Below are 144,179 nucleotides of genomic sequence, written 5' to 3'. Positions count from 1 at the left end.
ATCGGAGGTAGTGGGGTGGGAGCTGAGTCAGATGTCTCCATGCGTTGTGTAATGCATCTTTAGGACTGTACTCTTCCTCTTCATATGTTCAGGTATTAATGCTCACTTACAATTTTCATGCACTGGGCTGTGGATGCACTCCTCAGCTGAATGACTGCATGTAATACAGCTATTAAAACTCCCCGTATCTGGCACCAACACCTTACTCACTGAACAAATGCTCCGTCCACACCGACAGCTCAACACGCACTGATATCTCAGCCTCTTGTGTTGCTAACACCACACTAAGCCGCTAATGCTGTAGGTAGATAATAAATTTAAACAAACTTATACAAATTTAAAGTAATTTTATTTGAACTGAATGACATCATGAGCAATATCTAGTGGGGGAAACACTGTACTAACGCCCCTCAGCTGCAGGAGTAAGCTCTTAGAGCAAAATTCGAAATTACCACCCACTTTCCAAGAAGATTACATGCCATGATGTAAAAAGTCGGAAAGTGGGGGCAGGAGACTGCCAGGTGAGTGCTTAATCATCTAATTCGCTTAATAAAATATGTGAGATCAGTAATCTATCCACTGAAAAACTATAGAATTATTGAGACTGTTGGTATGAAGGCGCAAAATGTCAAGAGGCAGACACAAATGAATGGGAAATTAGGGAATGGAGTAGTGAAATGCCCATTCATAATCACGAATAAATTAATAGTGCAATGCATTTTGAGCTTAGATTTCGTGCATGAAAACGATGCAGTTGTCGTCTTCTCTATGGGGAAATGTTCTTTGAACGTTGATGGCCAACAAACCGTAGCAGATATGGCAAAAACCAAGTTGAAGCTTGGTAAATATTGTCAGGCTTTGAGAGAAAAGTTACTTAGGACAAAAAAATGTACCACAGACACACCTGCACACTGTAGTCTAGTTGAAGATACAGAAAATGTAGTGAAAAGTAAGATTGCTGAGTCCACTATCATTGATATATTACCACAAGACTAACAGAAAGATTTGTTGTTAAACTATGTTTATGTAACAGTAAGTAAACCTGGTGTTATTAAAATGGACCAAAATAACATGGAAGTCTGCCTTCATGAAATTCATTGTTAAAAATAGTGCTGTATCCCTTGAACCAAGAGGGCAGCTACGGCTGCAGAAATTAAGCAATTGCTAGAACGGAGAATCATCGAACCTTCCTAATCACCATACTGTAGTCCCTTATTAGCAGATAGAAAACCTATTGAGATCGATTGCTTGCTTCTGGATGCAAGGGAAAATAATAGAATTGCTGTATCTGTGAGAACATGCCCAGAAAACATGGATGAACAACTCCAGAACTTTATCAGGATAACATACCCTACTGGTAGTGATTTAAGAAGTTCCTACTAGTTGTTGAGTCCTGGAAATGAATCTTTGGTGGAAGGAGTTACAAGTTTTATATCCTACCGGCTCAATGTAAATTTAGGCATATACATAACTGCACTAGACACGGTACTGTGCCTGAACTACGTGATAGGGTTACATTACATGTTGCAAATATACTGACAGCCACCCACACTTGGGAGGAGCACATTTACTAAGAAAGTCACCCCAGAAACTCTCTCAAGCAGGTGTAACCACGAACTTAATGAAGTCAAAGTTTGTGAGAGATAAAATAAAATTTCCTCGCCGCATAGTATCTTCTGGATGAATCATGACCGACCCTGACAAAATTAGTGCCGTAGATCACATTCCATACTCCAGAACTAAAGGAGAGCTTAAGATGTTCTTTGGTTTGTGTGACTCGTACCAAATCAACTTTTAAACGGTACTGCATTTTTGAACGTGTTGAAGAGCTTATCCTTACTGAATTAATGTTTAGTATTTAGTTTAACTATTAGTTATGAGTTGAATCTGAACTGGCAAGTGCTAATGGTAAAAAGGATTGATTTGAGATACGATGTGTATCGACTAAGAATACACTTAAAATATTTTTATTAGAAGTAACTAAACTTACCGGATGGACGTTTAGAGTAGCGAAGGATAAATGAGTACTAGTCCTATTCACAAATCATGTGTTGTGTGCACTAAATTGCTAGGCATTGTTTTGCCTGGAGTATTAAACTTAATAGTAGATGCATATAATTATATAAATAACAGTTGTAAAAGGATATAAACACAAACACTATAGTGTTCAGTATGTTCTTGGTCAGTACACAGTGAGAATGGGCATAAGGAACATAATAATGATTAGTAATTTCTCTAGGTATATCAAGGAACAAAATGAGAAGATTTATTTCTTCACGAGAGATGTAATACTTAAGAAAAATGGAAAGCGATTTTTCTCTAAAATACTTACATTTTGATAGGAAAGTAAACGAACCGTGACACAGATCTGGTTGTTCAAGTAATTCTTACAATGTCAACGCTTTATTACAAGGTCTGCTGTCTTTAGCACTTAAGCTAGATAAATAATCACTGAAAACGTCCTTCCAATACTTACGCCAACCTTGTATCAACTTATATATCTGTGTTACCACAATTAGTTGTAAAAATTATTTAGATATAGTAATGTGCTAATACTTGTAAATATTAGTCTCGAGTAAAGCAAGGAAGTGTGGTTTGATACGATTTCCTAGCTTATCGCGATTCTGAAAATTGCTCAGCTTTGAGCTTTGATTTGCTTTCGTGTTTAGTTTCCCTATCCATATCCCGCGAACTGACTTGAGGTGACACACTGTGCGACGGTTAGACTTGATACTCTACAAACAGACAATGTCGGTCTAATCTGTCCGTACATGATCGTAATATGCAGTACGGATATAAGCTGGTCAGATACGAATCGTAAACAACACGAGAAAATGATTGTTAGCTCATTCTGTTGTAATGAGTGGCAATCATTCTTACACAATTGCCGGCCGATGTGGCCGTGCGGTTCTAGGCACTTCAGTCTGGAACCGCGTGACCGCTACGGTCGCAGGTTCGAATCCTGCCTCGGGCATGGATGTGTGTGATGTCCTTAGGTTAGTTAGGTTTAATTAGTTCTAAGTTCTAGGCGACTGATAGAAGTTAAGTCGCATAGTGCTCAGAGCCATTTCAACCATCTTACACCATTAGATGAGATTATTGTTTTGTAAGCGTGTTAAATAAGGATGTTATGATAAAGGAGCCTGAATTCTGTGGGGAAGAAAATGTTACAGACTGCAAAATGTTAAATCTTTGCGCTATGATATAAGGGATGTTTCTAGGAAACAAGAGTCTTAAAACTGTAAGTGAAGTGAGATAAACAGTGATGACGTGACGACTACTACAAAGGTAATGGCAGCGTGGTCTCAATTATTACTGTGTCACGGCGTGTTGTCGTGAACTCCAACAACGAAATGTGACACTCACCAGTGACGTACTCAGTAATGGTCGTCTGATCTCCGGTGTGAAGTGCGACGTCCGCTCGCAGGGTGTGGAAGGACTCCCACTGAGCGACGCACTGCTACGACGAGTAGGAGCTGCCAACCCGCGCCGTACCTAACCGCCGCTGTGGTCGACTCTCGACCGGACTGTTACTATGAACTTTCTGGGCGCCTGCTTTGCTAAACAGGAATGCATGTTTTGAAAACAAAAAGGACTGCAGCTCTCTAGAAGAGCGTAGCGTTCCAAAGGATTGGAAAAGGCCACAGGTCATCCCCGTTTTCAAGAAAGGACGTCGAACAGATGTGCAGAACTAGAGACCTATATCTCTAACGTCTATCAGTTGTAGAATTTTGGAACACGTATTATGTTCGAGTATAATGACTTTTCTGGAGACTAGAAATCTACTCTGTAGGAATCAGCATGGGTTTCGAAAATGGCGGTCGTGTGAAACCCAGCTCGCGCTATTCGTCCACAGACTCAGAGGGCCATAGACACGGGTTCACAGGTAGATGCCGTGTCTCTTGACTTCCGCAAGGCGTTCGATACAGTTCCCCACAGTCGTTTAATGAACAAAGTAAGAGCATATGGACTATCAGACCAATTGTATGATTGGATTGCAGAGTTCCTAGAGAACAGAACGCAGCATGTCATTCTCAATGGAGAGAAGTCTTCCGAAGTAAGAGTGATTTCAGGTGTGCCGCAGGGGAGTGTCGTAGGACCGTTGCTATTCACAATATACATAAATGACCTTGTGGATGACATCGGAAGTTCACTGAGGCTTTTTGCGGATGATGCTGTGGCATATCGGGAGGTTGTAACAATGGAAAATTGTACTGAAATGCAGGAGGATCTGCAGCGAATTGACGCATGGTGCAGGGAATGGCAATTGAATCTCAACGTAGACAAGTGTAATGTGCTGCGAATATATAGAAAGAAAGATCCCTTATCATTTAGCTACAATATAGCAGGTCAGCAACTTGAAGCAGTTAATTCCATAAATAATCTGAGAGTACGCATTAGGAGTGATTTAAAATGGAATGATCATATAAAGTTGATCGTCGGTAAAGCAGATGCCAGACTGAGATTCATTCGAAGAATCCTAAGGAAATGCAATCCGAAAACAAAGGAACTAGTTTACAGTACGCTTGTTCGCCCACTGCTTGAATACTGCTCAACAGTGTGGGATCCGTACCAGATAGGGTGGATAGAAGACATAGAAGATCATTTAGTAATCGCGAAAGCGTTACGGAGATTATAGATAAAAAAACTCCAGTGGAATACTCTGCAGGAGAGACGCTCAGTAGCTCGGTACGGGCTTTTGTTAAAGTTTCGAGAACATACCTTCACCGAGGAGTCAAGCAGTATATTGCTCCCTCCTACGTATATCTCGCGAAGAGACCATGAGGACAAAACCAGAGAGATTAGAGCCCACACAGAGGCATACCGACAATCCTTCTTTCCACGAACAATACGAGACTGGAACAGAAGGGAGAACCGATAGAGGTACTCAAGGTACCATCCGCAACGCACCGTCAGGTGGCTTGCCGAGTATGGATGTAGATGCAGATGTAGAAGTTCCAGGGCCAGCCAGGTGCCAGGGTTATGCTTACTGGGGTTAGCTGGGTGGGAGCGGCCAGACGAAGTAGATTTGTATTCTCTCGCACACCTGTAGCGCTGAAGGTAGTCTAGTTTGGTAGAGCAACTAGTTAAAGTAGACCTAGTGATAAACAGTAGTTCCTGCCCATAGTCTTAGCTAACACTTTCTTGTAGTAGTAGATCTGCTGCAGTCTTTTGTATAAAAATATGACTCTGGTGTATTAGGTCCTGGATTGAAGTTGTATTCATAATGTTGTTGAAATAAAGATTTATTTCTTTTTAAAACGACGGACTAGTTCACCACCAACTTTAGTAACTGAAAGATGTGTACACAAAAGCGACGTATTAAAGAAAGTGAAGTGTAAAAAATCTTCTTCCATCCACGTAAAACACAAACCCATTCCATATTCCAAAAATTCATATTGTTATTGTGTATCATATAGACAAAAGTCTGTTATTTATAGTCCAATGAAACATTCGTTTAACATAATCCGTGTAAGTTTTCCTCTAAGTAGTAGCAATCCAATTTTACTACTGTCTCACGTGATCCGGTGTGCGATGCTGCATGAGGAAAACATGAGAGACAACAAACTCTAGGTGAACTATCACGCCCATTCCCCTGCCTGAATCTGATCATTCACGTGAATCAAATCTCATTTGAGAACACGACCTCAGCCGAATCCGTGGTCTGTCGTATCTGATCATTCTACCGCAACCTTTAACCTACAATCCTAGCACAACCAACGTGAACTGTTCCCCCTCAATTTTATGAGGCAAGAATAAAATTCATACAAAGAAACCATTTGATCACCGACGTTATAATATTTGTAGAACAGCTAAAATCAATGAACCTTATATAAACCACAATTTTTTTCAAGGACTATAAGTCTCTAACTGCTGCTTATTTAAACTACCTGGAAAATGTTCAGTTGTAGTCGTTAAAGCAAATACTGGACGCGATGTGTTACTGACGAAAACGCTAAACTAGACATAGTAATGACTGTCTTGAAAGCAATTATTCCAACATAAATATTGTATTTTCTGCCCCAGTTGTCTTGGACTTTTCACATTAATGTAAGAAACGTAAGAGGCAATGTAATTTCACACTCAAAGAAATGTCACAGTATAACAACTATTACAATTTATGTGTAAAATATTATGTGAAAGTAAACCGCAAAGAGATTCCTGTCGATTGGCTACTTCCACATTGATGCTAACCGTGCCACCAACATTTAAGGGAATAGTTTAAATAAATATTTCAATGTCAGACTCAGATATCGCTATCACATTCCTCTACCAGTCAGTAATTTGAGGTAAGACTTTCTTTTGTAAGTAAGAGAGGTCGGTCCGTCTCCTGTCTTTGGTCGCTTCTTCCTCTCCGTTAGCCATCTTGCTCGCAGCAGCTTAGCGTATAGGCATCTCTGTACTTGTATTTAAGGAATTGGATAGTAATAATTATAATATATACTTTTGTCTATACTTTTTCACTATAAAAGTGCTATTGCTAACCCTTGTCACTAATGATAATAACATTTATATTTCCAGTGTAATTAAAGTTGGAAGGAGATCAGTTTGATGGCGTGTCGACACCATAAAAAATCGCGTTTTTGCAATCTAAATTTACTACAGAAAGTGCGATGTGTGGTATTCCACGTAATGAAAATCTATTTGTTGCATCACGTTTAATACAAACATGATACGCCGTGACCAAACTTACCTACTCTGACAGTGTGCAAAGATCTAGGTAGATTTCGTTATTTGGTGTCTATCCCTCTGTCGCAGTTTTATTGGTCAGCACCACGAAAATATTTCATTTTATGTATAAACAGTAAAAACTGCGAGGTGCCGGGGCTAGTAGTGTATTTATCACTAAATTCTACTAGAATCCACATGTGTAAATCATGCTCTAAGCCCCCCCTATTCTAACTCCGACTTTTGCTGTTGCACAAGGATAAAACAAATACGCGAACTGACTCTAATCAACCCTGCTAGTGGAGTAGAAGAGAGTTTGGCACCTGCAATAATTTAATTTGATAAATAAGTTAAATAAACAAAGGTTTCATTAGCATAGTGAGGAATGATAGGGTTGCTCTATTGATTAACAGAAAGAAAGTTCTGTCCAAAATAACAATATGATTTATTAAGATTAAACGCAGAATAGTAAAAGAGACACAGGAAATATAAAACATCAAATTGGCTAAAATTGGAGATTCATACAAACACAGTAAAGGTGAAGTTGTCCCTAACTTAGATCGTGAGGTTTAAGACGAAGTGGTATGTGGAGCCAATTCCTTTCCACTCAAATCTCAAGAGAGACACACAGCTAACCCAATAGTAATTGCTGCTACTCGAAACTGAACAAAGTTAGAAAAGGATGAACAGGCGCGCTCTGCTGAGCTCTGATTATCACCTAGGAAAATCCCTATCTGCCGGTGCTGCGGACGTACATTACCAACAGTCTTCTTATCTCCCAGAACACGATCTGGCGTACCGCAGGCGAGGGCTGGTTGCTCCGACGTCCTCGACCGAAAGGCGACTGCCGACTACCCAGAGCACCCGTACAGGCCGAACACCGAACATTCCCGCCCCCACGACAGTGGCCGTGGTTACGTTCCAATCAGCAACTCGAAAACCGGCGGAAATTCCACTCCATTGCCGGAGCACTACCATTCCACCAATGGAGATTCTTGGCGCCAATTTCTGTGCTGATTTTGCAGAAAGTGCGGGAATTTTCCCGCCACAACTGCGTGGGTACACAAGTCATTCCCACGCCTCGCTGGTAGCCCGCCAGAAAGTGTTTTCGCAAAGTTTCTCTGAAGTAACGGAACCTCTAGCCCAGCCGCTACTTCACACCCCAGCGGGCGTGTCTCTTGACAATGTCGGCGTCTGAAAAGCATTCACTCGACTGCCTCACACACGTCGGCTTAACTCTCTCCAGTTCCACAGAGCCCGCCTGTCACCGGCCCACCCGGGTGACGAGAGACGCTGCGTGGGAAGTACGCGTGTTAAGGAAAAGCAACCCTCCACCGCATGCAACTAGAGAGGAGAATCGTAAGATAGAAATATGAGAGGGGGCTCATGCCACCTCTCATTGCCCCTACGCCATTTTAGATTGTAATTGGTGAGCGGTTGGCTCACTTAGGAGCAAGGTAGTGAGTCAATCGCCCAAGAACAATCTTACAAAGTGACTCCACATACCGCACTCTATAAAAAAGATCATTGCAACTGAAAAATGCAACTCATAGAGGGAGGATTATTTATGATGTAGCCAACTTCACCTTCTTAATATGGAACACTAACACTCACATCACACATCCATACCCAGGGAGCCCCTTCCCAAACACCGATTCACGCAGACATTCACTCTCTAAATATGGCCCGGGCATCTGAGCCAAATATGGAGCAGTTTATTCTTTACAATCAGAGTTGGAGTGCTCCGCAATTAAATGCCCAAGATGTTACAACAATTTTAATCATTAAACTAACCTGAACTCACTCACACATGATACTATATAAGTTAACAATCTCTTTGTGAGCTTTCAGAATCTAATTACAACCTCCGATTCATTCTGTCTCCCTGCAGCAAGAATAACCTTTACAAAATGTTCCCTGAACTGATGGTCCATTCACAATGACAGTGGTGGTATCTGCTTCAGTTTATGGGGACTTCAGGCACACTGTTTGCATACACACAACAATAAACACAAAATACAAAAAAAACATGGTGTGGAGAACAATACAGTAATCTGTAATAAGAATTACAGTGTAAAACACAAACGCATACAAGGTATGACATACATTACCAAAACAACATAAGAGAAAGAAATTTAAGAAAAAAAACAAGGTTCATGGGGCATCAAATTGTGCGTGCACATTGCACAAAGTTCACGACTGTGCTGAGAATGAGGCACTAAATCACATTGTTAGAAATATCCGTGGCACTTCACTGATTCCACTGTACTGACATCACATAAGGCTAAACGTCGGTTGTAGTTGCTACGTTGTGGCAACAGCAATAGGGAGTTCTGGAGTGTCTGCAGTACGCTGCTGAGATTGTAGTCAGACCCACGCATATGATCACGGCCGTATGGTAGGAAGACACAGTGATAGGCTCTCCTCACGTCGATTAATTGTCTCTGAGGTCTACTCGTTGGGATACATCACTAGTCTAGGTCTCTTCTCTCGCTGGACGGAACTTTATGTTTCCCAATATTGCAGTTCGACGAGGGATGATGGCACGTGGAGTGACTCCACAAGTGTGTGAGGTCATCCATACAGGATCGAACTAGGAGCGACTATTGTTAAAAACTGCTCTCTAATAGAGAGGAGAAGTAAGACATGAGACCATACATTTGTTAGTGTGGCACGATACTGCTTTGTGTATGCAGATCGGCCAATGCTAGTGAGTTGTAAAAACCCAAACAGGTGAGTATAGAGCGTCCCTTTCTGTCCTGAGGCACATGAGGCGCAGGTTCTGACACGATATGTGATCTTCTTCGTGTACTCACGACAACGTGGTCTGCCGCAGGGAATCCCTCCAAGCGGCTGCCGCGTCCGGAGAGCTAGCAGGCTGTCGCGTGTCAGGGTCAACGGCCAGCCCCACTTTCGCTTGTGGCGGGGCAAGGGTCCCGTGTAATCCCTCAGGTAGGCAGCCGGGTGACTGTCAGCGTGTAGGACGGGACGCTCGCCCTCTAGCAGGTAGCCGAAGACCTCTTGTTTTTGCGCTGGTTGGCCTCTGCATTGCCACGTTCCTCGTCATCTGTACAATTCTTACAAAAGTCTTATGCCTAACTTTTTCCCATGACCTTCTATGTTATAATAAATTTACCTAATGAAACATTGATGGTCTGTCATTTCAGACACTCTTATTTTACTTTTATAGTTATTAATCTATGGCAATCATTATAACATCTAATCTAGACATGGAAATAATTTATTTTGATATACGTGTAGAGACCGATCTCAGTAAGTACATGGTGTGTGATAACTGATGCTTTGTAATGGATGAACAACTAAATGTGCGGGCCCGCACTAATATTACTATTAATTATATAGATCGACAGTAGACATGCTTCAAGAATTAACTACCATATCCCAACGATCTACATTCTACGTCTTTTAATTAAATTATGTTGTTATGCAGGTCTAAGTTTTACTGTGCTATAAAGAACATGCAACTACGCTACTTTCGCTCGCCCGTCGTCCCTCCATCTCGGGTCTGTGGTTTGGTGACCTGAAAAATAGCAACTCAACAGGCGCGCGCCACACTTGTGGTAGAAAACCCCCACAATATTAACCTAGTTATTGTTAAATCCTACAGTTTAACTTATCCTAGTATCGTACTTTCCCTTTTATTTATTTATTTATTTATTTTATTTATTTATTTATTTATTTATTTATTTATTTATTTATTTTATTTACCTTATACAATACCCTTACATAGTTCCTGTTACGCTGAGATGTCTTGCTGCTCGCCGCTATTGACGACAGTGATGTGCGCGCCGTACGACATGACCTCCGAGTTTTCATTACGCCTCACTGAAACTCCAGAGACTGGGTTAGCCATGGCTATACACGACAATAAATTTATAGTTGCAACTTCCTTCTCTATGTGAAGCGGTTTTCGCGATCGAAGTACACCTTACCAGAAGCAATGTAATATGACCAAGCCAGGACTGGTTCCTGTTGAGGATTCAGACACCCAACACACGCCAGCTACACAGTATGTCACGAATATCCAAGTACAATTCCTTGGTGATTCATCTGTGACAAAAACGAGCAGCACGCTAAATCCCCAACCAGCACATTAGCATGGTAGGCTTTTATGCCCTCATTTCTCTCGTCTAGGGCACCATTAGAGTCAAATGCTCACAGGTTCACCCCGACTTGCAAGACAACGATACCGGCGCAGCTCTGCAAAAACTATACTGCCCATATTCACCCTCGAAATCGCGCAATATACCACAATCGTGCAGTGCACTGACGCGTGCCTGCAAGCATTGGTATGAACGTCTCACGAACTGGTTGTGGCCGCTATGGAGCGTATCACGACCTCTCAGAACGCTTCTAAGAGCACGTTCTTGTATGCGCCCGTTTGTGCGACGTCTCGTCACTCATCCTTATCCCTCAACATGGACACCAGATAGGAAAGGACAAAAACATTGCTCATGAAAAGGTAGTGTCTCCTACTCCATCGACATTGGAGATCGCGAACATAAACAAAAAGAGGATAGCAGCAGTAAATTCTTATGCAAGACAACGCAGCGTGTTAATACTTTAGCAATCTTAATCTATTAATGTAACGATTATTGTTCCCCGAAAAAAGGTTCATATCTTTGCCTATTCTACTATGTACATTTCTTACACTACTACTATTCTACGAACTCCTTTATGTGAGAGAAGTGGTGGAGTCCTATGGACTAGCGTCAATCCCTTCTTAGACTCCCCCTCCTCTGACGTGCATTAGGATTTGGAGGTCTAATTTCAATCTCCTGGTTCTCCTGTTGTCCTTGATTTCGCTCCCTCCAATTACGGTCGCTTTGCCGTTCGTCATTCCTCCTGTCCCAGATTGCTTGTCTGGATTGACCCTGTTCCCTGACGTTCTGGTTTCCGTGTCTCTGGTTTCCATAACCTTGAATAGCGTAACCTTGATCTCGGTAACCCTGGTTTCCTAACTGACCAGTGCGATTATGCGATCTGTTGTCGTCTTCCCTTGCTGGCCCGTGGTATTTGTTATTTTGCGCCTTCTTCCTGTCCTTTGCGTCTTGTTTATCGAAGACTACTTCGAGTTCGCGCAGTAGACTCTTGAATGCATCTATGTCAGATCCACACTTCCCGACAAGTGTCTGTTGATACCTAACTGGCAATTTCGAAAAGCAAAATTTAATAATTTCTCCGTTGCTGTATGGACTATCTAAAAACTGATTCTTCTTGAGTAAGTCATCAAAAAATTTGGTTGCGCTCTTATGCCCGGACACTTCCAGTTCAGGACAAAATATTATTTCCTCTTTAATCCTGTCTTGCGTTTCCTTTGACCAGTAGGTCCGCAGGAATGCACCAACAAATTCCTGATAAGTCCGACACGTCGCTGCCACGCCCCGCATCTTTTCCGCGGCTTGGCCTTCGATGTGTCCACACATGAATTCTAATTTGGCCTGGGTTGGCCATGACGACGGTAATGAATTAGTAAATTGCATCACCCAGCTCTTCGGATGCATCGACCCTCCATTATCTTTGAACTTCTGGAATTTGAGTATCGACAGGAAGTGATTGTGATCAAAATTCTGTCCGATCCTCGCACTGGTGTTGTCAGACGTTTCCGATACTTGCACGTCTGCGGAGTGTCCTGATCTATCTTGCTGATAACTGTGATGTGCTACGTCTGTATCACAGTGGAAGTGGCATTCAGCATTCACTCTTCTAAGTGGGCTGCAATTATTGGAGCTATTACTCGCTGTTTCTGCGTGTGCATTGTTTGTTCCGCACGCTGTCACTGGGCTAGAGCACGGCGGGCTTTTCCTCGGAGACACAATCCTGTGTGCTCCATCATTGGTATCCGAACGCGCAGTGCTCGTGTGCCCATTTCGCTCTAGTTTTGCTATCCGACTCTCTACTTCTTTCATTCGTTTCGTGATGTTCGTAACCGCAATATTACCTTGAGTCTTTAAGGCCGCTAGGGATTTCGAGTGGACTTGTGTCGCACGTCGCAAGCGCCCTGCGAGTTTAAGAGTTACTCTTGCGATTTTCATTGCCCCTGTTGCTGCAGTTTTGGCTAGGCCTGCTACTTTTTGTGCTACCATTGACATTTGTTTTGCTTCTCCACATTCTTTCTTTATTGTTAATAATTCCCCACGAATTGCCCCTATATGCGAGATTATTGCCTCAGTGTCCCTCTTACGCTGTTCGTCAGCTTCTTCCTTCTCCTTCTTACGTTGTTTCTCCTCTTCTTCCTTCTCCTTCTTACGTTGTTTCTCCTCTTCTTCCTTCTCCTTCTTACGCTGTTCGTCAGCTTCTTCCTTCTCCTTCTTACGTTGTTTCTCCTCTTCTTCCTTCTCCTTCTTACGTTGTTTCTCCTCTTCTTCCTTCTCCTTCTTACGCTGTTCGTCAGCTTCTTCCTTCTCCTTCTTACGTTGTTTCTCCTCTTCTTCCTTCTCCCTCTTACGCTGTTCGTCAGCTTCTTCCTGCTTCTTACGCTGTTCGTCAGCTTCTTCTTTCATTGATCGTAGGAAGCTCAGTATTGGGTTTACGTCATCTTCTTGATCCTCTTCAAACATGGGCGATGTAACTCTGGACACCTGGGCGCTAGAGCTCTGACGTGACCGAGCTGGCCTCTGTCTGCACTCGTTCGTTTGACTATAAACTTCTGCTACCGTCTCGACCTGTGTGCCTGTCTCTGTTTCATCCTCTACTTCACTATCATAATCACGGCCGCAACGCTGCTCTGAGATCGCGTCCAAATCACCTTCCTCATCAATGCCCCTGGCGTCCTGTCCTGCTAAAAATGTGCCCATCTCATCTCCGAACCTATTCCCGTCAGTAAACTGCCCCTTATCCATTATGCTATCCTCTTTTGTTTTAGCTTCGCCCGATAATAGTCGTGCCTTACTTCTCGTTATCATTCATAAAAACAAATTCATCTAAAATGCACAATAAAATTAATCTACTCCATATATTTTTTACACATAAACATAAAATTTCAACAACGCTGTTCCAACGCTGTAATCACAAACACAATTTGATGTGGTACAGAAACCGCACGCAAATCCGACAAAGTGCGATGCGGTACAGACACCACATCAGCGAAACACAAAAAAAACAATGAACAAAAAAAATATACACTGAAAACAAAAACTGTAGTCATGCGCCGCTACTTAAAACTAAACGCGGAACTACCAAAAAAAACTTGGGTATTAATCATTAAAAAAAATAGAGAGAAAAAAAATTGAATGTTCCTACTAAGAATCCTGTTTGTTTATCAGAGATTCACAGGAAAGATCCGAGGCCAAGGGTCGCCATATTATGCGAGGTGCCGGGGCTAGTAGTGTATTTATCACTAAATTCTACTAGAATCCACATGTGTAAATCATGCTCTAAGCCCCCCCTATTCTAACTCCGACTTTTGCTGTTGCACAAGGATAAAACAAATACGCGAACTGACTCTAATCAACCCTGCTAGTGGAGTAGAAGAGAGTTTGGCACCTGCAATAATTTAATTTGATAAATAAGTTAAATAAACAAAGGTTTCATTAGCATAGTGAGGAATGATAGGGTTGCTCTATTGATTAAACAGAAAGAAAGTTCTGTCCAAAATAACAATATGATTTATTAAGATTAAACGCAGAATAGTAAAAGAGACACAGGAAAGATAAAACATCAAATTGGCTAAAATTGGAGATTCATACAAACACAGTAAAGGTGAAGTTGTCCCTAACTTAGATCGTGAGGTTTAAGACGAAGTGGTATGTGGAGCCAATTCCTTTCCACTCAAATCTCAAGAGAGACACACAGCTAACCCAATAGTAATTGCTGCTACTCGAAACTGAACAAAGTTAGAAAAGGATGAACAGGCGCGCTCTGCTGAGCTCTGATTATCACCTAGGAAAATCCCTATCTGCCGGTGCTGCGGACGTACATTACCAACAGTCTTCTTATCTCCCAGAACACGATCTGGCGTACCGCAGGCGAGGGCTGGTTGCTCCGACGTCCTCGACCGAAAGGCGACTGCCGACTACCCAGAGCACCCGTACAGGCCGAACACCGAACATTCCCGCCCCCACGACAGTGGCCGTGGTTACGTTCCAATCAGCAACTCGAAAACCGGCGGAAATTCCACTCCATTGCCGGAGCACTACCATTCCACCAATGGAGATTCTTGGCGCCAATTTCTGTGCTGATTTTGCAGAAAGTGCGGGAATTTTCCCGCCACAACTGCGTGGGTACACAAGTCATTCCCACGCCTCGCTGGTAGCCCGCCAGAAAGTGTTTTCGCAAAGTTTCTCTGAAGTAACGGAACCTCTAGCCCAGCCGCTACTTCACACCCCAGCGGGCGTGTCTCTTGACAATGTCGGCGTCTGAAAAGCATTCACTCGACTGCCTCACACACGTCGGCTTAACTCTCTCCAGTTCCACAGAGCCCGCCTGTCACCGGCCCACCCGGGTGACGAGAGACGCTGCGTGGGAAGTACGCGTGTTAAGGAAAAGCAACCCTCCACCGCATGCAACTAGAGAGGAGAATCGTAAGATAGAAATATGAGAGGGGGCTCATGCCACCTCTCAAAACTATGTATAGAATATGTGTCCTATTTAGACTCTTTCACACCAGAGTATTCACTCCAGGCAAACTGTACGAACCAACAAACATCTGGAACAAATTCAGGCCCATTCTACATACAATGCCGTAATAGACTATTTGACGCTGTTTAAACTGAAGTCGCAACAACATTTTCCATCGCAAAGAAACGTCTCAGTTACACTGAAGCGCCAGAGAAACTGGTATAGGCATGCGTATTCAAATACAGATATATGTAAACAGAATACGAAGCGGCGGTCGGCAACGCCTACGTAAGACAACAAGTGACTGGCACAGTTGTTAGATCGGTCATTTTTGCTACAATGGTAGATTATCAAGATTTAAATGAGTTTGAACATGGTGATATAGTCGGGGCACAAGAGATGGGACACAGCATCTCCAAGGTAGCGTTGAATTAGGATTATCGCGTACGACCATTTCACGAGTGTACCATGATTATTAGGAATCCGGTAAAACATTAAGCCGACCGGTGTGGCCGTGCGGTTCTAGGCGCTTCAGTCTGTAACCGCGTGACCGCTACGGTCGCAGGTTCGAATCCTGCCTCGGGCATGGATGTGTGTGATGTCCTTAGGTTAGTTAGGTTTAAGTAGTTCTAAGTTCCAGGGGACTGATGACCTCAGAAGTTAAGTCCCATAGTACTCAGAGCCATTTGAACCATTTTTTAAAACATTAAATCTGCGACATCGCTGAGGCCAAAAAATGATCCTGCAAACAGGAGACCAATGGCGACTGAAAGAGAATCGTTCAGCGTGACAGAAGTGCAACCCTTCCCCAAATTGCTGCAGATTTCAATGCTGGGCCATCAACAACTGTCAGCGTGCGAACCATTCAACGAAACATCATCCATATGGGTTTGCAGAGCCGGAAGCCCGCTCGTGTACCCTTGATGACTGCGCTCTACACGAAGCCTTACGCATCGCCTGGGCCGGTCAACACCGACATTGGACTGCTGATGACTGGAAACATGTTGCCTGGTCGGACAAGCCTCGTTTCAAATTGTATCGAGCGGATGTACGTGGTTTGATATGGAGCCAGGCTCATGAATGCATGTATCCTGAATGTCAGCAGAGGACTGTACATGGTGTGGGGTGCGTGTAGGTGCAGTGATATGTGACCCCTGATGGTCTCTGACGTGAACATTCTGTCTGATAACATGCATCCATTCGTGTCCAGACTTGGGTAATTCCACCAGGACAATGTGACACCCTACAAGTCCAGAATTGCTAAAGAGTGGCTCCAGGAACACTCTGCTGAATTTCAACTCTTCCGCTGGCCACCAAACTGCCCATATTTGAACATTATTCAGCATATTTGGGATGCCTTGCTACGTGCTGTTCAGAAGAGATCTCCACTCCCTATTAGTCTTACTGATTTATGGACAGCCCTGCAGGTTTGATGACGTCAGTGTCAGTTCCCTCCAGCACTACTTCAGACATTAGTCCATTCCATGCCACGTCATGTTGCGGCAGTTCTGCGTGTTCGCGGGGGTGCTACACTATATTAGGCAGTTTCCTTGGCTCTTCAGTGTACATTAGGAAAGGATTTCAACATTTCGCATTCTGGAGAATCGTATCTCTCTGTATCTCTCTGTGGGAGTCGACAGAGAGATTAGATAGGCCTCCTCACGTGACGCAATCGGCCTGGGAGCTGAGACGGCAGGCAGTCACGCGCGCAGCAGGGGCAGGGCGTGGCGGCTGGTGTGTGAAGCGGAGCGCAGGCTATTGTTCCCGGCTGCTCTGCTGGTGCAGCTGCTAACAGGAGCCCCACTGCCCGACGGCGCTCTTCCCTGACTGTAGGGTGAGTAGGCGCTCTGCGGGACCTGACTTCCCTGTTTGCTCCCGCAGTTTATTGTTAGGAGGGGTATTCGGAAAGTACGTTCTGATCGTTTGCGAAATGGAAACCACTGTGAAAATCACAAATGTTTTATTTGCAGTAGCAAGCTACAGCTTGCACCTACTTCTCTACACAGTCGCCACTCAGACATTTATCGTAGCGTTGTACCAACTTTCCCTCATGGTAGAAGGCAGGTGTCTGTGCTTTCCGCCAATTTGCAGCTCTCGTCTACAGCTCGCTGTCTGTGCCAAAATGTTGTCTGCATAGCCAGCGGCTCATGTGAGGGGCGATGAAAGACAGGCCGAGCCAATTACGGGCTGTGTTGTGGGTGGTCGATCACTTCCCATCGAAGACGCTGCAGGAGCATCTTCATTGCCCCGGCATATGCGGCAGTAAACCGTCATGAAGAACGACACGCACTGCAGTTACGTTATTTGAGCCGCACGAAAACAGGCGAAATCTCAACAGGCGGGAGACACTATTTTATAGGCATCTTTAAGTGCTCACAATGCGTTCAGAACTTAAAAGAGCAACGTACTGCAATCGATGGCCTTATTAGAAACAGTACCCAACACATCTGTGCAAAAAGTAATCGGATTTTCACAGTGGTTTCCATTTCGCAACCGATCGGAACTTACTTTCCAAATTGTCCTCTATTTTGAGAACGTGTTGTGTTGCTCTCTCGGCCAGCTATTCCTCTTCTGAATTTAGACTAGATTACGTCTGTGAGTGAAAGCTCTGCAGTTATCAAAGGATCACAGTGCAAAACCGTAATACAGTCAATCGTTTCCATTGGAGTACCGCCGACAGTATGGTCACAGACGTGGTGTCCAAGTTTTGCAACCGACCTATGCTTTCCTGTCTTGTACCAATAGTGTTTCTTCTGTTTTCTGTATGGGCACTTATTTTTGCTCCCTAAACTGAAAAATGTACGTCTTAGTTTGGACTGGAATTATATTAAATGAACTGTCGTATTGTGTAGCATAGCCATCAGGCAGCATATATTTATTCAGATACACAGCTCCTTTATTCAGAGGTTACTTTCATCTACATTTACACACATAATCCGCAAGCCACCGTATGGTGCATGGCGGAGAGTATTTTGTACCACTACTAGTCGTTTCCCTTCCCGTTATCCTCGCAAACAGAGCTATGAGTGTGTGTATGTCCCCGTACGAGCACTAATTTTTCTTGTCTTATCTTCGTGGTCCTAAAGCGAAACATACGCTGGCGGCAGAACAATAGTTTTTCAGTCAGTCTGAAAAGCCAGTCCCTAAATTTTCTCCACAAAGACAATGTCCTTTCTCTTGACAAATTTCCATTTGAGTACATGAAGCGTCTCATTAACAATCGCGTGATGATCAAATCTACTGGTATAAAGTCTAGCAGCATGCTTCTGAATTTCTTCAATGCCTTCCTTTAATCCGACCTGCTATGCATCCCAAATATTCCAGCAGTATTCTAGAACGGGTCACACTAGTATTCTATATGCAGTCCCTTTTACAGATGGACCACACTTTTTTTAAACAGTAAACCGAAGTTGTACATTCGCCTTCTCTACTACCATCTTTACTATCTCATTCAATTTCACATTGTTTTGTAATGTTACTCGTATATATTAATCAATGTGACTGTGTCAAGCTGTACACTACCATTTCTGTATATTCATTGACTGAGAACTTTTGTTGTTGTTGTTGTGGTCTTCAGTCCTGAGACTGGTTAGATGCAGCTCTCCATGCTACTCTATCCTGTGCAAGCTTCTTCATCTCCCAGTACCTACTGCAACCTACATCCTTCTGAATCTGCTTAGTGTATTGATCTCTTGGTCTCCCTCTACGATTTTTACCCTCCACGCTGCCCTCCAATGCTAAATTTGTGATCCCTTGATGCCTCAAAACATGTCCTACCAACCGATCCCTTCTTCTAGTCAAGTTGTGCCACAAACTTCTCTTCTCCCCAACCCTATCCAATACCTCCTCATTAGTTACGTGATCTACCCACCTTATCTTCAGCATTCTTCTGTAGCACCACATTTCAAAAGCTTCTATTCTCTTCTTGTCCAAACTATTTATCGTCCATGTTTCACTTCCATACATGGCTACACTCCATACAAATACTTTCAGAAACGACTTCCTGACACTTAAATCTATACTCGATGTTAACAAATTTCTCTTCTTCAGAAACGATTTCCTTGCCATTGCCAGTCTACATTTTATATCCTCTCTACTTCGACCATCATCAGTTATTTTACTCCCCAAATAGCAAAACTCCTTTACTACTTTAAGTGTCTCATTTCCTAATCTAATCCCCTCAGCATCACCCGATTTAATTTGACTACATTCCATTATCCTCGTTTTGCTTTTGTTGATGTTCATCTTATATCCTCCTTTCAAGACACTGTCCATTCCGTTCAACTGCTCTCCCAAGTCCTTTGCTGTCTCTGACAGAATTACAATGTCATCGGCGAACCTCAAAGTTTTTACTTCTTCTCCATGAATTTTAATACCTACTCCGAATTTTTCTTTTGTTTCCTTTACTGCTTGCTCAATATACAGATTGAATAACATCGGGGAGAGGCTACAACCCTGTCTCACTCCTTTCCCCACCACTGCTTCCCTTTCATGCCCCTCGACTCTTATAACTGCCACCTGGTTTCTGTACAAATTGTAAATAGCCTTTCGCTCCCTGTATTTTACCCCAGCCACCTTCAGAATTTGAAAGAGAGTATTCCAGTTAACGTTGTCAAAAGCTTTCTCTAAGTCTACAAATGCTAGAAACGTAGGTTTGCCTTTTCTTAATCTTTCTTCTAAGATAAGTCGTAAGGTTAGTATTGCCTCACGTGTTCCAACATTTCTACGGAATCCAAACTGATCTTCCCCAAGGTCCGCTTCTACCAGTTTTTCCATTCGTCTGTACAGAATTCGCGTTAGTATTTTGCAGCTGTGACTTATTAAACTGATAGTTCGGTAATTTTCACATCTGTCAACACCTGCTTTCTTTGGTATTGGAATTATTATATTCTTCTTGAAGTCTGTGGGTATTTCGCCTGTCTCATACATCTTGCTCACCAGATGGTAGAGTTTTGTCATGACTGGCTCTCCCAAGGCCATCAGTAGTTCTAATGGAATGTTGTCTACTCCCGGGGCCTTGTTTCGACTCAGGTCTTTCAGTGCTCTGTCAAACTCTTCACGCAGTATCTTATCTCCCATTTCATCTTCATCTACATCCTCTTCCATTTCCATAATATTGTCCTCAAGTACATCGTCCTTGTATAAACCCTCTATATACTCCTTCCACCTTTCTGCCTTCCCTTCTTTGCTTAGAACTGGGTTTCCATCTGAGCTCTTGATATTCATACAAGTGGTTCTCTTCTCTCCAAAGGTCTCTTTAATTTTCCTGTAGGCAGTATCTATCTTACCCCTAGTGAGACAAGCCTCTACATCCTTACATTTGTCCTCTAGCCATCCCTGCTTAGCCATTTTGCACTTTCTGTCGATCTCATTTTTGAGACGTTTGTATTCCCTTTTGCCTGCTTCATTCACTGCATTTTTATATTTTCTCCTTTCATCAATTAAATTCAATATTTCTTCTGTTACCCAAGGATTTCTATTAGCCCTCGTCTTTTTACCTACTTGATCCTCTGCTGCCTTCACTACTTCATCCCTCAGAGCTACCCATTCTTCTTGTACTGTATTTCTTTCCCCCATTCCTGTCAATTGTTCCCTTATGCTCTCCCTGAAATTCTCTACAACCTCTGATTCTTTCAGTTTATCCAGGTCCCATCTCCTTAAATTCCCACCTTTTTGCAGTTTCTTCAGTTTCAATCTGCAGTTCATAACCAAGAGATTGTGGTCAGAATCCACATCTGCCCCTGGAAATGTCTTACAATTTAAAACCTGGTTCCTAAATCTCTGTCTTACCATTATATAATCTATCTGATACCTTTTAGTATCTCCAGGATTCTTCCAGGTATACAACCTTCTTTTATGATTCTTGAACCAAGTGTTAGCTATGATTAAGTTATGCTCTGTGCAAAATTCTACAAGGCGGCTTCCTCATTCATTTCTTCCCCCCAATCCATATTCACCTACTATGTTTCCTTCTCTCCCTTTTCCTACTGACGAATTCCAGTCACTTTTAGTTCATTTAATAAACATTTTCATTTGCAGTCTGATAGTCAGGGTCAGTAAGCACAGACCAATCTACCAAAAACCTGCTCTCTGTTACATAGGGACCAGGTACTGAGAGTCGTTTTGTTCACCATTTTATACGCACATTGTTCATACCACCACGAAGGAATTATCCAAACGATACGGAAATAGGCAGATGTCATGTACATGCGCAGAAAAGCAAATGATTACAATTTCAGAAAAAAATTGAATGATTTATAGAGAAAAGCTTCACAAATTGACCAAATCTGGCCCTTATGCGAGCAGTTATTCGGCTTGGCATTGATTGACAGAGCTCTTGGATGTCCTGAGGGATATTGTGACAAATTACGTCCAATTCGCTCATTAGATCGTCAAAATCACGAGCTGGTTGAAGTTTATAACGATAATGCTCCAAATGTACTCAATGATGGGAGATCTGGCAACATTGCTGGCCTAGACAGGGCTTTGCAAGCACGAAGACAAGCAGTAGAAACTCTCGCCGTGTGCGGGCAGACATTGTCTTGCTCAAGTGTAAGCTGAGGATGGCGTGCCGTATAGGACAACAGAGCGGGGAATAAAATGTCGTCGACGTTCCTCTGCGCTGTGGGGCTGTCACGGATGACAATCAAACGGGTCCTGCTGTGAAATGAAATGGCATCCCAGACCGCCACTCCTGGTTGTCAGGCCATATGGCAGACGACAGTCAGGTTGGTATTCCACTGGTGTCTGGAGCGTCACTAGACACGTCTTCGACCTGGAATCTCATTGACTAGAGTAGAATCGTCTTCAGTGATGAGTCCTGCTTCGAATCGAGCCCTCAGTGCCAGCGAAAATGTGTCTCGAGACGACCTGGAGAGCTGTGTGATACCATCCTCACCATACGGCCCGACAGCCAGGAATGACGGTCTGGGGTGTTATTTCTTTTCCCAGCAATAGCCATTTAATCATACAATGAAGAAATAAATGATGACTAACTGACAACCTCAGCTGCTGATAGGTGTTGTTGTTATACCTCGATGTGGACAGCTGAAAATGTGTGCCCCGACCGGGACTCGAACCCGGGATCTCCTGCTTACATGGCAGACGCTCTATCCATCTGAGCCACCGAGGACACAGATTCATCTGTGTCCTCGGTGGCTCAGATGGATAGAGCGTCTGCCATGTAAGCAGGAGATCCCGGGTTCGAGTCCCGGTCGGGGCACACATTTTCAGCTGTCCACATCGAGGTATAACAACAACACCTATCAGCAGCTGAGGTTGTCAGTTAGTCATCATTTATTTCAGGGAAAAGCTGCACGGTCATCAACAATAACTGTTCTTTCGAGAACAAGTTACTGTCTTTGTATATACAATGAAGACTTTCACGACCGGATGGTCCTGTTGTTGATAATTCTTCCGGGTTATAAGGCCGTGGTCCATGGATTTCTTCAATTCCCAACGTTTCGTCCAATACTACGTTGGACATCTTCAGAGGTATGGCTGGTCCTGCTGTCGACAGGACTCAGCAGGACCAGCCATACCTCTGAAGATGTCCAACGTAGTATTGGACGAAACGTTGGGAATTGAAGAATTCCATGGACCACGGCCTTATAACCTGGAAGAATTATCAACAACAATAGCCATTTAGTTGTCATCTGTGGCACCCTCATAGCAAAGCGTTACGCTGATCATGTTCTACACCCCGATTTGTTGCAAGACAATGCCCACCCGCCCGCACACGGCGAGAATTTCTACTGCTTTCCTTTGTGCTTCCCAAATCCTATCTAGGCTAGGTAGTTAGCCGAATCTTTCCCAAACTGAGAACGTATGGAGCATTATGGGCAGGCCCTCCAATTAGCTCGGATTTTGAAGATCTATAGCGCCAACTGAACAAAATTTGGCACGATATCCTTCAAGAGAGAATCCAAGAACTCTACCAATCAGTGCTGAGCCGAATAAATGTTTCGGCAAAGGCCAGTGGTGGACCAATGCGTTATTGAATTGCTCAGTATGTTAAGTTCTTTCTTCTGAGTAAATAATCCAATTTTTCTTAAATTGTAGTCTCTTGTTTGTTTGTACATGTACATCACATCAACCGTTTTGCGTCCCACTCGGATAATTCTGTCGTGATGGGTCTTCTTTTTTTGTTTTACAATGTACAAGCAGCATGTCTTGGTGTAACCATAATTCTCGATGATTAAATGGCTCGCTGTTCTAGACTGAAGCGCCTAGAACCGCTCGGTCACTCCGGCCGGCCCCCGATGATTATAAAGACCGCAGAAGCATAGAAACAAAATAGAAATCTTATCTGTCAGTACTACACCTTTGGCTTCATTAAGTGAACAATACATCACCGACTTGAAAATTGATTAACGACTGCTATTCACGCCTGTCGTGCATAGACGCAAGGAGAATTGTGTCTGCCTCTAAATGACTGGAAGCAGTATGGGCGCGGTCGACAGGTTTCACTTTGCTGCCCTGTGCATGGGGCCCTGAGACGGATGCTTTGACATCTCTGTGTCCTGGAGCGTCGCCTGAGATACCTCATGTGGCAACGACCTACGATTTGCACGTTTCAGCTTTCGGCATATTTCCTTATCCTTGTTCAATAGAAGACAATTTTGGCTAGAAACACTCAAGGACCTGTTACGCTAATTCCATCTCTAAACTTCTTTTCAATTCAAGTTGCGCATCTGCCAATCCTGCACGGGTTAATAATTATCACTCACAGTGACTGAGCGCTACAACTCCGTGTTTTTTTTGGGGCATTTTTATTTCGGGAGACTTCCCAGAAACTTTTTCAACCTAAAGTAGTTATAACAAATGACAACAACGCAGAAAGGAATGCCTTAAGAGCCGTACTTGCAAACAGTAGGTTACTTTTATTTCATGCTAATCAGGCTCGGCAAAGTCTTTAAGCATTTCTTGTATTATTTAGGATAGAAAAAAACTAAATTCAATGATGTATTCGTTACGCGAGACCATCAAGATAACTTGGTACATTACTTACTTTCTAGGTTGGCCAAACAAACTGCAGTTGGTCAGTCAGCCTGCTCCACCTTCCTGGGGCCATGCGTTTTTCTCCACCTACTCCCACCGTACTCGCACACCCTCTCTTCCCAACACTTCCATCCCAGCCGTAGTCTTCCCCTCGGTCTGTTGCCTCTGATGTCTGCATCGTGTCCTGGCGTTACCTACCCAAACCGCTTTAGTCTCCTCGCCCTAATCACGGAAATTCCTGCAATTTGCAGTTTTTCTCATTTTCTCCATTATTCTTCATCCCCTACTAGCATTCTGAAATGTCAGGAGATTACTTTTTTTTTTTTTTCACAGTCTATGTCTCTGCTCCGTACACTACTATAGGCTGAATTTCTGTCCTGTAGATCCTAATTTTCGTGAATCTCGATAGAAGCTGTAACAATATATTTTATATTAAGTAATCGTTTTCTCGGCAGAAGGTACTATTATCAATGTCTGATGCGATTTTGTTTTCATCAATTCAGACTTAGCTCGCAACCCTCACTGAAGCATTCCATCGCTGCGCGGTAGACCCTTTTCTTCGCAGCGAAAGATCGATGTAGATTGTACATCAGTTTTTCGAGATCTTCTCCGGTTCTTTTTTCGGCTAGCCAGTGACTTAATACTTGGCTGAGTCTCTACCTTCGACAAATCGGATCGAAACTTGGTGAGAATTTTTGTGTATTCAGCGACTGAATTCCTTTCCAAGGTATCAGTACCACTGGGCTTTAATATTATAGAAAGCACTGTCAAAGTTTTCATTACTGATAGTTGTTCTGCCTTCCTCTCTATTTACTGGAACATCAAATGTCTCTGGTACTTCATCTGGTACAAAAATTCGTCACCCAGAGCGTATTTTGTAAATTCCTGAAAGTAACAATCATTTAAATATATCGATCTGGTATGTACAATCCCATACAGATATTTTGACAACAGCACAAATTAAAAAACGGGGCCCCAGTTCCATATAGATAATCACATGTTGCCACTCCACAGGCAACAGCGTACAGATCAGTCTTCTCGTTGACGAAATAAGTATTGTCATCCACATAACATTATTACTTCCTTGACAAAATTTTCCATATGCTGACGTAAGATTTCTCGCTCTCCCATTGGCAAAATCAATCAACCTATTCTTTTGTTATGCTTCAAAGGTCTTCGCGATAATACTAAAAATTTTAGGTTGCTGTTATACTACGACTGTAAAAATTTGTGGTGAGGAGTCACAGTAATTATTAGTATTATCGATACAATATGCTAAACAGCACTCCTCACTCCGTCTCCACAAATTTGTTTGGTGATTTTCTAGATTTTAAGCTTTCTTCACTTTCTTTTCGTTACATAAATGAGAAATACTGATTGCTATGTATTGATTTTCATTGCAGTTCGGAAATTCCTCATACCTGGTCGTCGATTGTATTTAATAACGTCATGATCACTTAACAACAACCAATGCCGAGCCTGATTAGCATGAAGTGCGCATAAAAGCAACCGGCTGTTTGGAGCTACGGCGCTTGAGGCACACCTTTCTGCTCTGTTTTCGTCTGCCACCTTTGGTTGAAAATGTAATTTTCTTGAGGCCGACTTGTGTGGACAACAGTAGCAAAAGCACTAACTGTCGTTGCAGCAAATGTAACACAAGCATTTGTTTCATCACAGGATCCAGTTGCATCAATAAAGTATTGGTTCTTCCTTGGCCAAGGAGGAACCAACAAAGACGCACACACACACATAAACACTCTTTGCAGAATAAGCATTTGTTTGATCACAGGATCCAGTTGCATCAATAAAGTGTTGGTTCTTACTTGGTTAAGTGGTAGGTTTTATTACAGAGCACACAGTTGCTTTTTATATATTCTTCTCTCGGTTTTTTAAATGTCGGTAACATGACTGATATGCTGCGTAGATCCGACGTCGCCATTCTTCATACAGATAGGCTGCTTGACGCTCGAGTGGATTTTTTCGCATTAAAGTACTGTAAGTGTTTTTCCCACATTCCTCAGTGACAGCCATTTCGTGATAAGATTTGGTTGCTGCTGCCGTCATGCCACCTTCATCATACGACTGAAGTTTCTTTATCGTGCCTTTAGAACAACGCAATAGCACCAATTCTTCGGCGACACTGACTAGATGGGGATGATCATACTTAATCCCTATTAGGACATTCAATCCCAGTCTCGTCAATGGTGAATCTTTTAACGTACTCAGAGTGACTTTTCAACATTTGATCCTATATTTGCTTTACAATTAAAGTTTCTATTCATACCTGTCCTTTTATCTTTGGTTTGCTTAGTTCCCAAAAGATGACATATAATTTTATAAAAACAAATTGTACCTGCAGCGAATAACGTCTCATTATCACCAATTTGTCTGAGTTCGTTCAGAATCTTTTTCTATTATATAACCACATATTACGACGTAATCACTTTGACAAAAAAAGAGCATCGAATTTCACGTTGGTAGTTACCATTGTCTCCACCATATTAGACAGTTTCAAAATTGTCGGCAACATGACACAAATGTGTGCTTCAATAGTTCCATACTAACAGAAAGCACAGTCAGTAAACTTAACAACGTTCTAATGAAAATAATAAAATAACCACACTTTTCCCTTGCAATTTTATCAGTATCACAAGTTAAAATGTCAATGTTTACAATATGAGGGGTGACAGTATGTTGTAATAGTATCATTGCTCTTAGTACTTACATGAAAAAACACTCTAACCTCAAACGCTGAACAATGAAAAACAAAAATGACTGACGGACGAAACGCGAGTCGCCTGAAAGAGCATGCGAAATTCATGGCTATGTTGCATGCGTGTCCTTATCACGTATTTGGTAGTTTGCATTGCAAATCCGTGGACGATTGGAGAACGTGCGCCTGGGATTGAGCACCAGTTTAGAAAGAGTCTTAGCGTAACAAACCCGTGCTCGTTTCAAGGCATTACTGCCTTCCAATGAACACCGAAAAGGAAATACGCGGCCTGTGGACAGTCATGTGACGGTGGCAGGGCGGCGAGTCGATGTGCGGAACGCGAAAGAGGGCGCCGGCCGCACAGCTCTACAGTTACGCGTTACAGACAGGTGTGAGATGTTGCCGACAGCTGCAAATACGTCTGAGCCTCGAGTAGACGCTTTGTCTGTTGGGACAGCGAACACTGAAAGGCCAGAGCAAGCGCAGGGGATGGAAACTACGAACACAGGCGGCGACGGGGCCTCTTAGAGAAAGAGCGGGCAGCTTGGGAAAGGAGGCCGGTGTCCGCTCTGCTCGCTCTCAGGTGTGTACGGGTCTCTACGGCCGGCGACTGAGCGCGCTGGATGCACCCGGCTGCAAATCGAGGTTCACGTCGGTGCGGATGACGTCTGCCGCCCGGGTTTTCAGAGGCCATCCTCGGTTGCTATGGGCGGCTCGCTGACTTGACGAAGACAGCTAGGCGGGCTCGAGGGGGGCAAGCAGAGCTAGCATTTTGCAGCAATATTCCCAGAAACAGTCTCACTCCTCTTGCTTGGAGCTGTGTGGAAGGCTTAAACTAGAGGCTCAGCGATTCTGCGACCACCTTGGAAACAGTTTAGTCATCGGGTGGAAAATTTTAGGATCCACCATTACTAGGTGAGGAGTGCAGTGTATGCAGCAAATGGCTTCTGCGGCAGTGGGGTACGGGTGCCGAAGACATGTAGATCTTTTAGGCTACAGAAATCTACAGGCAAGATAAGCTCAGATTTCAGACAGGGTCATATGCAAGGTCCAGTCACATTAATGTGATCACCGCCTACGTTCGACGTCAACGTGCAACAGCCTCTCAAAGATGGAAAGTGGCAGCACTAGCAGTGAGGGTATATAAAGTATGTTGGGGGCATGTGGGAAACAGTGCAGTCGTCGTCGTAATGCGCAAACGGAGCAAGTTATCTGAAGTTCAAAAGGGAGTCATCATTGGCTCTCGGGCCAACAGTGCAAGCATTTCCAAAACAGCTTACTTCGTAAACTGTTCAAGTACCGCTCTGGTTGAAGTATACCAAGTATAGGAAAATGATGTTATCCAAAACCGGCGTTGATGTATCTGTGATGAACCACGGGCCATAGATTACAGGGGTCAACAACGGCTGTGGAGGTGTGTAAGGGCGAACAGGTGGGCAGTTGTTGAGCAACTGAACGACCAGATGAAATGAAGAGCTACAACCAGTGTCTCCTCAATGACCTCTCACTGATCCCTGCTCCATATGGGCCTCCACAGCAGGTGCCTGGTCCTTGCGCCCATGCTGACTGCTGTTCATCGGCGACCAATGCTGGAATTCACACGTCATTACCGCAACTGGACGGCCACTGAGTGGCGACAGGTGGACCTTTCAGATGAATCACGTTTTATGCTCCATTGTACTGCCCTGCAACAATAGTCGGGAGGGTCCAGGCCGGATAAGGGAGCTTTGTGGCCTGGGGAATGTTTTTGTGGCTTTCCCTGGGCGATCTCGTCATTCTGGAAGGCACAATTGATCGACACAATTGATCAACCGTTGGGAGCTATTTCTACCCGTACATGCAGTTTGTTTTTCCTCAGCACGACGGCATCTACCAGCAGGACAATGCAACGTCTCGGACACCTTGCAGAGGATGTGCGTGGTTCGCAGAGCATCAGGTTGTTACCGTACTCCCTTCCCCACGAAACTCCCCTCACTTAAGCCCAATGTAGAATCTGTGGGATCAGCTCTGTTGGGCTGTTCGCACCATGAACCCTCATCCGAGAAACGTATCAGGGCAGCTGCAGCTCGCCACGGCACTGGCGCCTTCGTGGATTCACATCGCTGTCGGTACCCTCCATAACCACACCGACTCTCTTCCTGAAAGTGTCACTGCAGCCGGTACGGCAAATTGTAGCTGTTTAGGCTTTCAGCAGGTGGTCACTTTCATGTGACTGGATAGTGTACTATCCCAAATAATTAAAGAGAATCGTATATCTCGTGGTAGTTCAGAGAAATAAAATATTAGTATAGAGACAACTGCACGACCGACTGTGTAAGGGTTCCGGAGCTAGTCTCACTATCGCTAACAATGAGCACATACTATTAGGACCAGAAAAGTAGCTTGCATAACATGTTAATAGCAATTAAATTCTAAATTCAGACTGGAAAAGTGTGCACTCCAGTGCTGGAGGCGTGTCACAGCGGCAAAATGTACGACAATATTTAGTGAGGTTGGTACAGATTCCGAACGCGAAATAATTTGGCTGAAGATAAGTGTTAAACGTAGGCCAAACATGATCACCGTAAGCTTTTACAGACCTTTTGCTTCAGGAGCGGTGGTGCCGGAACATTTGAGACGAAACCTGGGACTGTTGTATGTAAATATCTTTGTCATGTTACATCTACATGTACTTGATTAATCTGCAACTGACAATTAAGTGCCCGGCAGCGGGTTCATCTAACCACCTTCAAGCTACTTCTCTGTCGTTCTCTCGAACGGCGGGCGGCATAAACGAACAATTAAATGTTTCTTTGTGAGCTCTGATTTCTCTTATTTTATTGTAATAAAATATTTTTTATTGTAATAAAGTATGTCTCCCTATGTAGGCGGGCGTCAACAAAATATTTTCGTAATCGAAGGAGAAAGTTGGTCATTCAAATTTCACAAGAAGATTCTGCCGCAATTACAAGTGCCTTTGCTTTAACGATTTCCACCCCAATTCACGTATCATGTCTGTGACACTCTCTTCCCTATTTCGCAATAATACAAATCGAGCTGGCCTTCTTTGAATTTTCTCAATGTCGTTCGTCAGTAACATCTCATGTGGATCCCACACCGCACAGCAGTACTCCAGCAGAGGGCGGACAGGCGTGGTGCAAGCGGTCTCTTTAGTACACCTGTTATACTTACTGAACATGCTACCAATAACTCGCAGTCTTTGCTTAGCTTTCCTCACAGCATTATCTATGTGATCGTTCCAATTTAAGTTATTCGTAATTGTAATCGATTAATATTTAGTTGAATTTACAGCCTTTAGATTTGTGTGATTTATCCTATAACCGAAATTTAGCGGATATCTTTTAGTGCTAATGATGATTTCACAGTTTTCATTATTTAGAGTTAATTACTTTTCGCTCCATACAGATACCTGGTCTAAATTATTTTTCAATTGGTTTCGATCTTATGATAACTTACAACACAGAAAGTGGCTGCCTCAGGACTGCCCAGATTGTCTCCTTAGATCGTTTATGTAGATCAGGAACAGCAGAGGTCCCTCAACAGTTCCTTGGATAACGCCAGATATTACTTCTGTTTACTCGATGACTTTCATCATTTACTACGAACTATGACCTGTCTTGACAGGAAATCACCAATCCAGTCGCGCAACTTAGGTAATACTCTATAGGCAGGCAGATTGATTAGAAATAGCTTGTGATGAGCGGTGTCAAAAGGTTTCTAGAAATCTAAAAATATGAAATCAATTTGACGTCCCCTGTCGATAGCACTCATTACTTCATGAGAATAAAGAGCTAGTCGTGTTGCACATGAACCATATTTTCTGAATCTGTACTGATTATTTATCAATATATGGGTTTCTTCGACGTAATTCATAATATTCGAACACAGTATACGTTCCTAAATCGACGTTAGTGATACGGATCTGTATTTCAGCGGATTGCTCCTATTTCCTTTCGTGGGTATTGGTGTGTCTTTAGGTACGGATCTTCCGACGAGCGAGTGGTTGTATATGATTCAAAGTGTGGAGCAATTGTATCAACATACAGTGAAATGATCCTGACTGGTACACAATGTCGACCAGAAGCCTTGACTTTATAAATGATTTAAGCTGCTTCGTTATACCGAGGATATCTATTTCCAAGTTACTCATGTTGGCAGTTGCTCTAGATTCGAATTGTGGAATGCTTACTTCGTCTTCTTTGGTGAAGAAGTTACGAGAAACCGTGTTTGGTAACTCTGATTTAGTGGCATAGTCATTAGTAACATCAACATTGTTAACGCTCGGCGTAGGTATCGACTGGGTCTTACCGTTGATGTACTGTACATATGACCAGAATCTCTTTGGATTTTCTGCCAGATTTTTAGACGGTTTCGTTGTGGAAGCTATCAGAAGCATCTGATACAGAATTTCGAGCTTCTGTACAATTTGGAAAAACTTGAGGGTTTACGTTGTTTTAAATTTGTCATGCTTTATTCGTTGCTTTTGCAATAGTGTTCTGATCCATTTTGTGTTCCATGGGAGATAAGTACCATCTCTTACTGATTTATTTCGTATATATCTCCCAACTAGAGTCGATAATAACAACGTACTAAGTGGATATTTCAACTTCATCTACATCTACATCTGCATCTACATCTATACTCCGCGAGCCACCTTACGGTGTGTGGCGGAGGGTACTTATTGTACCACTATCTGATCCCCCCTTCTCTGTTCCATTCACGAATTGTGCGTGGGAAGAACGACTGCTTGTAAGTCTCCGTATTTGCTCTAATTTCTCGGATCTTTTCGTTGTGATCATTACGCGAGATATATGTGGGCGGTAGTAATATGTTGCCCATCTCTTCCCGGAATGTGCTCTCTCGTAATTTCGATAATAAACCTCTCCGTATTGCGTAACGCCTTTCTTGAAGTGTCCGCCACTGGAGCTTGTTCAGCATCTCCGTAACGCTCTCGCGCTGACTAAATGTCCCCATGACGAATCGCGCTGCTTTTCGCTGGATCATGTCTATCTCTTCTATTAATCCAACCCGGTAAGGGTCCCATACTGATGAGCAATACTCAAGAATCGGACGAACAAGCGTTTTGTAAGCTACTTCTTTCGTCGATGAGTCACATTTTCTTAGAATTCTTCCTATGAATCTCAACCTGGCGCCTGCTTTTCCCACTATTTGTTTTATGTGATCATTCCACTTCAGATCGCTCCGGATAGTAACTCCTAAGTATTTTACGGTCGTTACCGCTTCCAATGATTTACCACCTATGGCATAATCGTACTGGAATGGATTTCTGCCCCTATGTATGCGCATTATATTACATTTATCTACGTTTAGGGAAAGCTGCCAGCTGTCGCACCATTCATTAATCCTCTGCAGGTCTTCCTGGAGTACGTACGAGTCTTCTGATGTTGCTACTTTCTTGTAGACAACCGTGTCATCTGCAAATAGCCTCACGGAGCTACCGATGTTGTCAACTAAGTCATTTATGTATATTGTAAACAATAAAGGTCCTATCACGCTTCCTTGCGGTACTCCCGAAATTACCTCTACATCTGCAGATTTTGAACCGTTAAGAATGACATGTTGTGTTCTTTCTTCTAGGAAATCCTGAATCCAATCACAAACCTGGTCCGATATTCCGTAAGCTCGTATTTTTTTCACTAAACTTAAGTGCGGAACCGTATCAAATGCCTTCCTGAAGTCCAGGAATACGGCATCAATCTGCTCGCCAGTGTCTACGGCACTGTGAATTTCTTGGACAAATAGGGCGAGCTGAGTTTCACATGATCTCTGTTTGCGGAATCCATGTTGGTTATGATGAAGGAGATTTGTATTATCTAAGAACGTCATAATACGAGAACATAAAACATGTTCCATTATTCTACAACAGATTGACGTAAGCGAAATAGGCCTATAATTATTCGCATCTGATTTATGCCCCTTCTTGAAAATGGGAACGACCTGCGCTTTCTTCCAGTCGCTAGGTACTTTACGTTCTTCCAGAGATCTACGATAAATTGCTGATAGAAAGGGGGCAAGTTCTTTAGCATAATCACTGTAGAATCTTACGGGTATCTCGTCTGGTCCGGGTGCTTTTCCGCTACTAAGTGATAGCAGTTGTTTTTCAATTCCGATATCAGCTATAAACTGTTAGCTTCATGTGATTAAGGCGGGTGGTAAGAACTGCGAATAATTTGAAATTATTCTAAATGCCTTATCCGATAGTTGCTTTGAGCACTTATAATCGGTGAACCGACTCACGAAAACAACATATTAGATCTACTTGTCACAAACGGCCCCACACATTCTGACTCAGTTTCCGTATAACAGGGAATCAAAGGCCCCTACAAGGCTGTAAACAAGAAGGTAAAAAAAAGATAGGTAAATGTTTCTCTTTATCAGAACCGCGAAGAAACAGATCTCAATTTACCTGAAGAATCACCACGAAAATTTTATATCTAGCATTGACAATGTTGTGAGGATAAGTTAACAAAATGTAAGAGTATTGTACAATACACTTTAGACAGGTGTCACTACAAGTGAAGTGGTAAATGATGAAAAAGCACCGCCGTAACTCGACAGCCGCCAAATCAGATATCTGCTTAAATAGCAAAGGGAGCTCCATTACAAACTAAAACGTACCCGATGGCTTACAGACAAACAAAAATGGAACGACGCGAAAGAAGAGCAATACGTCAAGCGTCCAATGAATTCAAATGTTAAGTTGAATCTGCCGACCTGACAGAAAATCTCAATCAGTTTTGGGCTTATTTTAAGTCAACGAACGGATCGACGTCATTCGTCCAGACATTCTTTGACCTTAATGTCATCGGAACAGAGGCTAGCACAGGGAGGCCCGAAATACTAAACGTGTTTTTCCGTAACTGTTTCACTGAGAAATGTCGCATTGCAGTTCCTCTTCAAAATCATCACACGGAAGCCAAAACTGCAGATACAGAAATAAGTAACTACGCGATATAAACCCATCTGAAATCATTCAACAGAGCAAAGGCCACTGGCGTTACGGGGTGCCAATACGACTCTCCACAGAGTATGCGAAAGAACTTGCCCATCTTCTAGTAGCAGTGCACCGTAAATCGCTGCAGGAGCGAAGCGTTTTCAAGAAGGATCGTCCAACAGACATGTAAAGCTGTAGCCCTATGTCTCTGACGTCAGTCTTTAAGAGAATTTTGGGACTTCTTTATGATCATTACTTATGACAGTGCTGAAGATCGAAAATCAACTCGATATTAAACGACATGGGTTCGGTAAACAGCGATCGTTTGAAACCCTGTTCGCTCTGTCGGTCCACTATACCCAGAAAGCACTAGATAAGGGCGTCCAGGTGCAGTAGATGCCGCTTTCCTTGACTTCGGAAACGCCTTCGGTACATTTCCCCACTGCCGCTTAATGAGCAAAATATGTGTGTAAGGAGTGTCAGACAAGCTGTGTGACTGGAATGAGGAGTATCTAGCAAACAGAAAACATCCTGTCATTCTCAGTTGAGAGAAATCTTCAGACGTAAAACGTGCGTTTTCAACTCCTTCTTCTTTTAGTTCTTCTTCTTCTTTTGTAGCTCTACAGCTCATTGTGACACCTGACCTCTTCAACAATTTTCCGTCATTTATGTCGGTTCATTGCTAGAGGTCTCCAGTAGCTGTAACCAAAATTTCAGAGATGCTCGACGGCTCCACCTTCCCAGCAGATTTTTGTCCGTTACAACGTCTCTGTCCTCCTAGATTTCTTTGTTATATTTTTGGATACTTTTGCATCACTTTCTACGTGCCCAGCCCACATCAGTCTGGATGATTTCGCTAGTCTTCAGATAGGTAGGTCTTTATAGATGTTGTACAACTCGTGATTGTATCTCTTCCTGCATATTCCTTGTAAGGTGGCGGAATAATTTTGCTCCTTAACATACTGTCCTCAATATAGAAGTGTACGCTACTCATCAAGCCGAGGAGTTTGTTACCACGCATGTCCTGCTTCAAGTAAAATGATACTAATCCGCATAGTACGGAGAGTAATCATTCATTCGTGACCGACATGAACTCGAGACTAGCAAGCATTCCCTACTTTGTAAGTTAACAGTCATGTAGTATCGCAATCACTTTGAACTGAAGCAGACGCAGGGAGTTCCCAACCATCGAGAGAAGTAGAACATGGAACGCATTTCGAGAGGGGCCAGCGGGGAGGCAGGCACCATTAGCGTAGCCCGAAGCTGGTCGTTTACGACAGCGCACAGCTAACGACAGGCCATTAAGAGAGCTTCTCTGACTCACACCTGCGTGGAATGGAAAGAAATAGCATTGCAGGGGTTCAAGTGGCCATTCTTAGAGGACCAATATAAGGAATTCGCATTTACGAAAAATGTTGAGTCGCACAAAATAAAGTTAACAGCGGATCAGAAAACATATACAAACACCGCACCTGATGCATGGGAAAGCATCTAGGAGAGGAATCACAACGGGATGTCTTTGGAAAGCACGAAAAACATTGTCGCTAGTGTTCTTACTTTGAGAACAGAAAACAGGTCACAGTGGAAAGCACCGCTATTTTTAACAAATGCTCGCATATCACGCGATGAAGGCGTGGAGAAGACAACGCTGCCGGTGGACAGCTCGTATATGGGCAGACTCTGAGAGGGTAGTAGCGATCCATGAATGCTTTAGGCAAGAAGGAAAATAGTTTCTACTCGCAATAAGCCTCTCAAGCCTCACTGGCCCAAGAAACGACGCAAGTCGTACCACAGTCAGCAGTGGAAACTACAACTTGAAGTAGGGGATGAACGCAAGGTACCGTGGGGGTAACCAAAAAGATGTAAAGGATGGCGTCGTCAGAGAGAAGGGTGTCTTTTCAGACTGGGGCCGTGGGTGGAAGGGAGAGAGGTCTCTTCAGATCAGGGCCGTGTGTACACGGAACACTTCCTGTTCTGTCGGCCTAGACGGGATTTTTAGTGAACACTTGCTTTCACAGGGTTCGAAAATCTCGTAACATCCCCGGAGCGGAGATTATGGATTTCGACCCGAGTTAGTTACGTTCTGCGGAACAATTAAAGACGGCAGAGGTGTACACGTAGCTAAGCCAAAACGAGTGGACATTGACAATAGTTTACCAGCCGGCAACTTAGGGAAGTTTCGGGCTGCTGATACAGTCAAGGCCAGAATAGTATTGAGGTTGACAGGTCCGCACAGCGTCGACGCGCCGCCGTCATCAGACGCCGCTGCCGACCACAGCAGCCGCCGATGAAGCACGGTAAACATCGCGTTTACTCAGGCGCTCAGTAAGGGGATCACTAGCTTGCGTGTGCTCTCCAGTTCTACTGGAGTTGGAGTTGTGTTACGTATTTTCTTTCCGTTTTCTTGTGTCACTGCTAGAGCCATGTATCGCGTGTATGTTCATAGGGCTTAGTCGAGAAAGGTATGGGTAAATATACACTATTGTCCGGTTAAAATAACATAGACAATAGAGCATATTGAAGTGTTGTGAATGTAATTTTTGGAGGGTAAATTGTTTTGTGATCATTGTACTGTTGGCTACGCTAGGGGTTCTGTTCTCATGTGGGAACGCTTTTGAAAGGTTGTTCTGTGTTCGTGTTTATCACGATTAATTTCATTTAGTTTGTGAATTCACTGTCAGTATTTTCCTAATTATAGAAGATCTTCCAACATCTCCAACTGCAGCCTCGAACCCACTGTGTATGCTGATTCTGTAATAAAAAGATTTAGTACAGATAACAGTTGTTTGTGTGTTCTAGAGTAGAGGCTACTACTTCCTCACTGAAATATCTTAGGGCATATAAGACGGCTGTTATTCTGATGTCTGATTGTGACTTCACATTGGATCTCCTTATCTTGCAGGGCCAGGGTTCACAGGCAGTTTAGTTCTGTCAGATATCTCCGTTCATAGCAAGTGGTAAGGACGGATTGTAACGACCGGAGGAGCACTTTAGATCCTCTTTCACGAAGTGAGGCGATGTGTCTTCGAAGAATCTTTCTTTCAGATGCGTCTAGCATTTCAGTATTTTTTACTGTTGGAGTCTAAGTTTTGAAGGGATATGTAAGCATAGGTTTTTGTTTTGTAGATGAGTATCTTGGTGGTGTAGGTCAGGAGCCTCGATGGTATGAGGCTCGTTAGAGCCAAACAAGCTCTATTCGCTGCTAATAGTCTCTGCTCGATTTCATGGGAAATGTCGTCTGAGACATCTGAACTGTCACTCTAAGGAAGTGTTACTGGAGCGTTACGTTTGACATGGATGGCGACGGCAATTCCACAACGGTTTTCGTGGGTGATGCTGTTGCTTACATACAAGTCCCAATGGGAGAAAATTGTAGCGAAACGCAGAAAGACGTGCTGCCACTTTCACACTTTCTCTACAGTTCCACTCTTTAACAATAAGAGGGAAAACGAACACTTAAGTCTTTCTCTTATTTTACTACAATGATCGTTTCTCCCTAACTAGGAGTGTGTCAACAAAATATCCTTACACACTGAGGAGAAAGTTGGAGATTGAAATTTCGTGAAAAGATCTCTCCGCAACGAAAAACTCCTTTGTTTTAATGATTGCCACCTCAGCTCACCTATCGTATTCGGAACACTACTGTATCTCCCTTATTCTGCCGTTGTTCGAACTTTTTCGATGTCCTCTGTCAGTGCTACCTGGTAAGGCTTCCATATTACGCAGCAATACTATAGCAGAGGGCGGATAGGTGTATTGTAGTTTCTTTAGTAGACCTGTTGCATGTTGCGAGTGTTATGCCAATAAAAGTAGTCTTTGGTTTGTCTTCCCCTCAACATTATCTATGTGACTGTTCCAGTTTAAGATACTCGTAATTGTAATTCCCAAGTACTTAGTTGCATTGACAACTTTTAGATTTGTGTAATTTTTCGTGTAACCGATATTTAACTGATTCCTTTCACTACTCGTGTAGATGACCTCACAGTTTTCATTATTCATAGTCAATTGACACTTTTCACACCATACAGATACCTTGTGTAAACTATTTTGCAATCGGTTTTGCTCATCTGATGACTTCACTACATGGTAAATGAAAACATCATCTGTAAAAACTCTATGTGAGCTGCTCAGATTGTCTCCTTAATGCTATCTGGGGAACGCCAGATATCACTTCTACTTTACTCGATGACTTTCTGTCAGTTGACGTGAACTAAATGGTTCAAAATGGCTCTGAGCACTATGGGACTTAACATCTCAGGTCATCAGTCCACTAGAACATAGAACTACTTAAACCTAACTAACCTAAGGACATCACACACATCCATGTCCGAGGCAGGATTCGAACCTGCGATGACGTGAACTGTGACTTCTCTGACAGGAAATCACGAATCCAACTGTAAAACTGAGATGATACTCCATAGGCACGCAATTTGATTTTACTTTCTTTTATTTTCCACGTAAGCTGCTTGTGAGAAACGGTATTAAAACCTTTTGGAAGTCTAGCAACCTGTAATCAATCTGACATCCGCTACCGATAGCACTCATTACATCGTGAGAATCAAGAGCTAGTTGTGCTTCACAAAAACGATATTTTCTGAATTCGTGCTGACTGTGTATGAACAGATCATTTTCCTAGAGGTAATTCATAATGTTCGAACATAGTATATGTTCCAAACCCTACTGCAAGTCGACGTCAGTGATATCGGTCTGTAATTGGACGGGTTAGTCCTATTTTCTTTCTTGAGTGTTGGTGTGACCTGTGTAACTTTCCAGTTTTTAGGTCCCGAGCGATTGTACATGATTGTTAAGTACGGAGCTACTATGTCTACAAACTCTGACAGGTACCTGACTAATTCACAATAGGGATCGGAAAACTTATCTTTGTTAAGTGATTTAAAGTACTTCGCTACAATGAGGTATCTGCATCTAAGTACTTGCTCACAAACAGGTAAAAGCCCTTTATCATATGATTACACAATTACTGATCATATAGTGGACTCAATCTCATCCGTAAAGTATATAGACGTATGCGTACGTAGCGATTTGAAGTGAAACGACCACATAAAACTAATCGCAAGTAAATCAAATGACAAACTGAGATTTATTGGAAGAATCCTCAGAAAATATAGTCCACTGACAAAGAAGGTATCTTACAAAATACTCGTTGGACAAATATTTGAATATTACCATCTGAGACCGGTCAAGGAGATGCTGAGTCAACTCCATTGGCACACGTTGCAGGAGAGAATTCCGTTCACCTTCTGGGTTAAAGCTGCAGGAGCGTACGTTCCTAGAAGAGTCAGCAAACATTTTGTTTCTCGCTATGAATGTCTCGGGAAAAAATTGGAAACATTTGGTAACACATGGAGACTCACTAGGAAGCATTCTTCCCGCATTCCATTGACGACGTCAACAGAAAGAGATGAAAGTGACAGCGGATAACGAAGTACCCTCTGCCATAAATCGTAATGTGGCTTCTGGAGTACAGATACAGATGTAGATGTGGAGGTACATACGTTTGTGTGAAATATTTATCTGACAGAATTAGCTGAAAACCTGTACAGTATTGAATTAAAAATCGAAGTCTTCTACGATTAGAGATGCATTATTACTTTCAGTTGTCATCCACACATTGTTACATCCTATCGCTCTGTACCATTTTGTACACTGCGAATAAAAATTCTAACATAGTTGTAGAAGCTTCCAGTTCACTCAAGATTTATTGTTGCATATGGAGCGCATGAAATGGTTACATTTACAGGTACCAGGTATGGACCCATGCTGAAACACCCATATTATTACATTGTGTAGCCTCAAGAGGCGGCAATCAGGCACTGACTCTGGCACCAGTCGGATGTATAGATGGCGAATAGTGTCTCGGGATACGTTATGCCACGGCTGATCGACCTGTTCACTCAGTTCTGTACGAGTTGTTGGCTGACGAGTCGCTCGAGTCACTTCTCGTCCCATTGTATCCCACATGTGCTCGACTGGAGACAAGTCCGGCGATCGTGGTGGCCAGGGAAGATTGTTCACGCCTTGCAGAGCACGTTGCGATTTACGGGTAGTGTGTGGGCGAGCATTATCCTGTTGGAGCAATACTCCATTTTCTTGTGGCAAGAACAGGAGAATGGTTCTAACAACATTCTGCGCGTATAGAGCGCTCGTTAGCGCCCCCTCCAGAAACACCAAAGGTGGACGAGACTCGTAGCTTATCGCACCCCAGACCATAAGGCCTTGGGTGGAGCCGCTGTATTTTGGAAGAATGCACTGTATGAGACAGCACTCACCAAGTCTCCGTCGCACTTGCAAACGGCCGTCACTTGCATGTATGGGGAATCTGCTTTCATCGCTGAAGACCACGGCGCGCCGTTCCATCTCCCAAGTGATCCTCTGACGGCACCAGCGGAGCAGTGCACGTCGATACTGTGTCGTGGTTGGAGGGCGGGCTGGAGGTTCACACCAGCCTGTAGCCCCACCGCTAATCACGGGATAGCAGCGGTTCGTCTTGACACGTCAGGGCCCACAAGCCCTCTTTTCTGCGCCGCCGGTGCTGTACGACCTGCCACTCCTGTCCTGGCAACACGATTGGCCTGGAGGGCGTGTGTACTAGTGGCGCAACACGTCCAACTTCTGTGGAAATTTTCGGAAAGGACCGTTCCGCCACTCGGACGGCGACATTTGGACCACTTTCGAATTCGCCGAGTAGGCTGTGCGGGTACGAGTGCATCTCCATTGCATAGTCGTCTGTTTCCTTCACATGTTTGCAGCACACTGAGCTTTCTGGCTGTGAGCATTCCCTATTAAATGGTAGACACGGATGGCGCTCTGGCAGCTGCACCACTACGCTATCTGTCGACGGACGACGTTGAAAGAATAATCAGTACAAGTACTATTCCTTCACCGCATCTTTCCAGGTGTACTATCTATTTTCCGGTAGTGTAAAATACCCATCTTGTAACAGAAGGTATGAAAACATTTAGAAAATAATGTCAGTGGTGTGTAATGTTAAGAAATCTGTATACATATATTTGTTGACATTTTTGAAAGTTCTGTACCACAATAACTGGATACTGCTGATGAGTCTTAGACCTGGATGAAGTGACTCAGATCCTTTTCGTTTTAGAAGGAATTTTGCGGTATGTATGAAGGAATGCTGATTATGGGATATCCGAATTGGTGACATTACTTGTCATATGTAGTGGCCAGGGGTACAAAACAAAATTAAATCTTAGTCTTTTGGGAGATACCTTAATGACAAGCTCAACACCTCTCTTACCTTGGAAAGACATTCCAGTCTGAGTGCAGCTACTGCGGTAAAGCAGCTTTTTAGCAAGGCGCCACAGATTAGTACTTGTTCCATAGATCATGAATACGATACTTCGTAATGATGTGCAACGTGTCAGGTTAATAAAAGGTGTCTATACAAGATGTTAAATTACACAAAATATTACATGACACCCAATATTTTCATTTTTTTTTTTTTGTGAGGGTTGGGAAATTACCCACTTACTATATCCAAAAATTCATCTAATGAGTAGAAGGAGTTGCCATTAAGAAATTCTTTTAATTTCCTTTTAAATGCTATATGGCTATCTGTCAGACTTTTGATGCTATTAGGTAAGTGACCAAAGACTTTTGTGGCAGCATAATTTACCCCCTTCTGAGCCAAAGTTAGAGTTAACCTTGAGTAGTGAAGATCACCCTTTCTCCTCGCTCTTTCTCCTAGTGTTGTAGCCATGTACACTGCTATTACTTTTGAATTCGTTCGGATTGTTAATAACAAATTTCATAAGTGAATATATATACTGTGAGGCTACAGTGAAGATCTCTAGCTCTTTAAATAACTGTCTGCAGGATGATCTTGGATGAGCTCCAGCAATTATTCTGATTACGCGCTTTTGTGCAATGAACACTCTTTTACTCAATGATGAGTTACCCCAGAATATGGTGCCATACGAAAGCAGAGAATGAAAATAGGCGTGGTAAGCTAATTTATTCAGATGTATATCGCCAAAATTTGCAATGACCCTAATAGCATAAGTAGCTGAACTCAAACGTTTCAGCAGATCCTCAGTGTGTTTGTTCCAGTTCAACCCCTCATCAATACATGCCCCTATAAATTTTGAATATTCTACCTTAGCTAACGATTTCTGATCGAAGTCTATATTTATTAATGTCGTCACTCCATTTACTGTGTGGAACTGTATACACCGTGTTTTGTCAAGGTAATGACATCCCATTTGCAGAGAGCCGCTTAATGACTTTCTGAAAAACAACAATTTCACCAGTTAATTCTTGTCTGTTCGGTGTGATAGCTATACTTGTATCATCGGCAAAAAGTACCAGCTTTGCATCTTCGTGAATATAGAATGGCAAGTCATTAATATATATTAAGCAGAGGAACCAAGACCTAACCTTGCGGCACCCCATTCTTGATTGTTCCCCATTTTGAGAAATCACCAGTTTTTTGTATATTATGTGAACTGTTAATTTTAATTATCTGCACTCATCCAGTTAGGTATGATTTAAACCATTGGAGCACTGTCCCATTCATACCATAGTACTTGAGCTTATCTAGAAGTATTCTGTGATTTACACAATCAAAAGCCTTTGATAGATCACAAAAAATCCCAATGGGTGACTTCCAGTTACTCAGAGCATTTAATATTTCATTAGTGAAAGTATATATAGCATTTTCTGTTGAAAAACCCTTCTGGAAACTAAACTGACATTTTGTTAAAACGGTATTTTTACAAAGATGTGAAGCTACTCTACAATACATTACTTTTTCAAGAATTTTGGATAAGTTAGCCAGAAGAGAGATTGGGTGGTAGTTGTTGACATCAGACATATCCCCTTTTTTGTGCAGTGGTTTAACAATGGCATACTTCAGTCTGTCTGGGAGAATACCCGGCTTCAGACAGTTATTACATATGAAGCAAAGAATCCCACTTATTTCTTGGGAACAAGTTTTTATCATCCTGCTGGAAATTCCATCAATTCCATGTGAGCTTTTATTCTTGAGAGAGTTTATTGTCTTCCTAATTTCAGAAGGAGAGGTGGGTGGAATTTCAATTGTATCAAATGGTGTGGGTAAGGCCTCTTCCATTAACTGCCTTGCTGCTTCTAATGAACATTTAGATCCTATTTTATCTACAACATTTAAAAAATGATTATTCAAAATGATTTCGACTTCTGGCTTGTTTTTTATCAAGCTTCCATTCGCTTTGATGGTGATGCCGTCATCCTGTACTCTTGGTTGCCCTGTCTCCCTTGAAATAATATTCCAAATTGTTTTGATTTTGTTATCAGAGGTAATAATCTCAGGCATGGTGCACATGCTTCTGGACTTTTTAATAACCTTTCTTAATGTGGCACAGTAGGTTTTATAATATTTGGCTGTTTCTGGGTCATTACTCTTTCTTGTTGTTAGACACAGTTCCCTTTTGTGGTTACAAGATATTTTTATTCCTTTAGTAAGCCAAGGTTTTTTGCATGGTTTCTTATAATTAGATTTAACTACTTTCTTGGGGAAACAGTTTTCAAATTCTCTTACAAGTGTATCATGAAATAAGTTATATTTAAATTAGCATCAGGTTCCTTGTACACCTCATCCCAGTCTAACTGCTGAAGATTTTATCTGAAATTTCTAATTGTTGAGTCATTAATTGAACGCAGAACTTTGGAGGGAAGTTTAGAATTACTGAATGGAGCTATGTGATATACTGTAACTAGCTGAGCAACATGATCAGAAAGCCCATTTTCAACAGGACAGGAATTTATGTTTTTAAACCTATCTTGGTCTATGAAAGTGTTATCTATCAGATGTCAAATTGAAAGAACGGAGCAAGACTTCCAGGTCATTCTTCCTATTACACTCTTTCAGTGAATAAACATTAAAGTCCCACAAATAATAATTTGCTTTCCCGTATCTGACAGATAGCACAACAAGGCATTCAAGTTTTCCAGGAATAAATGAAAGTTTCCTGAAGGGGACCTATATACTGTTACAATTATAAAAGAGCCCTCCTTCAGTTCAAGTTGACAGGCACATGCTTCTATATGTTTCTCTAGACAAAACTTTTTTGTATCTAAGGTTTCTATACAGTGATAACTTTTGACATATATGGCAACTCCTCCTCTCACCTTATTATTTCTACTCATACGTGCAACTAGTGTATAACCACTGATATTTACCTTTTCCATATGAGACACAATGTGATGCTCAGACAGGCATAGTATATCTATTACATTATCAGATTCAATGTCATCTAAACAAACCAGGAGATCATCTACTTTATTCTTCAATCCCGGAATATTTTGGTGAAAAATAGTAACATTATTTTACACTTTACTTTTGTGAGAATATACTTTTTTCTTTAATCCACCAATATTTTGGTGAAAAATGGTAACATTATTTTATACTTTACTTTTGTGAGAATCTACTTTTTTCTTAAATCCACCAATATTTTCGTTAAATATGGTAACATCATTTTTTACTTTACTTTTGTAAGAATCTACTTTTTTCTTTAATCCACCAATATTTTGATTAAATATGGACACTGATATTAGTCTAAAAATGGGGTACATCCTTGAGTACTAGTGTACCCTCTTATGGATTTCGCTAACAACCCTGCCAGTTTACCCTTCCCTTTCCTATTGAGATGTAGGCCATGCCTCGTGAAATCCCCCCTACCAACAGCGTCGACAGGAACCAATCCAATGTCTGACAGAGTGGCCGCCCTACACAACTGATCCAACACCATATTTACCCTCTTGACAGAGCGGATCAACTGGGGCTGATCATGCCGTACGAAAGCAGGCACCAGCCCAACATTGGTATGGGTCGTTGCCGAGGCTATTTTCACCAGGTCACACAATACTGTAGCCTTGATCCCTATCAATACTGCTTCCCACTCCATGCACTATCATCACATGATCCTGCTTTGTGAATCCCTTGCACAAGGAACCTATATCCTCTACCACCTGGCTACAACTTGCACTTGGCATGAAAAAGTTGGTGACCTGGTACCTGTCACCTAATTTTTCCTGCAAAATCTGGCCCACACCTCTTCCAAGGCTGCTACCTAGCAACAGATCTTTCCTCTCACTTTCTACTCTTTTTGAAACAGTAGGTTCCTTAGTGAGATTCTGTTGCATCTTAACTACATCTAATTCTACTGGAGCCTCTTCCTTACTAAACTGTGGTAGGAAGGCAAATCTATCGGTTGTGCCAACTGGGAAACTGTCAGACGGTCCTCTTTCTGTGGCCTCTGTTCCCAGCTACCACTTCCCACCACTGTTTACCCTCCTCCCCCTTTAACCTCTTCAGTTCCTCCCTCGCTCTGTCCAAATCAGCCTGAAGGGCTCTAATTTTCTCCTCCTGCTCAGCTATAATCCTATCTCTTGGGCAGACCCTGCAAAAGAATGGAAGAGACTCGTTTGCTTCTCAATTCCCACGCCGCTACAATTTTCCGAATAAAACCAGCTGTTACAACAGCTGCACAAAATGCTGAACTAACTTTCCTACTGCAGCTCATACACTTAGTATCCATGGTAGTTTGGAAATTGGTTGAGAGATTTACTAAGTGATAACGATAATATATTAAATACAGATGCAAAAGATCAGTAAGTATGTTTTGGAAACTAATATGTAAGTAAACTATTACCAAATGCACTTAAATCTGTGGTATAATGCTAAATATGCACGATCAAAAATTAGGCCTAGACAGCCGAATGTAACCAAAACGAACTTTTTTCGATAAGTGGAAGTAAATAAAAGAAAAACCTTTAATGGCAAGCTTGAAGAGCACACTAATGAATGTATTTAATTAGTTAATCTATACCAAATGCACTTAAGATTGCGGTATAATGCTAAGTATGCACACTCGGAAAGTAAGGCGATTACTGGAACAATACGCAAATAAAAGACAAACTTTTAATGGTGAGCTTGAAAAGCACCCTAATGAACGTATTTAATCAGTTATACTTCAGCAAATGCACTTCCAGTTGCGGTATAACGCTAAATATGCACACTCGAAAAATTACGCCTAAGCAGCAGTAAGTAAACAAACGAACTTTTCGCGATTACTAGAACACTACGCACATAAGAGAAAAACTTTTAATGGTGAGCTTGAAGCGTACACTAAAGAACGTATTTATTAGTTAAAAGTGTTCAACTATAATTAATTACAACCTAAATTACTTATCTTTCACGAGAACTCTGTCTCCGTACGTGCGGCCTTGTGCAGGGCTACCAAAACACTGTGTGAACCTACAAGGCAACTAGCAGAACTACTTAAGAGCGAAGTAATACAGCTTACAGAAACGAAATGTCGTTTTTTTTCTAAGTAACGAGAGAGGTCAGGAGGGACAGTGGTTTAGTGCAGTTGCAGTAAGACTTCATTATCAAGCGACACTGTTCTGTATACAGATATTACGGAAGTGAGGGATCCACCGAGTCTGAAGTCATGTGGAAAAATTACTGCAACAATATGGAATATTTTGGAAATTTTATGGAAGATTTATTTGAAGGGGTTTTACACGGGTAGGATATCAAGGTGTTAAAAATACATTGTGATAGACTGCGTTATTTTTGAATAGCTGTTGCTTCGTACAGGCCTACACTTGCATGGTGCAAAGCACTGCTGAGTGACGCCGTGTTCCAGAACCGCCTCGATGACGGCGGTTAACGAGAGGCGGGAGCCCGCGGCCGCGGACCTGGGCGACCTGCTGGACGCGGGCGACGCCGCCTTCGTGACGCTGGAGGCGGGGCAGACGCGGCTGGCGGCGCACGCGGCCGTCCTGGCCGCCAGGAGCCCCGTCTTCGCGGCCATGTTCCAGCACGACATGCTGGAGGCCGCCTGCGGCCGGGTCAGCATCGCCGACGTGGAGGCTCCGGTGATGAGGCAGCTACTGGCCTACATGTACACCCTCCAGACGCCGCAGCTGGCCAGCACGGCCCCGCAGCTGCTGGCGGCGGCGGATAAGTACGGCCTGACGGCCCTGAAGGCTGCCTGCGAGCGGCAGATGGCCGCTCAGCTGGACGTCGAGAACGCGGCGGCCGCAGCTGTCGTGGCGGTGAGGCACTCCTGCCCCCAGCTGACCGCGGCAGCCGTCGCCTTCATAAACGCCAACCGCCAGGTCTTGTCTACCCGGGGCTGGGCGGAAGCGATGAGGAACCACCTAGAACACGTCATCGAAGTGACCAGGCTGCTCAGCGAGTCACCAGCGGAAACTAGGTGAGCCCGAGGCGGGCCACTCGCCACTGTATCCCAGTTTTTTATATGGTGTATTTTCGAGCCTACAATTTTTGTCACACGTACCTCAGATGTGTCTTATCTCTGAAGTACTCCATCACTGCAGGCAATTCTCTTATATCTCACAATGCTTTCATTGTCTTCTCATAACACGTACGACCAATTTCTAAATTGATCTGTCTATATAATAAGCTACGAGGGGGGTTCAATAAGTAGTGCAACACATTTTTTTTCTTTCCAAAAGCACGATGGATCTGTTCAAGATTCCAGTACACAATATTATTCCCCCCTCTTTTGAATGCAAACTCCGTCGTACTGCTTCCTGCCCAGTGCATGCTTGATTAGATCTAACAGATGGAAGTCGGAGGTGTGAGCAGATCATAGTGTCGATGAGAATGATGACTCAAATTTTGTGAGCTCCTTTCGGGTATGCAGACTTATGTGAGGCCTTATATTATCACGGAGAAAGAGATGTTTGTATACAATTTTCTGGCGTCGAATATACTGAAGTCGTTTCTTCAATTTTCTGAGGCTTGAACAATACGTTTCAGAGTTGATCGTTGCAGCATGAGGGGGGACATCAAACAGAATATCCCCTTCAGAGACCCAGAATACCGTCGCCATGACTCTACCGGCTTTCACCTTTTCTTTATAGGAGAGGCAGTGTGTCGTGGATTCCCGTCCCATTTCTGGCACGTGGTGATGAACCCGTATTTCATCGCCTCTGGCGGTGTTCGACAAAAAAAAAAACTGTCACGATCAGCTTTGTAACATGCAAGTAACTCCACACAGATCGCTCGTCGTTATTCTTCGTGATCTTCCGTTTGGCTGCGAGGAACCCAGCAGGTACACACCTTAAGTATCCCAGCTGGTGGACGAGTGTGTCATCACTACCACACTGATGTCCAGCTGTGCAGCAAGTTGTTTGATTGTGATCCGTCAGTCAGCTCTAATGAGAGTGTCCGTACGTTCCAACATTGTACAAGTCACAGTTGTGTGCGGCCAACCAGCACGTGGGAGATCAGACGGGTTTACATGGCATTGTTACAATGATGACACACACCTCGCCCAGCAGTTCACCGTGCCTTTGTTCACTGGCAGGTCTCGTGGACATTCTAGAAGGGCCTGTGTTCCGTCAAAACAAATTAAATTACAACTGTCTGTCTGGAACACACCTCCATCACAGACGCGATTTTCAAGGCTGTGTGTATTGCCGTCACTTACCGGAACTTCATGAAACTACAAGGGCTGAGGCGGGACTATTCCACGATGTCCCACAGAAAATGATAATAATAATAATTACGTATTTTTTCATCCAAACCTGGCCGAGAAAACAATGTGTCGCATTATTCATTGAATGCCCCTCGTAAATTAGCAAAAAATATTGAAACAAGCCAGTTTTCCATACCTTCTCAAATTGTTTGTCCTTTAAGCACTTCATACTTATTTTCAGTTCTGTTATATTGCATATTTACTGTTGTGTTGGCAGAAGAGCCAACACCGTGTTAGTAGTGAAGGCCGAAATGCACGCATTTTAGCTCATGCAGGCTGGTGTGAGGAGGGAAGGACTATATTGACGTGAGGTCTGGAACATGACAAGGAATTATAATTCAGAAAGTGGACGTAATTAGTTTGATACTTAACTTTAATCCGTTGATGATGAACGTCGCTCTTGACGATACATGATTCACAATATCAATCTCAATAGTAACTGAATATGGCGCCTCGCTACGTCGTAGCAAATGACGTAGCTGAAGGCTATGCTAAACTGTCGTCTCTGCAAATGAGAGCGTATGTAGTCAGTGAACCATCGCTAGCAAAGTCGGCTGTACAACTGGGACGAGTGCTAGGGAGGCTCTCTAGACTAGACCTGCCGTGTGGCGGCGCTCGGTCTGCAGTCACTGATAGTGGCGACATGTGGGTCCGACGTATACTAACGGACTGCGGCCGATTTAAAGGCTACCACCTAGCAAGTGTGGTGTCTGGCGGTGACACCACATTTACTACATGTTGTTGTTTAGTGAGTAGCATCAAGCTTCTGAACAACGGTTACGTTGACAGTATAATTAGCATTTGGGATTCTCGCTGGGGGAACAAAAGTGTGCTGCCAACATGGAAATAGACACTGTGGTGTGTGCAATCTGTAGCCAGGCACTCGAGTGCCCGGCCTTGTTCTGTACACTGTACAGCTCATTGAAGACCTTTTTCAGAAAGTTATATTTAGTTGTTTGGTGGCGCTCTTACTGCTGACGATAAGATATCCATAAATGGCGTTCATGTTTCATAAAGATAAGCTGAAGATGAGGAGTAAGTATGTTACCCTTTACCAGCACCAGAAGCATAGTATCACATAGCAGCATGAGTCAAGGAGAGCATTGATGCAGTCACAAATTTCCATTTCTCACTGTGCCAAGCTGTAAATGCAGCTTTGTTGCAACTTTTAGAAATGATAAAGCGTATCACTATAGCAACATTAGTCCTATATTCACGTGTAACAGCCAATGTTCAGCGCCCTTGGAGCTAGCAGGCAGACCTCTCCACACGTCAGCAGCGTAACACACAGCCCTCCCAGTTTTCACAGACATCTCATTAGGTGGCAGCACAAGTGGGCAGCTTTGCTTTGCTGTTGATGATCGCAGTGGAGGAAATGAAACCCAGCGTCTCACAAGCACAATGTGATTCTTAGCAGTGTGATGTATCTGTCAGTCAATGTGAACCATCAGTTAGGGCAGTTAACAAACAACAACTCAAGTACACATGTTATTCCAAAACGTTATCCTGGAAGTAGGGGCAGGAGGAGCTGGTGAAATAACACACACTGCAAAAGATGCCTTTTTATTTTAAAAGACTTCCTCAATAATAAATTTTTAAGTATGGCATTTTTTAAACAAACAATTTCAAAAACAATTTCCAATAGCTGACAAATTTTCTTTATGAAAAGGAGATTACAAGGTATGACGTTAACAACTTCCCAATAATAAGATTTTAAACTTGATATATATAAGAGAACAATTCATTAAAAAAGCCTTTAAGTAGCTAGTTTGTACTGAAGTTAAAATAGTTGTCTCTTGCCATTTAAATAACTTATATTACACTTGTCAGTTGTTACAAGATAAATGTGAATAAGCCATCACACAAACCTCCACATTAATGGCAGTTCACAAAAAAATTTTCCTTAGCTCAGTGAGGGAGTGATGAGTCTAAAGGGGCCCAGATCACAATAGTCTGAATAGTTAATGGTGGTCATCAGGGCCACAGAAGATCAGCCCCAAAACTTCCATTACAAGCCACCATCTCCCCAAGTTACCCAAAACCAGAAGATGTAGCAAGGGCAGTGCCTGTACAGACTTGGAACCACAGAGACACATGACCCCAACTCTAACTCACCCGATCCAGGTGTGAATGAGACGGCCCGACCAAGAAGCAATTACCACATTCCCGCTGACAGGCAAACGAAAACTGTGATGGGAAGACCCCAACAAAACCACTGGTGAAGAAACTCATACACTTCACTAGAACTTGAAAAACCCATTATATATAAAAACAGTACTCAACTTCTCACACTCCACCACAGCGCTGGGAACACGTTACACTTCCAAATGCTCATCAGAGTCAACCGCTGCCAGTGGTTTCAACGGCCGATAAGAAGACACACGGTCCCACGCGCTGATCTCCTGCACCACGGCTTCTAAGCTTCATAAGCCACGCACATGCGGGTAAGGCAGACTTAGCCCCTGACAGCCAAGTCGTCAGCCAAAGCACGTGGCGAGCAGCTGACGACCCGCAACAGCAGGGCCCCGCTCGCGCCACCACCTCTCTCGGTCACAGCCCACTACGTACTGCTTGACCGCTACGCGACCGTACACTTCCTCCCCCTCTCGCTAGAGGGCAATAGCGATTCAAACAGCGCGCCAAACCGAAAGCGCCACCGCAAACACTAGAGGCGAAGCGAAAGCACTCCGCCTGGCGAGCTTTTCGAAGAGCCGAACACAACTATGGCTCACAATTTAATGAAGAGCTGGTATACCTTTCACCCTGCCACAGCAAGCTTCTTCCACCAGGCTGTAAAGAGATAGGAATATTTTCCAGCCAAGTTGTGGATGCAACACATTTAGTAAACAAGATGCTTCAAGTACAGGGTGTAGCTTTCTACTCCTCAAACACATTGCGCCCACCCACCAGACCAGTGCATACAACACAGCAACTTTACACAGACCATCAAGATGCTGTGCCTTTCCTTCACATTTCTCTCTTCTCTCTGTTCATCTGTTGCCCAGAATATGTACTATACTTTGGTTAGCCCCCTTGTAAATCACACACAGGGACGGTGTGTATCAGTTAACACACTGTACAGCATCCTGGAAGTGCAGACATTAAATCTCAGCCCACCTTTCTTGCTTCATTACTACAATATAATTTAGTGTAAATGCAAATGTAAATTCAAGGATTAGATATTAGGCCTGTTCTGACTGGCTGACTCTTGCTTACAAGGCAGTACAAGGAGTAGTCTATAATTCTGTGACATTCCATTATTAATGATGATGCCTCTGCTTCTTTATTTAAGCAGCTTCTCATGTGGCCTCACAGAACTGATTGGACCCCATTTTACATCTCCCCACCATAGAAAAAATTCTGGTCTTATTGGGATGGAACTAGGTCCTCCTGCAGCGCAGACAGTAACACTAACCACTAGAATATGGCGGTGGTCGTGTAATTTATTAACCTTTGATGAAATATTATTACTGAGCCATTACAATTAAATGCAGTTGTAAAAGTAAGTTTTGAAAAAGCTCTTGATAAATTTTATGATTTACTTTTACTAATTCCTAACCATGACACTCTTCGTTACCTCAGGCTTCACACTTTATTACACTGTAGATATCGACTTACATATCACAACGTCAGTTTATTTTACAACTTCTCGCTTACATCCTCTGCCATGTCCATAACAAGCTTCATGTTGTTTCTATAGTAAGTTGATACCCCACCTTACCTGATTATGTTGCCAACTCTCTCTCTCTCTCTCTCTCTTTCTCTCTACCTCTCTCTCTATCACCCACAGATGAACACACACACACACACACACACACATATACGCTTCACTGATTATCATTCAGCTTCCTCACGTTGGTTTCCAAGCCCTCTTTAGAGGCAAAAGTCACAACCGTCTGACATTCTTTATGAACTCACGGTTTCATGAGTCTGTAGCGAAATGCTCTTTTCCCATTGCTTTATGGTGCCCCTTCGTCCTGTTTCTTACTTTTGGCATCCTCTGATCAGAAGTTACGTTTTAACATACTTAAATTGTTTCTCATTACTGATTTTATCCACACTTTCATTCGACGTTGATATAAGATGAAAACGTTTGAAACTGCTTGTTGGCCTGTGCATATGAACTCTATTTTCTCGACACCATTTAAATTTCTGTGATAATAATTTTAATGTGGTTAAATTTCCCACTGGCTTAGCTCCATTCTGTACTGAATCCATTGCTGCCTTCTTTGACTGACCTTCCCTGGCAAGTTCAGAACCTGCTGTCCTGGATGTTGTCTGTGTCTCTCACAGAGAAGTCTCTGACAAACGGGCCACCAATGCTTTCAGCACCATCTGACGGTCATAGTGACTTGATATGCACAGTTCAAAGTCTGAGTCTGATTAGTGCCCTTGTCATTTCTATGTGATTATTTCTGTAGTGATGTTTTTGAATTGTCCTGTGTAATAACCCTCCTTTTATGGCACTATAGGTTATTACTACAAGAGCAAGTCTCCTCTAAAGTTTCTTCCTTTGACATGAGTTAAAAGTTGACCGTGATCATGTATGCTAATGGAAAGAAATCGAAACGTAGTTCGTGAGATGGAGGGCTACGATCTGACAGGAAGTAACAGTTATTCTCGTGGTTATCAAACCTTCTGTATTACCGTTGAAAAGTATAACGGCGAGTCATGCTAATGAACCGAGCGAGGTGGCACACTGAACTCACATTCGGGAGGACGACGGTTCAATTCCGCGTTCGACCATCATGATATAGGTTTTCCCCGAATCGCTTCAGGCAAATGCCGGGATAGTACTTTAGAAAGGGCACGGCCAACTTCCTTCCCCATCCTTCCCTAATTTAATGAGACCGATGAATTCGCTGTTTGGTCTCTTCCCCAAACAACCGAACCCCCATGCAAATGAATACAATCACGTGCGCTCTCTCTCAGGCGGCGCCTCTCCTCTCTCTGCGCAGGACGGCGGGCAGCGGGGACACCGCGGCGGCTGTGCGACACGGCAGGTGGGGCCGCACACCCGTGGCTGCCGTGGCTCCCACGGTACTGCCTCTCAACAGTGGCCCGCCCGACGACGCCGACGCCTCTCGCATGCGGTGAGTACGCTCACTACATACAAACACAGTACGGTTCAAGTGGAGTTGGCCTAGAGTGAAGGTCAAAGCACCGAATACCGCTTTGTTGTATTTTTTTACTCATATATGGACTCAGATGAAATTCAGCTTCTCCAGGGAGAACGCTCGTTGGCAAATGTGAATCAGATCTGTTTCTTAGACACTCTTTAAATGATTGCTCAGTTCAAAAGCTGCTTTCCACTGGCTTCCATCCACCCCTCCAGCAGTATGGTCTGCAACACGCGAGCTACAGACATCATCTTATCACCACAGTACCACACTGAATACGTTTAGATGTTATTCCCTTTCAAGTTTTTCTGAGACGGTTGTTACGTATTCAAACTGTGCTGTCCAATAGTTCAAATGGCTCTGAGCTCTATGGGACTTAACATATGAGGTCATCAGTCCCCTAGAACTTAGAACTACTTAAACCTAACTAACCTAAGGACATCACACACATCCATGCCCGAGGCAAGTTTCGAACCTGCGACCGTAGCGGTCGCGCGGTTCCACACTGAAGCGCCTAGAACCGCTCGGCCACTCCGGCCGGCTGTCCAATAGTTGTCTTATCACCAGAGCACAGGTGTTAGCCCTTGTACGTGTTGTGTCCGACTTCTTGGACACTAAGGGGACTAGTAATAATTCAGGTAATTAATTACAACAAAGCTTATCCTTATTCATCCGGCTCGGCTGTAGCTGTGGGACTGCAACGTAGACTTGCGGTTCAGAATACACGAGACGAGCCACGATTACTGGTTGGCGAATTGCCACAAGTTCAGGATGCCGTACTGTGGATTCACTATTGTCTCTAGGAAACACAAGTTCGTAGACACTTTTTGATACAGTTCCGATAGCGTTGGCGGGTAGCCACGGTTCACAGGAGACGAGAGTCTCTCCACTCCCCGACGCTTGACGGGGCTGTGTCACGGCAGCGCGACCACGTTACTCTGACAGGAACCTCCTGGAAGGGCGCAGCATCCTACCTCGAAACGAGCTGCCCTGCTGGCATCTGTTTGAAGGCAGAGGCGCGGCGGTGGCGCCTCAGATATGCGGCAGGCACGACCCCTGCCTAGCCTCTCACCGGCGCCTCGCAGTACCACTTTGCTGTGCAGCACCTCTGAGGTGGTCGATACTTCTCGCGGTGGTCGATACTTCTTGCACCGCTCTCCATACTCGCGGTTAGTACTTTTCATCTGTGCTTTATTTTGCTCAAAATTAGTTTAATATACTGAGCTATTATGTATGTCAGTCTCAGGAGAAGCACTGTGTGATTTAAACATGAATGGTAAATGATTTCTGGTACCGCGCGCCGCGGAATTTGAATCCCCACCAGACGTCATGAACGTCGAAGACCACTAGAGGTCTCTGCACCTGTAAGCTGTGGCGGCGCGCGCCTCCTGGCCCGCTTTTAGTGTGGGGGCGCCACAGTGGAACACGTGGTTCCAGCGGCCAATAGCGGCGCCCCCGATACAGCATTTAAGCGCCTGCCTCTCGCTCACCAGCCAGTCTAACCTTGCGTACGTCTCTGAACACATCGCCTCGCCTTAGACAGCTTATTTACTTTCGTGTTTTGCTTACGAGTGGACGTGGTTGTTAGGTTTTCTTGTGACTCCGTTGTTTCGATCTTCTTCTTGTTTGTTCTGTCCTTCGTTGGTCGTGTCCGTCCTCTCCCGTTGTGGTGTTGTTCGCAGGCCGCCACCCTACATTCTAGAGAAGTTGTTCCTCTAGATGATTTTGATAAAGCATTTATGCAAAGAAAATTTTTGGAGAAATTGTGAGCAGACGAACGAAATTCGATTGTTGAGAAAGGTGCTTGTATTTTGAAAAACTAAGACGAATTTTGAGGAATGAAAGGAAACATTCAGGAAAATTTCGAAACTGATGGATTTTGGTTTCAATAAATGTAAAAATATGAACAACATCCTAACAGAGCGTTCCGACTTCGTTGAAACGTGCTTACTACTTGAGTGCAAACAGAAATAATGAAAAGGTTGGTTCAAATGGCTCTGAGCACTATGGGACTCAACTGCTGTGGTCATTAGTCCCCTAGAACTTAGAACTACTTAAACCTAACTAACCTAAGGACATCACACACATCCATGCCCGAGGCAGGATTCGAACCTGCGACCGTAGCAGTCGCACGGTTCCGGACTGCGCGCCTAGAACCGCGAGACCACCGCGGCCGGCTAATGAAAAGGTGCTATTCACCGACGAAACATCTCTGCATACGCATTAAACAATAAAAAAGTTTTGCCTGTAATAAGAAACCCCGGGTGTAAAAGCTGATAGGAGTGAAGGCCGAGGAGCTACAATCGTACATACTGTAGGAGCGAGGTTCTCATCGGAGGAGCAGTATCATATTTTAATTCAAAATCTAAGTCCCATGAAGATACGAAGGGTGATAATTAACGAAGTGGTTAGAACTGTACCTGAATATTAACTGTACCTGTTAATATTCATAACGCACCGTATCATACGATTCAGATATGCAAAGGCCCCGCTACGCAACTCACAAAATGATTTAATCGAATGGCTAATTCACATAAAAATCGGTTTTTAACCGAGCTTAAAAAGAACTGAGCCTTCAATTATTGCGCATATTAGCGAAAGTCTTATTTAAAAGCAGATACAATTTTAAAGCGTAAGGAATACATTATTCTGATTCCCTAATAATGCCACTGCAATTTGAAGCTGTAGAATTAATCTGGAATGTGATGAAACAGAAGAACTGCAGAAAAAAATCGTTTCTTCCATTATGTTGACTACCCTAAGACAAAGAGCCAATGAAATTTCATCTAAGATTGCCCTACATAATATGCTTGTGAGCATGTAAAATGGATTGAAAATATATACAGGCATAGAGATGGGTTAATGGAAGACGCAAATGGCTTCATTAGTACTCTTCTTCTTTACTGCAACCTTGTTTGGGCTATAGCGCAATCTGAAGTAAACCCGTAGATGTTCCACTTGGTGAGTCTCCTTAACGTTTATGACAGTTGTAGAGAAAGGTCAGATGTATACAAACCTACCTCTAGTTGGAACAGATGCCCATATTACATCAGTGAGTAAATTATCCGCTATCTCTTTGTTGCTAAATCGCTCTAATCACGTAAGTTTACCTTGTACAGAACATTTACGCTAAATGCCTTTGACAGCTGGAGTGACACTATATTTTCCTTGAAGCTTCATGTTCACAGCAAGATCATAGTTGTACCGTCCATACTCGTTCCCACCCCCCTTCCTCCTCCCCACCCTCAAATTGCGGTTGTACCGTCGATAGACCCCCCACCATCCCCCCACCCCATCCCCGTGGCCAAAGACTACTTACGAGCCGGATCACGATAAGGCGGCGAAGGTACCCTCTCCAGGTGCGTTACTACTTAGGCCGACTACTATCGTCAGTAGTAAGGTGACGTCTGGCCTCCACGACATTTCTCTTCCAGACCTACTGTCTCTTTCCGCAGCCCTCCATCCGCTGGAGACAAGAAGAAGGCGGCCCCCACTCACCCGCAGAGCAAACACAGCCGGACTCCTGCCGGAGCAGCGGCGCCCGTGGCTGCTCCACCCTCTGCCCCATCTGATGCGGCCGACGTTTGTCGCACGCCGTGAGTACACCCACAACGTATGCTTATTTCCCACATTCGCAGTAATTTTTATGGGGTGTTAGCCAAGTGTAACTGGCAAAGCATCGACTTTCTCTTTGTTGTATTTCTTACCCACCTTTGCATTCAGACGACATTCAGCGACCGCCTGTCGAGTGACAGTACTCGTTCGCGATAGGTGATAATATAATAAGATTTTACGCAATAGTTCAATGCATTGCTCAGCCACAACATTACGATCAGCTACTTGATAGCCGGTAGCTGCCTATATCACGTATAACAGTGGCGACGCCTTGTGCATGGAAGCAGTGATTCCTTGTTACGCTGATAGAGGGAGTTGACACCATATCTGCACACACAAGTCATCTAATTCCCGTAAATTTCGAGGAAGGGACGATGAAATCTGCCGCCAATCACATTCCAGATGTGTTCGATCAGAACCGACATTGCGATCCGCTACCCTCAGTCATGGCAGTAATTGTTTGCTCTAACACCAATACGTGTTACCATCACGGCCACAAAGGGGGGAGGGGGTCAAGTGCAAAAATATCGTGGTTGGGTAGTGCTGCTAAGGGACTGTCTACATACAAATAACGGAACAGACACAGTGGACAAGAATAGCTAAGATGAATGATTTACCTTTGGTCTACTGAATTGACCAGTGTCCGATCTGGAGAGCTGGGGGGCTCGCACATCAACTGGAATTGCCACTGTGTCCCTCGAAACACTACATCGGTTTCCTGGCCCTGTGACACGGCACATTATGTTGTTGAAAATTATCACTGGGGTCGGGAAACATAATCTTCATGAAGGGCTGTACGTGGTGTGCAACTAGTGAACGATACACCTTTGCCTTCATGGTGCTTTGCACATGCCCCGGTCGACCAATTCTTGCTCTTAAGAATGTTCCACAAAGCATAAAGTAGCCACCGCCAGCTTGTCTCAGTCCACAGAACAGGCGTCAAGAAGCTGTTACCCTGGAAGACGATGGACTCCGCCTTCCCATCGGCATGATGAAGAAGATATCGGTGTTCATCATACCGTGCGACGCTCTACCACTGTGCCATTCCGAGGTTCACGTGGCCATTTCAGTCGTAGTTGTGGATGTTTTGCTGTTAATACTGTCACATCCACGGGTCGTTGGTTGTGGAAGCTCATCGTTGTGGTGTTCGGTGCACTGTGTGTTCAGGCACACTTGTACTTTTCCCAGCATAAGACTGATGTCAGTTCCGCCACTGTTCACCGCCTGCCCTGTTTTACCGGCCTGTCAGCTTACCATATCCGACGCCTGTAATGAGGTGTAGCCGCCGATGCCCATGAAGTCTGGCCGTGGTTTCATTTTAGTTTGGCCACGCGTTGAAGACACTCACCACAGCAGTCTCCGGAATGCTCGTGCCGAGCCTCCGGGCTATCAAATTCAGACAGATCGCGCGCCCTCTCCATTCTGCGCAAGGTCTTCTCACTCACTGGTAGTACGAGGGTCGTTCAATAAGTAATGCCCGACATTTTTTTTTTTTGATAAAGCCATTAATATACATAGACAAACGTCCTTGTTGGCGCTTCAAATTTGATATTTGTTCTGCAAGCCGGTGGTTTCTAACCGTTCTGGCAGGCGGCAGAGTCGTAGTACAGCGTCAAAATGACGTCTACCTACGACTCACGTTACAAGGAGTGTGCTGTTATTGAATTCTTGTGTGCAGAAAAAGAAACCGTGGTGAACATCCACAAACGTCTGTGTGCAGTGTATGGCGATGCTCCAGTTGATAAGAGTACAGTTGGGCGACCGGTAAAGAAAATCACAGCCTCAGGAAATGCAGAAACAGAGTTCCATGCTCGGCCACGCTGGCCAAATTGGGTTGGTCATCATTGCCTCAGCCACCCTACAGTCCACACCTGGCACCCTCGGAGTTCCATCTCTTTGGGGCGCTTAAAGATTCTCTATGGGGAACACAATTTGAAAATGACGGGAGTGTCAGTCATGCAGAGAAAACATGGCTATGCCTACAGGACAAGAGCTTTTACCAGCAGGGAATATATGTTCTTCCTCGGCGTTGGCATAAGGCCATAGAACTTGATGCAGCCTATGTAGAAAAATAGAAAATGCACAATACATGTTGATGCGTATAGTCAGCAGATTCTGACTCTTAACAATAAATATGTTCATGGAGAAAAATGTGGGTCATTACTTATTGAACGACCTTCGTACATGCACCATCCGTGTGCCTGACTAGCAGAGATTCCTTACCAGGTGAGGTTGTTAGCACCTGAACGGATTTATATCGATAGTAGGTCATAATGTTCCCGCTGACCAGTGTAACTGTAATAAAATTTTAAAAAGCTGTTTTCTATGAAATGGATCCCTAATATTACAGATTCGACTTTACTGCCTTATTCGAATTTTTTTGAGCACCCGTTCAGGAACTGATACCCCCATGTTACCTGTCAGTGCCCCCAATTGCATGGTCCCTAACTTTCTGTTCACAAACATCATCTGATGGTCGTAGTACCACATTAAGCGCATTTTGAAGTTACTGCCATTCTAATTTCTTTGATATTATTATTGTATATTCTTTGCATGCTGCCGAGTGGTTGTGTTATCACTTCGGTACAACTGTTGACCGTTATATGTACCTTTAATTAGTGCCCTATTTTGTACTAGTGTGGGAAACTGAGGAGAAACAGTGGTAAATTCAGTAGACCAACGGTAAATCATTCATCTTAGAGGACCTGCTATTCTTGTCCACTGTGTCTGTTCCGTTATTTGTGTGTAGACAGTCCCTTAGCAGCACTACCCAACCACGATATTTTCGCACTTGACCCCCTCCCTCCTTTGTGGGCGTGATGGTAACACATAATGGTGTTAGAGTAAACAATTACTGCCATGACTGAAGGTAGCAGATCGCAATGTCTGTTCTTACAGCGCATGTACTTTGAAGTGTTTCAACACGTCCTCGTGAAATGTCATCAGTAGAATGTCGTGAAAACAGTGCCATTCAGTTGAAGGAGAGCTTATATTCAAAGTTTTACAATTTTGGCAGGATGAATGTAGCAGAATCAGACTTTGATATATGGACCTAAAGCAATTTGGCGAGCAGATAAGGTGGAATATCAGAAAGGATAGAAAAATACACTTTGACGGATTTTATGAAACCAAAAGAAACCGAGAAAAATGAGAAAGTCCAAAAAGACAAAGGGTTTCCAGAAAATTTGCTTCTCTAGATGACTTCGATACAGCACTTTTCAGATAAAATTTTGGGACTATTATAAACATAACATGAAAATCCTAACGTCGAGAAAGCTGCTTATTTTTTCAAAACCACCGATAATCTTTCTGGAAGGAGAAGAAACGTTCTGGAATATTTCGGAGGAGATGCATTTTAGTTTTAAAAAATGTTAAACTAAGGGAAACATACTAGTAAAACATTACGGCCTTGTTGCAAAGCGTGGTGATTATTAGAGAGCAATCTGATATAATGAACAGCGAGCAAATAACCAATGGCATTCACGTACGCTACGTGGATGCATAGGCATTAAACGTCAATAAGTGCCAGTAATATTAAATTCTGGGTATAAAGAATAACAGCAAAGAAGGCCAAAGTGCTTTTCTTGTCCACATCAGAGGGGCAATGGGTTATATTGATGGAACACAATTTACCATTCGAAGTCAAAGTCCTAAGAATATCACGATGAAATGAATGGGGATACATCACAAAAAAGGTTAGAAGAGTACTGATTATTAATATCCCTGTTGCCAAGTTTTTAGAATTGATAATACACGATAGCAGACTCCTGAGACCACAAAAACTACACTACCGTAACTCGCTAATGGACATATGCGAATGGCTCATTCAGAATAAATTCACATTTGCACCGAGCTTAGCAAGAAATATGCTGGAATGAGATTTTCACTCTGCAGCGGAGTGTGCGCTGATATGAAACTTCCTGGCAGATTAAAACTGTGCGTCTGACCGAGACTCGAACTCGGGATCTTTGCTTTTCGCGGGCTAGTGCTCTACCATCTGAGCTACCCAAGCACGACTCTCGCCCCGTCCTCACAGCTCTACTTCTGCCAGTACCTCGCCTCCTACCTTCCAAACTTTACAGAAGCTCTCCTGCGAACCTTGCAGAACTAGCACTCCTGAAAGAAACGATAGTGCGGAGACATGGCTTAGCCACAGCCTCGGGGATGTTTCCAGAATGAGATTTTCACTCTGCAGCGGAGTGTGCGCTTATATGAAACTTCCTGGCAGATTAAAACTGTGTGCCGGACTGAGACTCGAATTCGGGACCTTTGGAAATATCCATTCATTCAGGAGTGCTAATTCTGCAAGGTTCGCAGGAGAGCTTCTATGAAGTTTGGAAGGTAGGAGGCGAGGTACTGGCAGAAGTAAAGCTGTGAGGAGGGGGCGTTAGTCGTGCTTGGGTAGCTCAGATGGTAGAGCACTTGCCCACGAAAGGCAAAGGTCCCGAGTTCGAATCTCGGTCTGGAACACAGTTGTAATCTGCCAGTAAGTTTCAAGAAATAAGCTCTTACGAATTTTGTATTATAATAAAAGTATGTGTTTATAGCCAAAGTATGTGTTTATAGCCAAAGCTGATGCAGTTAAAGCATAAGAATCACACTGCTCTGGGGCTCTCGCAACACTACTTTGATTTGAACCCTCCGCAAGGTGTGCCCGCGGCTCTCCCCCACTCTGCCAGCCAGCAGTACCCCCACCCTCTACTCGCCCAGCCACGCACGTCACTGCACCGCGCGGAGCCACTCGGTCCGTTTACTTCCCGTCATTTCTATTGTCTGGGTAGACATCGCGTTCGGTATTTGTGATACAACAGAACTAGTGGGTGGAAAATGGCTGAGGAGGAGTTAAAATCGTTGAAACGAAAGTCCTTTAACAAAAATGGCTCTGAGCACTATGGGACTCAACATCTTAGGTCATAAGTCCCCTAGAACTTAGAACTACTTAAACCTAACTAACCTAAGGACATCACACACACCCATGCCCGAGGCAGGATTCGAACCTGCGACCGTAGCAGTCCCGCGGTTCCGGACTGCAGCGCCAGAACCGCTAGACCACCGCGGCCAAAAAGTCCTTTAACCCATACTCGTTAATCCACAGTGGGAAGAAGAGTATTTTTTGTTGGAACGCTAAGCGGACCTCAGTGTTGGATTTGAAATACAACATTGTCTTCATGGAGGAATTACAATGTGAAGCGATATTATCAACTGCTTCACGAGAAGCATAGAGTCGTTTTGAATAACGAAGAAAGAAAAGCCAATCTTACCGAAGTGAAGCAGAAAAAGGAAATAAAACGTACGTACGCACGTAGATAACTGTGACATTGATTCACGTTATTACTGTTATTAATAATGTGTTATGTGCATCTTCCGTCACTTTTACCTCCTCCTGTACGTATTTACGGGACAAAACCCTCATCATCCACAACGATGCAGCGATGACAGTGCACAGGTGTGTGAAATCTTATGGGACTTAACTGCTAAGGTCATCAGTCCCTAAGCCTACACACTATTTACCCAAAATTATCCTAAGGACAAACACACACACCCATGCCCGAGGGAGGACTCGAACCTCCGCCGGTATCAGACCGCTCGGCGATGACAGTAAGCTATCATGTAGCTTTTAAAATAACTAAAACAGCACGGCCCTTCGGCGATGGAGAATTTGTAAAAGACTGTTTTCTTGCTGCCGCAACAATTTTGCGCCCAGCAAGTTTTCCTGTTTTTGAAACCGTTCGTCTTTCACGGAGAACGGTTTGCAGGCACATTGAAGAAATGGCACACGATTTGGAAGCCCAATTAAGAAACAGGATAAAAGATTCGGTTTGCTTTTCATTAGCATTGGACGAAAGCAGTGATGTATGTGATGATGCTCAACTTTCAGTCTTTTGAGACCAAATCATGCTCAATTTAATGTGATTGACGAACTCCTCGGTTTAGTGCCAACGCATTACACAACAACGGCCGACGATATATTTTCGTGCGTAGAATATGTAATAGAGAAATACGAGCTATGTTGGGAAAAACTTTCATCGATCGCAACAGATGAGGCTCCTGCAACGATTGGTCATAAGTCTGGAGTCGTTGCTGTGATACGAAGAAAGTTGAAAGCCGTCGATGTCCAGCTGGAACTACCAGCAATACATTGCGTTCTTCACCGTGTTAATTCGCTAGAAAAATGTGCCAAACTTGTTGGCGTCATGGACGTGGTTATAAAAACAGTTAACTTACTCATTGGGACACAGACAGTTAAAATCGTTCCTGGCAGATCTCGAGTGCGAATACCGCGATGTTCAATATTTTTTGTGAAATACGCTGGTTGAGTTGAGGCGTTGTTTTAGAACGGTTTTTTAATTTACGTAAAGATATAGTGTTATTCATGGATGCGAAAGGAAACCGCTGAAAGAATTGGATGACCCACACTGGATTTTAGACCTTGTGTTTTTAACTGACGTAACCATGCATCTGAATAGCTTGAACGTAGCTTTGAAAGTTAGAAATAAGGTAATTAGCGAAGTGTTTGACACTGTTTTGGCATTCAAGAGAAAACTGCTTTTGTGGACAAAGCAACTGTCAGAAATGTCGTGGGTACATTTCCCGAGCGTTGGTCTAGTTGTTAGCGAAAACAATTTGGAACAGAAGAGGTTCATAGAACATTTAGATGGGTTTGTAACGGTGCTACAGTCTCTCAAAGGCATTTTTGATAGTACCGGGTGATCAAAAAGTCAGTATAAATTTGAAAACTTAATAAACCACGGAATAATGTAGATAGAGAGGTAAAAATTGACACACATGCTTGGAATGACATGGGGATTTTTATTGGACCTAAAAAAAAGAAAAAAAAGTTCACAAAATGTCCGACAGGTGGCGTTGGACAGCAAAACTGCTACCGTGACGGATGAGAGGTACGTCGATATGTTACAGAATCGCATCATCCCCAGCCTGGCTGATAAACACCTTCTGGAACGTACGATGCAGGATGGCGCTCCACTCCACATTGCTACACGCGTGAAAGATCTCTTGTGCGCGTCGTTTGGTGATGATCGTGTGCTCAGCCGCCACTTTCGTCATGCTTGCCCTCCCAGGTCGCCAGACCTCAGTCCGTGCGATTATTGGCTTTGGGGTTACCTGAAGTCGCAAGTGTATTGTGATCGACCGACATCTCTAGGGATGCTGAAAGACAACATCCGACGCCGATGCCTCAGCATAACTCCGGACATGCTTTACAGTGCTGTTGACAACATTATTACTCGGCTTCAACTACTGTTGAGAAATGATGGTGGACAAGTTGAGCATGTCCTGTAAAGAACATCATCTTTGCTTTGTCTTACTATGTAATGCTAATTATTGCTATTGTGATCTGATGAAGCGCCATCTGTCAGACATTTTTTGAAATTTGTATTTTTTTGGTTCTGATAAAACCCCTTTTTATTCCAGGCATGTGTGTCAATTTGTACCTCTCTATCTACATTATTCCGTGGTTTATTCAGTTTTCAAATTTATACTGAGTTTTTGATCACCCGGTAGATTTGAGGACTTAAATCGACTGGAATGCGATATCACGCCTTTTGCGACTCCTTTTGTAGTTAACGTTGAAAATTTGCCTCCTGAAATTCAGCTGGAACTCACTTTCAATGCAATCGTGTGCCGAAGGAGAAGTTTCTCACTGAAGAAACCTTGGAAAGCTCCTATAAATATTTCCCACGTGAACAGTTTCCATTGTTATTTAAAAAAGCTGCCCGTGTGTATGGATTTTTTGGAATAATATACTTGTTCTAAAGTGTTTACTCCATAATGAAAGTGACAAAATCGAAACTTAGGATTAGTGTTACTGATGTTCACCTGACTGGTGCAGTGCGCCTAATGGCCAATAGTTTCACACCAAATATTGAGGTGCTGCTTCAAAATCATTGTAAAAACATCGCGAATGATGTAAATTAACGCCTATAACCTACTGGTACGTAGTACCCCCTCCTCTGAACTATCCACTTCTGTGTAAATATAACGTAACATTTGCAATACAGATGTGTTCGTTTCTTAATCCTTTACGTCTGTATCCTATTTGTAGCAATGAAAGTAGAACGTGTTGCAATGGTTCGAAACTGTGTTTCGTCCGTACATGGCCAACCGTTGCATGGCACAGGATACACAAACTTCGGGTAAGCACGTTTCACAGCCACATCCCACACACGCACGTTGTTCCACATTTGATTAGCCTACCGATAACCGTGTCCCGTTGCCGTGTTCACGGACGCCGCAAATACGTGAAACGACCTCGGACGTACGTGTGTTCCAGCTGCACTACGTACGTTAGCTCCTCCATACTCAGCAGTGCGCGCGAAGCGCTCTCGCGCTGGCACGGTTGCCCTCGAGTTGTGTGGAGAGCCGGCGGCCAGCCGCGCCGCACAGCTCTGCTACCCGCACTACGTGCCCTCAGCTGCTCAGCGCTGTCCTCGCGGCTCACGGTGCCCGCGGGAAACGATGAGGGCGACTCTCGTACCCACCCAACCATGCTCTGAAGCATATCTCGAATACAATGACACAAAACTTGCCAGAGAATGGTTTCTTCCATTAACTAAACTACAATATATCAAATATCCAAAGACTTTTCCCTAAGATATAAAATTTGGAGCTACTTGATTGACAAGCAGCAATTCCGGTCTCGTAAACTGACAACGAGAGAACGATGTGCTGACCACATGCCCCTCCATATCCGCATCCATTGGCGCCTATTCGCTGAGGATGGCAAAGCCGTCGGTGACTACCGTTGTACCTCCAGAGGTCTGTTCGGATAGTTTTTCACCTAACATTACAATGCATCACTAGCCAAAAGCTAAAACCATTTAAAACAACTTGAAACTGAACATTCGCGCAGAGATAGAAGAAACAGTGTTAGTCTCGAGAGTGAAGTTGAATATGTAGCACACGACGATGATACTAATATGGAAACTGACGCGATGTATGAAAACTGTAATGGATACCAGTGAAACGGTGCACTTTTCACGGTGGGCTGTGCAGGCACGACGTCCTCTCTACGTCCCGCAGTACATAGGGACTCACGGTGAGCCGTGTGAAGCGCCCACACTCCCCTGTACAACAGTGTTGAGGCCGCCTAGTATTGCCAGAAGTAGGATGACGCCTGGCCTGGGCGACAGTGCACTTTGCTATGCGGTGTGCCTCTTTGCAGGACGCCAGCCGCTCCAGACAGCAAGACGGCCGCCACCACTCCGCCACATACCAAACACGATCAGACACGTGTTGCAGCTGTGGCGCCCACGGCTCCTCAGCCCCCTCCTCCATACGATGACGCCGTCGCCTCCCGCTTGCAGTGAGTACAGACACTAAACGTGCAAATTATCAGCATTCACAGTACGATTTATGGGGACGCTAGCCAAGTGTGAATCTCGGAACGCCGAATGTCGCTCTGTTGTACTTTCACTCAACATTGCAATCCTTACTCCCCTCCACCGCGATCTCCATTGCCCAAACACTGCTTACGAGCCTTGTCACGATAAGGCGGCGAAGGTACTCCTCTCCAGGTGCGTTACTACTGAGGCCGACTAATATCGTCAGTAGTAGGATGACGTATGGCCTCCACGACATTTCTCTTCCAGACCTACTGTCTCTTTCCGCAGCCCTCCAGCCGCTGGAGACAAGAAGAAGGCGGCCCCCACTCAGCCGCAGAGCAAACACAGCCGGAGTCCTGCCGCAGCCGCGGCGCCCGTGGCTGCTCCACCCTCTGACCCATCTGATGCGGCCGTCGTTTGTAGCACGCCGTGAGTATACCCACTACTTATGCATATTTCCCGCAACGACAGTAACATTTATGGGATGTTAGCCAAGTGTAACTGGCAAAGCATCGAGTTTCTCTTTGTTGTATTTCTTACCCAACTTTGCATTCAGACGATATTCAGCGTCCGCCTGTCGAGTGACAGTACTCGTTCGCGATAGGTAATAATAAAATAAGATTTTACGCAATATTTCAATGCATTGCTCAGCCAGAACATTACGACCAGCTACACTACTGGCCATTAAAATTGCTACACCACGAAGATGACGTGCTACATACGCGAAATTTAACCGACAGGAAGAAGATGCTGTGATATGCAAATGATTAGTTTTCAGAGCATTCACATAAGGTTGGTGCCGGTGGCGACACCTACAACGTGATGACATGAGGAAAGTTTCCAACCGATTTCTCATACACAAACAGCAGTTGACCGGCGTTACCTGGTGAAACGTTGTTGTGATGCCTCCTGTAAGGAGGAGAAATGCGTACCATCACGTTTCCGACTTTGATAAAGGTCGGATTGTAGCCTATCGCGCTTGCGGTTTATCGTATCGCGACGTTGCTACTCGCGGTAGTCGAGGTCCAATGACTGTTAGCAGAATATGGAATCGGTGGGTTAAGAGGGTAATACGGAACGCCGTGCTGGATCCCAACGGCCTCGTATCACTAGCAGTCGAGATGACAGGCATCTTATCCGCATGGCTGTAACGGATCGTGCAGCCACGTCTCGATCCCTGAGTCAACAGATGGACTCAGACCATGGCTGCGGTTACCCTTGACGCTGCATCACAGACAGGATCCGCGTGCGATGGTGTTCTCAACGACGAACCTGGGTGAACGAATGGCAAAACATTTTTTCGGATGAATCCAGGTCTGTTTACAGCATCATGATGGTCGCATCCGTGTTTGGCAGCATCGCGGTGAACGCACATTGGAAGCGTGTATTCGTCATCGCCATAGTGGCCTATCACCCGGCGTGACGGTATGGGGTGCCCTCGGTTACACGTCTCGATCACCTCTAGTTCGCAATGACGGCACTTTGAACAGTGGACGTTACACTTCAGATGTGTTACGACCCGTGGCTCTAACCTTCATTCGATCCCTGCTAAACCTTACATTTCAGCAGGATAATGCACGACCGCATGTTGCAGGTCCTGTACGGGCCCTTCTGGATTCAGAAAATGTTCGACTGCTGCCCTGGTCAGCACATTCTCCAGATCTCTCACCAACTGAAAACGTCTAATCAATGGTGGCCGAGCAACTGGCTCGTCACAATACGCCAGTCACTACACTTGATGAACTGTGGTATCGTGTTGAAGCTGCATGAACAGCTGTACCTGTACACGCCATCCAAGCTCTGTTTGACTCAATGCCTAGGCGTATCAAGGCTGTTATTACGGCCAGAGGTGGTTGTTCTGGGTACTAATTTCTCAGGATTTATGAACCCAAATTGCGTGAAAAAGTAATCACATGTCAGTTCTAGTATAATATATTTGTCCAAAGAATACCCGTTTATCATCTGCATTTCTTCTTGGTGTAAACAATTTTAATAGCCGGTAGTGTACTTGTTAGCCTGTTGTCTGCTTTAGGCACGTATAACAGCGGTGACACCTCGTGCATGGAAGCAACGATTCCTTGGTAGCTGTACACACAATTCGCATCTCGTGGTCGTGCGGTAGCGTTGTCGCTTCCCACGCCGGGGTTCCCGGGTTCGATTCCCGGCGGGGTCAGGGATTTTCTCTGCCTCGTGATGGCTGGGTGTTGTGTGCTGTCCTTAGGTTAGTTAGGTTTAAGTAGTTCTAAGTTCTAGGGGACTTATGACCACAGCAGTTGAGTCCCATAGTGCTCAGAGCCATTTGAACCATTTGTACACACAATTCGTCTAATTCCCGTAAATTCCGGGGTAGGACGGTGAGATCTGTCGCCGCATTCAATCACATACCAAATGTGTACCATCGTATTCAGACCTGATGAGTTTGGGGGAGGTGGGGGGGGGGGGGGAGAGCACGTCAACGGGAATTTGAAACATGGCGCATTATATTGTTGAAAATTGTCACTGAAGTTGGAAAACTTAATCTTCATGATGGGGTGCGCGTGGTGTGCAACCATTGTACTATGCTCCTTTCTTGTCATGGTGCTTTGCACGTGCCCCGCGGTACCGATGCTTGCCCATGAGAATGTTCCCCAAAGCATAATGGAGCCGCCGTCAGCATGTCTCCATACCACTGCACAGGTGTCAAGAGGCCGTTCCCCTCGAAGAAGACCGAGCGAGGTGGCGCAGTGGTCAGCACACTGGGCTCGCATTCGGGAGGACGACGGTTCAATCCCGCGTCCGTCCGTCCTGATTTGCGTTTTCCACGATTTTCCTAAATCGCTTCAGGCAAATGCCGGGATGGTTCCTTCCCTAATCCGCTGAGACAGATGAATTCGCTGTTTGGTGTCTTACACCAAACCAACCCAATCCCTAGAACAAGGCAGATTCACGCCCTCCCATCGGCATCGGGATTCATGAGACCTTGCAACGCTCTGACACTGTTCCAACGTCCAGTGCCGATATTCACGTCACCATTTTAGTTGTATTTCCCCGTATTATTGTGCATGGTTCAAATGGCTCTGAGCACTATCGGACTTAACTGTTGAGGTCATAAGTCACATAGAACTTAGAACTACTGAAACCTAACTAAGCTAAAGACATCACACACCTCCATGCCCGAGGCAGGATTCGAACCTGCGACCGTAGCGGTCTCGCGGTTCCAGACTGCAGCGCCTAGAACCGCTCGGCCACACAGGCCGGCTCACGATAAGTTGCCAAAGTTTTGCTTGTATATAATATTTACGATAAATGCATTTGACAGCTGGAATGACAGTATATTTTAGTTGAAGCTTTATGTTCACAGCAAGATCATAGTTGTACCGTCCATACTCGTTCCCACCCCCCTTCCTCCTCCCCACCCTCAAATTTCGGTTGTACCGTCGATAGACCCCCTACCATCCCCCCACCCCATCCCCCTGGCCAAACACAACTTACGAGCCGGATCACGATAAAGCGGAGAAGGTACCCTCTCCAGGTGCGTTACTACTGAGGCCGACTACTATCGCCAGTAGTAGGGTGACGTCTGGCCTCAGCGACATTTCTCTTCCAGACCTACTGTCTCTTTCCGCAGCCCTCCATCCGCTGGAGACAAGAAGAAGGCGGCCCCCACTCACCCGCAGAGCAAACACAGCCGGACTCCTGCCGGAGCAGCGGCGCCCGTGGCTGCTCCACCCTCTGCCCCATCTGATGCGGCCGTCGCTTGTCGCACGCCGTGAGTACACCCACAACGTATGCTTATTTCCCACATTCGCAGTAATTTTTATGGGGTGTTAGCCAAGTGTAACTGGCAAAGCATCGACTTTCTCTTTGTTGTATTTCTTACCCACCTTTGCATTCAGACGACATTCAGCGACCGCCTGTCGAGTGACAGTACTCGTTCGCGATAGGTGATAATATAATAAGATTTTACGCAATAGTTCAATGCATTGCTCAGCCACAACATTACGATCAGCTACTTGATAGCCGGTAGCTGCCTATATCACGTATAACAGTGGCGACGCCTTGTGCATGGAAGCAGTGATTCCTTGTTACGCTGATAGAGGGAGTTGACACCATATCTGCACACACAAGTCATCTAATTCCCGTAAATTTCGAGGAAGGGACGATGAAATCTGCCGCCAATCACATTCCAGATGTGTTCGATCAGAACCGACATTGCGATCCGCTACCCTCAGTCATGGCAGTAATTGTTTGCTCTAACACCAATACGTGTTACCATCACGGCCACAAAGGGGGGAGGGGGTCAAGTGCAAAAATATCGTGGTTGGGTAGTGCTGCTAAGGGACTGTCTACACACAAATAACGGAACAGACACAGTGGACAAGAATAGCTAAGATGAATGATTTACCTTTGGTCTACTGAATTGACCAGTGTCCGATCTGGAGAGCTGGGGGGCTCGCACACCAACTGGAATTGCCACTGTGTCCCTCGAAACACTACGTCGGTTTCCTGGCCCTGTGACACGGCACATTATGTTGTTTAAAATTGTCACTGGCGTCGGGAAACATAATCTTCATGAAGGGCTGTACGTGGTGTGCAACTAGTGAACGATACACCTTTGCCTTCATGGTGCTTTGCACATGCCCCGGTCGACCAATTCTTGCTCTTAAGAATGTTCCACAAAGCATAAAGTAGCCACCGCCAGCTTGTCTCAGTCCACAGAACAGGCGTCAAGAAGCTGTTACCCTGGAAGACGATGGACTCCGCCTTCCCATCGGCATGATGAAGAAGATATCGGTGTTCATCATACCGTGCGACGCTCTACCACTGTGCCATTCCGAGGTTCACGTGGCCATTTCAGTCGTAGTTGTGAATGTTTTTCTGTTAATACTGTCACATCCACGGGTCGTTGGTTGTGGAAGCTCATCGTTGTGGTGTTCGGTGCACTGTGTGTTCAGGCACACTTGTACTCTTCCCAGCATAAGACTGATGTCAGTTCCGCCACAGTTCCCCTCCTGTCCTGTTTCACCAGTCCGACGCGTGTAATGGCGTGTGGCCGCCCGTCCCCATGGCGTCTGGCCGTGGTTTCACTCCGGCTTGGCCACGACTTGAAGAAACTCGCCACAGCGCTCCTCGGACCCCCGACAAGTCGTGCAGTTTCCCCAACGCTCGTGCCGAGCCTCCGGTCCATCAAAATCTCCCCTCGGTCAAATTCAGACAGACAGCGGGCCCCTCCGTTCTACGGAAGGTATGCTCGCTCACTGGTAGTCCGAGGGTCGTTCAATAAGTAATGCCCGACATTTTTTTTTTTTGATAAAGCCATTAATATACATAGACAAACGTCCTTGTTGGCGCTTCAAATTTGATATTTGTTCTGCAAGCCGGTGGTTTCTAACCGTTCTGGCAGGTGGCAGAGCCGTAGTATAGCGTCAAAATGGGATCTACCTACGACTCACGTTACAAGCAGCGTGCTGGTATTGAATTCTTGTGTGCAGAAAAAGAAACCCTGGTGAACATCCAGAAACGTCTGTGTGCGCTGTATGGCTACCCTGAAGCTGATAGAAGTACAGTTGGGCGACCGGTAAAGAAAATTACAGCCTCAGGAAATGCAGAAACAGAGTTCCATGCTCCGCCACGCTGGCCACATTGGGTTGGGCATCATTGCCTCAGCCACCCTACAGTCCACACCTGGCACCCTCGGAGTTCCATCTCTTTGGGCCGCTTAAAGATTCTCTATGGGGAACACAATTTGAAAATGACGGGAGTGTCAGTCATGCAGAGAAAACGTGGCTACGCCTACAGGACAAGAGCTTTTACCAGCAGGGAATACACACTCTTCCACAACGTTGGCGAACCGCCATAGAACGCGATGGAGACGACGTAGAAAAACGGGACATGGACATGACATGTTGATTTCTGACTCTTAACAATAAATATGTTCTGAGAAAAAATGTGTGGTATTACTAACTGAACGACCCTCATACATGCACCAAAAGTGTGCCGACTAGCAGACATTCCTCATCCAGGTGAGGTTGCTAGCGCCTGGACAGGTTTATGTCGATAGTAAGTCACTCGTCATAATGTTCTCGCTGACCAGTGTATCAGTAATAAAAAAAATTTTTCGACTTTACTACCTTATCTGAATTTTTTTGAGCACTCAGTTCACGACTGATATCCTCCTGTTAGCTGCAAGTGCCTCCAATTGCATGGTTCCTAACTTCCTGGTTACAAACACCATATGATGTTCATAGTACCACATTAAGTACATTTTGAAGTTCCTGCCATTCTAATTTCTTTCATATCATTATTGTATATTCTCTGTGTGCTGCCCAGTGGGTGTGTTACCACTTCGGGACAGCTGTTGATCGTTATACGTACCTTTCATTAGTGCTCCGTTTTGCTCAAATTGTTGTTTGTTCCGCTGAGCTGCTAGTGTGGGAGACTCAGGAGAAACAGTGTTAAATTTATTAGACCAATGATAAATCGCTCATCTTAGCGAACCTGCTCTACTTGTCCACAGTATTTTTTCCGTCATTTGTGTGTAGACAGTCCCTTAGCAGCACTGCCCAACCGCGATATTTTTGCACTTGACGCCCTCCCCTCGTTCGTGGTCGTGATAGTAACACATAATGATGTTAGAGTAAACAATTACAGCCATGACTCAGGATAGCGGATCACAATGTCAAATCTTACAGCGCATGTACACTGAAGTGTTTCAACACTAATTCGTGAAATATCTTCAGTAGTATGTCGCGAAAGTGGTCATATCTATTTCAAAGAAAGCTTATATCCAAAGTTGTACAATTTTGGCAGGGTGAAAGTAGCAGAATCTCATTATAATACATATACAAAAAGTAATTTGGGGAGCATCAAAAAATGGAATATCAGAAAGGATAAAAAAATACACTCTGAAGGGTTTTATAAAAACGAAAGAAACAGCGGAAAAATTAGAAACTCCAAGAACACAAATGATTTCTAGAAAATTTGTTTCTCTAGATGACTTCGATAGAGCACTTATACCGAGAAAATTTTTGAATTATTATGAACAGAACGAGAAAATCCTAATATCGAGAAACCTGCTTATTTTTTCAAAAACCCAAAAAACAAAGATAATTATTCGGAAAGGAGGGGAAAAGTTCCGGAGTATTTCGAAGCAGATGCGTTTTAGTTTTTAAAAATGTAAAAGTAAGAGAAACTTCCTAACCAAACATTTCGGCTTTGTTGCAAAGTGTGGTAACTATTAAAGAGCAAACTGATATAATAAACAGCGCAATCATTAGGAACGACACGAAACCCTCTCAGTTCTATGGACAAGTCGTGATAACATGCATGGCGCACAAGGCTCAATTTAAGCATCGCTATCACCATAAAGAGAAACGTCCATAGGCACATCAACTGCGAAACAAAAGCACGACATGATCAGATATTCTGCTAGTTCTGCGAGATTCGCAGGAGAGCTTCTGTAAAGTTTAGAAACTAGGAGACGAGGTACTGGCAGAAGTAAAGCTGTGAGGACGGGGCGTGAGTCGTGCTTGGGTAATTCAGCTGGTAGAGCACTAGCCCGCGAAAGGAAAAAGTCCCGAGTTCGAGTCTCGGTCAGGCACACAGCTTTAATCTGCCAGGAAGTTTCATATCAGCGCACACTCCGCTGCAGAGTGAAAATCTCACTCATGATCAAATATTATCCGTAAGAGTTTCCGTCGGAAAAATCCGTCTGTCGTCAAATATTTTTTCACCATTTTCTCCTAATTCTCAACGTTTGGATCCGACCAGAAATCCGTTAAGATTGACAGCACTGTGGATTAACTCAATGTTTAGTTACGAACTGTAACAGCGACAGAAGTGTCGTGCCGTTTGGTAACGGAAAGAAGGTACGGAAGAAGGAGTTCGACAATAATTTGCACGGTGCCTACAGGACGAAGGATGGTGAGAGTGGGGCATGGTTAGCAAACATTCAGGATCAGTGCCAGTCATCCACGGATTCCTGTCCATCTGGTACCGACCAGCGACTGAGATTTTTCTATTTTACGCACAAAAGTAAAAAGGGTTCACTAAAAGCGCATTATTTCTATCAAAAATTGTGAAAGTAAGGTAAAGCTGTTGTAATGCAGTTCTAGTACAAGGAGTTGAAGAACTTGGCATTTCAGGCATTTATTAATTATGAACGACGATGAAGCATTACGATTGTAGCAATGTGGCAATTAAGCCGCGCTGGGTAGCCGCGCGGTCTTGGGCGTCTTGTCATGTTCCACGCGGCTCCCCCGTCGATGTTCCGAGTCCTCCCTCGAGCATGTGTGTGTGTGTGTTGTCCATAGTGTATGTTAGTTTAAGTTAGATTACGTAGTGCGTAAGCTTAGAGACCGATGACCTCAGCAGTTTGGTCCCATAAGATTTCCAAATTTCCGACAGTTATGTGAGCATTCTGTTTCCCCAGACCGCAGCATTCTGCCATCCGAATAAATATTTTTCTCGCCCTAGTAACAATTATACTTTCCCTAAAAATTTTACACTTCTCGGTGGTGTAACGGATGACCTTCATGGGTCAGCAATGGATTTAAAATCACTCATTATTTTGAAATACCTTTGCCCAGTTTCCAAACAACCATTAGCTAAGATTAGCAGCAATGGAGGAGAGAAGACAGTCGGCATGAAACGTTCCGAATACTATCGACCCTACAAGGATGATAAGCCAGCTTATTTCCTTAACCAAACTGAACTATTCGACAAAACTTAAGGACTCATTCCGTATTATTCCTGTAGTGAAATGGTTAAAATTTAGTATCTATATGTTCCTTTATATTTGGCCAAATATTTTCCTAAATTATTACATGAAGCACCGTAAATATTCTAGGCCGCACGACTGCGTCCTTGCTCACACTTTGAGAACCAATGTAGTAGACAATGTAATAATCAGTGTTAATCTCGAGAGTGTATTTGAATATGTAGCATATGACGATGAAAGTAATATGGAAACTGACGAGATGTATGAAACTGCAATGGATCCCAGTGAAACGGTGCACATCTCATAGCACAGCTGTAGGCGCAAAGTCCTCTCTTCCCCCCGCATCCGCCAGTACACGGGAACTCGCTATGAGCCGGCTGAAGCGCCCACACTCCCCTGTACAACAGTGTTGAGGCCGCCTAATATTGCCAGAAGTAGGATGACGCCTGGCCTGGGCGACAGTGCACTTTGCTATGCGGTGTGCCTCTTTGCAGGACGCCAGCCGCTCCAGACAGCAAGACGGCCGCCACCACTCAGCCACACAGCCAACACGATCAGACACGTGTCGCAGCTGTGGCGCCCACGGCTCCTCAGCCCACTCCTCCATACGATGACGCCGTCGCCTCTCGCATGCGGTGAGTACAGACACTAAATATGCAAATTATCAGCATTCACAGTACGATTTATGGGGACGCTAGCCAAGTGTAAATCTCGGAACATCGAATATCGCTTTGTTGTACTTTGGCTCAAATTTTCAATGTGTTGATGTTCAACGTTCACCTATCCAGTGAAAGTCCCATTGGCGATTGTAAGTCAGATCTATTTGGTGGTTATTGTTCCTACTTGTGTAGTAATGTTTTAATTGGCAGTTAAAACTTTCACTAGATTAACTTAATAATATCAGTAGTATGGTGCCCATTCCTTCTCTGAACAACCTACCTCGTTCAGTTGAAAAGCTGCTGTTTACTATCTGCGCCACCTGTAGTATGGTCCACAACACACTAACTATGAACACCATCTGATGATCATAGTTCCATGTTAAGTATGCAGGGTGAACGTTAATAAAATCAACGAACTGCAGGAATGCAGTCGTGACTGGAAATTGAGGAAAAAAAGATCCTATGGACAATAAGGTGTCAGGCAAATCCAACACCTTCCATGAAAACCCTGACATGATAGCAAATCCGGCAGTATGTCACATAGCTCCAAATAAATCCTGACATTAAATTAACCAAAGTAATACGATCAACGAGTGAGCAAATGGAATACCACAGACTAACACAAGACCGCCTAAATGCATGTCATACCTTCCCACCGTCAAACAGACGCAGTTCCGAGGAAGAAACGAGAACAGAAGCCGAGAGCATAGTCGTGTAGGCTAGGAGGCCCTAGGATAAGAGACGGACACCCACGTCGTCAGCTGACCGCCAGGACCACCCACCAGCCAATGTTAAAAGATAGAGCCCTCCAGAAGAACAGTATAGATCTTACGATAACATTAAAAGGACCACACCAGCTGCAAGTTTTAGACTTTTTCACGTCTCTGTTACGTTGCAAGCGTTAAAAACATTGCCCCACCACGAAAAGTATAACGTTTCTCATTTGATAGACAGATATTTTGTAGGTGGAGCTAAGGTTGACATTGAGACCCTGATTGGTCAGTTGAAAACACAACCAGATAGCTTTTTTTAAACGAACTTCGGTAAATTGTAGTAAGGAGAAGTCAGGAGAGAGTTGCTTCCGAGACGGCGAGGTGTGGAGCTGCTCTGCCCGCCACCCCCTGACGCTGCCTAACCAACGACAGGGAAATGAACACACGCGATGCCGCATAAAAGCGCATAAAGCTTCACTCAGAACTGCAGAAGTCTCATCTGTTACACCCCCTTTTTGCGTAATACTAGTGTCGATCGTCAATTGAAGCTCATGGTATTCACATTTGCTACGTAAGTTAAAATATGAAACGCGATAATTTTTCTGTTATATAATTATTGAGAAGCCACATCAGCCACTGTAATTTACGACAAGTTAAATAAGTAATTAAAGATAATTGAGGATCACTGAAGACCATTTTTATAGTTTTCTCTTTTATGAAACTTAACTTAAATCTAGATTATAGATGTGATATGGCATAGGTCATCCTTCGATCCATTGTAGAACTTGGAAACCCATTCAGGGAATACTCGTTCACATTTTTGTTGAACGCAGTTGGTTTTTATCATCCTGTATTAAAATATTTCCTTTTATCAATAGTGCAATTTATAAACAATGTTTTGTGAGTAGAATAAAATTTCCAATGGTAAACTTAACTGCTTTTTCGACGTTATTTTACCAGCTAACTAAAAACAGGAAAGCCTTGAACCCCTTCCACTAAATTTAGTTAGTATTAAGATTCTTTTACAGGGACTGCAGTGGAGCTGACGCTGAAATCATTAAGTATTTGATTATATCATCGCTAGTCTCACTGAACTCTTCTGAACTCTACATGTCATGTGTGGTCTGGCGTCTCCTTACCAGCAACAGGTCCCAGGTTCAAAGTAGTCAATTCCCTAAAAAACACGCTCAGAGCGTCGTTGCGCGAAAGTGATACGGAGACACGACTTAGAACAAACAGACACTACGCAGAATGTTAGAGGATATGTGGCCAGAAGCGGACAGTGTATGTGCAACGACAACAAATCGTCCTGGAACACAGTACAGAGGTGCATAGCGTCCACGTAACAACAGATGTTCAATGTGGCCTGCATGTGCAGACGTTCACACTTTGAACCATGCATTGTCACACTCTTTTGCACAGTCTGGTCTCATTCCGAATAATGCCATATGTGTCATGAACATGCTGTTGAAGGATCCGCACATCAGGAACTGGTTCAGCAAACAAAACGCTTTTCAGACGCCCCCACAGGTAAAATCCACGGGGTTTAAGTCCGATGATCTAGCAGAACACGGCACAGGGCCTCAACGTCCTAACCAATGTCTGGGAAACAATATAACACGTCTTATTGCCAAAGACATATTTTCAAGCAGCCCTGGCAATGCATTGCACAGGAAGTCCAGGTACGTTCCTCTATCGAGACGCTGTGGTATAATAAACGGTCCAATTATGTGTTTGGCAAGGGACCCTGCCTACACACTGATATTGAACCGATGCTGATGAGAATTGTCTGTAGCCCACAGATGACGATTATGTGGACTAATGATGGCAATTCTGGTAATGGTTGCTTCGTCATTAAAGGAACTGGTGACATATATCCCAAAATCTCGATGACCTAGTTCAGAAATCTGGATGAAATCCTTCACATTGAGGGTAATCAGCTGGTGATATTCTTTGCACTCGTTGCAGGTGATAGGAATAGGTGTGGTTGTCATGCAGTATACACATTATCGTATTTTGGTATACACGATGTTGACAAGCCTCTTGCCTGGAACTTGTGCTATAATTCATCTCAAAATGTTGTAGAATCCGGTCCTCAAAATCTGACGTATGCACATTCCACCGCCTTGATGGACATTCGTGTCTCTGAAAGGACACTTTATCACAACAACGCCCAAAAACGGCTTGAAAAGTTTTTCACCTCCGGACCTACTGTCTCTTTCCGCAGCCCTCCAGCCGCTGGAGACAAGAAGAAGGCGGCCCCCACTCAGCCGCAGAGCAAACACAGCCGGAGTCCTGCCGCAGCCGCGGCGTCCGTGGCTGCTCCACCCTCTGCCCCATCTGATGCGGCCGTCGCTTGTCGCACGCCGTGAGTACACTCACTATGTACACATATTTCCTGCATTCATAGTATTCTTTATGGGGCGTTAGCCAAGTGTAACCGGCAAAACATCGAGTTTTTCTTTGTGGTATTTCTTACCCAACTTTGCAGTCAGACGATATCCAGCGTCCGCCTGTCGAGTGACAGTACTCGTTCTCGTTCGCGAAAGGGAATAAACTAAGATTTTACGTAATATTTTAAGGCATGATCAGCCAGAACATTACGACCAGCTATTTGATAGCCGGTGCATTTGTATATAGACTGTCCCTTAGCAGCACTACCAACCACTATAGTTTTGCTCTTCACCCCCTCAACCCTCCCCGCTTCGTGTTCATGACCGTGACTCATAATGACGTTAGAGTAAACAGTTATTGCCATGACTCAGGGTAGGGAATTACAATGTCAGCTGTTACAGCGCATGTACTCTGAAGTCTTTCAACACATTCTTTTGAAATATCTTCAGTAGGATGTCGCAAAAGTAGTCACATTCAGTTGAAAGAGAGGAAATTTCAAACTTGTACAGTTTTGACAGGGTCAAAGTAGCAGAGTCCGATTATGATACATGTACAGAAAGCAATTTGACGAGCAGCAAAAGTGGAAAATCAAAAAGGATAGAAAAATACACTTTGAACTTTTTTATAAAGATTAGAAACTCCAAGAGGACAAAGGATTTCTATAAAATTTGTTTCTCTAGATGACTTCGGTAGAGCACTTATTCAGAGAAAAATTTTGAATTATTATGAACAGAATAAAAAATTTCTAACTTCCAGAGAACTGCTTATTTTTTCAAAACCACCAATAATTATTCAGGAAACAGGGAAAACGTTCCCTAACATTTCCAAGGTGATGCGTTTTAGTTTCAAAAAATGTAAAAGTAAGAGAAACTTCCGACTTTTTTTGGAAAGAGTTATGACTATAAAAAGGCAAACGATATAATGAACAGCTGGCAAATAAACCAATGGTATTCATGTATGCAACATGGCTGCATAGGCATTACAGCGTGAAAAAGTGCTGGCAGTATTAAGAAATTCTGGGAGTAAAGAATAACAGCAGTGAAGGCCAAAGTCTTTTGTTGTCCACATCAGTGGAGCAATGGGCTACATTGATGAAAGAGAGGAGATTTATCATTTAGAGTCAAACTCCTAAGAATATCACGGTTATATGAGTGGAGATAACATCACAAAAGGTTAGAAGAGTACTGATTATTAATATCCCAGCCACTAATGTTACTGAAATTGATAATACACGGTAGCAGACTGCTCAGACCCACAAAGCACTCTCTACCATAATTCGCAAAATGACAAATGAGAATGGCTCATTCAGAACAAATTCAGATTTGGACCGAATTTAAGAAGAAATTACGGATTTGTGTTATAATAAGCCAAAACATGTGTCTACAGCAGATGCAGTTTTAAAGCGTAAGGATCATACTGTGCTGGGTCTCTCACAACACTACTTTGATCTGAAGTTTCTAAAGCTTATCTTGAACACCAAGACACAAGAAACTGCAGGAAAATGGATTCTTCCATTAACTTAAGAACAATAAAGCAAATATTCAAAGACTTTTCCCTAAGATCCATATTGAGGAGCTATTTGACTGGCAAGTAGCAATTCCGGACTCGTAAACTGACAATGGAAGATAGGTGTGATGCCCACATGCAACCGCACATCGGCATCCAGTGACGCCTATAATGCTGAGGATGACATGGCGGTCGGTCACTACCATTGTGAAATCCAAGATGGAGTTTTTTTTACCAAGCATTACACAGCATGACTAATTAAAAGCTACCAAACAAGTAAAATAAGTTGAAACTGGGGACTGATTGCAGAGATATATTAACAGAAAAAACAGTAATGTAATAATCAGTGTTACTCTCGAGTGTGTATTTGAATATGTAGCATATGACGATGAAAGTAATATGGAAACTGACGAGATGTATGAAACTGCAATGGATCCCAGTGAAACGGTGCACATCTCATAGCACAGCTGTAGGCGCAAAGTCCTCTCTTCCCCCCGCATCCGCCAGTACACGGGAACTCGCTATGAGCCGGCTGAAGCGCCCACACTCCCCTGTACAACAGTGTTGAGGCCGCCTAATATTGCCAGAAGTAGGATGACGCCTGGCCTGGGCGACAGTGCACTTTGCTATGCGGTGTGCCTCTTTGCAGGACGCCAGCCGCTCCAGACAGCAAGACGGCCGCCACCACTCCGCCACACACCAAACACGATCAGACACGTGTCGCAGCTGTGGCGCCCACGGCTCCTCAGCCCCCTCCTCCATACGATGACGCCGTCGCCTCTCGCATGCGGTGAGTACAGACACTAAACGTGCAAATTATCAGCATTCACAGTACGATTTATGGGGACGCTAGCCAAGTGTAAATCTCGGAACATCGAATATCGCTTTGTTGTACTTTGGCTCAAATTTTCAATGTGTTGATGTTCAACGTTCACCTATCCAGTGAAAGTCCCATTGGCGATTGTAAGTCAGATCTTTTTGCTGGGCATTGTTTCTACTTCTGTAATAATGTTTTAATTGGCAGTTAAAACTTTCACTAGATTAACTTAATAATATCAGTAGTATGGTGCCCATTCCTTCTCTGAACAACCTACCTCGTTCAGTTGAAAAGCTGCTGTTTACTATCTGCGCCACCTGTAGTATGGTCCACAACACACTAACTATGAATACCACCTGATGATCATGGTTCCATGTTGAGTACGCAGGGTGAACGTTAATAAAATCAGAGAACTGCAGGAATGGAGTCCTGACTGGAAATTGAGAGAAAAAAGGTCCTATGGACATGTAGCCAGAAGCGGACAGTGTATGAAAGATGCTACAGGAAACATAATAATAATCTTCTCTTTGTAACGAATAATTCCAGGTAAGTTGGTTTAATCAGTATTCCTTCTTCCTTCAAAAATGGTTCAAATGGCTCTGAGCACTATGGGACTCAACTGCTGTGGTCATAAGTCCCCTAGAACCTAGAACTACTTAAACCTAACTAACCTAAGGACAGCACACAACACCCAGCCATCACGAGGTAGAAAAAATCCCTGACCCCGCCGGGAATCGAACCCGGAACCCGCGCGTGGGAAGCGAGAACGCTACCGCACGACCACGAGATGCGGGCCCTTCTTCCTTACTAGAAGCTATTTTCGGCTATGTCCCCATTCTCATGCTACATTCTCTGAGTCTACTGACGTTTATGACAGTTGTAGAGAAAGGTTAGTTGTATACATACTTACCTCTAGTTGGAACAGACGACCATATTGCATCAGTGAGTATAAATTGTCCGCTGTCTCTTTGTTGCTAGATCGCTCTAACCACGTGAGTTTTGTTTGTGTGGAATATTTAGGTTAAATGCTTGTTCAAATGGTTCAAATGGCTCTGAGCACTATGGGACTCAACTGCTGAGGTCATTAGTCCCCTAGAACTTAGAACTAGTTAAACCTAACTAACCTAAGGACATCACAAACATCCATGCCCGAGGCAGGATTCGAACCTGCGACCGTAGCGGTCTTGCGGTTCCAGACTGCAGCGCCTTTAACCGCACGGCCACTTCGGCCGGCTAAATGCTTGTCTCAGCTGGAATGAGAGTATATTTCCATTGAAGCTTTATGTTTACAGTTCTGTCACAGTTGTACCGTTCATACTCCTTCCCTCCCCCCTTCTCGCTCCCCTTCCCTTAAATTGTAGTGGTACCGTCGATAGCTCCACCCCCTCCCGCCGCCCCATACCCTTGCCCGAACACTGCTTACGAGCCGGCTCACAATAAGGCGGCGAAGTTACCCCCCCTCCAGGTACGTTGCTACTGAGGCCGACTAATATCGTCTGTAGGAGGATGACACCTGGCCTCCACGACACTTCACTTTCGGACGCTGTGTCTCTTTTCGCAGCCCGCCAGCCGCTGGAGACAAGAAGGAGACGGCCGCCACTCATACGCAGAGCAAACACAGCCGGACTGCTGCCGCAGCCGCGGCGCCCGTGGCTGCTCCCCCCTATAGCCCATCTGATGCTGCCGTCGCTTGTCTTACCCCGACGTATGCATGTAATAGAAGCTCTGCTGTATATATGTGCAAATTGTGGAGCAGTGTCCGCCACTCTGTATAATTTTACAGTGTTGCTATCGAAAGCGAGGGACGATAATATTCCCTATTGACTGAAAGTTAACGAGACGTCTCCAAAACCACAGAGGCCTACATCTCGAGATATCTTTAAAACAGGCATATGTTATCTGATCATCTCACAAGGAAATCAGCGTGGTTAACGTGCCGTAGAGTGCACCATTTTGTGCAAGTATTATAACGCGTGTTAGACGAATGAATTCCCTTAACAAGAACGTCAAAGCATAAGAATTTTTATGAAACTCATTTCGTCACACAATACATGTGGTACATCACATTGACACAGTCACTGTCTTTGGAATTCTTTGTGTAGGGGTTCAGTTTCATTGAAATTTGTGTATATAAATAGATATTGACTTTAAACCTGGTTCACAACGATTTGTTTTAGCGCAGTATGCCTCATTTGCGTCTAGACACATAGGTTGAAGTTTTCTGCAAACAGAAGATAAGTCGTAGCAACAACCTGTGGGATCAAGTCTCAACTTGCCTGTTTCTTGTCTCAGATTGCTTAGGTCTACTGGTTCTTCATACTTGGAATTTGTGGGAAGTTAGCGTTTCCGGGAATGTGATTGCACAATCCCTGATTCAGCCATTGGATAAGAAATATCTGCTGACCTAGCAGGGAGAGATGAGTACAAAAAGAAGAAGACTCAGTTATAATTTTTCTGTTGATACTGAACTGTCGGACAGCTAACTTCACTGGTTCAGTTGCGAGATGAGATAGCACAGTGGGAATCTGCTTCTCCAATCTGTCACTCAACCATTTTGTTCGTCACATCGAAGAATACCCGTTTTTTCATTTACTTTTACAGACATGTGTTCCGGCACGGAATCTACGAAGTTTTTGCAGTACACACAAAGTCTGATTCGGCAGAGGAAATTTCCAGGAGAGTCCCCCTCCAGATTTCGTTCTGAACTGAACCTTGTGGCAATATTTGAGAAAACATTATAAATATATCTGTTAATGTGTACGATGTACAGTATTCTGAGCCTGAGTGAATGGTTATAGGAGGTGTCGAAGAGAGAAATGAAGGAAAAAGTTTCAGTGATTCCACTACACGTGTCTTAGCATTATGAAAGCGAGAAGCGTGTTAATCTCTTAATAATGCTGCCTCTTACGAGCACAGAAATTAACAGTCCGGTTAAACTTTGCCCATAATTCCTCAACGTCCATCAAACTGGAACTGAATGATGTCCATTCATTTCTATTTGGAATGTTAAAAATGCTTATCTGCTCTTTCTAGCAAAAATAGTCTACTAGTCTGCCTGATGAATTTATTAACTCCAGTAACAATCGTCGATATGATGACATCATGGTCACTAATCCCTGTGCCTATACTGACACCGTCAATAATTTCAGGTCTGTTTCAAACTGCAAGGTCTAAAACATATCCACTGCGTGTCGGCAGTCGGACTAGCTCCCCAAGACAATTTTGGGAGAACATGTTGAAAACTAATCACAAGACAGTCTGTCCGTACCACCTGCAGTGGTTCCATTGACGCCCCAATGTATACTCGGTAGGTTCAAGTCGACTCCAAGTAAATATTTCATGACCTAGGTATTTCCACTAAGTGAAGACTTTCTTTGAATATTTGTAAAAGTGGCACGGTAAAATTGGGTGGCCGGTGAAAACATTGGAGACTTGAGATCACCTAGACGTGATACAAGTGTCTAGATAACTTCACAGTCAGTGTTAATTTCTGCCTTGACAGACACAATATTTTTGGCGACTGCAGTGAACACTTCCCCTGGTATGCAACCTAATCTGTCTTTAGGATACACATTCCATGCTTTGCTAAATATATCAGCGCTTTCAAATGCATGTTTCAGCCAGCTCTGGGTTTCGATACTAACTGGAGCGAGACAAGTTTCTTGCAGGAACTCTGGTATGAATATTTCGGCAATTTACTGTTAAAATTTTGTGTGTTGTCTGATTTCGCTCTCAGCGTATTGACTGATGAGCGTTCATCAGAGGACCTGAAAACACCACTATGCCTAAAAAAATAAATAAAAATAAAAAATAAAAAAACAACTCCCATGTGCACTCCACAAATACTCTGGCACACAAGTAACAATTCCATTTGGGTAGCACAGCCCTTCCCTGACTAATGGAATCCTACAAATCTCCACTCCATAACGAAGCTCCAGAAATCTGCAGCGAAGGTAGTCACAGAATGGAGTGTGTCTTTGGTTGAGACCATGCACTCGGCTCCCAATCAAAGGACCCCGGTCAGTTCTAGGACAAAGGCTGCAAATCGTGAGCTCTGCTGGCACACCGCGTGCCAGGCCAGCGGTCTTTATCACAAGCGCCAGGCGACCATATTAAGTGAGGACGGTCGCAGAACCCAACGACGTGAGCCACAACCTGCACGTGACTCTACCCTTCACCCTGGTAGGGCCTCCGCAGCATCTCTGATGAGACTCCACAGCAGACGTACTGAGTGCGTATTGCATTTCTTTCCAGCCTGGACGCTATTCCCCCAAGCGGCTCCATCGTGTGCCGAACATTGGAACTCCTGATAACCAGCAAAACCCTCCCATTGTGTAGTTGCTCGGAGCTGCTGAAGTGGCGGCCATCTGTCCACTCAGAGAGTGAATGGGCGAGACCAGACATGCAGTCTCCACATTGACCCTCTGCCTCGAGCGACGCGAACGCGTTACCACGCGTCACTCACCCTGCGGCGGGGGCGGATCCACAGCGCCGGGTGCACTGCTAGGTGGGCCTTGCACTGGCGGTGGGCTAAACGAGCGGCAGCTGCGGCACGCCAAATTCGCGGCCACCGCTCTCTCCCACTACCTTTCTTTTCACAGACTGAATAATGAACTGTTTGTAGACCGAATATCCCACATTTGATCTTCCATTCATCTATCTCGATTAACCAAGTGTGTAAACAGTCTTAAAACATTTTAAAATGAGGAAATCGCCTTCTATGTTCACTTTTCCTTTATATCGTGGAACATTTGTAAACCAATCATGCTTTAAGGAGGCATCGATTATCCCCTATCTTCGCAGCTTTTCATATTTTTACTGAAATACTAATATTAAGGAAAACTCTTACAGCAGGCAGCTATTACTTCACTTTGGTGGAAGAGCATTCAGTCGAAAGCTATTCGATGCTGGAAGCTCATTAAAAGCAACTGCTAACTGTTATGAATCTACTTCTATTGCTTAATGATCAGTTTTTGTGTATCGTAGGATGAGTAATTTTAGTCTCAGCTCTCTTGGAAAGCGATCACCATCAGTTATTCGAAGCAATATTGCACATGCTAACGACTTCTCGCAACATCATGTCAATGATGTAATTAATGGTTTTATATCTTTCTTCGTAGATTAAATTCATTTTGATCTCTTTGTACACACCAGACACGTAAAACACAAAGAGATTTTTAGCACCATCTGTGCTACCTACAGCGTGGTACCTCACGAACTAGCTACTTACACCATCCGTCGATCATAGTACCACGTTAAGTACATTTAAAGGTGGTGGACGACATTATTTCTGTGCGATTGCTGTTCTTATATTTTGAAACACTGCTGACCAATAGTTGTCATATCACCCCAGTGAAAATGTAGAACCTAGTGCAGGGTCCGGCAAATAAAAGTGGGCCGGCCAGAGTGACCGAGCGATTCTAGGCGCTTCAGTCCGGAACCGAGCGACTGCTACTGTCGCAGGTTCAAATCCTGCCTCAGACATGGATGTGTGTGATGTCCTTACGTTAGTTACGTTTAAGTAGTCCTAAGATCTTGGGGACTGATGACCTCAGATGTTAAGTCCCATAGTGCTCAGAGCCATTTGAACCAAATGAAAATAGAAGTGGGTGAGAGGACAGTGTTCCAGGGTACAAAGAAAAACAGCAGAGGAAAGGAAATACAGTACTAATCTGACTACAGCAGATGTTGAAAGTGTTCACCACTCATCTCTTGGCACTTTTGGGCCCTGGTCAGCAAGTTGCAGAAGGCGGATCGAAGCTGGACTGCTGGAATTGTTTCAGTCACACCCGAAATGTTCTGCTGCAGTTCTCGAAGATTATGAGGGTTGTTGCGATATACCTTAGACTTCAGGGCTCCCCACACAATGTAATCGCACACTGTTAGATCAGGTGACCTGGCTGGTCAGCTAGGGCCGCGACCGGATTGATCTGTGCAAACAACTCTGTCATGGATGAAGATTGTGTAAATGTACTCCGAGGTTCGGTGGGCTGTATGGGCATTTGCTCTAACCTGTTGGAAGTACCTGTAGGTCTTTTTCTCCGCTGTTAATGCTGCTATTCACGTCTAATCGTATCCACACGTCTGGGCCACTTTCAGTTGCCCCATGCTGTGTGTATCCTTCATTTGTGGTTCATTTCGAACAAATCATTGTTTGCTGATCTAAGGTGCTAGTGTGGGGAATACATCGGAAGCAATCCGACTTGCTAAGTAGTACGTCGTTGACCTTAGCGGATGCGCTATTGTTGTTGCGAACGTGTGTTTTATTATTCGTGTGTGTGCAGTCCCTCAGAAGCACTGCCTGTGGCGAGTTTTCCTCTAGAGTACGTGTGAATGCACTGTCTAAAGAAGAGTCTGTCTGTACAGCAGGCCGGCCTCTGGAGACAGCAGGACGGCCACCACCACCATCACCACCACCAGCAGCACCACCAGTACCACCATCACTACCACCAGCACCATCAGTCTGCCGCACGGCGACCGCGGCGACCCCTGCCCAACTGCTGCTGCAGCTGCGCCCCCCACGACTCCACGCTCCACTCCGCCTGTGGATGGTGATGCCGTCTCTCGCCTACGGTGAGTTCCTTCACTACACAGACACGTTTTCCACAAGAGGGTACAATCCATGTGTCATAATCGAGAAGTCTAATCTCGCTTTAGAGTATTTTTTGGTAAAGCAGCGCCTATAGTTGCCAGAAGCCATTAATCTTTTTATAAATTTTTAATGTCAGAGTAACTATGGTTCAGGGTGATATTCTCCATCATTTTCTAGGTTCACAATGTGAATACTATTTAGTTGGGTACACACATGAATTACTCAATGCAGTTGTATGAGAAACACGCTATGAAACTAAATTCTTAGCCAAAAATAACGAACGTTGCAATGTTTCAAGCAATTTCTGTTTGCGAAGATGTTTTTCTATACTCCAAATTAATGCCGGCGGGATTGGGTCCAGGATACAGTTTCGACTGATTACACCATCACAAAACGATGATGTTATACGAATAAACAACTGTGAACGAAAGTCGATGATGGTCCTCGAAACGAGACGTAGAAGAAATAATAATAATGAGGGAACGACAAACAAAATGATATGCGGCAATGGATTAAGAAAATGATGTGGTGTGTGTGTCTCACTATTTTAATTTTGTTGTTTCTCTTTCAATGACAGTATAGGACACCTCTGCTTATAGTGAACATTGAAAATCTGTGTCACACTGGGACTAGAATGCGAATTTTTTGCTTATCACAAGTGGCCGCCTCACCACATTCCTAGGCCTGTTTCAGACTTCCACCCTGTCTTATGTTTCCACCCCGGCTTTTGTCCACAGCCCCTTTCAGCTGAGTATAGGTTTTAATTCATCATCGAGCCGCCTTCATTGCCAGAACATAGCTCATATTAAAGACAATACGACTGGTATCTGAAAAACACTTCTACAGATATTGAGCTAACAATAGTGAGAGTGTTCATTACACACAAGTGGCAAAAGTCGTGAGATACCTACTAATACAGCGTCGGACCTTCTTTTGCCCGGCATGGTGCAAGAACTCGACGTGCACAGTCGTCCATTACTGAGAAAGTATTGCCAGTGCAGGACTTTGTGCTCAAACTGACCTCTGGATAATGCTCCACAAACGTTAGACGAATTTCATATACACTCGAACCCAACCATTAGCTCTTATCAAGTGAAATCTGGACTCAGGTGACCAGGCCGCAGTTTTCCAGCAGCCCTGGGTCCACCCAGTATGATCACGAGCCCAAGACAGGCGCTGCAAGCGATGTCGTGCTGTTAGCTGCTGCCATACCTCATTAACGCCAAATTTCGCCTCACTGTCCTAACAGATATGTTAGTCATACGTCTCAAATTGATTTCTATTGTTATTTCACGCAGTGTTGCTTGTCTGTTAGTACTGACAACTCTCCACAAACGCCGCTGCTCTCCTCCGTTAAGTAAACGCCGTCGGCCACTGCGTTGTCGGTGGTGAGAGGTAATGCCTGAAATCTGGTGCTCTTAGCGCACTGTTGACACTATGGATCTGTGAATACTGAATTTTCTGACTATTTCCGAAATGGAATGTACAATGCTTCTAGCTCCAACTACATTCCGCGTTCAAAGTGTGTTATTTCCCGTAGTGCAGCCACAATCTAGCTGGAAACCTTTTCACGTGAACCACCTGGGTACAAATGGCAGCTCCGCCTATGCACTGCCCTTTCATACCTTGCTTACGCGATACCGCTGCCATCTGTACACCTGCATATCGCTATTCCTTGACGTTTGTCACCTCTATGTGTGGCTCTTGAGATTAGTCAGAGCTAAGTACAACAATCTATTGGATACTTTAGAAGTCTCTGTAGCTATTCAACTGGAAACACGAGGTAAAACAAGTATTTTAACGCAGATAATTTGGTAAGTAATGTCTGAATGCAATTAAGAAAATATATTCCTCGTACACAGTGACTGAAAAATATCAGGCTTAGATCCCCTAATTTTTTTGTAAAGTAATTAAATTTTACTGGGAATGAACTGAGTAATGCAGATAATAACAAATATGTTGAACGCAGTACGTAAGCTTGCACAGGGACACATATTACACATTTTCATTCGATGGACGCCACAGAAAAGTTTCCCTTGCATCGAAAAAAGGACACACTTCCCGAAACGCGAGTTTCGCTTTGAATAAGCCCACTGTAGCGAACATCTGCACCAAAATGAAGCTCATCGCATTTCCAGTTACGGCGGAAAACAGACACGCCGCGATACTCAGCTGTAATCAGACGTCGGACGCGACAAAATGGTTCAAATGGCTGTGAGCACTATGGGACTTAACATCTATGGTCATCAGTCCCCTAGAACTTAGAACTACTTAAACCTAACTAACCTAAGGACATCTTACAACACCCAGCCATCACGAGGCAGAGAAAATCCCTGACCCCGCCGGGAATCGAACCCGTGAACCCGGGCGTGGGAAGCGAGAACGCTACCGCACGACCACGAGATGCGGGCCAGGACGCGACAGAAGACGCCACCCACCCTTAGGATTGTGCTGAGGGCCTCACGGTTACCGCAGCGGCCTCGGCCTACCGTACTTCCCTCTCAGCAGCGAACCCCTACTTCATCATTGGCCTTTCTTACGTTTCATGGTTATTCTACCCCCTACTTCTGAAATAAGATATTTAGCATATTTACGAAATTCTTTTTGTGGTCTTCGTTTCGACATATTTGAAAACGTTCCTCTTCTTTGTAAGCTGTATACTCCTGCAGTATATCATTCCCGTTTTATTTACTACCCAGAGAACAATTTCCCTATAACCACATACCGAGAGATGGGGTGCAGTGGTTAGCATACTGGAAACGCATTCGGGAGGACGACGGTTCAATACCGTATCCGGCCATCCTGATTTAGGTTTTCCGTGATTTCTCTAAATCGGTTCAGGCAAATGCCGGAATGGTTCCTTTGAAAGCGCACGGCCGACTTCCTTGCCCATCCTTCCATAATCATATGAGACCGATTACATCACTGGTCTCCTCCACCAAATCAACCCAAACCAACGCAAGCCTATAACCACATTATTCCTTTACATAGGAAAGAAATCCTTCCTCAGGAAATGTTACTTTATTAGTGGTGGTTTGCTACCACCCATGCGAATTTCCACGGCTTCCCTTGGCAGCGTGTTGATGTATGCAGAGTCTTCGCCTGTCGCTAATCCTCTGGGGGCCTGCCCTCTGTGAAGCGTGCCGACATAGGTGCGCGACCGCCGCTCGCCCGTGGGCGCACTACCTGTGTCCGCCTGGTCGCCGGGCTTACCAGCTAGAAACGCATCAGAAGAACTCCTTTCATGCACAAAGTGTACCAAGTTTGCAAAGAGAAGGATCATAGCCCTTTACCGATGCTTAATGACATAATAATTCACCTCCATCACACTTCATATATTGCAATAATCTAATGACTGATTTTAAAAGCAATTATCTCCTTTCATTGGAAACATGAAAAGCTTTGACGCTTTTCATCTTGTAATAGATCTGTCACATAATACGCGTTATACTAATTCTCTGCTTGAGTGATGTATCTGGGCGTCACATAAAATAGCCCTTCTGCTCAATTAAATCGCTTTTCTCCTCCGTCCATAAGTTCTCGGTGACATTTCGACGTCTGTTTTCCTTAATTATTATTAGATGCTACACGTAATCGTTTCATTCTTCAGCAATTGTGTCAACTCTCTAAATTATTTTTAAAGTCTCTAATTGCTTCCTTTTGATATTTATTAATGTTGCATCATCTTCTTCTTTATGCGTGTTGCAACTTCTCCCTTTATACAGATCTTAAGGGCAAGGATAATAAAGTGTCTCTTGGCCACCTTGCTCTGCCTGTACCACAAGCAACCAACGTAGCTCTTAGTTGTTTCTTTTTCGCGCACATTGTGCCCAATTCTGTTATTGAAGTTTAACCATGTCACAGGGAATTAGATTAGGGAACGACACACTTAAAGTAGTGTAGTAGATGAATTTTGTTCTTTTGGCAGAAAAGTAACTGATGATGAACGAAGTGCAGAGGATATGAAATATAGGCTGTCAATGGCAGGAAAAGCGTTTCTTAAAAAGAAAAATTTGCTAGCGACGGGTATAGATTTTAACTGTTAGGAAGTATTTTCTTATGGTATTTGTGTGGAGTGTAGCCTTCCTTGTTCGGAAAAATGTAGAAGACAAACAGTTCGGACAAGAGGAGATACAAGCGTTTGCAATGTGGTGCTACGAAAGAATACTGAAGATTATATGGGTAGATCGTGTAATCAATGATGTACTGAATGGAACTGTTGAGAGAAGAAATTTGTAGGATAACATGATTAAACGAAGGGATCGGTTGGTAGCACACATTCTGAAACATCCAGGGATCACCAATTTAGTATTAGACTGAAGCATGGGGCGGGTTGGCGATAAATTGTGGAGAGTAGAGGGCGACCAAGAGATGGACACAGTAAGCTGGTTCGTCGTGGTAGTTGTTCGGAGACGAGGAGGCTCGCACAGGGTAGAGCACCGTGCGGAGCTGCATCAGATCAGTCTTCGGACTGAAGGCCGCAACAACGACAACATCCATGTCTCGTTGATACCGCTTCCAGCCGAGTTTCTCTTAGTTGCATTCTTGAAATGTTACCCGCGAGTAGGTTACTGTAGAGTTTCCTCAAAGGCCAGTCTCAGAATTTTTTACTAATTTATCTTTCTTATTCGTCTCCTTCTTCTGCACTCGATGGATCAGAAAATGTTGCCTGTTCCGTCTTCAAAACGAATCTGATCATCGTCTCCGTGGTCTTCCTTGATACGTTGTTCCCTTAGGCCTACAGTACAACATTCTTCTTGGGATCCTCTCCTTCGGCATTCTATCTACGCACTTTCTCCCGTCATTTGCGAAGTTCACAGGTTTTTTTCCAGAGAGTTTATTCCTCGCTCTTCCCTTATTTTCTCATTTCTAATTTTATCTGGAAGGCTAAACCCTTTTACTGTTCTTAAGAATCTCATATCGGCAGCCTGTATTGTCTTTTTTATCAGCTTTTGTCAGCGGACGTGTTTCAGATTCGTAGGGAAACGCAGGAACAACCTTAACTCTGTAGAACTTCATTTCTGTTTCTTTTCTCGTTTTTGTTTTCTGTTTTCTTTTCTGTTCATTGTGCCGTAGGTTTGCTCAACACGAGTATTTTTTAAGATAATTTTCATATTTATGACTCACGTATGTTCCTAAGCAACTGAAACCCTTAACTTGTCCTAATATAGTGTCACTGATGACAGATATGTTCCTAATAGTATATTTACACTTGAAGGTCATTATTTTTGCACATTTTTGGCAATCTGAAGTTGTAGTTCTCACATAGCTTCTGTAACCTGTCTACCGCTTTTTGCAGCTCGTTTTGAGTTTTGTTTGTAATAATCAGTAGCAAATAGCATCGTCTTAAGCGTAAAATTTTGTGTAATATAAATGCCTCCGTTTACTTTATACATCCATCCTATAATCAGGTAAATGATAAACAAAATAGGAGACCAGCTACAACCCTACCTTACACATTGGTTTATAGGTATATGTTCCGTTTCTGATGTGTGCACTGCTTTTTGTGTCTTTGCATATAAATTTCATTCATTTAATTAGACGATTCGGATATCATGTTAGTGTTATGATTTTACATATTTTTTCCTACGTACCTGATCGACTGCTCTTTCGTAATCAATAAAAGTTATTCAAGGCTGTATTCTGTTTCCTTTTCTACCATCTACTTAACAGTGAAAGTGGCATCTGTACAGTATCGTCCCTCTATCTGATTGCTCGTACTCTTTCACTTAACATTCTTGCATACGTTTCATAACCTGTATTCAAAACACTATAATTTTCACATCTATTTCTAGTGCTTTTTTATGTAGCCTCTTCCCTCCCCGCGTGTCGCGAACGATACACTGTGTCTTTTATCTGTATGCAGACCCCCATGAAAAGACAAAGAGACACGCGTCTGTGCTTTGGCCACCTATTGCAAAAGGATTCAGCGCCCTATGGCGTCATTTACACGTAACAGACGTTTTTACTAGTGGTACTGAAGAGGATAGGCGTAGCTTTGGCATTCGACAGATCTTGGAATGTGACATCCATTCTAGCATCCATTAATTAGATTCAGAAAGCTCTGTATATCTCTTATTCTGCATTTATTGCATCTTCTCTTGTAGCCTTCGTATCCATCATTTCTTTTAATTCTGACTCTAATTCCTATAGACTTGGAGAAAGCTTATGACAATGTTGACTTAAAAACTTTCTTTGAAATTATGAAGGTAGCAGGGATAAAATACAGGGAGCGAAACGCTATTCACAGCTTGTACAGATACCAGACGGCAGTTATAATAGTAGAGGAGCGTGAAAGAGAGGTTGTGATTGCAAAGAGAGTGAGAAAGGCTTGCAGCATATTCATGATGTTATTCAAATGGTTCAAATGGCTCTGAGCACTATGGGACTCAACTTCTGAGGTCATTAGTCCCCTAGAACTTAGAACTAGTTAAACCGAACTAACCTAAGGACATCACAAACATCCATGCCCGAGGCAGGATTCGAACCTGCGACCGTAGCGGTCTTGCGGTTCCAGACTGCAGCGCCTTTAACTGCACGGCCACTTCGGCCGGCGATGTTATTCAATATGTACATTGAACAAGCAGTAAAGGAAATAAAAGCAAAATTTGGAATAATAATTAAAGTTCAGGAGGAAGAATTTAAAACTCTGAGGTTTGCTGATGACACTGTAATTCTGTCAGAGACAGCAAACGACTTGGAACAGCAGTTGAACAGAATGGACAGTGTCTTGAATAGGAGGATATGAAGATCAACAAAAGAAAAACAAGGATGATGGAATGTAGTCGAATTAAATTAGGTGATGCTACGGGAATCAGGTCAGAGAACGAGACACTTAAAGTAGAAGATCAGTTATGCTATTTGGGAAGCAAAGTAATTGATGATTGTCGAAGTATGGTGGACATAAAAAGTAGACTGGCAATCGGAAGGAAAGTGTCTCTGAAGAAGAGAAATTTGTTAACACAGAGTAAGTGTCTGGAAGTCCTATCTGAAAGTGTTTCTGTGGAGTGTAGCCGTGTATGGAAGTGAAACATGGACGATAAACAAAAAAATGGCTCTGAGAACTATGGGACTTAACTACTGAGCTCATCAGTCCCTTAGAACTTAGAACTACTGAAACCTAACTAACATAAGGACATCACACACATCCATGCCTGAGGCAGGTTTCGAACCTGCGACCGTAGCGGTCGCGCAGCTCCAGACTGTAGCGCCTAGAACCACTCGGCTACTCCGGCCGGCTCTACAGTGTAGTACAGAATTGAAAGAAGCGCGCAGTGAGGCCCACAGAAATGACACTTTTGTGCAAAGGCAACAGTTACACTAACGTCACCATGAATTACAATGGTTTCCTGTACATCATAAAAAGGGAGACATGGTTTATAATAGAGTGTGTGATCACCATAGACAGTAATGCGTGCTGCGTAGCGTGCTCCCATGGAAGACTGGTAAGGAGTTCTTGTAGCAGTGCATTCTCTTTCTCCACCATCGCGGCTGACGACTGCTGCTTGGTCGTTGGTGCATGTGAAAGCTGAAGTAGATCTATCCAGTGCATCACACATGTGTTCAATAGGAATTACGTCAGATAACGGCCAGCCAAGTCTATCCGCCGAATGGCATCTCATTCCAACAACGCCTCTGCCGGTGCTGTTCGTTGCGGTCGTGCATTATCATCTACAATGATGTAGTCAAGGCCTAATTACTGAAAATCAGAATATGGGGACGGAGTACAGTACCACATTAATGTTCACCAACGAGTGTACTGCATTCATAGATCTGGAGGCAGTACGGCAACGCAACAGTATGTCTCTTCACACCATAATACCTGGATCACCAAATCAATTATGTGCGACAGTTCTCGTGGTTGCGTACGAGGGTATGGTCAGCATCGGTGGTCTAGGTGTTATGCTGTTTGGAAGCACAATATTACGTGGGGATACTGACAGTGCATGCATTAGTCAATGTTATTGTGATACCGTATTCCTTCCACATGTTTCGCTTTTCCAGCATGCATTAGACCCCGTCTTCATTTTTATGAGTGACAACGTACAACTTCATTGAAGACGGCTGGTGGAGGACCTCTTGGAACAAGAGGATATTTGACGTTTCTTGAGAAATGAATTCTAGGAATTTTTAATGGAAAGTGGATGAAGACTTTGAGAGGACGACATCATCGTGCATTTGTACCTTAATATACGCAGACCTTCCTCATTTTTCTGTATCACAATAGGTAAAAAATTGCAGATACATAATTTATTCGTGAACAAGTGTGGTTTTAGAATTGTTCACAGTTCTGCTTCTGTGGCAGTTTTCTTCATCAGAAGTGTGTGTTTGGAGAAATGTGTGAGAATTTCTCTGTTTGTGCAGGAGACTTTCTGGTGAAGAGAAGGGCAGGAGGCTGATCGAGGCGGCTAAAGTGGGAGCAGTGTCAGACGTGCAGACGTTGCTGGCGGCAGGAGCAGACCTCGAAGTGAGGGACAGTGACGGGTACACCGCCCTGCACTGGGCAGCGGAGAGGGGGCACGTCGATGTGGCGAGATGTCTGCTGGAGGGTGGTGCCGAGGTGGACGCCACCAACGACAGTCGGACCACGCCCCTGCACAGGGCTGCACAGAGCGGCCACGCCGCCGTGGTGCGGCTGCTGGCGGCATCCTCCGCCCGCACCGACGCCAGGAACCGGTGGGGGTGGACGCCGCTGCACTGGGCGGCAGTGCGTGGCCACGCGGAGGCGGCGGCGGCGCTGCTGGAGGCGGGCGCCGACAGGGAAGCTACGACTGACGAACTGTACACACCGCTTGACTTCGCCAGGCATAAGCACTACCAACATCTGATAAGCATGCTAAGATAAACTCATCAATGCATTAAGTTTTCCTGGAGGAAAACGAATGGCGTTTCAGTAGATGAATTTTCTGTATTTTTAAAATAAAGATTATGAAAAAGTTAATCCTGCAGTCAGTGTTTGTACCCATCACAACAAGCGCGATATTGAGATATCTAGAAAGTAAAGTAAGCAACAGGAAGCAAGCTTATTTTTGTGAAAACTCAACTAACATTAAAAATTCTTGATTAGAAATAAACACGAGTTTCCTGCAGCACGCGATTACTAAAAAAATTACATTGAAGAAGCGTGGCATGAGCTATGTGAAACTACTGTAAAATTCAGCATACCAATATTACTAGCACATAAGCTGTATGGCTAGAAGGCGTCTTCAGTTGAGATCTAACTCTTAATTTACTTTCGTGTCATAGAGATGATACAATAATTTTTGTTTATATTTAGAATGTGGCCTCATTAGCGATGCTCACACCACTTAAGTTATGATCTGATTCAGTTTAGCCACATGTCCATTCACACCACATCATGATATTGTATTATCGTTTTATTTTCATTTAAAAAGTATCGTAGAAGAACTTCTAATTATACTATTGCCATACAGCTATAAGCTGCTGTTAAGAGACATGCTATGATGTATTAGATAAAATGAACCTGCACTGTCACATTACAGGGTGCTATAGCAGACTGTCCTGCTTTCCACGTTGCCCTTCTGTACATCTCTGTCATATTAGCAGGGGCTGCAACGCAAAGTGTCTCGTGAAAACTCTGGTTAGACAGGTGCCAGCACTGTGTGGGTCCTCACTGCCCCAGTGTGCCAAACCGAAATAGTAATTTGTGTGGGAAGTCCATTCAGAGAACTGGACACGTCACATGCCTGCCTCCGCACTGCGAAATAAATACCAAAGGTGCTCGTAACATTTAAAAAAATGTGTACACAGGTAGAAAATGGGAAACAGGATTCTGGCTCTAATTACTGGGTAGCAGCTACAGCCTGCCTTACAAGCTCTGATATAAGTAATTGCCAGTGAAATATCTAAGAAAGTTCCTTTTTGTTAACTGTTCAGAAGACTGAGGCCATGATAAGATGCTGCATTACACACAGATATGAAAGACAGCTCATGCGAAATATAATATTAATAATCTTCTTCATATTCTTGTGTCTATTTTTCGCCATCAAACTGCAAGTGGCGAAAGAAATGAAGCTGTTCTTCAGCCCCAAGACATATTGAGAGCTATGAACACTAGACGGCAACACACTTTTCACAACACTGCACATGATAGGCGATGTACATCAAGCAGTATGGCATGACTGAGGTTAAATTAGGGTATTAAAAGCACAGGAAATAGCGTTCTCTACTGTGGCTCATAAATCAAGTAAATAATTCCAATTAAGATATAGTTTATAGAGAACACAGTGGCAATTACACAGACATTCTTCTTGTGACCCATCTGCGAAAGGAATGGAGAATCCGCGAGTGTATAGTACCATGGGCAGCATACCACGCCATGCCCTTCAGTGGCTTGCAGAAAGTGGATTACAAACGTTCAGAAATATACATGAGCAGTGTACAGAATGTACTATAGACCAATAATACTGATTGATTACTTTCACTACTAGGCCATAAAAAAAGAAGAAGCGCCTTATAGTTTACCCCAATAGTTGTTTTCTATGTTGACCCAACAAGATTTTGGGAAAGTTTGTCTTTTTCCAAACCGCCTCAGTTAAGTTCCTTGATATCACAGTTATCCTTTCCTCTATCGAATAATGACCTACCAGCCTGCCCCATGAACGACAGACCTTGCTGTTGGTGGTGTGTCTTGCATGCCTTAGGGACACAGTTAGCTGTACCATCCATGCAACCACAATGAAGGGGTATCTATTGAGAAGACATATAAATGTGCGGTTCCTGAGGACAGGGAGCAGTCTTTTCAGTTATTGCAGGAGCAACACTCGGAGTGGTCTATTGATCTGGCAGTGTAACATCAACCAAAACGGCCTTGCTGTGCTGATACTGTGAACTTCTGAAAACAGGAGAAAGCTACAAATGTCATTTTTCCTGAGGGCATTCAGCTCTGCTGTAAGGTTAAATAATGATGTCATCCTTTTGGGTAAAATATTCTGGAGATAGAACAGTTCACGAATCGGAAATCTGGACTGGGACTACTCAGGAGGATGTCGTCATCAGGAGAAACAAAAGTGGTGTTCTACAGATCGGCGTGTGAAGTGTTAGATCCTTAATGTGGCAGGTAAGCTGGAAAACCTGAAAAGAAGAATAGATAGGTTGAAGGTAGATATAGTGAGAATTACTGACATTCGGTGGCAGGAGTAATAGACCTTCTGCACAGAGTTTTAAATACAAAATCAAATAGCAATAATGTGGGAAAGGTCTAATAATAATGTAAAAGACAATAAGAATGCGGGTAAGGTACTACCAATAGCATAGTAAACGGATTATAATAGTCAAGATAGACATTAAGCCCACAACCACCATACTAGCACAAGTTTATTTGCTAATTGGCTCTGCAAATGATGAACAGATTGAAGATGCTTATGATGAGAGACAAGAAATTATTCAGATAGTTGAGAGGGACGAAAATTTAAATGTGCTAGGAGACTAGAATTCGAGAATAGGAAAAGGAAGAGAAGAAAAAATATGGAATATCGGATTGGGAGTACAGTGAAAGACGAAGCCGCCTGGTAGAAATATGCACAGAACGTAATTTAATCTTCGCCAGCAGTTTGTTTAAGAATCATACAATTAGGCAGTACACGTGAAAAAGGCAAGGAGACACCAGAATGTTTCTTTATATTGGTTATGTAACGGTACAACAGAGATTTTCGAACCAAATTTTAAATTGTAACAGATTTCCAGAGAAAGATGTGGATTCTGACCACAATTTATTGCTTATGAACTGTAGATTAAAACTGCAGAAATTGCAAAAAGTAAGGCAATTAACGAGATGGGAACTGGATAGTTGAAAGAAATACAGGTTATTGAGTGTTTCAGAGGGATCATTAGGCAACTAGTAACAGGGGAAAGGAATAGAATAGACTATGAGCGCATGAATGGGTAGTTTTGAGAGACGACATGGTGAAGGCAACAGAGGATCAAATATGTAAAAAGACAAGACCTAAAAGAAATCGTTGGTACACAGGACATACTGAATTTAATTGATGAAAAGGACAAAATATAAAAATGCAACAAGTGAAGTGGGTGACAGGGAATACAAACATCTAAAAAATTTGATTGACAAGAAATGCAGAATGGCTAAGTGGGAATGGCAAGACGATAAATTTAAGGATTTAGAAGTATATATCATTCTGGAAAGATCCGTACCGCTTACAGCAAAATTAAAGAGGCCTTTGGGGGAAAGACAAGCATCGGTATGAATATCAAGAGCTCAGATGGAAAACCAGTCCTAAGCAAAGAAGGGAAAGCTGAAAGGAAGAAGGAGTGTATAGAGGGGCTATATAAGGAAGTAGAATTTGAAGAAAAAGATGAGAACGTAGATTAAGATGGGATGGAAGATATAGTTTTCGGAACTAAGCATACTACATAATGCTCTCACGTCTACACAGAACACTGTTCTGTCCGCCATTGACAGTTGCAATGCATTGAGGACATTTCACAGGTAGCGTACATCGTCAAATATAATGGCGCAACCTTGAGGCTTTGCTAGCACCTGCGCTTGCGTTCAACCACGCAGTTCTCAGGGTATTTTCAACTGTTTCTCTAACAACATTCTTCTGTAGCACCACGTTTCACAAGATTCTACTATCTTCAGGTATGAAACGTTCAACATTCCTATTTCACTTCCCTAGTTCCTACACTCCAAATAAATATCTTCAAAAAGTCTCTAGAACACTTAAATTTGTACTCGATATTAATACATCCCTCTTCTTCAGAGGCAGGTTCCTTGTTATGACCGGTATATAGTTTATATCCTTTGTACTTCGACAATCGTCGGTTACTTTTGTGCTCAACTAGTCAAACTCATTTACTGGTTATATTATACATATGCTTATCTAATGCCCACAGCATTTTATGTTATAAGTCGATTTTTTTTCCATAATCTTCATTTTACTTCTACTCAAGTAGAGCTACGTATTTTCAAAACACGATGTGTTCTGCTTACTCACCTTTCCAGACCAATGCCGTCTGTGACAAAAGCACAATGTCACTGGAAACCACTATCTTCCTGAGCTTTAATTGCTATTGTATACTTTTTCCTTGGCTTCATTTATTGCTTCCTGAATGCTGAGATGGAATAAGCGGTTTATTTTATGTTCACATTCGTCTTTCATATTAGTGCTAATATTTTGACGCTCACAATCTACACTAGCAGCAAATAAATAATCTTCTTCATTACTTCAAGTGAAGGAGACTTCTTTGAGGAATATGCGCAAAAATATCTGAATGATCTAAATTGCGTTTCGCATGATATTCATGGAGCCCACATAATGTCTTTGCATACTGGGTGAGTCAGAGGAAAGGTACATACTTTGAGGGGTGAACATGAGCGAGAAACGACATACGAGCGTACGTCCTGTTTTATCAGTTTCGAAGGAAACTAATGAAAACAGTGCGGAAATGGACGAATGCAGGTGACAGCAAAGAAAACATTGTGATCTAAGGGGTTAAAACAACAGTGTAGATCGCTATAATATTAACGACCGGTTTCGACTTCAAGTAGAACTCAACTTCAAAAAATTTATTATGCGCATTGTAGCGCCAAAAAGTAAAGAGATCAGTTAGAGTACTCCTACTGTTTCGTTGCTGACAGGGTTCGCGAGTGCGACATTCAGTTCTGCTCTGACTTTTGTAGCTGTCGTATCTGTATTTAGTTTCTTAGGAGAGCAAAAACTTCTTAGTCAAGATCACAGTAAAACAATGTATTGCGAATAACCGTTTCGTCAAACCGTCATCAGATCTATAACAATATCACAAAAGATGTTACAAACTGTTTAACAAATGATGCTAGATTAACCCATAGAGGAATCAATGACAGCATATCTTCGTACAGATTGTTATAGAAATCTTGTGCCAGCCGCACATAAAATCTTTCCATTAAATCTCCAAATACCACAACATACGACATGAATGATGCACTGACACGTCAAAAGTAAAAGTTAAAATTACTATGTACACTGCCCCCGTATGACCACGCGTGACGCCTACTACGGCGCCACAGGGCAGCCAGCGCACGAGACGAACTGACAACGAGTAAGGCAGTCGTCGCCGCAGTGCACGGTTTCTACCATTAAAAGCCACATACGTAATTTAAAACCAACTACGATTCCATACATAAAAGTTCTAAAATGCTAAAAGAACTTCTTGATGATTTCTTCCTGACAAAACCTAGTGAAGGCATCCTACGCATCACATTTATGACAAATGCATTACATCACAAAACTGCAAGCACCTTATTGACAGCATAGCTAAGTAAGCGCCAAAATAAATACTGAAGAAAATTAATTTTTTTTCAAACGTTATAAACAAAAGTTAGACTGAATCCCAAAAAAAAAAAACCTAACAGGAAATTATTAAAATACAGGTGTTCAACCCTAAGTCTGAAGCTAGCGCCGCTAATCATAAAATTATACTATTATAGTGCAATACACTGAAACATTAGACGATGTGGTTGCCTACGTGGCATGCCAACAGAAAACGGTCAAAAATAGCTACAGCCTGCTTCTTAGATTGAGCTCATGGACGTCACACTGAACAAAAAACAAAACGTGATGAAATGCCCTGCTTAACCCGCAGGACAGGACAGATAGAATAAATTGTGGAAAAGGGTCAAATAAGGGGCTGTCAGTTACACTCGAACATAAACTTTATTATTTGATCAAACATTACAAGAGCCCAAAATTTTTTTTTTAAACACACAGCTTCAATCTTTGGGACGTAATTACCGACTGAAAGCCACATTAATTTAAAAACGGCTGAAGGCCAATAACTCAAAACGCAAGCATAATCATAAATTTATCTTAAAACATTTCTTTATTTAGGCTGAAGTAAACAAGTTAAATTCAAATCAGCTGAAGGCCGGAAACTTAAAAATTCAAAAATATTTTAAAATGCCAAAGGGCTTACGTGAAACAGTACTTTAAACTAGGCTGAAGGCCTTAAGACGAAAACAACTCTAATTTAAAACACCAAACCGGCTAGAAGCCATATAAGTACCAACAAAAAGAACAAACTAAAAAAAAATTAGGCAGTACACACAAGGGCGCCCAGATGTTCAACGGTCTGTCTGTAATTCAAAGGGGACTGATGACCACAGATGTTAAGTCCCATAGTGTTCAGAGCCGCTTGAACCATTTTTTGTCATTCAAACACTAACGCTCGCTTAGGTGAGACAGGCAGTGGGGCCAACCATTCACTATCCGACGACAACCCAACTGACCGACAGTCAGCGGACCAACGGACAAGGTAACTTCTACTTCACCCGACCAGGGCACAACAGGGAGTTCAACGGAACAACGTAGGAGATATTGGCGCCCACAGCCAATCATACACGGAGCTGTCAAACTACACACCGAGCTGGACAGCAACAACACGATGAGGAAACTACACTGCCTCAAATTTACGTCAACGCCCAGGGCAGGTAACCGGAACGTTAACGGCCACAAGGCAGAAGATTCCGCTGTTGCACTTCAGTTCAAATAACCAAATACAGTGAAATTCCACGGAGGGTGGCTAGAATTTTCGCACTTGAAAACCACGTTGTTGCTCGCGGGAATATCCCAACAGCCGACAACAAACTCCAAACGACACAATGTGAACTGTCTTGACTTCCTGGTAGGTTAAATCAGAACTCAACTTTCGTGTCGAGGGTCGGTGATCCACGGACCTCGTAGCCGCACTCTCTGACACCACAAAGAGACCACCAGCGGGCCCCGGCCAAACTACGCCCCGCCGAGATTTCCTCACTGCTCCATGCCAACCGACCGACTCCTCAGAGCCAGGACTGAACTTGGGCCGCGTGCAACTCAAACACTCCAGATCCGAACTAACTGCTGGCACGTTCCAACTGACGGGTCGCCACACGACGACCGGGAAGTAATACCAGTCCAGCGAAGATAATACGGCAGGGCTTATATCTATAAGGGCTGCTGCTGCCGCCCAGGGGGGGCAAAGCAGCAACACAGTGACACAAGTAATTGAAACTAACATAACGAGGTGGCAGTACGGCAAAATCAGGATGTTAAATAATAAATGGCACGAACACGAGCCACGCACGACTCAGGTGATCCTGAATGACAGCACTACGAAGATTCATTCATTTCATTACATGAATATAAATTACGAACTAACATATAACGATAACTTGGAATCTTTTTATGTAGCCAACAGTTTGTCTTCATCCATCAACCTGCACGAAGGCAGGATACGCCAGAGATCCAGCATGGGCTCAAATAGTTAATAATGGACTATTGGAGCCTACCCTTGATAAATGGTTCTATAAAGAAACTCAATAATTTTTTTTCTTATTGATAAATGTATAGATAATTATTCGACTCTGATACCGGTACCAAAGATTCACTTGAAAAGTATTTAACACTGATGGACAAAAGAACATTTACGCTCCTCGTTTATTAGTTTTAGTAATAATTATCTTTTCGTTGTTGTCATGTCCTGGCGATAAGATGTGCTGTGTAATTTTAAAGTGAAATTGTGTTATACAATGAAAGCAATTTGTGAACAATGTGATTTTCTCATTTACAATACCATGCATCCCAGCTCCTGTAACTCTGGAAGATTATTATTATTTTAATTTTGTTTGGAAAATTTAGATGGAGACGTCTAGCCTCACGACGGCTCAGCTCAGCAGTAGAGGTACGTGAGTGTGTTCATTTCTGCCCCTTCGTGGCCGCCAATGTCAATTTCAATATTTAGGTCATATTTGCCGCCACATTCAGAACCTGCAATCTTTCTTTCCATTTAATTACGAAGTTTGTAACCACAATTCTTTTTACCCAGGCCACGGTCAATGATAGTACTTAGAACGTACGTGCCTCTACCCCGATCGTACGTTCGCATACAACTGAGTGTGGCACTGACGTAACTATACTTATAACCCATTTCCTTTACAGTATTAAATCTTATTTTCAACCACTCACTCGCGAATGTACGTGCGCTCTTATTTTGTGTAGTCAGTCGGGTGTATTCCTTAATAACGTTACTTTTTATATTCAGTGGCTTAGTTTCCAAAATTGATCTTTGCCTGTGCTGCAACGGCGCTTCGCGCAAAAATTTATTACGCTACAGTCATACTCTCATTTCAAAATTATGACCCCGGCTGACTAAGTTTCTAACAATCTAACAGAAGCCGTCAGGAGGATTTCTGGTAAGCGCAGTCGTTCACCAGTACCCGCAGTGCTGACACGAGGGAGTCTCCAAACAGCACCTGCAGACATCACTCAGACGCTGGCGAAGAACTTTGCGCAAACTACCAGGGTCTGGTGTTCCGTCGCCATCGTGCGACTGCAGAGAGGACAAAACTGGACTTGAGTTCCAACGATTCCGAAAGTTACAAGTATCCTTTCTCCGTGTGAGAACTGGAATCAGTCCTGCCTGCGGCTCGTGACACTGCACCCGGTCACGACCAGATCCAGTACAGCTCGGTTAGACATTTGCCAGCAGCGTCGAAAAAATATCCTCCTTGAACGTTTTTGTCTTATATAGCAGAAGGGTAACTTCCCCAACTCGTGAAGAGAGAGGCAATTTTAATACCTCTCCTCAAACCAGGAAAGGGCTTCACTTGTCTGTGTAGTTACAGGAATATCGCCCGAACGAGCTGTGAAGGAAAGACACTGGAGCGAATGGCTAACCGTCGTCTGGTGTGGCTGTTAGAGACAAGGCAACTCCTTAGCGCCCTCAGTGTGGATTCAGAAGATTTCGGTGCACTGTCGTCATCCTGACTCTGCTGGAAGCGGCTATTCAGCGGGCTTTCCTACGTAAATGGAAATGAGCGTATGGCGTCAGTGGCCGGGAGTTTCCAGTCGGGAAGTTTGGCCGCCAAGTGGAAGTCTTACTGAGTGCGGCGCCACATTGGGTGACTTGCGCGTCGACAATGGGGGTAAAATGATGATGACAGCACAACACCCAGTCCATGAGGGGAGAAAATCTCCCTCCGCAGCCGGAAATCGAACCCGGGTCCCCTTGCGTGGCATTCCGACGCGGTCACCGTTTCAGCATTGGTGCGGACTTTCCTACGTAGACATCACTGCACTGGAATCTTCTTCGATATCAGTAAGGCGTACGATACTACCTGGCGACACTGTATTCTCACTCAACTGCGTCAATGGAGCTTCCGTGGCCGCCTCCCCATCTTCATTCGGTTGTTCCTGTCTCAGCACTATTTTAGGACCTGAGTTGGCGACCTACTGTCAGACTGTTCTGAGCAGGAGAATGGTGCCCCCCAGGGCAGTGTTTTAAGTGTTACCCTCTTTGCCATAGCCATCAACAGTATCACATCTACGGTAACGAGTGTAGTACAGGGTTTCTTATTAATGGAAAATTTTGCTATTTCATGTTTCTCCTCCAGTGTTGCATCAGCAAGCCGTCAGTTGCAACTTACTGTATGGCGGTTAGAGGAATGGGCTTCAAAGACGGGTTTTCAGTTTTCTGCAGATAATTGCGTGTTTGTTCATTTTAATCGTTGTCGTAGTGTTTTTAATTTAACTGCCTTGCATATGAGGGACACCATCCTAAATTTTAGAGATTCAGTGCGGTTTCCAGGCCTCATTTTTCACTTCAAATTGTCGTGGTTGCCACACCTGAGAGACTTGAAATCCAGGACCTTGCGGACACTGAATATCTTAAAGTGCCTTAGCCACAAGTCTCGAGGAGCGAACAGGGTGCGTCTCCTCCAAATGCATAGGGCTTTCGTTCGTTCATGGCTGGACTATGGGTGCACAGTGTGGCCTTCCTATTTGAAGATCATTCATGCTGTCCACCACCATGAAGGGCTGTGGCTGGCCACAGGTGCTTACAGGACCAGTCCTCTGTGCTGAGGCTAGGGAACCGGCGACAGCTCCTTCTGGTGCGTCACGTGTGTCAGTTTCTCGCAGCTCCAACTTCACCTGCACACCATATTGTTGCTCATCCGCCTGTGGGACGCCTTTTTCGCAACCGTCCACGAGCCACGATGGCGTTTGGGATTCGAGTGCAAAGTGTGCTAGAGTCCCTCGGTGTGGTGCCAGTACAGCCTCAAATCCTGGGTTTTAACCGCCTGCCACCCTGGTTACTGGAGAGGCTTAGAGTGATTTTAGATGTGGTGCAGTAAAAGAGAAATTGCACTCCTGCTTCCGCTTTTAATGCACCATTTTCTGACTTTTTATCTGAGCACCACGACTACGCAGCTGTTTTTACGGATGGATCGAAACAGGGGGATCCTGTTGGTTGCTATGTTGTTTTCCTGGATCGTGTACTCAAGGTGCGACTCCCTCAAGCGTTTGCCGTCTTTGATGCGGAATTATCTACGATCTTGCGGGAACCGCAGCAGATGAGACGTTATTACACTGCTTAATTTCTTGTCTGTCCGATTTCCAAGTGCCCTTCACTCGTTAAAAAGTTTTTCTTCAGCAGACAAAGTAGTCCATCCAGGATGCCGTCCTCCAGCTCCAACGGGAGGGGAAGGAGGTGGCTTTCTGCTGGGTACCAGGGCACATCGGCATTGCTGGGAACGAAAGGGCGGATGTAGTAGCGAAGGGCCGCGCGGGATTAGCCGAGCGGTCTTGGGCGGTGCAATCATGGACTGTGCGGCTGATCCCGTTGGAGGTTCGAGTCCTCCCTTGGGCACGGGTGTGTGTGTTTGTCCTTTGGATAACTTAGGTTAAGTAGTGTGTAAGCTTAGGGACTGATGACCTTATCAGTTACGTCCCATAAGATTTCACACACATTTGAACATTTTTTTAGTAGCGAAGGAGGCTTGTCTCTATCCGCAGGTGTTTCAGCGTGTCATCCCCCTGCATTCTATCACCTAGCTGTGGAGCTCAAGAGTCTTGGGTCGGTGGGAGGATGAGTGGCTGGAAGTGACCAACAACGAGCTTCAGTCAGCAAGCGCACAACGTGGGTGTGGAGTACTTCCTTCAGGCCACGTACACGGGATGAGTTCTTCTCACTCGTCTTCGCATAAGCCATAGCACTGTGATGCATGGATTATTGCTCCGGCGAGAGGACCCTCCAGTGTGTGGTGCTTGGCGCCTACGGCTCACTGTGCGCCAGGTTTTATTGGACAACGTTTTATTTTTTGACTAGCGGGCTGCAGCTGACTTGCCGGCGGATCTGCCATCTCTCTAAAGTAATAATCAAACGAATGTGGTTAGAGTTTCAAAGTTTTGTGTATTATCCAATGTTTTTACAAAGATTTTAGGGGCAGGTTTTAGTTGTTCACAGGGTAACTGGTTCGCCACAATTTTACGTAAGTCGTCAACCAATGACACTTTCCTGTGGCGTCCTTTAGCATAAACGGAAAAAAATATATTTGTATATTTATTTATTTCTTCATACGCAACGTATGTGTAGCCTGTAAATATGTAATATATATAAAGGGTGGTCCAGTGATAGTGACCGGGCCAAATATCTCTCGAAATAAGCATCATACGAAAAGCTACAAAGAACGAAACTCGTCTAGCTTGCAGGGGGAAACCAAATGGCGCTATGGTTGGCCCGCTAGATGTTGCTGCCATAGGTCAAACGGATATGAACTGCGTTTTTTAAAATAGGAACCCCCATTTTTTATTACATATTCGTGCAGTACGTAAAGAAATATGAATGTTTTAGTTGGACCACTTTTTTCGCTTTGTGATAGATGACGCTCTAATAGTCACAAACGTATAAGTACGTGGTATCACGTAACATTCCGCCAGTGCGGACGGTATTTGCTGCGTGATACATTACTCATGTTAAAATGGACCGTTTACCAATTGCGGAAAAGGTCGATATCGTGTTGATGTATGGCTATTGTGATCAAAATGCAAAACGGGCGTTTGCTATGTCTGCTGCTCGGTATCCTGGACGACATCATCCAAGTGTCCGTACCGTACGCCGGATAGTTACGTTATTTAAGGAAACTGGAAGTGTTCAGCCACATGTGAAACGTCAACCAAGACCTGCAACAAATGATGATCCCCAAGTAGATGTTTTAGCTGCTGTCGCTACTAATCCGCACATCAGTAGCAGACAAATTGCGCGAGAATCGGGAATCTCAAAAACGTCGGTGTTGAGAATGCTACATCAACATCGATTGCACCCGTACCATATTTCTATGCACCAGGAATTGCATGGCGATGACTTTGAACGTCGTGTACAGTTCTGCCACTGGGAACAAGAGAAATTACGGGGCGATGACAGATTTTTTGCACGCGTTCTATTTAGCGACGAAGCGTCATTCACCAACAGCGGTAAAGCAAACCGGCATAATATGCACTACTGGGCAACGGAAAATCCACGATGGCTGCGACAAGTGGAACATCAGCGACCTTGGCGGGTTAATGTATGTGCGGCATTATGGGAGGAAGGATAATTGGCTCTCATTTTATCGGTGGCAATCTAAATGGTGAAATGTATGCTGATTTCCTACGTAATGTTCTACCGATGTTACTACAAGATGTTTCACTGCATGATAGAATGGCGATGTACTTCCAACATGATGGACGTCCGGCACATAGCTCGCTTGCGGTTGAAGCGATATTGAATAGCATATTTCATGACAGGTGGATTGGTCGTCGAAGCGCCATACTGTGGCCCGCACGTTCACCGGATCTGACGTCCCCGGATTTCTTTCTGTGGGGTACGTTGAAGGATATTTGCTATCGTGATCCACCGACAACGCCAGACAACATGCGTCAGCGCCTTGTCAATGCATGTGCGAACATTACGGAAGGCGAACTACTCGCTGTTGAGAAGAATGTCGTTACACGTATTGCCAAATGCATTGAGGTTGACGGACATCATTTTGAACACTTATCGCATTAATGTGGCATTTGCAGGTAATCCCGCTGTAACAGCATGCGTTCTCAGAAATGATAAGTTCACAAAGGTATATGTATCACATTGGAACAACCGAAATAAAATGTTCAAACGTACCTACGTTCTGTATTTTAATTTAAAAAACCTACCTGTTACCAACTGTTCGTCTAAAATTGTGAGCCATATGTTTGTGACTATTACAGCGCCATCTATCAAAAAGCGAAAAAAGTGGTCCAACTAAAATATTCATATTTCTTTACGTACCACAAAATGGTTCAAATGGCTCTGAACACTATGGGACTTAACTTCTGAAGTCATCAGTCCCCTAGAACTTAGAACTACATAAACCTAACTAACCTAAGAACATCGCACACATCGAAGCCCGAGGCAGGATTCGAACCTTCGACCGTAGCGGTGCGCGGTTCCAGAATGAAGCGCCTAGAACCGCTCGACCATTCGGGCCGATACGTCCTACACGAATATGTAATTAAAAATTGGGGGTTTCTATCTAAAAATACGCAGTTGATATCCGTTTGACCTATGGTTGCGCCATCTAACGGGCCAACCATAGCGCCATCTAACGGGCCAACCATAGCGCCATCTGGTTTCCCCTTCAAGCTAGACAAGTTTCTTTCTTTGTAGTTTTTCCGTTTGACGCTTATTTCGTGAGATATTTGTCCCGGTCACGATCAATGGACGACCCTATATATATATATATATATATATATATATATATATATATATATATATATATATACATCGTCCATCCTTAGATATTCGGTGCACTAGCCCCAATTTCTCTAGCGCCATCTCTTTCGGTTTTCCGATACCACATGTTATGTGGTTTTGTCAATTTGACAAATGCTGCTAGCGCGTTTTAATTACTCAGTTACGTGAAAGACAGGGAGGGGCTTCATGACATAAAATAATGTTGTAGGCACAATTTATGCAAATTCCTAATCTACAGTACTATTGTATACTGTATAACAATATTTAGTTAGCCAGTGAGAAAAGAAAAATCTATAAAATACTTCCTTTTATACGTGCTTAGATCACCTGAGGACGCGCCTCAATTGGTATGAAACCAGTAGTGGTTATAATAAAAGAAATTCTATAGCTAGAACTATGTTTTTCTTTTCTTATAAAAATGTGAATATTTGGCTCCGGTTGCCCGAAATTGCGAATAACCAACATATAATGTCATAATCGTAATTTGTACTTCATTGTTTAAAGACATTGCGTGCTGCGTCTGTTACGTACAAATGACAATATTCAGTGAAAATATGTGCTTGTATACATATTTTGCGTTTATAGAGCTGACTTCATTTAATATATGGGAAGTATGAATAACAGCGGCTTACGTCACTGAAAATTTTGTGTTTTATTAAGTCACACATAGCATTTCGGACTTTGTAGACCCTTCGTCATTATCGGTAACATTTCTCTACATTCCTTCACTAAACCTAAACAATTCTTTTATTCACGTACGTGAAACAGTTCCATAGTGCCGTGCAGCCAACTTACCCACATCTGTTGCTGTAAGTTTCGTCATATCAAAGATCAGTCGTGGTACAAATAGTTAAATAACTGAGACCTACGTTAATACTATAGTCCATTAACAAGAAGTACCCTTCCTGTGAATGTATCAAATACACTCCTGGAAATTGAAATAAGAACACCGTGAATTCATTGTCCCAGGAAGGGGAAACTTTATTGACACATTCCTGGGGTCAGATACATCACATGATCACACTGACAGAACCACAGGCACATAGACACAGGCAACAGAGCATGCACAATGTCGGCACTAGTACAGTGTATATCCACCTTTCGCAGCAATGCAGGCTGCTATTCTCCCATGGAGACGATCGTAGAGATGCTGGATGTAGTCCTGTGGAACGGCTTGCCATGCCATTTCCACCTGGCGCCTCAGTTGGACCAGCGTTCGTGCTGGACGTGCAGACCGCGTGAGACGACGCTTCATCCAGTCCCAAACATGCTCAATGGGGGACAGATCCGGAGATCTTGCTGGCCAGGGTAGTTGACTTACACCTTCTAGAGCACGTTGGGTGGCACGGGATACATGCGGACGTGCATTGTCCTGTTGGAACAGCAAGTTCCCTTGCCGGTCTAGGAATGGTAGAACGATGGGTTCGATGACGGTTTGGATGTACCGTGCACTATTCAGTGTCCCCTCGACGATCACCAGTGGTGTACGGCCAGTGTAGGAGATCGCTCCCCACACCATGATGCCGGGTGTTGGCCCTGTGTGCCTCGGTCGTATGCAGTCCTGATTGTGGCGCCAAACACGCATACGACCATCATTGGCACCAAGGCAGAAGCGACTCTCATCGCTGAAGACGACACGTCTCCATTCGTCCCTCCATTCACGCCTGTCGCGACACCACTGGAGGCGGGCTGCACGATGTTGGGGCGTGAGCGGAAGACGGCCTAACGGTGTGCGGGACCGTAGCCCAGCTTCATGGAGACGGTTGCGAATGGTCCTCGCCGATACCCCAGGAGCAACAGTGTTCCTAATTTGCTGGGAAGTGGCGGTGCGGTCCCCTACGGCACTGCGTAGGATCCTTGGCGTGCATCCGTGCGTCGCTGCGGTCCGGTCCCAGGTCGACGGGCACGTGCACCTTCCGCCGACCACTGGCGACAACATCGATGTACTGTGGAGACCTCACGCCCCACGTGTTGAGCAATTCGGCGGTACGTCCACCCGGCCTCCCGCATGCCCACTATACGCCCTCGCTCAAAGTCCGTCAACTGCACATACGGTTCACGTCCACGCTGTCGCGGCATGCTACCTGTGTTAAAGACTGCGATGGAGCTCCGTATGCCACGGCAAACTGGCTGACACTGACGGCGGCGGTGCACAAATGCTGCGCAGCTATCGCCATTCGACGGCCAACACGGCGGTTCCTGGTGTGTCCGCTGTGCCGTGCGTGTGATCATTGCTTGTACAGCCCTCTCGCAGTGTCCGGAGCAAGTATGGTGGGTCTGACACACCGGTGTCAATGTGTTCTTTTTTCCATTTCCAGGAGTGTAACACTGCAGAAAGGTAGGTCACTGGACATTGTTATGATTTGGTAGAATATGAATTGTATTTTTGTGTTACATAGCGTATTCAGTTGTATATAGGAGCATGAAGGACGTTATCATGAGTAAATAAATAACGAGATTGCGTAAGCCAGCCTCGCGCGCTGACGTCAAAGGTCAAACTGATAAGAAGTTTAACATGGAACATGCTGTTGCCTCCTTGAGCCCCCGGTTCGTGATGTACCCTTGTCCGGTTTTAAGCTACGCTACGATCAATTTATTTATGAAAATACAAAGTACAATCACGAACAAATTTTACATATTCACATACACCTTTGCCTTTAACCCAAATGAATACAGACTCATTTACAGATATTTTACGCCTACTACAGGTGTAAAGGGAAAGTGGGGAAGGTGACATATACACAGATTTACCAAAGTCTTTATTTGCAAGTTCACCAATATGGTAGGTACCGTAGGCAATGATGTCTCTATCGACGAAACTCTCCAGGCCACCAACAGATGGAACACCAGTACCTCCTCTTACAATGGCTACAGTTAACCATCCGTTGCCATGGGTAAAGGAATCATTAATGTCAATGCTGAAGTTCAGTCTACATCCACGAAAGACACATGGTCCTTCGACAAGTGCAGTAGCAGCAATGTTCTTCACAGTATTCTTCTTCTTGTCTGCAGCTGATGTGGAGAATTCGATGTTCTCGATGGTTACGCAATCGTTATTTATTTACTCGTGATAGTAGCTCATTCTTATAACACAGCGCACAGCTTACAACATTTGCTTGTCAGCGAGATAATACTAAATATACATTCCTGTTGTGTGAAGGTTGGATGTTAAATTCCGGGATTCGCAAATTGAACAATGAAAATGAGATGAAAAACAGTGAAAAATTTTCAAAAGGATCCTGGGGAAGCATTGTTAATGTTGTAATGTCAGCCAGCGTTGAGTCACGTACGCCGTAACTGCACGTCCATTCGCTCTGGGTGCACACTTGTTTATACACATCGCAACACTTCACAGATACAGCGCGATATGAGATTGAAGATTATGACGTTTATCACGTAGTTATAGAACAATGTCACACATGCAAAGCACTAATTAAAGTGAGTTTTTAAAATTGATAAAATAACTATTATTAGCAAAAACTGACCTTTCATGCATACTTTGTGACTTTACAGAGGTATATTGTCATTCGCTGGAGCAGGTGATGGATCTTACGTTTCAGTTCAGTGTGTAACAATGCCTAAGTCGTTTAGGTCTCGTTAGTTTAGTCCACATGCTGTGCAGTAGCTCGGCCACGTACGAGCGGACATCTGTCACGAGCCAGAAGCCCCGAGAACTTCTGCGGACATCCGCCGACATCCGCCGACCGGAGGCCTGTCTCTGCCCACTAAACTGCAAGCCCCGTCTTCGGATCTGATCTCTCGCGTCTGCCAGAGGCCGGCTACCAGCGTGTGTATAATAAATAGGCGGATTTTCGTGATTTACCCGAGGACCCATGACTGTGGTGCACGCTCGACAGGCCTGAGGTCACAGGCGACGTATGTCTGCAGTCGCCACTATGCCTCGCCCAAAGCGCGCTCTACATTGCGGTGTTTTCGGGTATTATCTTCTTGTGGTGAATTTTTGTATTTTGAAACACTTTTATATCGTCGAGAGCAATTTATCGTGGGCTATAGGAAGAAGAAATTTAGGGCAGTCATTGGCTATCCGTATACTATGCACTCATATGTTTCTCAAGATAATTATCGTCCAGTCACTTGCCGAAATGCATGAAAGAAGATTATTGTCAACGAAGTAAAGATCCACGCAGTGAACACCAAGTGAAGAATCTACTTCTTGTGTTTCAGATCTAGACTGCCATAAAAAAAATGGGAAGGAACTGTATATTAGAACTCAGGGAGAAGTTGTAGTCTAATTCACAATCGATTTATTGATCTTAAACACGACAAGACACAAAATTATTAAAGACACATCATACAAAAAATATTTGTTTAACAAAAGCCTTACTAAAATGGGATCTATGGTGGACAAAGTGATCCTGATTCCAGGTTATGGCATCAAATTACGCCACCACCAAGCATCTATATTCTACCATACAAAAAAAGGAAAAAATATGGTTCCAAAGAACAGGGTTCTGAGAAATAAATATATATTTTAGTGCTACGTCGCAGCAACGAATACTTTACCGTCCTGCTGGTCAAGGCGGGCTACCACGATGCGTTCGGCGACTGAAGTGATGGACGGCGACAATCTGTTATTAAATGCGCGTTCCCAAAAAATGAAAGTACGCAGTCTTGCGTTTGGTTAATTCAGAATGCAGCTGCTTCCTTATGAGCCTCTGAAACCCCGATGGATTCCAGTGTGCAGGTGGCCCCGTTTGCTGGTCTGCCAAACCAATTTGACTCCTTGCCACGACTGTGCGTGTCGGAACACGTCAAATGTTTAGACGGCCGACTCAAGACAAATAAGTACACGCACGCATCACTCGTTGTGACCGTAATGATATAAGCAGTAGCTCTGACGGTTCAGAAGGTGACTGGCACAGGCTCTAAATCGCAACCTAGCAAAGGACACAAATCTCACCGTTTAGGTTGAGACCTGCAGTTCTTTGCTTGCAAAGTGCCCGTACAAGAGACTAGTACAAGAGTGCCTTTCTTCCTTCCTCCCCCACTTACTCGACAGCTCAGTTCCAAAAGCACATTTCTCTTTTTTTTTTTACTTCCCCCACTTACACACAAGCCAATCACGAGCTGGTGCCCAGCATTCTAAGCTCGGAGAATGGTCTTTGCACTGCAAACTGATTTGACCAATCAGAGACTTAAAAGTTAATTGGCAGAAAACGGAAAAAAATTCAGCTTTGTGGCCTCTTTCCCACGCATTTGCTGTGTCTTTTGTTAACACAATACAGAGTGAAAGCACAGCCCTCCATAAACAGCTTGTCATCTACCCTGTTGCTTCCATTTCAAAGTTTGTAAAGAACGGCCATAAACACACAACAGCTTCGTGCATTGACAAACAGTCTGGACGTCTGGACGCCAGTTTCCCTGTCCCACGGACATTTGCAGAACGTTTACATTTCTTTTGGCGGCTTGCTCGCTAACAAGGCCTACAATGCGCTGTCGGCAACTTTTCGGCGCTACGCCAGATACCTGGGCAACTGGCCCCGTCCGTGGCGCCAAAGCTTATGTGTTTTGCACAATGCAACAACTGCACGAGGCTGTCTGTAAATGTCTCTTCATCGTTCCCCAGAGAAAACGAGCTTTGTCAGCGCACCAACGCCGTGCTTTTACTGCACTCATGTAAGTCGGCACCCTGTTCCTTTGAATGCAGGTAAAGTTTATCATATTTCTTTCCCTAGAGCACACAAACAAGACCATAAACTGCTGCCCACCATTTCATCACAATGTATGAAGTCAAATCGCCATAGATCACATTCCCTACACCAAATCAGAAGTGAGAGTGCCTTGCAGTCTCTCATGCAGCACCATGGCATGTGGATCTCATTCAGAATCGTGAGGACTCTTCGGAGAACAATGAAACTTAGATATGCTAGGAAGACGGCGTTCTTGATCCTTCGTGAAATACAGCAACTCCAAATAGCCATAAAATACTGGTGATACGATAATGAACGTAGTACAAGCAACATTTTTCTGGTACTCATCAGAGACTTACTTTATAGAAGGGGCAATTGAAAAGTTTGCATAGTATATGGAACGTAGTGCGACTCCAGTGTGGGTGTATGAGCACCGACATGTAGGCAAGGAACTGGTGTGGCATTCGTGTCTTTCTGAGGTGCTTGCGGTAAATGTGGAAACGTTATCATCAAATTCGTCCAAACAGGACTAACGTGTTATTCTTTTCTTGACTGGTAAAGCACAAATACTGGTAGACATCCTTCGAAGAATGAAACATGTGTCATCCATTGGCCCTTATACCAAGCTCAAGAGCCAGCCATCTGTTGTTCTTTGATTACCGGGCACATTGCTTCATGATTTCTAAGAACCTGGTGCCTCAAATACTGGGGAACAGTACTGTGCAATGACGGAGAGATCACGGCTGCCAATAAAGGTGAAACCTGTGGGAAAACTGCGACAAGCGGTGCTGGTGCTTAATGATAACGCACGTCGCAGTATCGCAGACATCGTGACGCAGAAATTATCCCAACTCGAGTGGGACACACTCGAGGACCCAACCTGCACTCATGATCTCTGCCGATGCCACTATCACGCCTTCGGTCCCTTAAAACAGTCCTCGAAGGGTTGACTGTTCCTATCGGACGAGGATGCACGGTAGGTTATTGCTGCCTTCTTCGTACAGCGGCACACAGCGTTTTAGCGAACGAGTATCTTCAGTCTGGTGCGTCGGTACTATAATCGTCTCAGTGATCGCCGTGATTTCGCCTGATTCGCAGGCCGATTTCGGACTATCGGTCTTCGTAAAGAAAAGTTTTGATCGCCTATCACCTCTTTTATAATCTATTCCCACATTTTCCGCTTATTTCTCAACTCTGCTTTGGAAACTGATTTTATATTTTGTAGTTCAGCTTTCAATACACTTTGGACCATCACTTCGTAGAGCCTACTCTTTATAATCTTGTTCGTGTAATGTTCCTGAATTAATTTTCAAAAATAACATATCTCGTGTTACAATTCTACAGGTTTTACGATGCAGCCATTGGTCCACTTCTTTACCATACTTGAAGCAGGTAAAGCTTGTTGTCGCGCAAAAACCATGAACCACTTTACGGACTTCCTGAATATGGCCCCTTGCAAAACTACGCTTGTGACGGGATCGCTAGTTCTGAGAACAGCAGATCGTGTCTCCACTAACGTACATGTGGTTTGCAAGAATCTACCGGAAATTCCAATGCCCTTTACTAAAATACGCTCTCCGAAGTTGTTGGATATGAGGGCATTCATGTGTTCTAGGAGACACGTTTTGAAACTGCTGGGTGTTAAACTGAAGCACAATATTTTGTACACCCCCGCCCCGCCCCCTCGCTGTTGTTCAGTTTTAAGGAATCAGTCTTTAAGCTGTGGACTAACAGATATTTTAACTCATTCAGAAAGGAGAAAGAGATCGTTATTTTTTAAGAAAAATAGGACAGCAATTACAAGTGTTTGTAAAATTTATCTTAGGTAGTGGATGCTAGTACATATTTTGTCTTCCTTATTAATATTTCAATTTGTTGCCTTTTCGTGTGTTTGTGTACATTACTGTTGTTTCGGTTGTGTAACTATTGACAATGCCAATATTTGTTTATTGTACCAAATTCTGTGCTAAGTTCATTTTTTTCCAAGTTAAGTGATTGTGCTTTCACGCCCGGGTTCCCGGGTTCGATTCCCGGCGGGGTCAGGAATTTTCTCTGCCTCGTGATGGCTGGGTGTTGTGTGATGTCCTTAGGTTAGCTAGGTTTAAGTAGTTCTAAGTTCTAGGGGACTGATGACCATAGATGTTAAGTCCCATAGTGCTCAGAGCCATTTGAACCATTTGATTGTGCTTTGTGGAGTGCGGCCCTAAAAGCTGCCTGCTTGTGTTTCCTGAGATGGCGTGATGAACTGTCTATTGTCACATGTTTATATGTGTGTTTCCTATGTACGCTAAGCTTATATTTTTGTTGTATGTTGGTGATTTTAATAGTAATGAAATTTATGCTTCTGCTGTCCTCATGTTAAACTGTGAATTTTACTTTTTTGTGGAAATAAAAAAAAGTATGCACCTCTTCAATCTCGTCATATACTACCAGTCTGCCATCAAAATATCTCTGCTAATGTATTACCTCGCTATTTAGCCTATTTTCTTCCTTAAATACGTTATTTTTTAAATGACACAGAAATTTATCTGCCAGGAACTGTAATATATTAGTGCCCATAGCAAGACCCTCTATCTGCTGGTAAACTTTCCCATTAAAAGTAAACTAGTTATGTGACAATATAAGTTACAGCATGTCAGCAACCTCTGATATTTTTCGTATTGACACATTTTATGTCTTACTAAATTTTAAAAATTTCCTCTGTTCTTTCATCACTTGATATGTTAAAAATACCCTCCGGAAAAAAAACTCTGCACCATGAAAGTGTTATTCGAATGCATGGCTATCGATGTGTACAGACAAACAAATGAGAAAAGTTTCAGAAAAATTTGATGATTTATTCAAGAGAAAGAGCGTCACAAACGGAGCCACTCAGTAATACGTTGGTACAGCCCTGGACTTACCCAAGCAGCCCTGCCCACAAGTCTCCAAATGTCGGCATGGTATCCTTCAGGAGGACATCTAATATCTCTATCAATCAATGCCAAGACGAATAACTGGTTACATAAAGGTCAGAAGAGAGCCAAAACGTTATTGATTTGCTAAATTTATGAAGTTCTTTTTCTTGAATAAATAACCCACACATTTTGGAAATTGTAATTGAGCCGTGCTGCGGCTCGCGATGGTGCCACGTGTAGGTTTCTGCCACGCCGTATCGTTTAGTTGGCACGGTTGCGTTGTTGTCTCCTTCTCGTGTTCACTGGCAACACTCGATTTCGTAAGCATTGCCTGTCCGCTAGTGGCAGCAGTGGCGCATTTCGATGTGTAGTTCTGCTGCCCTATCTTTGGGGCGACCTCCTGCTTCTTCCGTGTGGTGTGAGTGGGGAGTGTGGTTGAGGAGTAGCGAGGTCTGCGCAGAGCGACAACTCTCTAGGACCGCTGGCGGCGTGTATGGACTGCCGGACCACTTGGATGCACGACCTTGTCGAAACCGGATCCTGCATGTTTAAGTTGAGTGCATTGCAATTCGGGTGGAGAAACCTCCACCATTGTGAAATCTCGCGATTCTCCAGTGACTTGGGTTCGCGTTGCTGCTCGTAGTGTAGCCGAGGCGAAATGCAGCGAGTGGAGTACCTGGGGAAAGCGGATCTGATTAGCCTTCCTGAGCTTCTAATTACTATTAACTACCTTCAGCTTCTTACATTGTTAAATTCAACCAGCGGTATTTTTCTGTCTTGTGGCCGCTAACGCCCCAGTTACCTGCCCTGGGGGTTAGTGTATGTAACAGCAGTGTACGTTTCCCCACCTTGCCGCCACTGTCCGGTAAGGCGTGTGAGTTTGACAGCTTCTTCATTGTAGGTTGGGTGGCGTCCTTCTACCTTAGTGGGCGTCATTCCTTCTTGTTCCGGGAGCTCTAAGCACAGTATTCTGTGAGCGGAGCCCAGACCGCCGGTTCCGGCTTTGGTCTAATTTTTCATCTTGCGTCGTTTTGTTGGATATCAGGTAGCCTCACCAAGATTATCATTAGTCGCTCGTTAGACTCCCAATAGTCCGAGTTACCATCTTGTGACTTGAATGGGCCGGCCGGTGTGGCCGTGCGGTTCTAAGCGCTTCAGTTTGGAACCGCGTGACAGCTACGGTCGCAGGTTCGAATCCTGCCTTGGGCATGGATGTGTGTGATGTCCTTAGGTTAGTTAGGTTCAAGTACTTGTAAGTTCTACGGGACTGATGACCTCAGTAGTTAAGTCCCATAGTGCTCAGAGCCATTTGAACCATTTTTTTGACTTGAATGAACCTCTTGGCTCCCTTTCTCTTTGCTCGCGTAAGTGTTTTTGGTGGGACCTACTCAGGGGTCGATTCCTGGAGCACCGTCAGTCACTAGCCCTTGTGTTTTATATTATTGTTGTTGTTGTGGTGTTCAGTCCTGAGACTGGTTTGATGCAGCTCTCCATGCTACTCCATCCTGTGCAAGCTTCTTCATCTCCCAGTACTTACTGCAACCTACATCCTTCTGAAACTGCTTGGTGTGTTCATCTCTTGGTCTCCCTCGACGATTTTTACCCTCCACGCTGCCCTTCAATACTAAATTGGTCATCCCTTGATGCCTCAGAACATGTCCTACCAACCGATCTCTTCTTCTAGTCAAGTTGTGCCACAAACTTCTCTTCTCCACAATCCTCTTCAACACCTCCTCATTAGTTATGTGATCTACCCATCTAATCTTCAGCATTCTTCTGTAGCACCACATTTCGAAAGCTTCTATTCTCTTCTTGTCCAAACTATTTATTGTCCATGTTTCACTTCCATACATGGCTACACTCCATACAAATACTTTCAGAAACGACTTCCCGACACTTAAATCTATACTCGATGTTAACAAATTTTTCTTCTTCAGAAACGCTTTCCTTGCCATTGCCAGTCTACATTTTATATCCTCTCTACTTTGACCATCATCAGTTATTTTGCTCCCCAAATAGCAAAACTCCTTTACTACTTTAAGTGTCTCATTTCCTAACCTAATACCCTCAACATCACCCGACTTAATTCGACTACATTCCATTATCCTCGTTTTGCTTTTGTTAATGTTCATCTTATATCCTCCTTTCAAGACACTATCCATTCCGTTCAACTGCTCTTCCAAGTCCTTTGCTGTCTCTGACAGAATTACAATGTCATCGGCGAACCTCAAAGTTTTATTTCTTCTTCATAGATTTTAATACCTACTCCGAATTTTTCTTTTGTTTCCTTCACTGCTTGCGCAATATACAGATTGAATAACATTGGGGAAAGGCTACAACCCTGTCTCACTCCCTTCACAACCACTGCTTCCCTTTCATGTCCCTCAACATAATTGCCATTTGGTTTCTATACAAATTTTAAATAGCCTTTCGCTCCCTATATTTTACCCCTGCCACCTTCAGAATTTGAACGAGAGTATTCCAATCAACATTATCAAAAGCTTTCTCTAAGTCTACAAATGCTAGAAACGTAGGTTTGCCTTTCCTTAATCTAGCTTCTAAGATAAGTCTTAGGGTCAGTATTGCCTCACGTGTTCCAATATTTCTACGGAATCCAAATGATCTTCCCCTAGGTCGGCTTCTACTAGTTTTTGCATTCGTCTGTAAAGAATTCGCGTTAGTATTTTGCAGCCGTGACTTATTAAACTGATAGTTCGGTAATTTTCACATCTGTCAACACCTGCTTTCTTTGGGATTGGAATTATTATATTCTTCTTGACGTCTGAGGGTATTTCGCCTGTCTCATACATATTGCTCACCAGACGGTAGAGTTTTGTCAATACTGGCTCTCCCAAGGCCGTCAGTAGTTCTAATGGAATGTTGTCTACTCCCGGGGCCTTGTATCGACTCAGGTCTTTCAGTGCTCTGTCAAACCCATCACGCAGTATCGTATCTCCCATTTCATCTTCATCTACATCCTCTTCCATTTCCATAATATTGTCCTCAAGTACATCACCCTTGTATAGACCCTCTATATACTGCTTCCACCTTTCTGCTTTCCCTTCTTTGCTTAGAACTGGGTTTCCATCTGAGCTCTTTTCTCCAAAGGTCTCTTTAATTTTCCTGTAGGCAGTATCTATCTTACCCCTAGTGAGATAAGCCTCTACATCCTTACATTTATCCTCTAGCCATCCCTCCTTAGCCATTTTGCACTTTCTGTCGATCTCATTTGAGACGTTTGTATTCCTTTTTGCCTGCTTCATTTACTGCATTTTTTATATTTTCTCCTTTCATCAATTAAATTCAATTTTTCTTCTGTTACCCAAGGATTTCTACTATCCCTCGTCTTTTTACCTACTTGATCTTCTGCTGCCTTCACTACTTCATCCCTCAAAGCTACCCATTCTTCTTCTACTGTATTTCTTTCCCCCATTCCTGCCATTTGTTCCCTGACGCTCTCCCTGAATCTCTGTACAACCGCTGGTTTAATCAGTTTATCCAGATCCCATCTCCTTAAATTCCCACCTTTTTGCAGTTTCTTCAGTTTTAATCTACAGTTCATAACCAATAGCTTGTGGTCAGAGTTCACATCTGCCCCTGGAAATGACTTACAATTTAAAACCTGGTTCCTAAATCTCTGTCTTACCATTATATAATCTATCTGAAATCTGTCAGTATCTCCAGGCTTCTTCCATGTACACAACCTTCTTTTATGATTCTTGAACCAAGTGTTAAGTATGATTAAGTTGTGCTCTGTGCAAAATTGTACCAGTTGGCTTCCTCTTTCATTTCTTACCCCCAATCCATATTCACCTACTACGATTCCTTCTCTCCCTTTTCCTACTACCGAATTCCAGTCTTCCATGACTACTAAATTTTCGTCTCCCTTCAGTATCTGAATAATTTCTTTTATTTCGTCATACATTTCTTCAATTTCTTCGTCATCTGCAGAGCTAGTTGGCATATAAACTTGTACTACTGCAGTAGGCGTGGGCTTCGTGTCTATCTTGGCCCACCCAATCAACCATCGACCTTGCCATTGGGGGGGTGGGGGGGAGGGACTTGCGTGGCTCAGCGATACAGATTATTGTATTATTAAGTTACCATCATTGGTCTCACCTATATGGTGACCAGTTGTTTCTTTTTTTAAGTTAACTTTTGCTATGACATTCGCCGTTTGACAGTATGTTTGTTACAATTTTATAATTGCCATTTTGGCATGAAAGGCCTTCAACCCTGATTGTGAATACTTGTTTTTTTCTTTAATTATTTGCTGTCTGCATTTTATGCACGTTTGTTTAATTTTTTATAATTGCCATTCTGGATTTAAAAGCTTTTGGCCGTGATTGTGGTCACTTGCTTTAAAATTCTGATTTCGGCCACATTGGATTGTTTTCGAAAATTATTTGCTGTCTGTATTTTATGTATTTGTTCATTTTTAAATAACTGCCATTTTTTGCGTTAAAGGCCTTCAGCCATGACTGTGCCTACGTGCCTGAAAAGTCTGATTGTACCTCATTGGCTTGTTTTCAAAAATTATTTATTAAAAATAAATGAGTGAAATTGCAAAGCAAACCAATAGTAATTGATTCGGGCCCCGTCAACAATCGTAACCCAATCCTGTCTTCTTTTATTACCAGGTTGCAGTAATCATTTATTGGTCAGTACAAGTACCGGTACGTTACATACACTGATTTCTGTCCAATTCGGATAATTCCTTCATGGCGCGTCTTTTTTTTTTTAATCTTCGTGCTTATATTAGTACTTGTCTTTGAAGAAGCAAACCTAGTACCTGAGACAATTCCTGTAAATTTACTGCCACCGTCATTTATGCTCTTTATTGAGTACAACTTATTTAAAGTTTATTTCTGCATTAGAATTTCCTTGAGTATCTTGAAATTATTAAGAAAGGTGTATTTACAGACTTAACAGTAGGTGTTATGGGATACCCAGGTTTATGGATTTTGGGTTGAACCCTTAATTATGACTTAATAGGGTTCATTATAATGTATGCCCTTTCTTCTTTTTGTTGAATAGGAAACTGAGATTATTAAATCATCTCTCACATAATAACTAATTAGTACCGCCTCCATAACGGAATGGTTAGCTTCGCTTCGTTTGGTGCAAAAGCACCTGGATTTGTTCCCTGGTACCTCCATAGATGTTTTCTGAGGTGGGGAGGTGTCTCATGACGCCAAATAAGAAGCTGCTTGGATGAAGAACCAGCAGTGTTGTATGGATTAATCAACTGGAAATAATGACTGGAGGATTGGCCTCATTGTGATCACATGTCCCACCAACACGGATCGCTCCTTGTACAGCCTTGCCGGCGTCATCCGACAAATCAGAACACGCCTTAGGCCAAATCTCGGAGCGCTGTTTACGTTTTATATTTTCCTTAGTCAGCCTTCAGAATTACGACATTATCGAGTTTCGTGTTACATTTTTTAAAAGTTTTCTCTCTTCAGAAATAGTTAGCTATGTGCTTATGACTGATTTTATTTGTATTTTTCCTAAAACAGTGTACCGAGTCCTCTGGCTTCTTAGTGAGTATGATAAATCTTTACAGTTTATTATTGCTTAATCTGCGTCTTACTTAGTTCTTTACCCATTTCCTGAGGTACTGATGTATATCTCTAGCCATTGTTGCTTTAGTAGCTTTTAAGACACTTTTTAAATTTAGTTCTCTATATATGTAAAACTATTTTGCAATATTAACACATAACAAGTTTGAGCTTCATTCTTCTCATGGTCTGTTTATGAAGTGTTTTGAAGTGTAAAATAAATGTGCGCCTTGAATGGAGTGATGAGCAATTACGGCATGAATTAATCGATGTTCGCTGACATTAGAATATTGAAAACGTTCTCCCCACAGTTTTTCCTTAGTTTCCCACTGTTTTTCATCCCATTTTCCGGTGTTGAATACGAAAATTTCGAATGTAACATTAAACATTCTCATAACATGAAAGTACATTTCGCATCACTCCGCTTAAGGACTAACGTTAATATATTAAGCCATCACCACCCAGGTAATGAAGGTACGTGATCTGAAAAGTATCGTGTGACTCACTAAAACAGTCACTAAAGGGGTTAATATTAATACTTGCTCTGAGACGTCATCGTACATCGTCAAACCGTACAAAAAAATGATAGGTAAATGTGCGCTAGATTTGGTCCCAAATATCAGCTGTAATAGGTGTATATAAATCTAGAAGTTGATATACACTTTTTTAATAGCGATTGAAAAATATATTTTGGAATTACTATGTTACTACTGAATGTAAGGAAGAAGCAGGAATTATAATAAATGAAAAGCTATGTGAAGTTATTTTAGCATATTAAAAACTGCTTGTAATGTACTTTGTAATAATGTGTAATAAATTAACAGTGTAATGCGTAATGTTTAATAATCATGAAATAAACTTGCGGACTTGGCACAGAAATGAAGAAACAGGAAGCTTTGATTAGATAACGTAATAGGAGGATAGATTTTCTTCGAAACAAGATTTTAAATTCTAAGATATTGCCATGGTGACTCGGACCACAGTTTATTGGTTATGAACTGCGGATTAAAACTGAAGAAATTGCAGAAATATTCGACGTTAAAGAGAGTGGACATGGCTAGGTTGAAAGAAGTATCGTGTGACTTAGTAAAACAGTGACTCAAGGGGCAGACAGAAATCCAAAGGAAGCAGTGAGTAGCGATTCACTGAAACAGGGGTAAGGAGCACAATAAAAGACGAATGAGTATCCTTGAGAGACAGAATACTGAAGGCAGGGAATAATCAAACAGGCAAAAACACAAACCCCAGTATAAATGTGATAAACTGGGTTTCTGATGTTTAGAGTCTGAATCATTTAAGTATACGCGCACCTTAATGGAGTGGTATCCCGACCAGATACGAAAGATATACACGACACACCTTTTAAACTGATCCACTATCCTCTGTATCGCTTTGTCCACTACTGCGTTACTTTACAGAGTCATTTGCACAATGTCTTAATCCAATCTGCTTTCTACCACAATGACGCTGACATACCTTTTATATATCATTGTTTCTTACTTTTCCCCACACAGCGCATCTCTACATCTACATCTGCATCCATACTCCGCAAGCCACCTGACAGTGTGTGGCGGAGGGTACTTTGAGTACCTCTATCGGTTCTCCCTTCTATTCCAGTCTCGTATTTATCCTGGAACGAAAGATTGTCAGTATGCCTCTCTGATTTTATCTTCATGGTTCCTTCGCGAGATATCCGTAGGAGGGAGCAATATATTGCTTGACTCCTCGGTGAAGGTATGTTCTCGAAACTTCAACAAAAGCCCGTACCGAGATACTGAGCGTCTCTCTTGCAGAGTCTGCCACTGGAGTTTATCATCTCCGTAACGCTTTCGCGATTACTAAATGATCCTCTAACGAAGCGTGCTGCTCTCCGTTGGATCTTCTCCATCTCTTTTCCTATCTGGTGCGGATCCCCCACCGGTGAGCAGTATTCAAGCAGTTGGCGAACAAGTGTACTGTAACCTACTTCCTTTGTTTTCGGACTGCATTTCCTTAGGATTCTTCCAATGAATCTCAGTCTGCTTTACCAACGATTAACTTTATATGGTCATTCCATTTTAAATCACTCCTAATGCCTCCTACCAGATAATTTATGGAATTAACTGCTTCCAGTTGCTGACCTGCTAAATGATAAAGGAACTTCCTTTCTGTGTATTCGCAGCACATTACACTTTACACTGTAGTTGTTACACTGTTTAGTACCACTCATATACTATATTTTCCTCAGACAGGAGTTACAAAGACATATGACAAGTTCTCTTTGAATTATAGATAAGTATGATATAGTGAAGTAGATCAATTCTACCAGAGCGCTAATATCCTTTTTCATGTCATTAGTCTCACAGAATTACACTCATAAGTGTTTAGGTGTTACTTATCCCCTCGCCTGGTGTATCACTAACAATGGTACAATTTTGTAGTGGTCCGATGTCACTTTGCAACTTAATGCCTTGGACCATTTCTGTTTGAATTATTCCGCTCACTTTAAACGACACATATAATCTGTTATCTAAGAAATGAAGGAACTGTGGTTTTAATAGTATCCTGAGAGTGGAGACAAAGATACACCACAAATACAAACAATGTCTTTTCAGTCCGTATTCGAAAAACTTATCATTCTCCCTCCTTTAAAACTCCCTAGCTAGTGTAGAGATAATAGCCCTCCACAGATTAAGTACAGGCATCATTAACTTCTACAACTGAAATATTTCTTTAAACACATCGAAATTTAAGCTTGCTGTTTGCAGTGAAACCCAAAAAGTTCAAAATCTTCACGAAGCACAGAACATTAGATAATGTTCTCCAGTCTTCAGTTGTTTAGTACCACTGGAATTCAGTTTAGGCTAAAAGTTGTACTCTTGTGTGGTGCTGTGGGGTCTTTCAGCAAACATTCTGGCACACCTGACCATCCCAGGCATTCTGGTCCTCTTCCACAGGGTACTTGTCACAAATGGAGCAGCGAACTGATCTGAGAAATGCTTCCAGCTCATCCCTGGAGTAAGACTTTACCAATGGTAAAGAGGGGCACTCCTCCAGCCCACTATCTGTCTACAAAGCAATAAAAATATTATGTAATATTAAAGTTATTTATAACCAAACTTCAGTGACCTGCGTAAAACCGTAAAATTATTTCCATGTCCAGGCGTGCTCTCCTGAAGCAGTATTTCTAATACGAATGCACACAGGACAGCAGAACATCATTCAGATGACAACACAGATACTGACGAATTAATATTAAAGGCGATACCCATGCGTTCAAGCTGATGATATGCATACGCTCCAAGATAGTGAATTCTGAACTATCGACCCATAACGGTCATACCTGCGTATAGGTCATTGTAACGTGAATCAAAAAATCATAATATATTCAAACACTGTTATCGGAACTGTGGAAAATAAAAAAAACGCATTAATTGAATCAAATACAGTCGAAAATGCAAGAAATAAATAATTTTTACGTGGCTACAGAGGTAATAGGAAAGTCTAAAGAAAGAGAGACGGTAGAATGTTTACGCGACTGAAGGCGCATAACGATACAGTAACGTTAGACCTGCCTATATGCGTTGCTAATTCATACCGAGTGCAGCTATTGTAACAAACTACCGGTCCTCATGAGCGCTCACATCCATCTAAATAGAAGGTAACATCAGCGTAACAGAACTAACTCAAAATTCCTACCTCTCGTTAAATTGTTATCGGCGTTTATCCTTCGCTTCATCAGAAGCAGATTCAGAGCATCAGCGCCTTCTTTTTAGGTGCCACAAACTCCCGTAAATGCAGTACAGTAACAACTTTCAAATGAAAGTTGTGAGAAATACATAAAACAACAAATAAAGGTGATGAATCGCTATATATTTCTGGAAAAAGTGTAATAGCACTGGACGATAAGCGGAAAACGTGCGCAGCATCCTATCTCGATCTTCCAAATGCTGAGCAACTGCTGGACACCTGTTCTGGCGACGTTAGCACGTTATTCGTTACCGTATCAAATGTCGTACTTGCATAGCTCAACGTACAGACGTAAGTAGCTACTACGCACGTAATTCTTAGCTGAAATGGAAATCCGGCTTACCTTAGCATACTTCCTCTAGCTGAGGAAATACATCTCCAATTTTCGCAATCGAAGCGAACTCGGATCCCACGTCATCTCATCATGAGCCAACTGACAGGGATGGTTTCCTCGGAAATAAACTTACCGATCGTCAGCTGTCCTCCATTATTGCGTACTCCGTGGCGTAACGTGCGTGCTGTGTGCATCTGATTCAGCGCGGGCAGAACAGATGCCGGTACCTGTTTCGCATCTGCTAGAACAATTTTCTGATGTGGAACGTTAACAACCGGTAGTTATATCACGCAAATGTTGGTTTGATCAGTGTTTATGCAATTTTTGTGGATTCGCAGAGTTTTACTTTTAGCTCAGCACCTGCCTGAGCCACATTACTTTGATATTGTATTACAAGAATTGTATTACAAGGCACTGCATGTTAGATATACAGAGAAACGTGTATAGCGAATGTAGTGATTCATGGTACTAATGCAACACCATCGATCGTCGAATGTGTAATAACGAAATGTGACCTACCGATTTTATTCTTCGTATTAAGCAACTCATCTGGTTTCCAAAACCATTGTGACACAACTTGCCTCTTAGGCATGAAAACGAAACAATATGATGCTGTAAATATCGATCAGGCAATAGAGTTGTCGAATCTTGGAAACGGCAATGTCTCGGTCGTTGGGCCTGTGGTCATTAGGGTAAATTTCGCATCATAGTCAAGTCGACACATTCGGCTGTATACCGTATAATATTCCATATTCTTCGATGTTTAAAGATTTAGCACATACGTAATCCGTCATTTCTGTCGAGGCTCCATCCTGCACGAGCCTTGCTGCTTCTACCGAGAGATATATACAAATAGTTTTACGCACCATTAGCCTTTAACAGCTAGACGCCATTTACGAGGGTCACTCCAAAAGAAATGCACACTATTTTTTTAATGCATCTTTTATTCTACTTGTTTGAAAGTTTTACAGTGTAGACACATCCTTTAGGAACAATATTTTCATTTCTCCACATAATTTTCATCCCTCTCAACTGCCTTACGCCATCTTGGAACCAGCGCCTGTATACCAGCACCGTAAAATTCTGGACCAACCTGTTGGAGTCACTGTTTGGCAGCGTGCACAAGGGAATCATCAACTTCAAACCTTGTTCCACGAAGAGTGTCTTTCAGTTTCCCAAAGAGATGATAGTCACATGGAGCCAGGTCAGGACTGTAAAGCGGGTGTTTCAGTGTTGTCCATCCGAGTTTTGTGATCGCTTCCACGGTTTTTTGACTGACATGTGGCCATGCATTGTCGTGCAACAGCAAAACATCCTGCTTTTGCCGATGTGGTCGAACACGACTCAGTCGAGCTTGCAGTTTCTTCAGTGTCGTCATATATGCATCAGAATTTATAGTGGTTCCACTTGGCATGATGTCCACAAGCAATAGTCCTTCGGAATCGAAAAACACCGTAGCCATAACTTTTTCAGCTGAAGGTGTGGTTTTGAACTTTTTTTTTCTTGGGTGAATTTGCATGATGCCACTCCACTGATTGCCTCTTCGTCTCTGGTGAAAAATGATGGAGCCATGTTACATCACCTGTCACAATTCTTCCAAGAAATTCATCTCCACCATTCTCATACTGTTCCAAAAGTTCGCTGCATACAGTTTTTCTTGTTTCTTTGTGAGCCACTGTCAACATCCTGGGAACCAACCTGGCCCAACTTTTTTTAACGCCAACACTTTCAGTATTCTGCAAACACTTCCTTCCCCTATCCCAACGTAGCGTGACAATTGGTTCACTGTGATGCGTCTGTCAGCAGTCACCAATTCGTTAACTCTCTGCACATTGTCTGGAGTGTGTACAGTACGAGGTCTGCCGCTGCGAGGACAATCCTCCAACGCGACCGCTACGGTCGCAGGTTCGAATCCTGCCTCGGGCATGGATGTGTGTGATGTCCTTAGGTTAGTTAGGTTTAAGTAGTTCTAAGTTCTATGGGACTGATGACCTCAGAAGGTAAGTGTCATAGTGTTCAGAGCCATTTGAACCATTTTGAACAATCCTCAATATTGCCGTGCCCGCTTTCATCTCGTAACCTGCTTGCCCACCGACTAACTGTACTGCGATCGACAGCAGCATCTCGATAGACCTTTATCAACCGATTGTGGATGTTTCCCACCGTCTGGTTTTCACAGCACATGAATTCTATGACAACACGTTGCTTCTGACGAACGTCAAGTGTAGCAGCCACCTCGAAGACATGCTGTGACGGCGCCACTCACGGGAACAGGTCGAACTAAGTTTGAAAACAAGCGGGAAGGACGTATCTACACACTGTAAAACTTTCACGCATGCAGAATGAAAACTGTATTTTTACAAAAATAGTGTGCATTTCTTTTGGAGTGACCCTCGTAAGATGGGAAAAATATTGAACTACTATCAAAATACCTACATCAACTGTGTACCTGTGCGATGACGTATTACCAGGCAGCATCAAGTGAAGGTATGGACAGAAACATTGCAGTATATTTATGAGCTCCAGGAAAATAATTCCAAGCTTCTCTTACTTCAGACCATAACATAGGTCAAAAACAGAGAGTCTCCATTTTTGCACGGAAATGTTTTCATTGTTCGTTATAGGCACTTAGGCTGCAGTTGTTAACACTGAAGACGACTGGTCTGGTACACAGCGTCCAGCACTCGGGCAGGTAGTCAGGAGAATAACTTGGGACGGTTGTCGTTAACATTCGAGCTGAGGATTGGAAAGACTACTCGTCAGCTAATGGGAAAATTTCCCTGAACTTACAGCAGGCACTGACACACTTGAGCATTGTTTGGAACGTATGTAGAAGGTGACACACATGGTGTTTCTGTCCAGACTACTCGATTTCACCTCTACCCAACTGAAAGGCACAGGTTCTCGGTATCAGCGGACAGACTAACAAATATGGAGGAGGAAAGCCGAGGGATTCGGAGATTCTTGTGGTTGAGTTCATAATGGTTCCCGGAGTGACACAGTTTTTGTTTTATGAGGCATCTCCATGGGCCAAAGAGAGCCAGTAACTGTCTCTCCCGGGAGGCAGAATTGCGTCGAAAGAGAGACATTTATCCGGGAGCGATTCTTTACTTTGATTATCTTCGATTCCACCTTTATCATGGCGTTGACAATTTGGCAGGGTTATCGTTTAGACGAATGGAAAAACTAGTAGAAGCCGACTACGGGGAAGATCAGTTTGGATTCCGTAGAAATATTGGAACACGTGAGGCAATACTGACCCTACGACTTATCTTAGAAGCTAGATTAAGGAAAGGCAAACCTACGTTTCTAGCATTTGTAGACTTAGAGAAAGCTTTTGATAATGTTGATTGGAATACTCGCGTTCAAATTCTGAAGGTGGCAGGGGTAAAATATAGGGAGCGAAAGGCTATTTAAAATTTGTATAGAAACCAAATGGCAATTATGTTGAGGGACATGAAAGGGAAGCAGTGGTTGGGAAGGGAGTGAGACAGGGTTGTAGCCTCTCCTCGATGCTATTCAATCTGTATATTGAGCAAGCAGTGAAGGAAACAAAAGAAAAATTCGGAGTAGGTATTAAAATCCATGGGGAAGAAATAAAAACTTTGAGGTTCGCCGATTACATTGTAATTCTGTCAGAGACAGCAAAGGACTTGGAAGAGCAGTTGAACGGAATGGACAGTGTCTTGAAAGGAGGGTATAATATAAACATCAACAAAAGCAAAACGAGGATAATGGAATGTAGTCGAATTAAGTAGGGTGATGCTGGGGGAATTAGATTAGGAAATGAGACATTTAAAGTAGTAAAGGAGTTTTGCTATTTGGGGAGCAAAATAAATGATGATGGTAGAAGTAGTGAGGATATAAAATGTAGACTGGCAATGGCAAGGAAAGCGTTTCTGAAGAAGAGAAATTTGTTAACATCGAGTTTTGATTTAAGTGTCAGGAAGTCGTTTCTGAAAGTATTTATATGGAGTGTAGCCATTTATGGAAGTGAAACATGGATGATAAATAGTTTGGACAAGAAGAGAATAGAAGCTTTCGAAATGTGGTGCTAGAGAAGAATGCTGAAGATTAGATGGGTAAATCACGTAACTAATGAGGAGGTATTGAATAGAATTGGGGAGGAGTTTGTGGCACAACTTGACCAGAAGAAGGGATCGGTTGGAAGGACATGTTCTGAGGCATCAAAGGAGCACCAATTTCGTACTGGAGAGCAGCGTGGAGGGTACAAATCGTAGAGGGAGACTAAGAGATGAATACACTAAGCAGATTCAGAAGGATGTAGGCTGCAGTAGGTACTGGGAGATGAAGAAGCTTGCACAGGATAGAGTAGCAAGGAGAGCTGCAAATAAATCAGTCTCAGGACTGAAGACCACAACAACAACTTCGTTTAGACTATTTAGCTTTTAAAAAACCGTTCCAGTTGTCTCATTCAGTGGTAATAACATCATCATTGTGTTGTAATTATAACTTTGTAGTTAGCGTCCGTCATTATCCTCACGTCATTATATTGTCGTCTACAAGCAAGTGTCACTGGATTACCGTAACCAAGCTGATATCATTAAACGAATCCACTAAATTTGTTTGTAACAGCAATTGATATCTAATTTTCATGCACATTATTGTCTCAGCAATTAAGGTAGCACTAACAGCACAGTTTAGAATTTATCCGCTGCCTGTTCTGTGATTCCCATTATCACAAGAAAGCTCTAACAGACAAGCTGAGTGACGGTGTCATGGTATAATTTCCCGTAAGAAGCGTAATGGTGAGACAGGCAAGGAAGGCCACGTGCTTCATGTCTGTGCTTCTGTTACCTGCAGACTGCAGCAATACTATCTACCATAAGTACCTGCGTCTTGTTAATCTAGCTGAGAATACCTGAGGAACCGACGTCTGACGTTTGATGTTATGCACTCGGGTAATACTACCGTGTCCCTCCCCAACTGCAGTTTACGGATGCCTCAGCCGTCGCAGTTCACTGTGCTTGAACTGTTTAACTGTCGTGACATGTGTGGGTGGGGAACAGCAGCGTGTGTACCGCTTGCCATTTATAAGAAAATAAGAAGTTCGGTTTGGCCACGGGGTATGAACAAATAGAGTGGTAGTCTGACCAACAGGTAACCGTACCCTACACACAGGACTTGCGTTTTAGCAGGTGTTGCATCAAGAATAGACTCCAATTATATTCTGACACGCGGACAGCTGTTAAGTCTTCGAACAAACCTCGGTTTGAAAATTAGTTAATTTATTTTCCAGTCGATGTACAAATCGGCATCTTTCGGTATGTGGAACTATGACTGAACTGATGTACGGAAGTGACATCCTCGACGCTCAGTTACGCCCTTGTATCGGTCCAGTGATAGAATGTTCACTCGTACATGAAAGTGTTCGATTACCTGCTATTTGTCTTGTAGATGAACATCTACAGTAGTGTCCGAGTATCATGTTCTACCCGCCTAAATCTCAAAGGACATAGTGAGTTCTTTTCTCATGAGATGATATGATACTCAGAGTTCTCTTATGTGCTGATTATAAGCCCGTGGTGGAATTACCACCTGCGAAGCCAATAACTTAGCAGTTTTCGATAAGGTGGCTGGCCTTCCAGACTTGGGTCTAGTGTAGGTGGCTGATAAAGTACTTCTCTCACCTGATTCATAGTCGGAATTGTTGTAATGCATATTTTGGGAGATATACTACACAAATTTTATTTCATCATTTTAGAAGGAATAAAAAGGACCTGAATGCTTTTCGTGAAATGAGTAGAATATCTAAACGAAGAAAATTTGCTATCTCCGAGTGTTATTAGTATAGATATACACCCATAAGTTATGGATTTCTGAGGCGAAAACCGCCAAAACCTGTAGTCTGAACACTGAGTAATGGAGACATGCTCGTAGGGATTTAATAGGAATTACACGAAAACTAAAAAAGTGGATTAGGGAGCATATTTTACAGGTGTGGAGAAACGTGAATCCGGGTCGCTTGAGCTAATGCTTCGAGGTGACCTGTGTTAAGTAGTAAATGTTAAATGTCTGATAATGATCTGAAATAAATCTTTGTAATTATCGTAGCAAATATTGCCGAAATCATGATTCGTATCATGTTGACATGTACAACATCTCGAATCATCAGGCCTTCCTATGACGCCGAGGACTGTTTGATGTGTTAGGACACAAATCGATTGATCTCACTGACTAACATGCATGGCTTAATCTTTCAGAGGTTTTCCGCAGCTTTCAAGTAGAAATGTTATTGGGTAAGCAAATAGACTTTCTGATCTGGGCAGCTGATATAAAATAACTGGGCACTATAATTAATATAGCAGATTTTATTCCCAAGTTATCGGAACTTGTTCTCCACACTGAGACGCAGTCATAAGTCAATCCTCAATGACCCCTCTTCCGTTAGCTGCCACCTCAACTGGAGACAACCAGTTATCGTAGGTGTACTGTGTAGTAAATAATTCCGCTGTGAAGTTGTGTTTGACGCCGTAATTCGCACGTGTGGCGGTCTTTGGGAACTTGGTGGTGGGGATACTGTCTCAAAGCAGAAACACATAAAACATTCAGAGGAGCGAGTGTTGGAGAAAAGGTCTGCCAAGAGGTTACGGGAGTGGTATGGAATTATTCGCTGAAGACGATGCAAAGTATTTCTATTCAGTTTCATTCATAGTTGAGTTGCTTCTACAGTTATAGTCATTCTTTTGCATTATTTCTTTTGTTTCTATGGTGGTAGTGGTGGTTAATGTTTAACGTCCCGCCGACAACGAGGTCATTAGAGACGGAGCGCAAGCTCGGGTTAGGGAAGATTGGGAAGGAAATCGGCCGTGCCCTTTCAAAGGAACCATCCCGGCATTTGCCTGAAACGATTTAGGGAAATCACGGAAAACCTAAATCAAGATGGCTGGAGACGGGATTGAACCGTCGTCCTCCCGAATGCGAGTCCAGTGTGTTTTGTTTCTATGAATGATGTTTCAAAGAACACGGTATGCGGGAGAAAAACAGATCATTTCCAAAACCAGTCATTGGAAATAATTCACTTGATAAAGATTTAACAGCTTGGAATATTAGTGGAGTGGAATAAAACGGATGTGTTTTGTGTTTGCTAGTAAAATGTGCATCTTATCAAAAGATATCGAAAATGTAAGAAAATTGCATCACATAGAAAACATTGTTCCATTCCACATTCTTCCTATGGTGACAAGGTTATTTTTACCTTTGTCATTTCCCGTCCATATGAGCACTTCGGGTACATAAATTACAAGCAGTCTAATCTTCCAGTAATCTTACAGTAGTGTATCCTCATGTTGCCAGTATGAAACAAGTTATGCTTACGCAGGAAATTACATTGACAGCTCACTTAGTGATATACTGAGCATCTCATAACGCTTACATACATTTTCCATTGTTTGTAATTCTCCATAAAACTTACTATATCTTTCGACATGAAAGTGTGTGAAAATAGCCTATGGAACATTTTGCAAAGAAACGAAGTATGTCGCCTTAACTTAACAATATACTTACTGCTATAAAATCGACACTATATTCCACAGGAAGTACGTCCTACTTCGGAATATAGTAACAAAATCTAATGTCAATTTTTAACAAGCGGCTTTCATATGTCTACAAAGTCTTGTTTCAGGCGACGCCGTAGGGGGCGACTTACGGTTCGGAGATGATGACAACACAACGGCCAATCCACGAGCGAAGAAAATCTCCAACGCGCCCCCGGTGCCTCATAGGCAAACACGTTACCAATCAGCTAAGCAGCCGGACGAGTTACACACAGCCTGCACCTGTTGTCTTTGGTGCGCTATTTCGCCACTGTCTTCGCTTTCAATATCATTTTTACTTTTAGCAGCTTTAATCTGGAAGTCAGCTCGCAGAGAAATTAGAGCCCATACAGAAGCTTATCGAAAGTCGTTCATCCCACACACCTTTCGCTAATGGAAGAGAGAAGGGGGAAAACGACTGTTTGCCGAGTATATACTCGAATGAATATGTAGGTGTAGATGCATGTTGTGCAAATAAATATATAGATTTTTAACGTCGTCACAAAGGAAACTGGTGAAAATTCAAGAATACTAACCCACCGTAACTAAACTGCTTAGTCAACAGACCTTTATTCCTTTAGTTAGTTTGAGGTTAGTTTTATATTTTGGCTTACGGCTTGCGACAGAGTAGTTTCCTTACAACAGTACCACGTATCGAGTTCATGTATGCATCCTCCTTCTTGCTTGAAGTTTGTATCATCATCATTGAAACAACATGTACTTTTTTCTTATGATCACCGTACAACATGGTATTTACACTCTTAAAACAGCTCACTTATGACTGTGCAGTGCTGTAAATGGTGTAGAACTGCTATCAGGCGATCTCTCAACTCTCTGTGACTTCGAAAGTTAGGGTAGTAAGTTGAGTAGACGTAGATATATGATGGAATGACGAAAACACGCCACGCGGGGTAGCCGTGCGGTCTGGGACGCCTTGTCACGGTTCTCGCGGATACCCCTGTCGGAGGTTCGAATCCTCCCTCGGGCATGGGTGTGAGTGTTGTCCTTAGCGTAAGTTGGTTTAAGGTAGATTAAGTAGTGTGTAAGCCTAGGAACCGATGACCTTAGAAGTTTGGTCCCATAGGAACTTAGAGTGCAAATGACAAAAACGCTCCATCATGTTTCGACGCACTCACGACCACGCCATAAAGCCAGTAGGTCGACTTCGTGGTCAGCGTGGGCAGTCCCACGTGACGACAAGGAGTGGTGCGCTACTCGTAGCCAATTAACACGGCGTGAGGTCAGTGATCGTAAAAAGATCGGAACCAGGTGTACGTTACGCCTTGTCAGTGACAATAAAATTCAAAGCCGTCAGGATTTGCTGCTGTCAGTGATTGCAAATCCATCTCAATCAGTTTGCGAAAGAGCATCACAAAGGGAACTGGTGAAAATTCAAGCATCCTAACCCACCATGACTAAACTGCTTAATCAACTTTATTCCGTAGAAAAGTCTGGGACTGACTGGATCAGCGGTTGAAACGTAGCAGTCAGCATCCCCCGTAAATCAAATAAATTAGGGTAATGCAGTGAGGGTGAAGTCGTCGACAACCGCCGATATTTCGACAGGTGACCACCTTGTCATTTTCAAGGCAAAACTGCAACAGGTAAAGACCGTTCAAAATGGTTCAAATGGCTCTGAGCACTATGGCACTTAACATCTGAGGTCACCAGACTCCTAGAACTTAGAACTACTTAAACCGAATAAACATAAGGACATTATCCAAGTCGTAGGCCCCCTCCAGACATCGCCTTACTGGTGTGATACTATGTATCACAACAGTGTATGATGACTCTGCACCATGTGCGAAATCAAGTGAAAAGCGTGTTTATCTATGGCACACCTCAGCTATGAACTTATACGATCTGGATACTGTGCTATGCCTTGCGTTGGAGAGATTGAATCGTTGGTTGCCGAGCATAGACTCTGCATACTATGATGTTGTAAACTTCCTACGTCTGCGTAGTGTAGATGTTGATGATTTGGAACACTACCTATGTTTGCACAAGAACTCTGAACTAAAAGAGAAACAGATTAAATGTACGTGTGAAAAATCCGAGTACTGTGAGTCATCCATTGGCTTAAGGGAGATACGCTCGGAATTTATTGCATATCAAAAAGCTTTGTTTGGGAAATACTGTACAGGTGCGAAGAAGAAGATGATTTTTTTGAGAAACTACATCCGATGTACGATATTTCAATAAATAAAGTAAGTGTATATGTAATATCAAACGGTGTCTGTGCTTTATTTCATAACTCTCTCATTTTGGTCCAAGTATTAAGCCTATTAGGCCTAACAGCATTATTTTTCAATGCTACACCTATAATGACACAGCATCAGCAGACAGTTAGCCCAAACATCTCCTCACCAGTCATTAACAAAATGAATGATGAATTAACTCTTCAAAACATATACAAGCGACTTCTCTGTGTAACCAATACAGCTCAGTTGGTTAAGTGATGGAGCTATAGTAGCTACACATACTATTACCATCCTTACAAGCGTACCTTTCTATATATGCCATCTACTTGTCAGTACCTAGTGTAGTTAGTACCGTGGCATGGTGGCTGAAACATCCTCATCACAAGGACTTTGTTGTCTGTGACTGGTACCGCGAAGACGCAAAAGAAGGACTGAAGAAGAAGAAGAAACAAGAACGATGAAATTAGGGTTGCCATCCAGCACCAAGACGCACTGACGCTTCCATGCAAGAGTTTGATACACCTAGAGGGGTCATTCAAGAAAACCGATGGCGGCGATACAGTGGGATCCAAGCTTACACGTAACGCTTTAGCATTCCTGTTCCAAGAGATACGCTATGAACTCATTAGGTCTGAGATCGACCATACATGCAGTGTCAGCATAACAGTGCCTCTGCGTCACCCACGGATCTGCATAGTTTAGAAAACGCGGGATGGTTCATAGACGGTCCAGGGGATAGAATGGTTGCAGATTATAAGCGACTTACTGCACCATACCTCTAAAAATACTTATGGGCTGCTTTGAGGACATGAAGCAGATTATTATGAACGCTAAACAGGAACTCACTCTGGTACAGAGTACGACGGATAATAACTCAAATATTCAAGGAGCTCAAGAGGAGAATATGATAATAATCAGTAAGATAATATGGAAAATGCCACACATCAGTGTATCAGACGAGGAGCGTTCGAATTCCGGTACATTTCCATCACTGATATTTCACTAGCCTTTTTGCCTTTTTTTTTTTTTTTTTTTTTTTCTCTCCTTGGTAACCAGTGTTACCGACTGCGAACAGACAAACTTGGGCTATTAAAACCTCTTCACAGCTAGAGACACCTAGATTCATCATACTTGCTTTTCAGACTGATAGAAGAGGGAATATATCAAATGATTCCACTGTGTTTGAGAACTGCAACTTAACTAAAGACAAAGGCTGCCTGGATTCAGAATTAAGCCCATATGACAGTTTACACCTGCAGTGGAATGAAAATGTTTACAGCCTAGAATATGACATGTATGCAAGGTTCCGTGCTTCTAACTATGAAAGTGCTGAAGAAGAAGGAGGAGGGTGTCTACTCAGTTTGTGGAAGTTCAAGGAGCTATCGCAGAACATCGTAATAGACTGCTCAAAACATAATGACATAAGTAAGTCTGGACCTATAGATGTACGAATTGAATTTGAATCTTCGACAAATTTCCCAGAACACACTGCCGCGTATTCTCTAGTTCCACATGACCGTATGATCAATTACTGCCCTCCCACCGGTGTTGTGCAACGAGCTGTATAAGTGAACTGGTGCTGCGCCATACATAGAGCATTTCACAACGGCGTCTCAACGTGTAAACACCACTGCAGACATTCAGGGTTTCTATGACGGTGAGTATAGACAGTTCATATTTAGAGATGTTGCATTCGTGGCGTAAACAGAAAATGCAGGAATAATAGAGACATCCTCAGTAAACATAGCACTCAGGTCTTTCAAGTACATGATGTGTGTTAGACACCGCAGAGTGCAAAGTAGTGAACACATTTCTACCATGGAATTCACTGGGATGATCCTCGCACACCCTATAAAGATGTAGTGACGTCGCTTCAATTATTCGACCACACAGATACCATCATACATGTGGAAGTGAAGGATAAGATCTCATGGATGCGTCCAATCTCTAAGTTTGCTGCTATTCAAGACCAGAAATTCTATGGGTGTCCTTCTCTCCATCGACTCAAGAATAAGAAGAAGAAGATGTATGAAAATAATGTTGCTGTGTCTGCTTATTAAAACGTAAAATTACCTTTAAGTTGGAGGACAAATAAATGAAATTTTGCCTCACAACCTCTGTGTTCTTTTTTTCAACCATGTCCCCTCTGTGATAGTTTTAACCACATGCTATGTCTGTGGTTTTCTTCAAACACAGGAGATATAATTTTAGAAAGGTGTGCTACATATCTTTCGAAGCGGACACGATCGCGTGCCTCCAGCTCCCACAACCCAATTCGTACTGCAAGATACGCGTAATTCCATGCAACTATTCTATATATTTTAACTTCCATCTTAAACTTCACCTCCTTAATAGCACTCATCTTCAGCGAAAGTAATGTCATTTGTGACATAAACAGCGTTTCTATACATATACACACATAATACAACAGGGGATAGGTTTTTTGTAAATAACAACAGAGACGTATGGTGACGAATTTTTTCTTTTTTTTCGTTTATTCAGTTCTCACAAATACAATATAGTTCTTGAGGTACAATATCATTCTTGAGGTACAATGTAGTTTTGGAGGTACAATATAGTATTCTTCAGGTATAAATTGACTCTGCTATTCCAATGCAGAAATACTTTTAACTTACACGCTACAACAGTAACACTTGACGGGAAATTTTTATTTATAAATCTACGCTAAAAGCTAATGCAGAGATACTTTCTTTATCAGCCCCAATAGCAAATGCTTTCACAATAACAATTCTGAAGAACTGCGAGATATATAGAGATATAAGTACACTTAAAAAAACTATTCTGATTTGGATGGCTAGCGGCAGATGCAAGACGCACTTGGAGCGTAGATATATTATATATTTACAGGTTACACATACGTTGCGTATGAAGAAATAAATAAATATACAAATATATTTTTTCCGTTTATCCTTTTCATGTTTTTATGTTTATGCTTTTTTAAATTTTTTTCTTTCACACACATGTTCTGCATATATATAATTTTTTTTTCTTTTTTCAATCCTTTTTTCCACACATGCTCTATTTGCTTGTATATACTTGTATATACAAGTGTACATAGCACACATAAATATTAACATCTCTCACACACACACACACACACACACACACATACAACCTACTTACACTATGATGAAAAGATCATACTACTACTCTGCAGAGACATACACACACTCTCTCTTTCTCTCTGTCTCTGTCTCTCTCTCTCTCTCTCTCTCATTCTCTCTTTCTCTCACATAGAGTCCCCCACCCCTTCTCTCGCTACAAGTGTGTAGTGTGAGTATGGGAGGGTTTCAATCCCATCATCACAAATGACCCTTTTATCGTCACGAGGCGACAGGCTGATTTTAGACTGCAGCACAGTATACTCGTCGTGTCCCCTCGAACGAATGCTGGCCTGCCGTACCGTATGCAGCGGCTGCGGAGCAGCACCGCTAACACCACTGCACAGGCACCGCAAATAATCTTCCATATAGAGGGCTCTCGATGCCATGCCACGCACACCCTTAGCCCGACTCGGACGGGGACCTTCCAATGTGCGATACGTATTCATTTTTGAACGTAGACCTACAAACTCTACAATCGGCATTCTATTCGCCTCGTCCTTCATAAGACCGATAACCTTCTTGTTCTGTGGAATAATACCATAAGGAATATCGGACGTGTATGATGAAATGTTGAATTCAGTACCGTGGCACCTCATTACTTCATATGAACTACAGTTCTTCATCCAATAGATGAAGCTATCTGTATCCATATACAGTAATTTAGGATCTTCGAAAGGAGTTTTCGCTAACTCATAAACGGTACAAACGGTACATGTGGAGTTTAGATACATCTAGTATGCACACCCCCACGTAAATAGGTTTCTTGCAATTTTGTCATATGATGACATGGTTTTAGACAGTGGCTGTTATTTGAAGACAAATGTTGGTGGTGTTCAGACAGCAACCAGCCAAAAACTTATTTTCAGTTCCTTTATTCAAAAGGTATCGTCACCGGTTTCGAATCATTACGGTTCATCTTCAGATGGTTTTCACGCTTTCATTACAACATGTGGTGCGTTTTTTTTTTACAGAGTAATTGTCCTAAAATATAAGTAATACATAATTATAAGCACGCCACACAGATGGTTGCGTTACAGATTTTGATTGGATGTTTCGTAAACTCTACTGCAGTCTTCGCCATCTCCACAGCAACGAAGTTCTTACTGAATATGGTGACGCTCTTAAAATTTGGTTTGCAATGCATTTTCTTACGCCATAACGCCCATCCCATTCGATTCTAATCAAACTTTCACGTATTTCCCTCAAATTCTCCACACTTTTACCGAAAATGGAATTGTTCATTAATTTTTAAAAATCTTTCTCAGAGGCACACGTCGCGGAAGCTCTCTGTTTCGTTTTCAAAACAATATACTCCTTCAACCAGGGGGACTGCTTGAAAACCAGCTCCATACCCAAGATGAGATACTGCTGGAGATTACGGTAGTGAATAGTGTATCTCCCTTATTCCCGAACGTTGTCATAAGTTTTGACGTGGAGCCTCCTCGTGGAACTAGTTGTTCTGGACACAGCGGCAAATCGGCGTGCACATCTTGCAAACCAATAGGGTATGTGAGTTCTGCCTCCAGCACATACCCTACATCAACATCAGCTGCCATACACCCCTCCCCCCCCCCCCCCATGATTTTCCTACATAATGGCTTGCATTCATCTTCAGGCACCCATCGAAGCTCACCAATCGGCAGTGATAGCTGCATGGCTGCTCATGTGAGTTATTTACGTCCAGGTACATTATGTAACTCAAGTCAAGGGATGGGTTGAACCTGTCACCCATCCGAAGATTATTTGGCTTTGCATGCCTATTCACACATTGGCAAAGTCTCCCAAGGATCCCTCGCTCAAAGAAAAGAAGCATGTTAGCATCGATCAATATTTCAATGCTGCACTTCGTTTTCTTGAACATTGCATCCCAAGACAACCCACGCGCACTGTAATAAAAGGTGAGATGCAGAGAATATGTGACCATGCATTGACTCCGGAATTTCTCTAACACTTACGCAAGCAAGTGTACGCCTGTGTCTGTGTAAAGTTGTGCATACTCCCCTAAAGTAGTGATGTGGAATTCCCACCTGACATTCACAGCATGCTCATACTCTACATCAGTTATGGCATCGCCTGTAAAGTTGTTGGGGAATGCAGTTATGTCGGGGAGCCTGGTTTCGTTGAGTTTCTGAAATACTATCCACATACGCAGATGGGAAAAAAAACCTTCCTAGTCACAATTTCAAACTTTTCCTCGTCGGGAAATACAGCTAGAGTTGTATGAATTATCCTCCCGAAGTAGAGTTTCAACGAGTTTCTGGAGTGGCACCTGCATAAAACGTAGCGTATCAAAGAAGCGGAGTGTAATTCCTGCCACCATTCATTTGGAGAATTCAATGTATTTTTCGACGCCCTCAGGTAGGACACTGACCTGGTCTTTCTCCAAGCCGAAATCAGCCACGTGCTCAACTAGAAAGTGAGCGTCATACCCATTTAAGTTAAGGAAGGAAACGGGTATGTGCCTTGGTAGATGGTACTTCAAATTGCACGCGTTATGAATGCGGAACGCGTGCAATTTGAATGCGGAACATCCCCATAAGATGACAGTGGTCCCTATGAGGAGTTTCCTTTTTTCGTCCTAACGGCAGCCAACAAATATGACAATCAACTGCGTTATTATACAAAACTTCATCCTCCTTCGATTTGGTCATGGGAGCGTTGGCGCTGTAAA

At 43.4% G+C, this 144,179-nt stretch overlaps 1 protein-coding gene across 10 annotated transcripts; it reads left to right on the top strand.

The window, feature by feature from the left end:
• The first annotated feature begins 46,593 nt into the window (after nucleotides 1-46,593).
• Nucleotides 46,594-96,847, top strand: LOC126203916 (proline-rich protein 36-like). 10 transcript variants are annotated; one of them, XM_049938307.1, is made up of 10 exons: nucleotides 46,594-47,161; nucleotides 53,410-53,544; nucleotides 57,027-57,167; nucleotides 70,135-70,275; nucleotides 75,720-75,860; nucleotides 78,825-78,965; nucleotides 81,147-81,287; nucleotides 82,876-83,016; nucleotides 87,681-87,887; nucleotides 96,271-96,847. In XM_049938307.1, the coding sequence occupies exons 1-10, from the start codon at nucleotides 46,599-46,601 to the stop codon at nucleotides 96,749-96,751; spliced, it is 2,232 nt and encodes a 743-aa protein (XP_049794264.1). In that variant the 5' UTR covers nucleotides 46,594-46,598; the 3' UTR covers nucleotides 96,752-96,847. The 10 variants fall into 10 exon arrangements, with proteins under 10 accessions (XP_049794264.1, XP_049794265.1, XP_049794272.1 ...); XM_049938308.1 differs by having other exon boundaries at nucleotides 82,876-83,019; nucleotides 87,684-87,887; XM_049938315.1 differs by having other exon boundaries at nucleotides 53,384-53,544; nucleotides 96,271-96,453.
• The last annotated feature ends 47,332 nt before the right edge of the window (nucleotides 96,848-144,179 follow it).

The sequence above is a fragment of the Schistocerca nitens genome, chromosome 9, assembly GCF_023898315.1.
Source record: "Schistocerca nitens isolate TAMUIC-IGC-003100 chromosome 9, iqSchNite1.1, whole genome shotgun sequence".
In the NCBI taxonomy this organism is placed as follows: Eukaryota; Metazoa; Arthropoda; class Insecta; order Orthoptera; family Acrididae; genus Schistocerca; species Schistocerca nitens.
Note: the sequence above shows the minus strand (reverse complement) of the source record. Positions and strands in the feature narration are given on the sequence as shown.

What these genes read in the sequence shown, in the direction of transcription:
- LOC126203916 (XM_049938307.1), top strand. Translation starts at nt 46,599, where the DNA reads ATGACGGCGGTTAACGAGAGGCGGGAGCCCGCGGCCGCGGACCTGGGC. An exon ending in GCCGACGTTTGTCGCACGCC is followed by an intron (nt 57,168 to 70,134) that starts GTGAGTACACCC and finishes CTCTTTCCGCAG; the next exon opens with CCCTCCATCCGCTGGAGACA. An exon ending in GATGCCGTCTCTCGCCTACG is followed by an intron (nt 87,888 to 96,270) that starts GTGAGTTCCTTC and finishes CTGTTTGTGCAG; the next exon opens with GAGACTTTCTGGTGAAGAGA.